Below are 140,225 nucleotides of genomic sequence, written 5' to 3' on the forward strand. Positions count from 1 at the left end.
TTGGCTGATGTCAACGTTGTGAATGCCCCATGGTGGCAGTGGGGTTATGGTATGGGCAGGCATAAGCTACGGACAATGAATACAATTGCATTTTATCGATGACAATTTGAATGCACAGAGATACCGTGGGATAGTGTACGTGCACAAAGTGAATTTGTAACATGTATATCATTCTTACTTGTTGTTCTTTATATTTACTACCATTGCCTATTGTAAGTTGCCTCTCTGTGTTTTACTGTGTTGTGTAATACTCCGCAGGTAGCATTATGCCATTAATACAGCCCTTCCTTTGTTAATAGCGTTGTTGCTCTACTTGTGCTATCAGTTATTGTGCATATTCATTACCCCTGTTATCTGTCCATTACAGGACCACTATCATTCCACTACCTTTCCATGTCCATTTCATCCGTGTGTGTCAATAAAGTATCCTTGAATGTAACTCTGAGGTTGCCTTATTCCCCTCTTACCGGGGGAGGTGAAAGCGCAACCTGGTCTCAGAACATTTCGTATTATTCTGTATGTACAAAGCTGTGATCAAGGCAAAGGGTGGCTACTTTGAAGAATCTCACATCTCAAACATATTTTGATATGTGTAACACGTTTTTGGTTACTACATGATGCCATATGTGTTATTTAATAGTTTTGATGTCTTCACTATTATTCTACAATGTAGAAAATACACAAGACACAGAGGAGGAGAAACTATCCAACACCCTGGGAGAGAGAACGAGTGACCTCAGTCGAACTCACAGCCAGAAAGATGGGTTAGATACAGGAGAGGAGGAGGTTACCCCGGATGCCATCACCCCTGCTCCTGTGAGCAAGGAATGAGAGGGGAAGCCTTCTAATCAGGCCAACGGGCAGGCGGAGCGAGAGGTCATAGTGATAGTGATTCACACCCAGAGAGAGACAGACAACCCATACAACCTCTTGGCTGAGATTAACCACACAGAGGTAGAGGCAGAGGGCCTTCAGGGCAAGCCAGTCAGCCTGCCTGCTCTGATCCTCAAGTCAATTGTATTTAAATTCATATTCATTAAAGATTTTTAGTCAAGACTTGAAAAGTGCCATTTATTTCAAATGATAATTATTCAGTGTCTGCAACCCTCAAGAACCAGGGTGAGTCTGGGTCGCCCTTTAACTGGGCAAACACAACTTGCATATCGTCATAGACTAGACCGAAACGTTAATCTTTTAACCTTGCTTAAATAAAACAATGCATTTTTAATAGTGAGCAAGAGTTTTCTATGATGATTAAAGTTTTTTTGTCGCGCCCTCCACTTTTTTGTCAAATAATACATCTAAAAAAAATGTAATAAGTTAATTATTAAAAGCATTAAAATTGCGATTGGGATGTTTCCCACTTATTTATACAACCTACTCCACAAAGTTTAGAGAAATGTTCTGAAATTAATTAAGAATTAAACAGAAGAAAATCTGAATTGAAGGCAACTATAATGCAAATAATTTAATGGTCTATGGTTCAATCCTGTTTCTGGTCTAATGAATAATTAATATTGTTCCTCCTCTTCCTTGTGGCAAGCGCAGCAGCACACTGCCCTCCAAAGCCTGCAAAAAAAACGCTGGACTGCCCCTTTCCTCGCCCTGCATGGAACATCCAGGGTCACGTCCTTGGTGACGTGTGGGGTGACGTCCAGGGTGACCACAGCAACATCCTCTGGAAAGGGACAAAAGCAGGACAGAATGTAAATAAATGCAAACCGTAGGTTCTAAACACTGGCCAGTTGAATGGGATATTTTATTTCAGCTCATGAAACATGGGACCAACACTTGACATGTTATCATGATGAACGGCACCTGTCAGAGTGCTTTCTATAAGTCTTACTCACCTGCTTGGATGTCAGATGGCAGAGTGGCGTAGACGGCCACCATGAGAGGCTTTTCTTCAGGTGTGACGTCCACAACCTCCAAGAGTGAAGAAGCAGGGTATGCATCTGTGTTAGGGGTGAGGTCCACAAGCTCCAGGTGGGAAGAAGCAGGATCTGCCTCTGTGTTTGGGGTGATGTCCACAACCTCTAGGTGGGAAGAAACCGGGTCTGCATCTGTGTTAGGGGTGATGTCCACAAACTCCAGGTGGGAAGAAGCAGGATCTGCCTCTGTGTTTGGGGTGATGTCCACAACCTCCAGGTGGGAAGATGCCAGGTGTGCCTCTTTGTTAGAATTGATGTCCGCAATCTCTAGGTGGGAAGAAGCCGGGTCTGCCTCTGTGTTTGGGGTGATGTCCACAAGCTCCAGGTGGGAAGAAGCCGGGTCTGTCTCTGTGTTAGGGGTGGTTTCCACAACCTCCTGATAGGAAGAAGCCGGGTCTAACTCTGTGTTAGGGGTGATGACCACAAACTTCAGGTGGGTAGAAGCCGTCTCAGCCTCTGTGTTAGGGGTGATGTCCACAAGCTCCTTGTGGGAAGAAGCCAGGTGTGCCTCTTTGTTAGGGGTGATGTCCACAACCTCCAGGTGGGAAGAAGCAAGGTGTGCCTCTTTGTTAGGGGTGATGTCCACAACCTCCAGGTGAGAAGAAGCCGGGTCTGCCTCTGTGTTAGGGGTGATGTCCACAACCTCCAGGTGGGAAGATGCTGGGTCTGCCTCTGAGTTATGGGTGATGTCAACAACCATACGGTGGGAAGAAGCAGGGTCTGACTCTGTGTTAGGGGTGATGTCCACAAACTTCAGGTGGGTAGAAGCCGTCTCAGCCTCTGTGTTAGGGGTGACGTTCACAACCTCCATGTGGGAAGAAGCCAGGTGTGCCTCTTTGTTAGGGTTGATGACCGCAATCTCTAGGTGGGAAGAACCCGGGTCTGCCTCTGTGTTTGGGGTGATGTCCACAAGCTCCTGATGGGAAGAAGCCAGGTGTGCCTCTGTGTTAGGGGTGATGTCCTCAACTTCCAGGTGGTAAGATACTGGGTCTGCCTCTGTGCTACGGGTTTTGTCAGCAACCTCCAGGTGGGAAGAAGCCAGGTGTGCCTCTGTGTTAGGGGTGATGTCCAAAACCACTATGTGGGAAGAAGCCGGGTCTTCCTCTCTGCTACGGGTGATGTCAACAACATCTAGGTGGGGAGAAGCTGGGTCAAACTCTGTGTTAGGGGTGAATCCCTCAACCTCCAGGTGGGCAGAAGCCGGGTCTTTCTCTGTGTTAGGGGTGATGTCCACAACCTCCGGGTGGGAAGAAGCTGGGTCTGCCTCTGTGTTATGGGGGATTTCCACAACCTCCAGGTGGGAAGAAGCCTGGTCTGCATCTGTGTTAGGGGTGACAATTAAAATCCTGATTGGCTCTACTACTACAAGGCACCAGGATGTCATGACAAAAGGCATCTGTCAGAGTGCTTTCTATGAGTGCTACTCACCTGCTTGGATATCAGCTGGTAGTGTGGCGGAGAAGGCCACCACTAGGACAGGGGGAACTCGCAGGGTGTCTGCAGTAGGCTGGAAGTAGCTTTTCACCTCGTCCGCCACAAAGGCACAGACAGAGCTCATAAAAAAAGGGGTCTTGAGGTCATCCAGGGAGAAGGACTGGCTGATTCTCCCGAGGATCGACCTCACAGAGTCAAAAGCAGCAGCCCGGGAGAAAGGGGTGTGAGGAGAAGAGGCCTTCAACGTGTTGGAGAGCTTCTCCCCTACGGCCACCACCATACTCACAGCCATCCCGCTTAGGAGGATGGGGTGATCTGAATGGCCTTCCTCTGGCTGAAGCCACAGGGCCAGGAGGATCCTGGGCACCAGCTCCACCACCACCTGGGATGGGCTGAGCAGGTTGCTACAGGGCTTATTGGACAGCTTGTCCAGAATGCTCCTCACAGCTCTCTCCACGATGATGTGGACCTTGGGGTCGCTGAAATCAACAAAAAGCAGCAGAGAACGCTAAACGATGTGCAATGTTCACACAGAGAACACTGCCCTAGTTATTTTCTGCATAGCTCCAGATGTGTAGATGAATGGAGCAAGCTGTATGCAGGGCAATACATGGAACTCACATGTCAGCGCCAGCTGGAGAGGTGGTGTGCATAGAGCGGCGGAGCTTGCAGACAGCCTTGTGCTCCATGTCAATCATTTTTAGGCAGGTGTTTACTTCCCAGGTCTGCCGTAGGAAACAGGAAGTCCCATTAGTGTAATTTCACAACAGATATATTCTGCTGTACTGACTAGTTGTTGAAAGGCTAGAAAGGAGCTCACTGACTAATAGTCTAAGTCTCTAACTCTCATTCTCTTACCAGCCGAGCGAGTTCGTTCCCCTCCTCCAGGGTTTCCTTCCACACCCTTCAAATAAAACACAAAGCATTTCAACTTTCCTGGCTTCCTATTTATCTGTTGTTTATTTTACCCACACCTCCTGGAGTGCTGCTGGTGACAGAGAATGGCAGTGAAGGTGAGAGCTGACGTGGTACTCACCTCTCCCTAAGGGATTTTTTGCCCTGAGACACCAGCCAGTCGCTCATGTGCTCCATGGTGACATGGGGCGAGACCTGGCCTCGACTCTGGAGCAGCAGATAGTGGACCATGAACTTCTTCTGCAAGATGAGGTAAGGTGTGAGACCGTGCCACTAAAGACCATATAATGTGCTTTCAGAAGGGCCTCATTTCACAACTGCTCATGTCTCACAATTTGCAAGTGATATTAAAAACTCTTATGACCATCTTCTCTAAACTGTCTTGAAAGAAAACTCTTGTTTTGGGATTAAATCTATCTCTTTTTTTCTGTGGTTACTTTTTTTGTGGGATGAATCTTACCTGTTTATTGTAATATGCTTCCTCCCAGCAGGCCTGCAGAGTCTGAAAATAAAGGCTGCTTCTACAGAATTCCTTTGAAGATAATTAAAACAATTATGCTTTATTAGGTACATTATGCACAGGCATTTACAGTATGCCAAAAGGAATATCTCCTAAGATTACCTTAGTGGGACCATAAGTGAACTCAGGAATGCTCCCAACCCTATCCATGGTCAGAGGGGGACGAAATGCAGCGCTATAAATATACGGGATGCTCTAGAGATAACAGGAATGACTTAAAGTCGCGAATGATCAATGCCTGTGGAGTCGTCCAATATGCTGCGCTGAGAATTGAGTTGTAGGCGATATTTGGATATGTTTGGCGCAATTTACATGTTTACATTCTATTGCCATGGAGAAATTGAGTTTCTAGAACCTGTTTTCTTCTATGTCTTTATTTCGTGAAATATTAAGATCTTTATTTTGTCATAATGTGTATATGAGGACGTTGGAGCTCGTTCCGATTCATGACGCGGTTATCCAGGTGCATGTTGCATAGACCTACTAATCCAACCTTGGCTTACAAGTTAAATTAAATTAGTATATATGCCTATACAAATCTATTGACCACATCCATTTAAATCAATGATTGTCAATTGAAAATGTGGTAGTTGTGTTATCCTGTTGTGCGTGTCAGGGCTCCTCTTAAGCACGTTATTCCAATATTTCCTAGAATTGACGCAGGTTACACTTTTGCAAAACTACTAGGTTAAAAATAAGAGCATGAATGACAATAAAGGTATGACTTGAATTATATGTGTAGTAGTGTGATGTTGTTCCCCTAGATTATGCACCAAATTGCACACAAGGACAGTTCAAGTAGGCCAGGTCAAGAGGGGATGTTAATAAGTTAATAATAATAATAATTCAATGTGGTTTCTTTATTTAATTACAGCTGCATAGCTAATGTTATTTTTTGGTGTACAAACATTTTTATGTATCTATATTGCAAATACACCTAATTGTAAAAGTTGTGTATATTTTGGTTTGGTCCATCGCGGGTTATCTGTATTTATGTACCCTCTTATTGTTCTCTTTTGCCTGACCTTCAACTAGCAAGGTATGTTGTCCTTGGCGCCGTAATTTGTCGATATAAAACTGTGGTAAAGTTACACAAAGTGCTGTTACGCAACTACAGGTTTTGTTACAATGTGGACAATATAAAGATGTATGTTAACAACTTTCACGAGCTCGCTAATTAGGGTACCTATTGTAACTCGGGAGTATTTGGGTGAGTTTCTATGTGCTCACGCAGGTGCCCGAGAGCTGTGGCTGCACCAAGGGCTAAGCTATTGTGTGTTGTCTCTTCGTGTACAGGTATGTCATTTATTTTGTCAGAATTATGTTGTATATCATTTTACTTGTATTGTATAGTGTGTTGTTAGGCACTGAATGTGTGCATGCAGCACCTGTTCATTTTTGCCTGACCTTCAACTAGCAAGGTGCCCGAGAGCTGTGGCTGCACCAAGAGCTAACATATTGTGTGTTGTCTCTTCGTGTGCAGGTCGAATAAAAATTATCCAACCATCAGAATTCCAGTTGTGGCAGTGTCCTGTGGCAAGCCGACCGCCGGAGCTGTGCATGTGGATGAGGTGCACGACCTGCGCATGTGAATTTGTTGATGGCTTACTGTAAGTGAATATATACTGTAAACAGTGAAAGTGAATGTAGCATATTCATTAGATACAGGTATTCGTGCTTATTTGTATGTTTTGGATGAATTTGTTTATTGCATTAATTTTTTTTGGTATTTGAATGCACTAAATTACATTGTATTTTAGTGCTCTGTTGAGCCATGGAAGATTCTCAAATCCATAAGACGTGTTATGCTGTGGATTTTAGTGTGGGTAGAGGGAGGGGTGTCCTTCCATTTACACCAATTGTACATTCAGCTCCTGGGAGTAGAGCGTTTGCTAGTCCTGAGTTTGCAAGCACTGGGAGGGGTAGGCTGTTTGTTCCACCTGACCAGGGTATCCCACCTCTGTCTTTTGATGTACCATCATCCACAGTACTCTGTGATAATGGGACGCCTCCGAGTCAGCTTAGTGACCTTATTAAGCAGATTGGTTCAGAGATAGGAGAATCTATCAGAGCGAGTTTACTGCAGCCTGGGGTTTCAAGTCTTTCTCCTGCCCGTCCCCCTCACCAACCCCAGCAGTTTCCCCTGCCTGAACAGTGTGGGTCAACCTTTATTGATGCGTCCAAGCTGAATCTGGTTGTGAAGTCAGATGTTAGTGCTCCACCTCTTTTTAGGGGTGATGGCTCAGATAAGTACTCTGTCCTGGAGTGGGAGGAGTTAATGGAAGTCTACCTAGAGAAGAGGGGTTACACTGGGTCTGGGAATGTTGGGGAGGTGATGTCTAGGCTCATGGGGAGGGCACGTGATGTGACCAAAGTCTGGAAGCGTAACAACCTTGTTGTCACAGATGTTAAGGCGGTGTTCAGTGTTTTCAAGCAACACTTTGGGGAAACTGTCTGCTCAGGTATGCCATTAGCTGATTTCTATTCAATCAAACCATATGCTAATGAGGGTCCAATAGATTTCTGGATTAGGCTTAACAAAGCTGCAGAGGCAGCCGAACAGTACCTTGTGAGTGAGGGCAGGACCTTACCCAATCAGTGCTCAGAGTTGGCAGTCATGTTTGTACGCAACTGTCCTGATAAAGAGTTGGCCCAAGTGTTCAAGAGCAAACCCATTCGTGACTGGACAGCCAGTGAGGTACAGGATCGGTTGGATGAACTGTTAAGGGAACGTAAAGCATGTAGAACACAACTTTCACAGCAGGTTGCTGCTGTTTTTGACTGCCCTCAGGAGGGAGTGGGTCCTGTGAAAAGACCTAATGTGTCATCTTTTTCTCAATGTGGCCGTGAACCAGACCAGGCATCATCTGTATCTGAGGGTGGGACATTAAATAAAATTTTGACTTTGTTAGAGAAGGCTCTGGTCAGCAATACTCAGCAATACTCAGTCTGTGAGTGGCACAGTGGTCTAAGGCACTACATCGCAGTGCTAGCTGTGCCACTAGAGATCCTGGTTTGAATCCAGGCTCTGTCGTAGCCGGCCGCGACCGGGAGACCCATGGGGCGGCGCACAATTGGACCAGCGTCGCCTAGGGTAGTGGAGGGAATGGCCGGCTCAGTTCGTAGTGCATGGTGTTTGCAACGCCAGGGTTGTGGGTTCGATTCCCACGGGGGGTATGAAAAAATAAAAATAACGTATGCACTAACTGTAAGTCGCTCTGGATAAAAGCGTCTGCTAAATGACTTAAACATGTTAAATGTAGAGGGCCCCGTAAACAGTTCCACAAACGTCAGCATGAGTGCGCTGACTGTGGAAGCACTAATCACTGGACCAAAGCTCACTGTCAGATGCACCAGCTGTGCGTCAAGTGCTTTTCTCCGGGCCACATGAGCTTTGACTGTAGTGAGGCTGGGCAGCGACAGAACCCTGGATGTGGACAGACTGGCAGGTCTCAGGAAAACTAGAAAGCCTCCGTTCTGAGGAGGGCAATGTGGGGCATTCTTATTTTTCCTCCACTGATGATGATATCCAATCTGTTTATTCTTACTTTTGTGAGTCAGTACCCAAGAACAACACAGTCATTTTTCAGAACACAATGAGAATTACTCAGAATGACAGTTTGTTTTACACCACTGTGCTAGTACAGGATAAAGTTGAGCTGAAGGGGATGTTAGATAGTGGGTCCATGGCTACTACTCTGCGCGCAGATATTGTACCTCGGTTGAGGGAGGCAGGAGTGGTAGAGGGGAACTTTCTAGCTCCTTCAGACATCATCCTGGTGGGTTGTGGTGGGAACAAACTAGCCCAGTGGGCATGTGTGACTTAAAAATGCAACTTTATGGCTTCTGTTATGTAGTCCCAGTGCTTATTGTTGATGGGCAGGTTGATGAACTCATTGTGGGAACTAATGTGTTGAAGTCTCTGATTAGACAGTGAGTTTCTATGTGCTCACGCAGGTGCCCGAGAGCTGTGGCTGCACCAAGGGCTAAGCTATTGTGTGTTGTCTCTTCGTGTACAGGTATGTCATTTATTTTGTCAGAATTATGTTGTAAATCATTTTACTTGTATTGTATAGTGTGTTGTTAGGCACTGAATGTGTCCCCTGTCGGTCTGTCCCCCTGTCGGTCTGTCACCTGTTTTTCTGTCTGTGTCCCAGGAGCCAGAGTAAATGCCAAAGACAACAAGTGGCTCACTCCTCTGCACCGGGCCTTGGCTTCCTGCAGTGAGGTACGTGTACTGATACTGTCAGCCCTCACACACACTCCTGTGCATATGTGTTTGACTGTTAAGTGTGTTGTGATTTTTAAATGCACTTTAAACAAAGTTGAACATGATTTGTTCAACTTTGGACTGTGGTCCTCTGTAGCTCAGCTGGTAGAGCACGGCGCTTGTAACGCCAAGGTAGTGGGTTCGATCCCCGGGACCACCCATACACAAAAATGTATGCACGCACGACTGTAAGTCGCTTTGGATAAAAGTGTCTGTTAATGGCATATTATTATTATTATTTGAACTGTGTTCCTGTAGGAGGCTGTCCAGGTGTTATTGAAACACTCTGCTGATGTGAACGCCAGGGACAAGAACTGGCAAACGCCGCTCCACATCGCTGCGGCCAATAAGGCAGTCCGCTGGGCCGAGGCCCTGGTCCCTCTCCTCAGCAACGTGAACGTGTCAGACCGGGCCGGGCGCACGGCGCTGCACCATGCAGCCTTCAGTGGACACCAGGAGGTTAGCAATTAGCATGGACATGATTACACACTGTAGTCTACACTTTATACCTGTCCTATCCCCATGTTGAGCTTACTGTGCATCCGATTACTTACAATGGTTGAATGTAGGGCTGTGACGGTAATTGGATAACCGTGACATTGACGGTTTTGGATGAAGAACACCATGAAAATAAAATTACCGTCAAAACCAAAAAGAAGTATGATTTTCTCTCCATAAAATGTTTTATCACCTTTATTTTAATGTAGATATACTTTATCCATAGCGGGAGTGTTAACTATTGATTATATGGTATTGTTTTGCTGACTTAGTTGGAGGAGATATAGACAGTTTAATAGATGGACTATCTTTTGATGCACCGCAATCACCAAATCTGCTCTATGCGCGAATAGGAGAGAATCTTTGAAGGTCAATTCAGGTTAATTGAAGAGGGGGGGGGGGGGGTGAGGTGAAAAGTGGGGACCGGGGGTAACTATAGTACCTCTAGATCTATAGCCTACAGGCTGGGGGTGGGTGGGTAGCCTCTGACCTCTGACCTTCACCTCTGACCTTTTTCATTGTTACAGTAGATCAGAGGAGTGAGGTGAAAAAGATGGCTCTCATAGCAAAAAAAAAAACATAACAACCTGTTTGGGCACATTTCAGTTTCACACCTAACGACGATGGAGAACCAGATGACTTGGCCAGCCTGTTTGCAGAATATGCGCAAAACCCATAGGCTACCTACTAAGAATTCCAGCACCACAAACGGGACACCGATAAGTGGCGAGCACTGCCAGACACTGGAACTCGTTATTTAGTCATAGGAATGGTGCCTTTACGAACGGTGGAGAAACCCGCCTTCAAATAAATGCTCTGGAAATTTGACAGACTATACGAGTTACCGGGGAGAAAGTATTTGTCTCAAACAGCGGTCCCTACCTTGTTCAACAAGGTGAAGGGGGAGGTTCAGGCATGTCACGGTTTCGGCCGAGGCGGCTCCTCCTCCTTGTTCGGGCAGGTTTCGCCGGTCGTCGTCTCCGGAGTTCTAGCTGCCACCGCTCGATGTTTCTTGTTTGTTTGGTTTTGTCTGTTAGTCACACCTGTTTTGTGTTAGGTCTCATTTAGCACCCTATTTAGTTTCCTTGTTGTTAGGTTTGTGTTGTGTGTGATTGTTCGTGTCGTGGTTGCGCTACCCGTGTCGGTACGCTATTTTTCCTGAGCTTCCTCCTCGTTTTGTGAGGAGAGATTTACGCACCTGTGTGTGCGCTTGTATTTTACGCCTGTGTGCGTCTTTTGCCTCCGGGCTGTTTTGGATTAATTTTCGTGCTCAGTAAAGTCTTGTTGGACTTACCCTCTGCTGCCTGCGCCTGATTCTACACCACACCCATACACAGCACCGTGACAAGGCAGAGCTAAAGGACGTAGATTTGTTTATTTTTGCACTGAATATGGACATGTGGTCAAGTGTAAATATGACTCCTTACATGAACCTAACAGTGCACTATCTGACGAAAGACTGGACACTGAAATCCAACTGTTTGGAAACAACCTACATTCCGGAATTCCTTGACTGGGCCCTTGACGAAAATCTAATGTCCTGTATCGCCACAGACAACAGGGCCAACATTGTGGCTGAAGTGAGGCAACTGAACTGGCCTTGGCTAAATTGCTTTGGCCACAATCTCCATCTCGCTGTCACCATCAATGTGAAGCCAGAGCACAGGCCGTGTTCTAGGCCTATGTAGAACTCTGGTGGGCACTTTTTAGCAGAGCTGGCGATTTAAAAGAGGGACCTAGTAAGGCCCAGACCGAGCTGAACCTCCCAATTCACAACCTCATTCTTGTGAGAAATTAAGTTTTAATAACTAAGCTGTAATAACCATTTATAGGCTATTCAATGTTAAAAGAATAAGCTATGCAAAATTATTGTTCATGAATAATTGTAATTCAGATGCCCGAGCAAATAAACAAACAAAATAGGCTAGTTTCCTTGAATCACTTAATGTTGCATTACCATAGGCCCATTGTTTTATTTAGCCAATCATACTCTAATTAAACCACTGATTATAATGAGTTAATAATGAGAATATAGAACATATTCTGGGAATCCTACATGTTACGTGTGTATACTATACCAGAAAGCATGATCATTAGCTTCTTCTGGATTGTTTTAAATCGCGTAGCCTGTCGGAAGGCAGCGGGTGCGGCGAATAGGCTTCCAAATAGATGACTGTTGAGTTGTGAATGTCAGTGAAAGAGAGGCTCAACCAGGCATATCGCAATTTTTCAAAATACAATGGAGGGAAAACAGTTTGGAAAGCAATTGGCTTATTGCTTCAAAGAGAAGAAGATGAAAATACTAATGTCTTTTTAATGATCAAAATCCTCAACTTAATTGAGGGAACAGTATTATTGGCATCGGCTATATCCCCGGTGAGTGTGCATATTCACTGTCTTTATCACTGGGTCAGTGCCACTTGAAAGTCGTGTTGAAAAAGATTCTGCTAATCTCTCTAGTCATATAAAGTGTAGTAGAATTGCGTGATTTTAAAATAATAAAAGGCCACATTTTTCCAGTGAAAAGAAACCTACTCCACCACCCGCTGCATTGAACAGCCTGTGATTGAGTTATATTATTAGCCTAAATTATGACTATCCAATTTACTAATCACATTAGGAATAGTCAGCTATTTTACATAAGTTCCGAGCTGGTCATGGGTGCACTTCAGCCACGCTCAAGGTCCTAAACGATATTATAACCGCAATTGATAATAGACAGTACTGTGCAGCCGTCTTCATCGACCTGGCCAAGGCTTTCGACTCTGTCAACCACCGCATTCTTATTGGCAGACTAAATAGCCTTGGTTTCTCAAATGACTGCCTCGCCTGGTTCACCAACTACTTCTCAGATAGAGTTCAGTGTGTCAAATCGGAGGGCCTGTTGTCTGGACCTATGGCAGTCTCTATGGGGGTGCCACAGGGTTCAATTCTTGGGCCGACACTTTTCTCCGTGTATATCAATGATGTCGCTCTTGCTGCTGGTGACTCTCAGATCCACCTCTACGCAGACGACACCATTTTGTATACATCTGGCCCTTCATTGGACACTGTGTTAACAAACCTCCAAACGAGCTTCAATGCCATACAACACTCCTTCAGTAGCCTCCAACTGCTCTTAAACACTAGTAAAACTAAATGTATGCTTTTCAATCGAACGCTGCTGGCACCCGCCCACCCGACTAGAATCACCACTCTCGACGGGTATGACCTAGAGTATGTGGACAACTACAAATACCTAGGTGTCTGTTTAGACTGTAAACTCTCCTTCCAGACTCACATAAAGAATCTCCAATCCAAAGTTAAATCTAGAATCGGCTTCCTATTTCGCAAACAAAGCCTCCTTCACTCATGCTGCCAAACATGCCCTCGTAAAACTGACTATCCTACCGATCCTTGACTTCGGCGATGTCATTTACAAAATAGCCTCCAACACTCTACTCAGCAAACTGGATGTAGTCTATCACAGTGCCATCCGTTTTGTCTCCAAAGCCCCATACACTACCCACCACTGTGACCTGTACGCTCTTGTTGGCTGGTCCTCACTACATGTTCGTCGTCAAACCCACTGGCTCCAGGCCATCTATAAATCACTGCTAGGCAAATCCCCGCCTTATCTTAGCTCATTGGTCACCATAGCAGCACCCACCCGTAGTCTGCGCTCCAGCAGGTATATCTCACTGGTCATTCCCAAAGCCAACACTCCTTTGGCCGCCATTCCTTCCAGTTCTCTGCTGCCAATGACTGGAACGAATTGCAAAAATCTCTGAAGCTGGAGACTCTTATCTCCCTCACTAACTTTAAGCATCAGTTGTCAGAGCACCTTACCGATCACTGCACCTGTACACAGCCCATCTGAAATTAGCCCACCCAACTACCTCATCCCTATATTGTTATTTATTTTGCTCTTTTGCACCCCGGTATCTCTATTTGCACATAATCTCTTGCACATCTAGCATTCCAGTGTTAATACTATTGTAATTATTTTGCACTATAGCCTATTTATTGCCTTACCTCCATAACTTGCTACATTTGCACACACTGTATATATATTTTCTGTTGTATTTTTGACTTTATGTTTTTTTACCCCAAATGTAACTCTGTGTTGTTTTTATCGCACTGCTTTGCTTTATCTTGGCCAGGTCGCAGTTTTAAATGAGAACTTGTTCTCAACTGGCTTACCTGGTTAAATAAAGGTGAACCATTTTTTTTTTTTTAAATAAGTTTGCAAATGTGATGATGCATGGAATGCTTGATATTTTTCATGGAGAAAATTAGCTTCCCCAAACTTGAGAGCAAGACTGGCCTAAACGCGCTAATGTTTTCCTTTGCTAATGTCCGTCCCGCCCCCCTGTCAGCTGTCAGTTTTGTCGATGACCACGTACATAAGACACGCCAATCACCGACACCTGAAGTTCCATGACCATCACAGCCCTAGTTGTATGCTTGAGTTTGTTCAGAGGAGGCTTTTAATAAAATCCGATCTGAGTGTGAAATGCCTTACTGAGGGTAAATGGAAGCTCCTCTTGTGCCCGGCTCAGCCTTATACAGTTTAAGGTACTTTACCGTATCCATTTCAGTAAGGCCAGATTGTCCAAATTCTACCCAAATATTGATGGTACATGTGACAGGTGTAAAAGCTCCTTGGCGGACTTGACCCACATGTTCTGGTCCTGTCCCCGTCTGGCAGATTATTTGTCCACTATTTAAAACCCTTTCTGAAGCATTTGATATAAAGTTGCAGCCTAGTGCAGAAATTGCTATTTTTGGAGTACCAAACAACAATCCTTCTCTGACCAATAGACAGCTAGATGCCATTGCCTTTGCCTCCATGTTAGCCCGCAGAAGGATTTTATTGGATTGGAAATCTATCAATCCTCCCTTAGCCTCTCTTTGGCTCAAAGATCTGAAGCTGTTCCTAAAATGAGAAAAAATGAAGTTACCATTCGAGGGTCAACCAACTCATTTTATTCCTCCTGGGACCCGATGATATCCTATTTTGAACAGCTCCAAACACTTCCTCCAGATTAGTACTCTTGGCCCCACCTTGAGATTACTGCTATATAGGCCTATAAAATCACTTAATCACCTGAAATTGTTAGGCTATTACATTTTTGCTTGAAGTAACATTGTTGTATACTTTTGTTTTGTTTTCTGACATGTAACTCAATTACTTTCCCTTTCTTTTTAAATGTGTTTGGAGGCATTCTGGGGGGAGGGGGAGGTCAAAGGGGGACTAAAAGGGGAGAAATGTACCATGTCTTTACATGTTATCTTTCATTCATTGTGAATACAAAATATATAATTTTAAAGGGAAGGCTTTGAAGCCAGATTTAGCGGATTTTGCTGTTTAGTTTTCCTCAACCTGTGTTTTGTTTCTCTCTCCTCTCCCTGTTAGATGGTGAGGCTGCTTCTCTCCAGAGGAGCCAACATTAATGCCTTTGACAAGAAGGATCGCCGAGCAATCCACTGGGCTGCTTACATGGGTGATGAGTTTACCACATCATTTACATTCTGACTAATGTCCTTTATACCAATGAATGAATGAATGAATGGACTGTGTGTTAGTCTCACAGCTCAGCTGTATGAGCCACGTCTAGTGTGTTATTATGTCAGAATCATGTACTAAGTAGGTTGATTAGATGTTTTCAGTTGTACTAACATGATGTAGGTGTTGCTTATGGTGCTGTGTACCACTGTAAACTAATCTATCTCTCCCTCTCTCTGCCTATCTCTCTGTGTTTGTATCTCTGTTTCTCTCTTAACCCCCTTACTATCTCCCTCTCCTCTCTCTCTCTCTCTCTCTCTCTCTCTCTCTCTCTCTCTCTCTCTCTCTCTCTCTCTCTCTCTCTCTCTCTCTCTCTCTCTCTCTCTCTATTTATCCCTCCCCCTCTCTCTCTACCATAGGGCACATTGAGGTGGTGAAACTGCTGGCCTCTCATGGATCAGAGGTGTCCTGTAAAAACAAGAAGGCCTACACCCCTCTCCACTCTGCAGCCTCCAGTGGAATGATCAGTGTGGTCAAGTACCTCCTGGACCTTGGTGTGGATGTGAGTCAACACGCATTCAAATGTGTAGGGGGTTTTCATAATAGTAATGAAGAGAGAGAGGTTAGAGCCAGTGATTTGGACCAGGGGGTTTTCATAACCAAGTAATGAAGAGAGAGAGGTTGGACCAGGGGGTTTTCATAACCAAGTAATGAAGAGAGAGAGGTTGGACCAGGGGGTTTTCATAACCAAGTAATGAAGAGAGAGAGGTTGGACCAGGGGGTTTTCAGAACCAAGTAATGAAGAGAGAGAGGTTGGACCAGGGGGTTTTCATAACCAGGTAATGAAGAGAGAGAGGTTGGACCAGGGGGTTTTCATAACCAAGTAATGAAGAGAGAGAGGTTGGACCAGGGGGTTTTCATAACCAAGTAATGAAGAGAGAGAGGTTGGACCAGGGGTTTTCAGAACCAAGTAATTTACATTTACATTTTAGTCATTTAGCAGACGCTCTTATCCAGAGCGACTTACAGGAGCAATTAGGGTTAAGTGCCTTGCTCAAGGGCACATTTACGTCATTTAGCAGATGCTCTTATCCAGAGCGACTACAAACACCCTATAGCCAGTGGGATAACCACTTTACAATTATACTTTTTTTTTGGGGGGGGGGGGGGGGGGTAGAAGGATTACTTTATCCTATCCCAGGTGTTCCTTAAAGAGGTGGGGTTTCAAATGTCTCCGGAAGGTGGTGAGTGACTCCGCTGTCCTGGCGTCGTGAGGGAGCTTGTTCCACCATTGGGGTGCCAGAGCAGCGAACAGCTTTGACTGGGCTGAGCGGGAACTATGCTTCCGCAGAGGAAGGGGAGCCAGCAGGCCAGAGGTGGATGAACGCAATGCCCTCGCCTGGGTGTAAGGACTGATCAGAGCCTGAAGGTACGGAGGTGCCGTTCCCCTCACTGCTCCATAGGCAAGCACCATGGTCTTGTAACGGATGCGAGCTTCAACTGGAAGCCAGTGGAGTGTGCGGAGGAGGGGGGTGACGTGAGAGAACTTGGGAAGGTTGAACACCAGACGGGCTGCGGCATTCTGGATGAGTTGTAGGGGTTTAATGGCACAGGCAGGGAGCCCAGCCAACAGCGAGTTGCAGTAATCCAGACGGGAGATGACAAGTGCCTGGATTAGGACCTGTGCCGCTTCCTGTGTAAGGCAGGGTCGTACTCTCCGAATGTTGTAGAGCATGAACCTGCAGGATCGGGTCACCGCCTTGATGTTGGCGGAGAACGACAGGGTGTTGTCCAGGGTCACGCCAAGGCTCTTCGCACTCTGGGAGGAGGACACAACGGAGTTGTCAACCGTGAATGCGAGATCATGGAACGGGCAGTCCTTCCCCGGGAGGAAGAGCAGCTCCGTCTTGCCAGGGTTCAGCTTGAGGTGGTGATCCGTCATCCATACTGATATGTCGGCCAGACATGCAGAGATGCGATTCGCCACCTGGTTATCAGAAGGGGGAAAGGAGAAGATTAGTTGTGTATCGTCAGCGTAGCAATGATAGGAGAGGCCATGTGAGGATATGACAGAGCCAAGTGACTTGGTGTATAGGGAGAAAAGGAGAGGGCCTAGAACTGAGCCCTGGGGGACACCAGTGGTGAGAGCACGTGGTGCGGAGACAGCTTCTCGCCACGCCACTTGGTAGGAGCGACCGGTCAGGTAGGACGCAATCCAGGAGTGAGCCGCGCCGGAGATGCCCAGCTCGGAGAGGGTGGAGAGGAGGATCTGATGGTTCACTGTATCAAAGGCAGCAGACAGGTCTAGAAGGACAAGAGCAGAGGAGAGAGAGTTAGCTTTAGCAGTGCGGAGAGCCTCCGTGACACAGAGAAGAGCAGTCTCAGTTGAATGACCAGTCCTGAAACCTGACTGGTTTGGATCAAGAAGGTCATTCTGAGAGAGATAGCAAGAGAGTTGGCTAAAGACGGCACGCTCAATAGTTTTGGAAAGAAAAGAAAGAAGGGATACTGGTCTGTAGTTGTTGACATCAGTGGGATCGAGTGTTGGTTTTTTGAGAAGGGGTGCAACTCTCGCTCTCTTGAAGACGGAAGGGACATGGCCAGCGGTCAAGGATGAGTTGATCAGCGAGGTGAGGTAGGGGAGAAGGTCACCGGAGATGGTCTGGAGAAGAGAGGAGGGGATGGGGTCAAGCGGGCAGGTTGTTGGGCGGCCTGCAGTCACTAGTCGCAAGATTTTATCTGGAGAGAGAGGGGAGAAAGAAGTCAAAGCATAGGGTAGGGCAGTGTGAGCAGGACCAGCAGTGTCATTAGACTTAACAAACGAGGATCGGATGTCGTCAACCTTTTTTTCAAAGTGGTTGACAAAGTCATCCACAGAGAGGGGGGGGGGGGGGGGGGGGGGGATTCAGCAGTGAGGAGAATGTGGCAAAGAGCTTCCTAGGGTTAGAGGCAGATGCTTGGAATTTAGAGTGGTAGAAAGTGGCCTTAGCAGCAGAAACAGATGAAGAAAATGTAGAGAGGAGGGAGTGAAAAGATGCCAGGTCGGCAGGGAGTCTAGTTTTCTTCCATTTCCGCTCAGCTGCCCGGAGCTCTGTTCTGTGAGCTCGCAATGAGTCATCAAGCCACAGAGCTGGAGGGGAGGACCGAGCCGGCCGGGAGGATAGGGGACACAGGGAGTCAAAGGATGCAGAAAGGGAGGAGAGGAGGGTTGAGGAGGCAGAATCAGGAGATTGGAGGGAGAAGGATTGAGCAGAGGGAAGAGATGATAGGATGGAAGAGGAGAGAGTAGTGGGAGAGAGAGAGCGAAGGTTGCGGCGGCGCGTTACCATCTGTGTAGGGGCAGAGTGAGTAGTGTTGGAGGAGAGCGAGAGAGAAAAGGATACAAAGTAGTGGTCGGAGACATGGAGGGGAGTTGCAGTGAGATTAGTAGAAGAGCAACATCTAGTAAAGATGAAGTCAAGCGTATTGCCTGCCTTGTGAGTGGGGGGGGATGGTGAGAGGGTGAGGTCAAAAGAGGAGAGGAGTGGAAAGAAGGAGGCAGAGAGAAATGAGTCAAATGTAGACGTGGGGAGGTTGAAATCCCCCAAAACTGTGAAGGGTGAGCCATCCTCAGGAAAGGAACTTATCAAGGCGTCAAGCTCATTGATGAACTCTCCAAGGGAACCTGGAGGGCGATAGATGACAAGGATATTAAGCTTAAATGGGCTAGTGACTGTGACAGCGTGGAATTCAAATGAGGAGATAGACAGATGGGTTAGGGGAAAAATTGAGAATGACCACTTGGGAGAGATGAGGATTCCTGTGCCACCACCCCTCTGACCAGATGCTCTCGGGGTATGCGAGAACACATGGTCAGACGAGGAGAGGGCAGTAGGAGTAGCAGTGTTTTCAGTGGTAATCCATGTTTCCGTCAGTGCCAGGAAGTCGAGGGACTGGAGGGTGGCATAGGCTGGGATGAAGTCAGCCTTGTTGGCGGCAGAACGGCAGTTCCACAGGCTGCCTGAGGTGTGTGGTGCGTGCAGGGACCACCAGGTTAGAGAGGCAGCAGCCACGCGGTGTGGGGCGTTTGTGTAGCCTGTGCGGAGAGGAGAGAACAGGGATAGGCAGAGGCATAGTTGACAGGCTGCAGCAGATGGCTACAATAATGCAGAGGAGATCGGGATGAAATGAACTAAACATCAGGGAAAGGAGAGAGCAGGCCTCCCTCACCAAAAAAAAATATATATATATAACTCTCCCAACTTCCACCTCAGAAACTATAATTGTTTCACTGAACCACCCGAGTAAAACTCTCCCAACTTCCACTTTAGAAATTAGAATTGTTGTAAACTACAGCAGACTGTTATCAGTAGCTATAATTAAGTACAGCAGCTACCAACCACCTAACGTTAATGCCTCGGATGAGGTTAGAAAAACAGCTGAATGGTAGCAGCTAGCTGGCTCAATCACAGGTACTCTTAACCATGAAATAACATTGGAAACAATTAACCATAGTTGCAAAGAGTTACCAGTAGCTACCCGCTAGCTAGCTAGCTAGCTTTGTTGGTCCAAGTAGTGGGTAGGCTAGCCTCGTGCTTCGCCGGAGTCCGCCGAATACAGTCCTTACCTACAATAATTACCTACAATAACCTTCAATAACTACCTGAGTAAGCTACCTATAATACCAAACTACAATACCTACCTACAATCTAAATACATGGTTTAAGCTTAACTCAACACCATATAAGAAGCCAAGCTTACCTTTCATAACGCAGCAACGATTAAACGTTGGGTAGCTAGCACAAAGATATTGTATTTAGCTACCACAGCCTGCTGGTAGTGTTGGCTGGCTAGCAATGGCTACTGTGTTGACTTTGTTTGAAAAACGGCGTCGCTGCGAACGAATGTAGCTGGCTAAAAGGATATTGTTTTTAGTTGCAACCGTTGCTATTAGCAACTCACCAGCTAATCCAGGAGGTGAGTTAGCTAGCTAGCTTAGTAATGAAGAGAGAGAGGTTGGACCAAGGGGTTTTCATAACCAAGTGATGAAGAGAGAGAGGTTGGACCAGGGGGTTTTCATAACCAAGTAATGAAGAGAGAGAGGTTGGACCAGGGGGGTTTCAGAACCAAGTAATGAAGAGAGAGAGGTTGGACCAGGGGGTTTTCATAACCAAGTAATGAAGAGAGAGAGGTTGGACCAGGGGGTTTTCAGAACCAAGTAATGAAGAGAGAGAGGTTGGACCAGGGGGTTTTCATAACCAAGTAATGAAGAGAGAGAGGTTGGACCAGGGGTTTTTCAGAACCAAGTAATGAAGAGAGAGAGGTTGGACCAGGGGTTTTTCATAACCAAGTAATGAAGAGAGAGAGGTTGGACCAGGGGTTTTTCAGAACCAAGTAATGAAGAGAGAGAGGTTGGACCAGGGGGTTTTCATAACCAAGTAATGAAGAGAGAGAGGTTGGACCAGGGGGTTTTCATAACCAAGTAATGAAGAGAGAGAGGTTGGACCAGGGGGTTTTCATAACCAAGTAATGAAGAGAGAGAGGTTGGACCAGGGGGTTTTCAGAACCAAGTAATGAAGAGAGAGAGGTTGGACCAGGGGTTTTTCATAACCAAGTAATGAAGAGAGAGAGGTTGGACCAGGGGTTTTTCAGAACCAAGTAATGAAGAGAGAGAGGTTGGACCAGGGGGTTTTCAGAACCAAGTAATGAAGAGAGAGAGGTTGGACCAGGGGGTTTTCATAACCAAGCAATGAAGAGAGAGAGGTTGGACCAGGGTTTTTTCAGAACCAAGTAATGAAGAGAGAGAGGTTGGACCAGGGGGTTTTCATAACCAAGTAATGAAGAGAGAGAGGTTGGACCAGGGGTTTTTCAGAACCAAGTAATGAAGAGAGAGAGGTTGGACCAGGGGGTTTTCATAACCAAGTAATGAAGAGAGAGAGGTTGGACCAGGGGGTTTTCATAACCAAGTAATGAAGAGAGAGAGGTTGGACCAGGGGGTTTTCAGAACCAAGTAATGAAGAGAGAGAGGTTGGACCAGGGGGTTTTCAGAACCAAGTGACCTGATCAGGAATGTATTGTTTTGTTCTCTCCCCCCCCCCCCCCCCCTCTCTCTCTCTCTCCACTCTTTTCCCTCCCTTGCTCCCTCCAGATAAATTAGCCCAATGGGTACGGTAACACCCCCCTCCACGTGGCATGCTACAACGGGCATGATGTGGTGGTGAATGAGCTGATCGAGTGTGGCGCCAACGTGAACCAGGTGTACGAGAAGGGTTTCGCCCCACTCCACTTCACGGCCGCCTCGCGCCATGGGGCGCTCTGCCTGGAGCTGCTGGTGGGCAACGGGGCCCTCGTCAACATCAAGGTGAGGAGACCGGATGACCAACACTGTGTCTGAACTAAATAACACCCTATTCCCTATGTAGTGCACTACTTTTGACCAGGGGCCCATAGAGCAAGGAGCCGTGATGACACTGCCTGTGTCCCAAATGGCACCCTGTTCCCTTTATAAGTACACTACTTTGGTTCAAAAAGTAGTGTACTTATAAATAGGGTGCCATTTGGGACGCACACACTGACGCAGCACATGGCTTAGTATTTGGCCCTGGTCTACATTCAAATACCAATGGAATAGGCCTAACAATGCAAACTAAATGCCATCAAGCGCTCCTCCAATACGTGTTTGATTTTGCCTGTGGTCAGCAGCACAGACTGCCGTGTGAACCATCTTTGTCTTTCTATCTGCAGAGTAAAGATGGAAAGACCCCCCTCCACATGACGGCCATCCACGGACGCTTCTCCAGATCTCAAGCCATCATCCAGAATGGTGAGTCGCTGTGAATGCTCTCAACTGAATATATATGAACCAGTAGGCTCTTCAGCATTGTCTTTTGTCTTCAAACCATGATTCACTGGCACAGAGCAATGTTACTTGCAATGTGGTTGAACATGAAGCTTCATGAGGCCTCTAGGGTCAAGTGGTTGACGTGTGTGTGTGTCTGTGTGTGTGTATGTGTGTGTGTCTGTGTGTGTCTGTGTGTGTCTGTGTGTGTGTGTGTGTGTGTGTTCTGTAGGTGCTGAGATCGACTGTGAAGAAAATAATGGAAACACACCTCTGCACATCTCTGCTCGCTACGGCCATGAGTTACTCATCAATACACTCATCACGAACGGAGCTGACACAGCCAAGTGAGAACACACACAGTTTCCAGCAAAAATGCAACATGCATCTGCAATTCTGTCATTGACCGAATTCCCGCTTGGAGACTATGCTCAACACATTGTGGTGTGTGGTGGGTTGATAGACAGGGCATTGCAGCATGCTGATGTGTTGATCTGCTGTGGGGTTTAATGAGGACTGTGATGTGGTGCTGTTTCCAATCTTAGCTGAATCAACTGTAAGTCGCTCTGGATAAGAGTGTCTGCTTAAAGTCTAAAATGTAAAAATGTGTTGCAGGCGAGGCGTCCATGGGATGTTCCGCCTCCACCTGTCTGCTCTCAGTGGGTTCTCTGACTGCTGTCGGAAGCTCCTCTCATCAGGCTTTGATATAGACACCCCTGACGACTTTGGAAGGACCTGTTTACATGCTGCAGCAGCTGTTGGGTGAGTGGACTGGTCCAGGCTTTACACCAAGGAATATTTAGTTCATGAACTGGAAAGCCACCAGAAAGAACAAACACATATTCACACTCTTGCATTTCACATTGTTTAGCAGTATAAAAAAATCGTATAGATCATTAGTGCAGTATAATTTCTGTATAATGTGGTTCCATGCCATGGTGGTATTGACTTGCGCTCTGGTCTAAATTGTCTTTATATCTTCTTGAAAGAGAAGAGAAACCTGCAAACTGCTCTTGCTAGTATCACTTTTTATTATTGCTTTTATTAGCATTATAAAAACAGTGATACTAGCAAGAGCAGTGTACGGGTTTCTCTTTTCTTTAAGGTTCTCATTGTTACCATCCACCTGATAGCTCAGATGTGAAAGGGCCTTTCTGAACTTGATATCTTGTTACCATCCACCTGATAGCTCAGATGTACGAGAGCCTTTCTGAACTTGATATCTTGTTACCATCCACCTGATAGCTCAGATGTACGAGAGCCTTTCTGAACTTGATATCTTGTTACCATTCACCTGATAGCTCAGATGTACGAGGGCCTTTCTGAACTTGATATCTTGTTACCAGGAACCTGGACTGTCTGAATCTGCTGCTCAACACAGGGGCAGACTTCAACAGAAAGGACAGCTTCGGAAGGTCTGTCTGTGGCATCAAATAACTTTCATATGTGATCTTTATGATAATGGGGAATATAGTATAGGGGCATATAGGAATTATTATGGGAAATATTGTGCGGCAGGTAGCCTAGCGGTTAAGAGCGTTGGGTCAGTAACCGAAAGGTTGCTGGTTCAAATCCCCTAGCTGACTATGTGAAAAATGTGTCTATGTGCACTGCAGCAAGGCACTTAACCCTAATTGCTCCTGTAAGTCGCACTGGATAAGAGTGTCTGCTAAATGACGTAAATGTAAATGTTTTACAGCTCCAATAAGTTGTTTCTGTTGTTGATGTTGAATGGTTTCTGTGCGTTCTTCTAGGAGTCCTCTGCATTATGCGGCAGCCAATTGTAACTACCAGTGTCTGTTTGCCTTGGTGGGGTCTGGGGCCAGTGTGAACGATCTGGATAAAAGGGGTTGCACCCCGCTCCACTACGCTGCTGCCTCCGACACAGACGGAAAGTACGTCTCACACCTCTCTTACTGTTGTGTGTGTTGTGGTGCCATGACCTTTCACATTTCACTGTAGTCTCGAGAGTATGTTGTGGTGCCATGACCTTTCACATTTCACTGTAGTCTGGAGAGTATGTTGTGGTGCCATGACCTTTCACATTTCACTGTAGTCTGGAGAGTATGTTGTGGTGCCATGACCTTTCACATTTCACTGTAGTCTGGAGAGTATGTTGTGGTGCCATGACCTTTCACATTTCACTGTAGTCTGGAGAGTATGTTGTGGTGCCATGACCTTTCACATTTCACTGTAGTCTGGAGAGTATGTTGTGGTGCCATGACCTTTCACATTTCACTGTAGTCTGGAGAGTATGTTGTGGTGCCATGACCTTTCACATTTCACTGTAGTCTGGAGAGTATGTTGTGGTGCCATGACCTTTCACATTTCACTGTAGTCTGGAGAGTATGTTGTGGTGCCATGACCTTTCACATTTCACTGTAGTCTGGAGAGTATGTTGTGGTGCCATGACCTTTCACATTTCACTGTAGTCTAGAGTATGTTGTTGGCCGTGTTTGAATACATACTAGTGTTAAATCTGCAGTGTGAAAGCTTGGCCACGTCTCCTTTGGGAAAGTGTCTCTGCTTGCTTATCTGTCTGTCTTGATGTTGGTATAATGATTAGTGAACTCTTGACCTCTGACCTCTAGGTGTCTGGAATATTTGCTGCGAAACGACGCTAACCCAGGGATCAGGGACAATCAGGGCTACAACGCAGTCCATTACGCGTCTGCGTACGGACACCGCCTCTGTCTGGAGCTGGTGAGTCAGAACCACAGGGGACTAGACGCCCTGCATTCACAGACCATTTTGTCTGCGTCCCAAATGGATGTAGGGCCCATAGGGCTCTGGTCAAAAGTAATGCACTATATAGGGAATAGGGTGCCATTTGGGACAGACGTTGATATTCAGTAGGTTTTAAGGTGTGGTTGCATGTTTGTCGTGGCCGCATCGTCACTCTTGATGTTCTTTTTCCAGATTGCAAGTGAAACACCTTTAGATGTGGTAAGTACCAGTTGGTTACTTTTCCTCACACTAGCTTGTTTAAGATACGAATGCAACACCCCAGTATGTCTGCAGGGGCTGGTCACTGAGATTTACAACATGAAACATGCTACTAGACTAACCTTCAAAGTAAATATGTTACAAGTCTAAACTGGCCCGTCCTTGTCTTTCCCCAGCTAATGGAAACCTCAGGGACAGACATCCTGAACGACTCTGATGTCAGAGCTCCCATCAGCCCCCTACACTTAGCTGTGAGTAAAGCCTACCTGCTCCTGTAGGGGTCTCGCCACATGACAAATGGCACCCTATTCCCTATTTAGTGCACTACTTTTGACCAGAACCTTATGGGCCCAGATCAAAAGTACTGCACTACATGGGAAATAGGGTGCTATCTGGGATGCAGGCATGGTGTTGTTTTTCCACGAAAAGTTGATTGTCCAGACACTCACACACCATGTTCCTATCTGTTCCTGATTAGTGTAAAATACATGCATATTTTGACACAGTGATGATGAGGATGATTTCCTTATTTTGCCATTTGAGTTAATCAACCTCCAACAGAGGAGTAGTAGTGTGTTTGTTTCTAAATCTCACGCTTGGCAGGGACCTTCGATGTTGATGCTGGGCGGGAGAAAAAATGGGCACCCGATTTGAGAGACACTGGTCTACTTTAGAGGTCTAGGACTGTTTCTGTTCAGGCATACCACTGGTCTACTATAGGACATTGATTATATTAAGAGTGTATATCTGTTCAGGCATACCACTGGTCTACTATAGGACATTGATTATATTAGGAGTGTATTTCTGTTCAGGCGCACCACTGGTCTACTATAGGACATTGATTATATTAGGAGTGTATATCTGTTCTGGCATACCACTGGTCTACTATAGGACATTGATTATATTAGGAGTGTATATCTGTTCTGGCATACCACTGGTCTACTATAGGACATTGATTATATTAGGAGTGTATATCTGTTCTGGCATACCACTGGTCTACTATAGGACATTGATTATATTAGGAGTGTATATCTGTTCTGGCATACCACTGGTCTACTATAGGACATTGATTATATTAGGAGTGTATATCTGTTCTGGCATACCACTGGTCTACTATAGGACATTGATTATATTAGGAGTGTATATCTGTTCAGGCATACCACTGGTCTACTATAGGACATTGATTATATTAGGAGTGTATATCTGTTCTGGCATACCACTGGTCTACTATAGGACATTGATTATATTAGGAGTGTATATCTGTTCTGGCATACCACTGGTCTACTATAGGACATTGATTATATTAGGAGTGTATATCTGTTCAGGCATACCACTGGTCTACTATAGGACATTGATTATATTAGGAGTGTATATCTGTTCAGGCATACCACTGGTCTACTATAGGACATTGATTATATTAGGAGTGTATATCTGTTCAGGCATACCACTGGACTTTGCTTCAGACTGTGTGTTTGTTTCCATTCAGGCGTACCACGGCCACCACCATGCTATGGAGGTCCTGGTTCAGTCTCTGCTGGATCTAGACGTGAGGAACAGCCAGGGGCGCACCCCTCTGGACCTGAATGCCTTTAAAGGCCATGTGGAGTGTGTTGACGTCCTCATCAACCAGGGAGCCTCCATCCTGGTTAAAGACTTCACCCTGAAGAGGACCCCCATCCACGCTGCAGGTACGCATAGGATATCACGTAAGACCTAGAGATTCTGTAATTCAAAAGTTTTCCTTACCAAGATGGACATTTGTTTGGTCATGTTGCTAGGACGCCAATGTCCACTCTAGGGATATTATATAGCATAGTGTGAAAATGCCCACTACACACTGATCTAAGGTCATTTTTTGTCATTATTGCTGAGGATCTGGGGAGGGTAAGCTGATCCTAGATCAGTGCACAGGGGGACTTCTATCCAGAGCCAGGTACACAGCTAGCAGGTGACAGGCTTCGAGGGCCTCAGCCCCAAAATGTTTTATTATCTGCTGTGTTAACATCATGAGGATGTCATCTACCAATACCACTGTTCTAGAAATCTGTCTGTTCATGTGAAGGTAATAGTCGTCCAGCAATCAGCTCATATCCTCTCTGTTTAGCCTCCTCTAGCTACCAACGGTCAATCATCTCACATTCTTATATCCTCTCTGTTTAGCCTCCTCTAGCTACCAACGGTCAATCATCTCACATTATTATATCCTCTCTGTTTATCCTCCTCTAGCTACCAACGGTCATTCGGAGTGTTTGCGTTTGCTGATTGGAAATGCTGACCTCCAGAGTGCAGTGGACGTTCAAGACGGGAATGGACAGTAAGTCAATTGGGTTTTGGATACAATTCCTGAAATAAAGAGATTTTGACACTAGGTCTACGTCCCAAATGGCACCCTATGCCCTACTTGGTGCACTACTTTAAACCAGAACCCTATGGGCTCGGGTCAAAAGTAGTGTACCATATAGGGAATAGGTTGCCATTTGGGACTCAGCCTGGTTATTACCAGTTTGTAATATGACCTTGTTGTCTTGTGTATCAGAACCCCTCTGATGCTGTCGGTGCTGAGCGGACACACAGACTGTGTGTACTCACTGCTCAACAAGGGAGCCAGCGTAGAAGCCAAAGACAAGTGGGGCAGAACAGCGCTACACAGAGGGGTGAGGAGGAGAGCTGGCTGTATACGCTCACACACAGAAAGAGACGGGGAGGCTCAAATATACATATTATCTTCAGAAAAGTAGTTGTCCATGGGTAGTGGTGTATTCATCCCTGTAGGGGGACCTGCCTCCAGACATCATTTGTAATAATTGATGATTCATTATTATATCATTGATTATTAGTTATTCAAATCCATTCTTGTCTCCCCGCCCTTCCTCCCAGGCGTTGACGGGTCATGAGGAGTGTGTGGAGGCCCTGCTGCAGCACAGCGCCAGCTTCCTGGTTCGGGACTGTAAGGGGCGGACCCCTGTCCACCTGGCGGCGGCATCCAGACACATCGGGGTGCTGGGGGGGCTCCTACACGCCGCCCAGTCAGTGGAGACCCTCCCCGTCATCACAGACAACCAGGGCTACACGCCACTACACTGGGCCTGCTACAACGGTACGTACTGGACTAACGGAACACTAGATCTTTTCTGATTTTCTCTCTTCAGCACCGTAAACATGTCCCTGAATTAGGCAGGCCATACAACTAGGGGTGTAACGATTCGATTTGTATCACGATTCGTGGTTGTCGATACGATTCAAGGACGATATTGGTTCATTTAGAACGATACGATCCGAAACGATTCAGTGACTTGAAATCGATTCAGTAACCTTTTAGCCAAAAATTCAACCAGTGTGACTGAAATAAATACCTGGATACTGGACAGTGCAGGTGAAGTTTCCTAGATTCCTGTTCCTTGTAAGGACCGCAATGGTGGCTTGATAATTTCTCGCTCGTCGGCTTCTCCTCTGTCGTCCGCCATGCTATGTTTTGTTGTCTTTGCGCCTTTGCGCTGCTGCTGGCGTGGGGCGATGACGTCACGGATAGGCAGACTGAATCGAGTAATGTTTAAAGCCTTTATCATTAAAAGTGCTAAGAAAAAACATCCATATAAAGTCTGACGTGCTTAAATCCAATGGGTTATTTCCTAGTATCGATACAATCGATTTATTACATTTTAAAACGATGTTAGAGTGATATATGTTGTCCAAAAGGCCAACTCGCCGAGCACAGATCGATGTAGTTGGATCATAGGAATATAAATCGATACATCGATGTAGTAGATGGATCGTTACACCCCTACATACAACGGTACGTACTGACTAACTGGACTGTAGCTCTGTTCTCTCCTCCATGAAGTGTACACTCATTCACTCCCTCTTGTGGCTTGAAAAGCATTCGATTGGTGTGGACGGAGCCATGTGGGGGAATGAACAAGACTACAACAGAATTAGGGGTTATGACTCTCAGTGGAGGACCTTACACTGAAACAGGACTTTGTCAGGGATTGACATAGCATATGTTGTAGCTAAAACATATTTTGTGACTTCACCATTGTCAGATGTGTAGCTTTCTCTGAGAGTATTGTTGTGGTCTGCAGCGACGTCATCTTTTTCCGGTATGAATCAATCTTCCACTAGGCCATGACACGTGTGTAGAGGTGCTGCTGGAACAGGAGGTTTTCCACAAGACCGAGGGCAACTCGTTCAGCCCCCTCCACTGAGCTGTGATCAATGACAACGAGGGGGCTGCAGAGATGCTGATTGACACTCTGGGGCCGGCCATTGTCAACGCCACTGACACCAAGAACCGGTAACTACAGCACATGACAAAGTCCTTTTCTTCTGGAGAATAATGTTGTTTTGGGAATAAAATGACCTCTGGGGTTGGATGAGGGATTGTAGATTACTTTTAATACATCTATTAGTGATTTTATATTTCTATGGTATAAACAGGGTTAATTGAACAAACTTGTTTACAACAGTCCTACATGATATCGGTGAAATAAGTTTCCTCTCTCTCCAGGACCCCCCTGCATGCGGCGGCTTTCACGGACCACGTGGAGTGTCTTCAGCTGCTGCTAGGCCACAACGCCCAGGTCAACTCCCCCGATGCCTCCGGGAAGACCTCCCTCATGATGGCTGCTGAGAACGGACAAACCAACGCTGTCGGTACGCAGCCCCCTCTCCTCCGCTTTGCCTCGCCCAGCCGGCTTAAGTTCAACATGTCTGTTTTACATTTTAATAAGTCGCTTAATTTCCTAATTGAGTTTCTTTATGTTTCTCTGTCTGTGTCAGAGCTGTTGGTGAGCAGTGCCAAAGCAGAGCTCACCCTGCAGGATGCAGTCAAGAACACTGCTCTTCATCTGGCCTGCAGTAAGGTGAGCATCCCCACATGAAGATGACGTTCATCTGAACAGTTGGCTCTCTCTGGTTGAAATTTTGGTCTGACATGTTTGACTCTGGTTTTTAAAGGGGCATGAAACCAGTGCTTTGTTGATATTGGAGAAGATTACAGACAGGAACCTCATCAACTCGACTAACGCAGCCTTACAGACGTACGTATGGTTCAGCTGTATTAATTGGGCCAGAAGAATTAGAAGAAGTGCACTATATAGGGAATAGTCTGGCATTTGGGAGGTATCCTCATTTGCTGCTGGCTAATCTGACGGTACTTTCTCCTCAGGCCGTTACACGTTGCAGCCAGAAATGGTCTGACGGTGGTGGTTCAGGAGCTACTAGTGTGCTCGCAGTCGATGAGAATGGTAAGATCCATAACGCTAACACCGTTTTCTTCTGTACTTCTCTTCTCAATGTGTCCACAAATGTTTCTCTCTAGTCCACTGCTTGGTTATTGTCTTAACTTTGTATCTCCTAGCCTGGTGTTATTTCATGTTTTTCACCAAAAGTGTTATAGTAAACGGTGATGCTCCTGAAGTGACCCTCTGCTGTTCTGTTTGAACCCCTCAGGTTACACGCCTGCCTTGGCCTGCGCCCCCAACAAAGACGTGGCGGACTGCCTGGCGCTGATCCTGGCCACCATGATGCCCGTGTCCCCCTGCAACCCGGCGCCCAGCCTGTCCTTCAGTGCCATTAACCACTACACCACCAGCCCCTCCAAGAGTGTGACCTTCGACAGCCTGCCCGTGCTGCGCAGCGAGCACAGCTCCTACTGCAGCTTCAACAACATCGGCCACCGCGACCACGATGGAGGCTTCTACAAGGATGAGGAACTCAACGACTCAGACTCAAAGACATACTGAGGGGGGTGGTGGTCGCTGCCCAGGAGAGGAGCCAAGGGCAGGCGGATGGACAGTGAAGTGGGGCAGAGGCCACAAACAAATCCACACATACACACCGTGTCTTAAATCACCACAGCCAGCTTTGGGAGGGCACGAGCCGAGACAGTCCGCACAGGAGCCTTAAGAGTCCCGCAGTTGGAGAGAGAGAAATGGAGGGAGGGAGGGAGGGAGAGGGGGAGGCACAACAGGCTGGCTGGCCACACTCATCCTCTCATACCACCAGGTGTCCTTCCAGCAGATACTGGACTTCAGAGGAACTGCTGCTGCTATACCCCACCTTTACCTTTACCCACAAAGGTCCTAAACGGTAGAAACTGTCCAGCCAACAGACAGACGGACACCTTATGACGGCAATAACCTGTAGTCCAAGGGGATAGTAGCACTTCACTGAGTGAAAAACAGACATGGACCAAAAGATGTGGAAGAAGCCTTTTCAAAACCTGTTTTGACAGTAGAAATGGGATTGAGCGTTTTGGCCTGAGAAAAAACATAAGGAGTGATGTTTCATTTAAGTTTTATGAGAGTGATGGTCATGTTTATCCGCACACTAAGACAGTCAGAACGCACCTAGCCTCTTGTCTGTAATCCATGTGGGAGGGGAAATCATTTATTTTTTATGAACAAACATTTTAATAAAATCATTCATGTCTTAAGCTCCTGACCCTCTGTGGGAACCAAAGAATCGTAGTATTTGCTCTCATGAGTAATTTCAAAGAATTTCCATCCCCAATGGCACCCTATTCCCTTTATAGTACACTACTTTTGACCAGGGCCATAGGGTTCTGGTCAAAAGTAGTGTACTCTATAAAGAATAGGGTGCCATTTAGATTTTGCATTTGTATGTGAGCGACAGGACTTTTTACATTTGCGTTATTAAACCTACCTGTCCTTTGCCCTCTAGAAAATATTTTAGAAAGTAAATTATTAATTCATGTATTCTTTCTTGTGATATTTATGTCATCATTTTGTGCCTTCTTTAGTTACTGAGGGGAGGTTAGGAGAGTAGGGGCAGCTGTATGAGCGAAAACAATGATGCACACTAAGTACTACAACGTTTGTGAAAAGCACTGATACTATTCCGAGGCATACGAGGGGGAAAACATGCCTCCCTTGGAGAGGAGAAACACTGTAAACCAATGGTAGGACAGCAGCATTTAGATTTTCTTCTGTTGAAAAAAATATATATATATTATTTGTCTTGGTCTTATAATCAATGTATTTTGACAGGTTTTGCTTGCTTAACTTCTTCAAAAAAATGAAACCACTCAATCCTTTTATGTGATTGCTTGTTCAAACCCCCGTTTTTGTCTCTTTTTGAAAATAATTTTAACTGGAAATATGTACAATACATATGCTATGTTCGTCAAATCAGGATCAGGAGGTTCACAGGTTTTTTCGTGTCCTTTTTTTTCTTTAAAAGGATGAAACTAGCATGTACATATGAAATAGTGACTGAATTCGAAACTCCCATGAATTATTTCAGTATCTGAAGATTGCTGTATATTTTATGAGTAATAAAATAAAGAAATGAGTTATGTTATTTAATAATGAACTATGGGTTATCTGTTTTATGTGACAACCGCAGTATCAATTTCTAGGTGACAGTGGTGCTAATCCCAAAAGAAAGGCTACATACAACAAGGAACAAGAAGTCTATTGGCAAAGTGATGAATATTGCATGTACCTTGGCCTAACGGTGTGGGTTATGTATTTTATTTTTCATGGCGTCCTCAACATTACAGTTTTAAGGGCAACAATAGCCTACATTTGTTTACAACTCGCAGGATTTCCATACATGAGCTTTCAACAACACAGAGTGTTGCATCAGCACGAGATCGAAAGTGCGTCAAATCTGTACAGGTCATTGTTACGTCATCACTGATAAATGTTGAAACTGATCAAAAACCGCTGGAGCAGTTCAGTCTAATCCTCCCTAGTGCTGGAGGATTGCGTTTGTTTTCGCTCTGGATGCGCGTTCATTTTGGCAAGGAAATGTGCTGATTTTGCAAGGAGATGGAGAATAAAGAGTTCAAGGTAGACATGTTATTTATTTTTAAATCTTCAATTATATTAATTACTGTGGATTAAATATTGTTTAACAAATGAAATAATGTGCTATTCATGCTGTAATATCAAACTAGAAAGTATATGGCCGGGGAGTCATGAGAGTTGGCTAAAGGTACAGTAGGGTCAAATGGGGGTCAAAGGTTATGACAGCACCTTCATAAATTCGTCCAAAATGGCACCCTATTCCCTATGTAGGCTAGTGTACTACTTTTGACCAGGAGCCATAGAAGGGTTGGCTGACGTCACGAAAATGATGCTCGCGCATCGATGGCCGGAAGTCGTGTATCTTGTTATGATTCTGTACCTCAGCTAACAACAAGCTGCCATGTGGGGAATCGTAGCTCTATGGCATGTTTCAGCTCGTTGTATGGTGTTATTGATACCATGTCTTGTTTTGAGGTGTTTTGACTGATATCATGTCTATGCAATGACTAAAATTCGCTACCTAGCTAACCAACAACAACTGTAACAATGTATTTGAGACGAGTTCATTGTTCAAATGTATTTATGTTTGCATTAAACATTTAGAGACTAAATATAGTTTACATGTTGTCTAAGTCAAACCCTGTCTATTTTGCCCCATAGTTGCATGCCAGTTTTGTTGCTAAACAACCAACCCCTCTATAGAGTGTTACAGTGGAGGTGTGATAATACCCATAAAACCTAGCGGTCAAACAGGGAAATGGTTCCAATCGTTTTTCCACCATTAATTTTTCCCATAGGCGATTTTAGAAACACATAAAATATGGGCTGTATTTCGGGTAGGCTTTTATTTTTATTTTATTTTTATTTATTTCACCTTTATTTAACCAGGTAAGCCAGTTGAGAACAGGTTCTCATTTACAACTGCGACCTGGCCAAGATAAAGCAAAGTAGTGCAATAAAAACAACACAGAGTTACATATGGGGTAAAAAAACATAAAGTCAGAAATACAACAGAAAATATATATACAGTGTGTGCAAATGTAGCAAGTTATGGAGGTAAGGCAATAAATAGGCTATAGTGCAGAATAATTACAATAGTATTAACACTGGAATGCTAGATGTGCAAGAGATTATGTGCAAATAGAGATACTGGGGTGCAAAAGAGCAAAATAAATAACAATATAGGGATGAGGTAGTTGGGTGGGCTAATTTCAGATGGGCTGTGTACAGGTGCAGTGATCGGTAAGGTGCTCTGACAACTGATGCTTAAAGTTATTGAGGGAGATAAGAGTCTCCAGCTTCAGAGATTTTTGCAATTCGTTCCAGTCATTGGCAGCAGAGAACTGGAAGGAATGGCGGCCAAAGGAGGTGTTGGCTTTGGGAATGACCAGTGAGATATACCTGCTGGAGCGCAGACTACGGGTGGGTGCTGCTATGGTGACCAATGAGCTAAGATAAGGCGGGGATTTGCCTAGCAGTGATTTATAGATGGCCTGGAGCCAGTGGGTTTGACGACGAACATGTAGTGAGGACCAGCCAACAAGAGCGTACAGGTCACAGTGGTGGGTAGTGTATGGGGCTTTGGAGACAAAACGGATGGCACTGTGATAGACTACATCCAGTTTGCTGAGTAGAGTGTTGGAGGCTATTTTGTAAATGACATCGCCGAAGTCAAGGATCGGTAGGATAGTCAGTTTTACGAGGGCATGTTTGGCAGCATGAGTGAAGGAGGCTTTGTTGCGAAATAGGAAGCCGATTCTAGATTTAACTTTGGATTGGAGATTCTTTATGTGAGTCTGGAAGTTGAGTTTACAGTCTAACCAGACACCTAGATATTTGTAGTTGTCCACATACTCTAGGTCAGACCCGTCGAGAGTGGTGATTCTAGTTGGGTGGGCGGGTGCTAGCAGCGTTCGATTGAAAAGCATGCATTTAGTTTTACTAGTGTTTAAGAGCAGTTGAAGGCTACTGAAGGATTGTTGTATGGCATTGAAGCTCGTTTGGAGGTTTGTTAACACAGTGTCCAATGAAGGGCCAGATGTATACAAAATGGTGTCGTCTGCGTAGAGGTGGATCTGAGAGTCACCAGCAGCAAGAGCGACATCATTGATATACACGGAGAAAAGTGTCGGCCCAAGAATTGAACCCTGTGGCACCCCCATAGAGACTGCCATAGGTCCAGACAACAGGCCCTCCGATTTGACACACTGAACTCTATCTGAGAAGTAGTTGGTGAACCAGGCGAGGCAGTCATTTGAGAAACCAAGGCTATTTAGTCTGCCAATAAGAATGCGGTGGTTGACAGAGTCGAAAGCCTTGGCCAGGTCGATGAAGACGGCTGCACAGTACTGTCTATTATCAATCGCGGTTATAATATCGTTTAGGACCTTGAGCGTGGCTGACGTGCACCCGTGACCAGCTCGGAAACCGGATTGCATAGCGGAGAAGGTACGGTGGTATTCGAAATGGTCGATGATCTGTTTGTTAACTTGGCTTTCGAATACTTTCGAAAGGCAGGGCAGGATGGATATAGGTCTGTAGCAGTTTGGATCTAGAGTGTCACCCCCTTTGAAGAGGGGGATGACCGCGGCAGCTTTCCAATCTCTGGGGATCTCAGACGTTATGAAAGAGAGGTTGAACAGACTAGTAATAGGGGTTGCGACAATTTCGGCGGCGAGTTTTAGAAAGAAAGGGTCCAGATTGTCTAGCCCAGCTGATTTGTAGGGGTCCAGATTTTGCAGCGCTTTCAAAACATCAGCTGTCTGAATTTGTGTGAAGGAGAAGCGGGGGGGGCATGGGCAAGTTGCAGCAGAGGGTGCAGAGTTGGTGGCCGGGTTAGTGGTAGCCAGATGGAAAGCATGGCCAGCTGTAGCAAAATGCTTGTTGAAATTCTCGATTATTGTAGATTTATCGGTGGTGATAGTGTTTCCTAGCCTCAGTGCAGTGGGCAGCTGGGAGGAAGTGCTCTTATTCTCCATGGACTTTACAGTGTCCCAAAACTTTTTGGAGTTAGTGCTACAGGATGCAAATTTCTGTTTGAAAAAGTTAGCCTTTGCTTTCCTGACTGCTTGTGTATATTGGTTCCTAACTTCCCTGAAAAGTTGCATATCGCGGGGGCTATTTGATGCTAATGCTGTACGCCACAGGATGTTTTTGTGCTGGTCAAGGGCAGTCAAGTCTGAGGAGAACCAGGGGCTATATCGGTTCTTAGTTCTGTATTTTTTGAATGGGGCATGTTTATTTAAGATTGAGAGGAAATTACTTTTAAGGAACAACCAGGCATCCTCTACTGACGGAATGAGATCTATATCCATCCAGGATACCTGGGCCAGGTCAATTAGGAAGGCCTCCTCGCTAAAGTGTTTTAGGGAGCGTTTGACAGTGATGAGGGGTGGCCGTTTGACCGCGGACCCGTTACGGACGCAGGCAATAAGGCAGTGATCGCTGAGATCCTGGTTGAAGACAGCTGAGGTGTATTTAGAGGGTATGTTAGTCAGGATGATATCTATGAGGGTACCCATGTTTACGGATTTAGGGTTTTACCTGGTAGGTTCGTTGATAATTTGCGTGAGGTTGAGGGCATCTAGCTTGGATTGTAGGATGGCTGGGGTATTAAGCATATCCCAATTTAGGTCACCAAGCAGTACAAACTCTGAGGATAAATGGGGGGCAATCAATTCACATATGGTGTCCAGGGCACAGCTGGGGGCTGAGGGGGGTCTGTAGCAAGCGGCAACAGTGAGAGACTTATTTCTGGAAAGGTGGATTTTTAGAAGTAGAAGCTCAAACTGTTTGGGCACAGACCTGGATAGTATGATAGAGCTCTGCAGGCTATCTCTACAGTAGATTGCAACTCCACCCCCTTTGGCAGTTCTATCTAGACGGAAAATGTTATAGTTGGGGATGGACATTTCAGAATTTTTGGTGGCCTTCCTGAGCCAGGATTCAGACACTGCTAGAACATCAGGGTTGGCAGAGTGTGCTAACGCAGTGAATAACTCATACTTAGGAAGTAGACTTCTGATATTTATGTGCAAGAAACCAAGACTTTTGCGATTACAGAAGTCATCAAATGATAGCGCCTGGGGAGTAGGAGTGATACTGAGGGCTGCAGGGCCTGGGTTAGCCTCTACATCACCAGAGGAACAGAGGAGGACTAGAATAAGGATACGGCTAAAGGCTTTAAGAACTGGTCTTCTAGTGCGTTGGGTACATAGAATAAAGGGGGCAGATTTCCGGGTGTTATAGAAAAGATTCAGGGCATTATGTACAGACAAGGATATGGAAGGATATGAGTAAAGTGGAGGTAAACCTAAGCGTTGGGTAACAATGAAAGAGATAGCATCGCTGGAGTCATCAATTGAGTCGGTCTCCGCGTGTATAGGGGAAGGTGCAAAGGAGCTATCTAAGGCAGGTTTAGCTAGGCTGGGGGGTCTACAGTGATATAGTACAATTAGAAATAACCGAAACAACAATAAACTAACCATGTTTGGGCTGAGGCTAAACATAAACAGGATGTAGTACCGTAAAAAGGAACAGTCCAGCATATATCAGCTGTATATCTGAGTTATCATAAGGTCCGGTGGTGAAGCACTAGTAAGAGGCCACGGCTAGCGTGTGCTAGCGGGCCAGGGCTAGCAGATGGATGGAATCTTCGTGGTTAACGTCGTAACCACATCAGACGATTTCGTCGGCAGACCAGTCGTGTAGGATCGGCGGGGCTCCGTGTCAACACTAGGTGGTCCCGTCCGGTTGACAGAGAGGTAGATAGCCGGGAGATGGGCGATGGGCCTATCAGGATGATTAGCCAGACCACAGCGTCCGTTTTGTTGTAGCTGGCTGGTGGTAGCTAGCTGGTAGCGATGAATCCGGAGTTAAAGGTCCAGTGATTCAGTGATTCCGGCGGAAAAACTGATATGTTCTGGGTCGATAACGCGCTGTGCAGACTGGCCGAATATCCGGTGATCAATGTCCAGTGATTAAAATTAATCCCGCGGAAAAAAATCCAATGTTCTGGGTGAAACACCGCTAGCTGTGGCTAATAGCAAGTAGCTAGTTAGCTGGCTAGCTAGTTTCAACTGGAGATTCTAGATTCTAGATAAAGGTAAGTCGATAATAGAATCCGTTCCACATTGAGTGAGGCGGGTTGCAGGAAAGTATATTTTGTAGAAGGATGAAAAGTCTGATAGGGAAATATGTACGAAAAATACAAAAAACAGGGTATTTACAGGCTATTTACAGACACACGACAGAAACAGGACTGCACTACTTCGCCATCTTGGAAAAAAGTGGCGTGACGTTTTTGTAACCATGTAAATCTCTCTCGGACAAGTTGATGTATTTGATGTATTTTTCTATTACATGTATGACATTTCATTGAGATATTTTGTGTTTTAATGACGCAAAATTGAATTACAGCCTAACTCTGCTTTCTGTTGTCGCCATCAGGCTGCAGTGGTGACCTTCACTACCGTGACCCACAAGGATGAAACTTCCCAGACCAGCCTCACCCTCAGCAGGGGAAAGAGAAGCTACCCAGACCTACACACCTTTGTGCAGGACATGAAGGACGAGTAAGTTGCTCTTTGGCTTCCCCATGCATCCCCTAGATATGTTCCCTATCTCAATTGCATACTCCTCGTGTCCTCTCTTCTCAAAACCCATTGGATGAGAAAGCCAGAGGTCCCGCCCTTCTGACCTTCTCATCCAATGGGTTTTGAGAAGGAGGCGAGGAGATTGAGAGTCTCCCATAGTCTCGGGCCAATACAAAGGACTCAACGGACCAAATAACCAATCAGGGATGTCTGGGTGTGGCCTAGTTCCATAGAGGTCCATCCATAACGTAGTCTAAGATAATAGAGGTAATGTCCATCCATAACGTAATCTAAGATAATAGAGGTAATGTCCATCCATAACGTAATCTAAAATAATAGAGGTAATGTCCATCCATAACGTAATCTAAAATAATAGAGGTAATGTCCATCCATAACGTAATCTAAAATAATAGAGGTAATGTCCATCCATAACGTAATCTAAAATCATAGAGGTAATGTCCATCCATAACGTAATCTAAAATAATAGAGGTAATGTCCATCCATAACATAGTCTAAGATAATAGAGGTAATGTCATGTAGTTCATTGTGTACTTGCATTTATTTACTTTTCAGCCATTGGAATCTGCTGAGTGAGAATATGCGTGCCGGGGTGAGTTATAGTCACCTCTAAAGTAGTTAATGTTGGTAAAATGGACCAAACATTCATTTGTGGAAATCCTGCAGGACCTTTAATCCTGAACCACTGCTTTAATTGACTAGCTTGAGTAAATGGTTCTACATTTTATATCAGTGCAGCCCCTTTAACAAACTAACTCTGTATGGTCTTTTAACATTGCAGATGAGCAGACATGAGTTTAGTGCCAAGTGCATGGATATTGTAGCATGGGGGATGGAGTCTACATCCACTGTGGTTGTTCCCGCCCTTGACCTCACCATGCAGATAGAGCTCTCTGATTCGCCAAGCTCTTCTGGATCAGGAAGTAATGAGGCAGGAGAGGTGACCTCTCTTGGCCGCAGCGTCAGATTCAGCTGTAGTGGAGGACCCAGCAGGTGCACCAGCGCCAGAACTGCCTGCAGCACACGCACTCCCACGCCTTTCCCCTCCTCTCACAGGTACCTAGCCCTATCCCCTCCTCTCACAGGTACCTAGCCCTATCCACGCATCTCACAGGTACCTAGCCTTATCCACGCCTCTCACAGGTACCTAGCCCTATCCATGCCTCTAACAGGTACCTAGCCCTATCCATGCCTCTCACAGGTACCTAGCCCTATCCGCTCCTCTCAAAGGTACCTAGCCGTATCCTCTCCTCGCACAGGTACCTAGCCCTATCCCCTCCTCTCAAAGGTACCTACCCCTATCCCCTCCTCTCACAGGTACCTACCCCTATCCACGCCTCTCAACGGTACCTAGCCCTATCCCCTCCTCTCACAGGTACCTACCCCTATCCACGCCTCTCAAAGGTACCTAACCCTATCCCCTCCTTTCACAGGTACCTAGCCCTATCCCCTCCTCTCACAGGTACCTACCCCTATCCACGCCTCTCACAGGTACCTAGCCCTTTCCCCTCCTCTCACAGGTACCTAGCCCTATCCCCTCCTCTCACAGGTACCTAGCCCTATCCCCTCCTCTCACAGGTACCTACCCCTATCCCCTCCTCTCACAGGTACCTACCCCTATCCACGCCTCTCACAGGTACCTAGCCCTATCCCCTCCTCTCACAGGTACCTACCCCTATCCACGCCTCTCACAGGTACCTAGCCCTATCCCCTCCTCTCACAGGTACCTAGCCCTATCCCCTCCTCTCACAGGTACCTAGCCCTATCCATGCCTCTAACAGGTACCTAGCCCTATCACCTCCTCTCACAGGTACCTAGCCCTATCCACGCCTCTCACAGGTACCTAGCCTTATCCATGCCTCTCACAGGTACCTAGCCCTATCCATGCCTCTAACAGGTACCTAGCCCTATCCATGCCTCTCACAGGTACCTAGCCCTATCCCCTCCTCTCAAAGGTACCTAGCCCTATCCTCTCCTCTCACAGGTACCTAGCCCTATCCCCTCCTCTCAAAGGTACCTAGCCCTATCCTCTCCTCTCACAGGTACCTACCCCTATCCCCTCCTCTCACAGGTACCTACCCCTATCCACGCCTCTCAAAGGTACCTAGCCCTATCCCCTCCTCTCACAGGTACCTACCCCTATCCACGCCTCTCAAAGGTACCTAGCCCTATCCCCTCCTTTCACAGGTACCTAGCCCTATCCCCTCCTCTCACAGGTACCTACCCCTATCCACGCCTCTCACAGGTACCTAGCCCTATCCCCTCCTCTCACAGGTACCTAGCCCTATCCCCTCCTCTCACAGGTACCTAGCCCTATCCCCTCCTCTCACAGGTATCTAGCCCTATCCCCTCCTCTCACAGATACCTAGCTCTATCCCCTCCTCTTTTTGCAGGTATTTCCTGTTATAGGTACAAATATCCATTCCAGATCCACTTAGTGAGAAATACTACTTAGATACTACACAACCACTCTAAAACGTTTACTCTGAATGTTAATGTTTGCTCTGAGTGTGGTTTGAGATGGTTCACAATGCTTCCTTTGAATAATAATAACAAGGTTGAGTTTGTGTCCCAAATTCTTGGATCATATTTTTTATTTTGTTACCATATACTATTCATTTATGTTGTGCATTCTGCAGGTCCATGACCTCTTTGCTAAGTGAGAACGAAGAGCGATATGTCTCCTCACCTGAGGGTGGCGATAGAGAGATGAGACACAGACAACACTCAGCACCACTGAGATCTGTGTTTGGCATCTCTGAGGACTCTGTCTTCGACATGGTCCAGAGCGGCCAGTCGCAGGGTGACATCGTACCGCTGCCCAAACGGAGTAGACAGGAGAAATACAGACCTAGCAAAATGTCAACGGACGGCAAGTTTATGATGGGTATTGTCGAGTTGGTTATAAACCTTCTCAACTCCAGATTGGCTGAGCTAATGCGAAGTGTCAGTCAGGGAACTCTAGTTCTGCTGACTGGAAGTATCTCAGCAAGTCAACAGTTTGCCCAAGAGATGCTAAGCATGGCGACTTCTAAGATGTATTCCCATGCCATAGAGCATATTGCGCTCGGCCACAAGTCTCCCCTTGAGTTAGAGAGGGAGCTTGAGGCCATCTTGGGTCCTCTGGCTGGACAGGTCATAGTCATCATCATAGATAGCATCATCAAGGCTAAAGCCAACGGAGGAAATGAGGGGAGAGCGTCCAGCCCCTTGACCTATTTTCTAACTGCCATTTCGGCAGAAATACAAAGCCTAGTGGTTCACAGATCGGCTAGCAGACCATCCACCAGACTGTCCAACAACGACCCACTGCTGAACATTTCCAAGTCAAAGGTCTTAAGATCAGTTCTGCTCAAAATGGCAGAGCTCTTTGGCCAAGGTCCAAGTGAAACCTGTCTAGTTCCACTAGTCCAGAGTCAGTCCAACAACTCCATTTGCGACTGGACTGTGAATGCAGGCACCATTCATCCAAGTACATTTCTGTCCGACAACAGAGTGACAGAAGTGTCATCCGATGTTGTGGATCTTGTACTTGAGGTTTTTTGGATAACAGGATTTTTGGATAACAGGAACCCGTCAAGGCCACAGAGTGCCTGCTCCCACAACTCAGCTAGTGGAGCAATAGATATGAGAGCTCTTGCTGGGGACTTGGTCAGACAGGTGTCTGTCAAACTCAGCCCATTTGTCTCTGAGAGTCAACTCTCCACCATGTCCATGACAGATCTGTCATCATCTTTTTCTGACTCCACCTTGAAGCAGTTGTGTTCTCGCTCTGTTGTTGCTCTGGCAACTGCCTGTCAAGCAATCAAAACAGAGCTTGAGAACCAGAGACCTACCAACCTGGCAGCCAGAGACCTACTATCGTCTCTGGTAGAGACCATTGAGGACATGGATATCTCTGACATCCTCCAGGGCCCGTCGGCCATTTTGGAGGAGGCTGCTGTGATAAAGCACCCAGAGATGTCCACCTCGACAATATACAGATCTCTGCTTCTCGACTCATCTCTCGCCTCCTCTAAGATGGTCACTGAGAGCATTATCTTCAACAACCCATGCCCATCAGAGGAGAATGTGAGTATTCAGAAGGAGCTCCCTGCTGATAAAGTTGACATCCTCCATGGTCAACCAGTGGAGGAGTATATTGTCAAAGCTGAGCAATGCATCACTCAGGTCATTCAGGATGCAGCTGTGACATATACTGCTGCGCTGGATAAAACCGACACTTGTGGGAAACTGTCGGAAATCCTATCTGTCCATGTTTCCTCAGAGAATATTGAGGAGGCATCCTCTGATCTCTTTGGTGGAATTATTTCCGACCTGCATGAGGTATCTGAGGTCAATAAGGCCTCCATGCGTACGAAATCAGGTCGCAAAATGTTCTGGGTGGAAGTGAGTTCAGGTTCCCAGAAGATTTATACCAAAACCCTGGACAAACTAAGGAAGCTGTTCACCTCCCACCATCTCACTGAGGGAAAAAATACTCCTGTGCAAATCGAGCTTTCTGCAACTGGACTACTTGTAACTGAGGCCACTGTGCAGGAATCTCCTGTAACTGAGGCCACTTTGGCAGTGTCTCCTGTACAGAAGACAGACAGTAAGACCCTTCTAAGTCCCCAGCCTCAGCCTACCAGCTCACCCTCGACACCTGCACTAAAGGGGTAATCAAACAGGTGATCTCGGTGCTGAGGGTGGACACTTCAAAGGAAGACTGCTCCGCTTCCGTTGGGGAGAGCACGTCAAATTCATCCTTCGACTTCAACCAGAAGTTGGACTCGATAATTTCGAAATTGGAGGACCTCACCATTTCGAGTGATGTGACATCAGCCGAGATTGCCACACTCACGCGATCTCTTAGTGCAGCCAGCAGAACCTCTAACATTTCCATCCAGAGCTTTCACAGTGCTGAGTTCCGAGCTAAGGCCAAACACATTGTGAGTGAGACCATTCTCAGAGCTGCTAGCAAAGCCAGCCATTCTTTGCTACAGAGCATGCCTAGCACCACCTTCTCACACCATGCGGTTTCTACAGCCGAAGATATAGTAAATATTATCATGCAAGACCTTGAAAGTGTATCCCAGTACACTGTGGACGACGCAGACTCCTTCCCACTAGGAGAGAAAAAGCTGGAGTTCCAGCTCAAACCCAGAGTTGTCTTTGACAACTTATTGGATGCTGCTCAAACCATGTACCACAGAGTAAAGGATAGACTGAACATCTTTTTCTCTTTTCCACCAGTGTCAGTCACCACAGCCAAATATGTGCTGGACTCCGCCCCTGTGGAGACACTCAGACATTCTAAGTCCGCTGACACTGCTCTTGTTGAGGACAGGAGCCGCCCTCCGTCTGTGAGAAGTGAGAAGCCTTTGTCAAAAGTCTGTTTGGCTAAAAGGTCTAAAGCCCTTGTGTCTTCGAGTGGCTCTTCAACAGACCACCATATAATTGACACATGCAGTGAGGATGTCACTCTGCCCACCAGGAGTATGTCAGTTGTGAGCAACAACAGTTTGAAGAGAGCCTCTCCTCTCCACGGCAGTGGATTGAGTGAAAGTTGCAAACCTCTTGTGGCTCTAAAAGACGTAACAGTGGCAGTCAGCCAAGAAGGCTTTAGCAAAACTGCAAAGAAGACGCTCAGCTTGATCCTAAATGTGATCAAGTGTAGAGTGGCCAACTCTGAGAGTTCATCTGTTGGGCAGATTGCAAGTGAGGAGTGTCTGATAGCCACTAACATGTTAGACTCTGTACTGGAGAGCCTTGACCAGTTGCCTGACATGAGCGCTGCCGATGAAATCACAAGGACAGAATCCCATACCTCTATCGCAATGGACGAGACAGGTTCACGGTCAACGCTTGTGAGCCAACAAGAAATAAACATATCTGACACCAATATCATAGTGAAAACTATAATGGACACATTGAAGACGGACGACCCAGAGATGACTTCAGCAGAAGAACATCTGGATAGGCTCCTGTCAGTTGAAGCCCTTCAAGGTGCATCTGGCAACCTGATCGCAAAGGTCCATGGTCTCATTCAGGAGATAACCATAAACCGCCAGCTTCAATCCATGGTTGGCCACAGAAGCCTCTCTCAACCAGCGCTGCCTAAACCAGCCCTGAGGAAGCTGTCAAAGGACGATGCCTCAGAGCTCATTTACAACTTTGCCCAGACTTCTGTTAGGAGACTCCTGGGGCAGTGTATGGGAAGGCCTATGCCACCATCGGCTGAAATGGTTTTGGATCAGGTCATCAAGTTGATGACAGACGTGGTGATGGACAGCCTGACTTATGTGTCCAAGTCTACAATGGAGGATGGTAAGTGAAAGTACCTATTTTCATCTGCATAGGACTTAATTGTAACATGATGCTCAATACATTGCGTTTTATGATGTGAAATTCACTGGTTGTGTCCAAAATGGCACCTTCTTCCATATTTAGTGCACTACTTTTGACCAGACCCTATGGGCCCTGGTCAAAAGTAGTGCACTATAAAGTGAAGAGAATGCCATTTGGGATGCAGTGACTGACTTCAATGGCTGCGTCCTCTTCTCCCAGTTATTGTACACAGGTCGGTCACACTAGCGTGCTCTTCTCACTCAGACACCAGCAATGCCACAAGTGACATCACTCATGGTGTTGTAGCTGACCTTAATGCTACTGAGGAATTCCCTGCCAGGAGCCTTAGCCCGGCTGATGTAAAGGCTGACGGCATGGCCCGTCTTCCCTCTGCCAGAGGGGAAGAGACTAAGAAGAACAGGAAGTGGCGTTTCCTACCGAAAATGCATAAGTTTCCAAAGATCATGATTAAGGTAGGGTGCTCTGTGTTTTGAGATTACCTCTGTAAGGCAGGGCTGAAATTTACCCTACAGATTCACTACACCCCTATTGTCTCTCAGCATTAGAACAAAACTGTTGTCATTGTCTTTAGGAGGTTGAGTGAGGACGCTGTAATGCAATCCTAATACACATGGGAGAGTCCCAAATGGCACCCTATTCCCTATATAGTGCACGACTTTTTACCAGAGCTCTCTGGGCCCTTGTCAAAAGTAGTGCCTTACGTAGCGAATAGGGTGCCTTTTAGGATGCACACTCTGTATTTTACACAGGCTCAGTTGTCCTGATGTGTTTTGTCAACAGCTGTTCAAGACAAAAGGGGAACCGAAGAGACACCCTGAACAGGATGCGCTGCCTACCAAACATCTCAGAGAGACTCATATTTCACAGGGTAAGTGATAAGCATCGATAATGTCATATTGATGTATCACCCTATGACAAGCTTGTTAAAACAGTGACAACAGATACAGGCAGACCGACGGACAGACATGCAGACAGACAGGCAGACTGACAGGCAGACGGACGGGCAGACAGACATACAGGCAGACAAAAAGACAGGCAAACAGGCAGACAGACAGACGGACAGGCAGACGGACAGGCAGGCAGGCAGGCAGACAGACAGACAGACTGACGGACAGACAGACAGACAGACAGGCAGACAGGCATACAGACGGACAGACAGGCAGACGGACAGACATGCAGACAGGCAGACAGACGGACAGGCAGACGGACAGACGGACAGACACAAACACACACATTCATTTTCTGATTATGAAATGTTCTCATGACAGATGCTGAGTGTGAGGTTCCAGAGGTTCCATCCACTTCCCCACCCAAGGAGGACCTGACAACCACACCGGCCCCTGCTCCCCAGGAGTCCCAGTCCCGTAAACGCCCACTCATAGTCAGGGTGTTACACGCTCTCTCCAGAGCCATCTCCAAACCATTCACAGGAGCTTCTGGGAAGAAGAATTAGCCAAATGCCTGATTTTATTAATATGATATTTTAATCAGAGCCTTTATTTAATAAAACATTACTGCATTGATTTCTGTCTATAGTAGTCTTCATGTATGTGCAAGATAACGGTAAAGTACTTCAAACCACATAGTCAAAAGTATTCATAGTGAAGTACCGTTTATGATTATTGATTGTGGAAATACACATAATACAGAAAAGTTGTTGTCACATATAAAGACAGACATAAAGGAGAACTCCGTAGACCAGTCACATTCTCAAGCCATAACTAAATCCATGAATGGATCTCCTATAAGATGACAGGAGAACATTTGTAACACTTTCTATGAAGCCTATATCTATAATGCATACACTCAAGTCATTTACATTTTACATTTTAGTCATTTAGCAGAAGCTCTTATCCAGAGCGACTTACAGTTAGTGAGTGCATACATTTTTTTTTTCATACTGTCATACACTCATAATGACTTAACTGAGTTAAGTGTTAAGTAAAGTGCAGTTATAAACACATAATGAGGGCTTATTATGTATTTCTTGCAATAAAAAAAGAAAAATGCTACTAGTTTATTAAATATTCATGACTGCTATTGCACGGCTCATGTCCACACTTCTGTACAATAGGGGGCAGTAATGCACCATAACGTTGGATGCCAACTGCCTATAAACCCCACTGAAGAAGAAAAAGCTACTCATGTAATGCATGCTGGAAAGCAGACAAAACTAATGATTTGCAAGAGATCTAAACACGATTTATAAGCTACTGAACAACAAGTCCAAGAAATCATTGCTAACCGCGTTTGCACTTTGAACAGATTTCTCGACAATAATAATGGAAGATGTGACTGGGGCTCAGCTCATTGCAGAGGCACTAAAAGCTCAGGTGAAGTGTGTGCAATATATATAAAACAGTGTTATACTGTGTAACCGTGTTGCTAATAATATATTAGTCGCTGATCATGTCCTTGGCAGTGAGAATGTAACACTATGAGTTGTGAAAGTGTGCCATAGGTCATTGCACTGGTATAGCTAACTATTAATATTGTTGTAGAAAAACATTTAGATGTTTATGTGGAATAGTATATGTTAACACCCTTGTTGATGCATGCCAATGTGTGTGTCAATGCAAAGAAAATCTAAACTACATTGTAACAATTCATATACAATTCAGTATGAAAATGTATGCACTCACTAACTGTAAATCGCTCTGGATAAGAGCGTCTGCTAAATGACAATTTAAAAAAAAAAAAAGGTAAATATACTGTATCTACATGTAACTCTCTACAGAATGTAGAATATATGTTTGGAATAGTTGGTGTTCCAGTCATTGAAGTAGCTAAGGCAGCTCAAGCCTCAGGAATCAAGTATGTGGGAATGCGCAATGAACAAGCCATAAGCCACCTTTTTATTACTAAACCAGCTCTCCCCAAATCATGTGATATTAACTACCCGTACATAGACTACAGGAGCGTGTAGTGTGTGAGGGTCAGTTTCATAGCTTTTTTGCATTGCTAATTATGTCTGCCTGTCTGTCTGACCCTTTGTGTGTCTGTCTGCCTGTCTTCCTGTCTGTCCCTCTGTCTGTCTGTTCCTCTCCAGTCCAGGTGCGTGTCTGGTTGTGTCTGGACCGGGACTCATCCATGCACTTGGTGGAATGGCCAACGCTAACATGAACTGCTGGTATGCTAGAACTCCACAAACAGAAGACCCTACTACTCATGTTCAGTGGTCCTTTCAAAAGAAGGGATGCTATCCGCACACTGCAAAAAATGATCTGAGGACTCCAAACTATCTCAGATTGTCAGTTGATGTCATTGTGTGATACCTCTCTCTCTGTAGGCCTGTGATTGTTATTGGAGGCTCCTCCGATCAAAACCAAGAGACCACTGGGGCGTTTCAAGAGTTTCCACAGGTACCGATTGAACCATGATATTTATGACTTTTGAACATTAGGGGGTTGTTTCCCAGGACACAGATTAAGCCTAGTCATGGCCTAAAAAGCAAACTCAATAGAGAATCTCTGTCTGGGAAACTGGCCCTAGCAGTTTAATTGCTGAAAGAGGAAATAATTTGTTATTTGTGGTCCTCTTTCTCTGTCAGGTGGAGGCATGCAGATTGTACAGTAAGTTCTCTGCTAGGTCTAGCAGTCTGGATATGATCTCCTCAGTGGTAGAGAAGGTATACAGTCTACTCTGACTCCCTCTGTGTAGTCCTCTTCATATCATTTGGTATCACCTGCAATTGTCTTTTTTCTGACCTCTAATTTTCCAGCTTAGCAAGGTACCTTAACTGCTTCATAAGAGCACAGCACAGCCTTAATTGATCTGAATTTAAGGGTGTTTGGTATGTCTAAGGCAGCACGCACTAGCATGTATGGACGTCCAGGTGCTGTATACGTAGACATATCTGGGGACATGGTCAATGCTAAATTGGACAGGAGCAGAGCCAGGTTAGTGGCCATCACTGTCTTTCATCCATTTAAAATGTATACTAATGTGTTACTGTTGAATATGTATACCTCTGAATTCACATCACCGTAGTCATTTTTATTTTATCTTGTTATACCTTTTAACGTCTGAAGTGAACCAGAAATTAAATTACTTAGAAAATATAGCACTATATCAAAATATTCTCATCAGAGAATAGCAATAAGCCTCGATAGACCTTCATGGTTTATTTACATATGCAATAAAGTTGCTAGGTAACATGTTTAATGTTTGACCTATTATTTATTATTTCCTTTGTCAGAGAGGTGCCCTGTAGTCCACCTCCTCCTGTGAGTATGGCTGACCATATGGTGATCACAGAAGCACTGGCGGTCCTGAAAGGAGCCAAACGGACTTTACTCATCATTGGCAAAGGTAGGCATTGCTTTTTTAATAGCCAGATAATCTGGGGGAAACAGAACTAAAATCTTGCATAATTGCGTCAGATACTTGGATAAGGTCTGGGGAGATGTTAAGAGAAAGATACTAACGCCACTTGCGAACTCTCCACCCCCCTAAACGGAAACTCTCTGCAAGTTTCCGGCAAGTTTATGGGCCAAATGTCCCCTCCCGTTCTGAAATTGAAAAGATGCGAGCACCTGCGAAATCGGGATTTGTCCAAATGATTAGTGGTGAAAAATCAGCGTACCGGAACAAAGTTGTCACATCCCATTCTGTTGACAGACGCTACTTCCAGTTATGTTACGTGCGTCTGTCCAAGAGAGATCAATAGCCAGCTGAGACGCACTGTAACACATATAGCACTGTACCACGGTTCAGTTGAAAACTGGGCCACGTTCAGTCGACAAATGTTGTTGACATGATTTCTCATTCTACCTGTCTGAGAGGCACGTTCGTTCTACATGCTATATTTCTATCTGAACGTTGCACAACGTTTTGCTCAGCTGAATGCATCCCAGTTGTGAAGACCAGTCTGTTGAAATCCGTGTGGCAGTGCCCTCTGTCTGTGTCCCTCTGCAGGTGCAGCCCATTGAAGAGCAGAGGGGGCTCTGAAGGAGCTGGTGGAGGGGTGTGACCTGCCCTTCCTGCCCACCCCCATGGGTAAAGGGGTGCTGCCTGACGATCACCCCAACTGTGTTGCTGCTGCCCGCTCCAGGTCAGCCTCTCCTTCTCTCAGCTGGCATCATATTCATGTACAGACCATTGACTGTATAAGTAGGACCAAGAATTTCCCTGACCATTTGAACGGACCACGAAACTCCTGAAATCCCTATCTATAACTAGTCTCTCCTGGCCAGGTCATGTCAATGTAAACTGGTGTCAATCAAACAACTACACTACTCCTATAACTAGCCTCTTTTCATTACATTTTGTTTTGTCCCTGCTCTCCTCCTCCTCTCTTCCTATCCTCCTCCTCCTCTCTTCCTATCCTCCTCCTCCTCTCTTCCTCCTCCTCCTCCTCTTCCTATCCTCCTGGTTCTATGGTCTTGGTGGGGACTGCAGAGCTCTGCTCCAGTCTGATGTTGTGGTCCTACTTGGTGCCAGACTCAACTGGATCCTGCACTTTGGCCTTCCCCCCAGGTTTGACACCCAAGTAAAGGTCATCCAGCTAGGTCAAAGGTCACCAGTAGGGTTTCTTTTTTTTCCTTCTTTTTTTCGGATTCCAGATTTTCTGCTTATTCCGTTCTGATTTCTGGAATCTTCCAACAGGGATTTCTGGGAATTTGGGGAAAGTAACTGTAATTTTGCAACCCTAGTCACAGGTCATTTCATAGTGAACTACATTTCATTGTAACCAGGTATAAAGGTATTTGACTCAGTCTATTGGATTTAGTCTATCAATTATATAGCTTCTCTATAAGTCTTTGTGGTCTCTCCAAATAATGTCATGGCTGTCTTAGTGCTGTACAGTACATCTATATTTAAGCAATAAGGCCCGAGGGGGTGTGGTATATGGCCAATATACCACGTCTAGGGGCTGTTCTTAAGCACGATGCAACGCAGAGTGCCTCGACGATACAGCCCTTAGCCGTGGTATATTGGCCCTATACCACAAACCCCAGAGGTGCCTTATTGCTATTATAAACTGGTTACCAACGTAATTCGAACAGTCAAAATAACTTTCAAATCAAATCAAATCAAATTTTATTGGCCACATGCGCCGTAATACAACAGGTGCAGACATTACAGTGAAATGCTTACTTACAGCCCTTAACCAACAGTGCATTTATTTTAAACAAAAAAGTAAAAATAAAACAACAACAAAAAAAGTGTTGAGAAAAAAAGAGCAGAAGTAAAATAAAATAACAGTAGGGAGGCTATATATACAGGGGGGTACCGGTGCAGAGTCAATGTGCGGGGGCACCGGCTAGTTGAGGTAGTTGAAGTAATATGTACATGTGGGTAGAGTTAAAGTGACTATGCATAAATAATTAACAGAGTAGCAGCAGCGTAAAAGGATGGGGTGGGGGGGCAGTGCAAATAGTCCGGGTAGCCATGATTAGCTGTTCAGGAGTCTTAAGGCTTGGGGGTAGAAGCTGTTGAGAAGTCTTTTGGACCTAGACTTGGCACTCCGGTACCGCTTGCCGTGCGGTAGCAGAGAGAACAGTCTATGACTAGGGTGGCTGGAGTCTTTGACAATTTTGAGGGCCTTCCTCTGACACCGCCTGGTATAGAGGTCCTGGATGGCAGGAAACTTGGCCCCAGTGATGTACTGGGCCGTACACACTACCCTCTGTAGTGCCTTGCGGTCGGAGGCCAAGCAGTTGCCATACCAGGCGGTGATGCAACCAGTCAGGATGCTCTCGATGGTGCAGCTGTATAATTTTTTGAGGATCTGAGGACCCATGCCAAATCTTTTCAATCTCCTGAGGGGGAATAGGCTTTGTCGTGCCCTCTTCACGACTGTCTTGGTGTGTTTGGACCATGATAGTTCGTTGGTGATGTGGACACCAAGGAACTTGAAGCTCTCAACCTGTTCCACTACAGCCCCGTCGATGAGAATGGGGGCGTGCTCAGTCCTCTTTTTTTTCCTGTAGTCCACAATCATCTCCTTTGTCTTGGTCACGTTGAGGGAGAGGTTGTTATCCTGGCACAACACGGCCAGGTCTCTGACCTCCTCCCTCAACGTGACCCATGTTATACGGTCAGATATACCACAGCTTTCAGCCAATCAGCATTCAGGGCTCGAGTCACCCGGTTTATAAAAGGGAACGTGTGTGTGTCAGCCTTAGCATTATGTGGTGGTGCCTGGTTATTTCTGTTGTGTTTAGCTTGAGGTTTGGCCACTCCTCCAGCTGCTGTTACATGTGTCACGCACGGCGCTCTTCCTGTCGTGTCGTTGCTGGTATGTTGTAGTAACGTTCCACATACGTTATTTATGTCAAGGTCAATGTCAAGGTTGATCTGTGTGCTGAGGAGATGGGGAACAACGTGCAACCTGCTGCTGCTCTCCTGGGGGACATCAATACTATTGTCAAGCAGGTAACACAACACAGTCCTGGGGGACTGGAGATCCTGGTTTGAATCCAGGCTCTGTCGTAGCCGGCCGCGACCGGGAGACCCATGGGGCGGCGCACAATTGGACCAGCGTCGCCTAGGGTAGTGGAGGGAATGGCCGGCTCAGTTCGTAGAGCATGGTGTTTGCAACGCCAGGGTTGTGGGTTCGATTCCCACGGGGGGTATGAAAAAAAAAGTTACGTATGCACTAACTGTAAGTCGCTCTGGATAAGAGCGTCTGCTAAATGACTTAAACATGTTAAATGTAGAGGGCCCCGTAAACAGTTCCACAAACGTCAGCATGAGTGCGCTGACTGTGGAAGCACTAATCACTGGACCAAAGCTCACTGTCAGATGCACCAGCTGTGCGTCAAGTGCTTTTCTCCGGGCCACATGAGCTTTGACTGTAGTGAGGCTGGGCAGCGACAGAACCCTGGATGTGGACAGACTGGCAGGTCTCAGGAAAACTAGAAAGCCTCCGTTCTGAGGAGGGCAATGTGGGGCATTCTTATTTTTCCTCCACTGATGATGATATCCAATCTGTTTATTCTTACTTTTGTGAGTCAGTACCCAAGAACAACACAGTCATTTTTCAGAACACAATGAGAATTAATCAGAAAGACAGTTTGTTTTACACCACTGTGCTAGTACAGGATAAAGTTGAGCTGAAGGGGATGTTAGATAGTGGGTCCATGGCTACTACTCTGCGCGCAGATACTGTACCTCGGTTGAGGGAGGCAGGAGTGGTAGAGGGGAACTTTCTAGCTCCTTCAGACATTATCCTGGTGGATTGTGGTGGGAACAAACTAGCCCAGTGGGCATGTGTGACTTAAAAATGCAACTTTATGGCTTCTGTTATGTAGTCCCAGTGCTTATTGTTGATGGGCAGGTTGATGAACTCATTGTGGGAACTAATGTGTTGAAGTCTCTGATTAGACAGTGAGTTTCTATATGCTCACGCAGGTGCCCGAGAGCTGTGGCTGCACCAAGGGCTAAGCTATTGTGTGTTGTCTCTTCGTGTACAGGTATGTCATTTATTTTGTCAGAATTATGTTGTATATCATTTTACTTGTATTGTATAGTGTGTTGTTAGGCACGGAATGTGTGCATGCAGCACCTGTTCTCTTTTGCCTGACCTTCAACTAGCAAGGTGCCCGAGAGCTGTGGCTGCACCAAGAGCTAACATATTGTGTGTTGTCTCTTCGTGTGCAGGTCGAATAAAAATTATCCAACCATCAGAATTCCAGTTGTGGCAGTGTCCTAATTACGTGACCTGCCGACTGGTCAGCTCAAGCCGACCGCCGGAGCTGTGCATGTGGATGAGGTGCACGACCTGCGCATGTGAATTTGTTGATGGCTTACTGAAAGTGAATATATACTGTAAACAGTGAAAGTGAATGTAGCATATTCATTAGATACAGGTATTCGTGCTTATTTGTATGTTTTGGATGAATTTGTTTATTGCATTAATTTTTTGGGGTATTTAAATGCACTAAATTACATTGTATTTTAGTGCTCTGTTGAGCCATGGAAGATTCTCAAATCCATAAGACGTGTTATGCTGGGGATTTTAGTGTGGGTAGAGGGAGGGGTGTCCTTCCATTTACACCAATTGTACAGTCAGCTCCTGGGAGTAGAGCGTTTGCTAGTCCTGAGTTTGCAAGCACTGGGAGGGGTAGGCTGTTTGTTCCACCTGACCAGGGTATCCCACCTCTGTCTTTTGAAGTACCATCATCCACAGTACTCGGTGATAATGGGATGCCTCCGAGTCAGCTTAGTGACCTTATTAAGCAGATTGGTTCAGAGATAGGAGAATCTATCAGAGCGAGTTTACTGCAGCCTGGGGTTTCAAGTCTTTCTCCTGCCCGTCCCCCTCACCAACCCCAGCAGTTTCCCCTGCCTGAGCAGTGTGGGTCAACCTTTATTGATGCGTCCAAGCTGAATCTGGTTGTGAAGTCAGATGTTAGTGCTCCACCTCTTTTTAGGGGTGATGGCTCAGATAAGTACTCTGTCCTGGAGTGGGAGGAGTTAATGGAAGTCTACCTAGAGAAGAGGGGTTACACTGGGTCTGGGAATGTTGGGGAGGTGATGTCTAGGCTCATGGGGAGGGCACGGGATGTGACCAAAGTCTGGAAGCGTAACAACCTTGTTGTCACAGATGTTAAGGCGGTGTTCAGTGTTTTCAAGCAACACTTTGGGGATACTGTCTGCTCAGGTATGCCATTAGCTGATTTCTATTCAATCAAACCATAAGCTAATGAGGGTCCAATAGATTTCTGGATTAGGCTTAACAAAGCTGCAGAGGCAGCCGAACAGTACCTTGTGAGTGAGGGCAGGACCTTACCCAATCAGTGCTCAGAGTTGGCAGTCATGTTTGTACGCAACTGTCCTGATAAAGAGTTGGCCCAAGTGTTCAAGAGCAAACCCATTCGTGACTGGACAGCCAGTGAGGTACAGGATCGGTTGGATGAACTGTTAAGGGAACGTAAAGCATGTAGAACACAACTTTCACAGCAGGTTGCTGCTGTTTTTGACTGCCCTCAGGAGGGAGTGGGTCCTGTGAAAATACCTAATGTGTCATCTTTTTCTCAATGTGGCCGTGAACCAGACCTGGCACCATCTGTATCTGAGGGTGGGACATTAAAGAAAGTTTTGACTTTGTTAGAGAAGGCTCTGGTCAGCAATACTCAGTCTGTGAGTGGCGCAGTGGTCTAAGGCACTACATCGCAGTGCTAGCTGTGCCACTAGAGATCCTGGTTCGAATCCAGGCTCTGTCGTAGCCGGCCGCGACCGGGAGACCCATGGGGCGGCGCACAATTGGACCAGCGTCGTGGAGGGAATGGCCGGCTCAGTTCGTAGAGCATGGTGTTTGCAACGCCAGGGTTGTGGGTTTGATTCCCACGGGGGGTATGAAAAAATTTAATAACGTATGCACTAACTGTAAGTCGCTCTGGATAAGAGCGTCTGCTAAATGAGGGCAATGTGGGGCATTCTTATTTTTCCTCCACTGATGATGATATCCAATCTGTTTATTCTTACTTTTGTGAGTCAGTACCCAAGAACAACACAGTCATTTTTCAGAACACAATCAGAATGACAGTTTGTTTTACACCACTGTGCTAGTACAGGATAAAGTTGAGCTGAAGGGGATGTTAGATAGTGGGTCCATGGCTACTACTCTGCGCGCAGATATTGTACCTCGGTTGAGGGAGGCAGGAGTGGTAGAGGGGAACTTTCTAGCTCCTTCAGACATCATCCTGGTGGGTTGTGGTGGGAACAAACTAGCCCAGTGGGCATGTGTGACTTAAAAATTCAACTTTATGGCTTCTGTTATGTAGTCCCAGTGCTTATTGTTGATGGGCAGGTTGATGAACTCATTGTGGGAACTAATGTGTTGAAGTCTCTGATTAGACAGTTCAAATCAAATGACAGCTACTGGCGGGTGGCGGGTACACCAGGTTCCTCTAGCCAGTGTGATGTCAAATCTGGAGAGATGGAGAGGAGACTCCATCCCAGATAAAGTGGGCACCATTAAGTTGAAGATAGCAGTAACGCTCCAACCCATGAGTGAGCATCTGGTGTGGGGCCGCCTACCGCCAAAGACAAAACTCTCTGTGGGCAGTACTGTTGTTGTCGAGCCCAGCACGTCTCGTTGTGTGAATCGACACATACTAGTGGGGAGAGTAGTTACGCCTCTGTGGGGGGATGGATGGCTCCCTGTGAAGATTGTGAATCCAACAACATCGGCAGTTACCCTGAGACGAAATGCTAAAGTGGCGGATGTGTACCCTTGCATTGCATTGGAGTATTTTAATGATGTCAAGCAGCAAGCAGCTCATCAGAATGTGGCAAAGGCTCAATGTGACAGATCACATAGCAGTCTGACAGCTAAGTGTTCAGTTGGTGGCAGTGTAGATAATGGCAACAGTACACTGAGGAATCTTGGACTTCAAGGCCTGTCTGTTGAGGAGTGTCCAGTTTCACAGTTCTGGAAAGATAAACTTGTCAACTTAATTGGGAAGTATGACACAGTGTTCTCTAGACATAGCCTAGATTGTGGCGAGGCAAAGGAGTTCTGCCTTCGCATACGGCTGACTGATGACCGCCCATTTCGATGACCTTATCGTAGGCTGTCTCCAGCTCATTACCAAAAACTCAGGGAAACACTGGATGATATGGAGGAAAAGGAAATCGTCAGAAAATCCAGCAGCGAGTATGCCTCACCATTGGTGCTGGTATGGAAAAAGAATGGGGACTTGCGCCTATGTACTGACTTCAGGTGGTTAAATGCCCGCACAGTAAAGGATGCTCATCCCCTGCCTCATCAGGCTGATGTACTGGCCGCGCTGGGAGGTAATGCCTTCTTCAGCACAATGGATTTGACGTCAGGGTATTACAACGTGCCACTGCATGAAGAGGACAAGAAATACACTGCCTTTTCCTCCCCTTTAGGTCTGCACGAGTACAATCGGTTACCTCAGGGCCTCTGCAACAGCCCGGCTACTTTTATGAGAATGATGCTGACCATCTTTGGTGACCAAAACGTTCTAAGTCTCCTTTGTTACTTGGATGATCTGATGGTTTTTGCTAAGACGGAGGAAGAGAGTCTGCAGAGACTTGAGATGGTTTTTCAGCGGTTGCAGGCGCACAACCTTAAACTGTCTCCGTCTAAGTGCAAGTTTCTGAGGAGGTCTGTAAAGTTTTTGGGCCACATCATTTCTCAGGAGGGTGTAGCCACTGACCCTGCTAAAGTTCAAACCATTTTGAATGTGACTGAGAGTGAAGCTGAGAGTGAAAGTGATGGTGTCACACCGTCTCCTATCAAAATAGGTTCTTTCCTTGGTATGGTAGTATACTATTAGCACTACATTGAGAATTTTTCCATGGTTGCTAGGCCATTGTTTCAGCTAACTACAGGTCAGAAGAAGCCTAGGAGAGGCAAGGGTAGGAAGAGGCCTGGTCCCCCTCGCAGGCTCACTGCTGCAGACTGGACTGCCGAATGTCGACTCGCTTTTGAAGCTTTGAAATCAGCACTAGTTGACCAGGCACTGCTGGTTCATCCAGATTTTTCTCAGCCATTTCTACTTTCCGTGGATGCATCTACTAGTGTTTTGGGAGCTGTACTATCACAAGTGCAAGATGGGAAGGACATAGCCAGGCCGATAGCTTTTGCTAGTAAATCTCTTAATCATGCACAATCCAAGTATCCTGCTCACCGGCTGGAATTTCTAGCCATGAAATGGGCCATTCATGATAAATTCAGCCATTGGCTGCGAGGGCATAAGTTTACTGTGTGGACCGACAACGATCCACTCAAATATATTCTTACAAAGCCGAGACGATGCATGCGAGCAGAGATGGGTTGCAAAGCTGGCACCCTTTGAGTGGCGCAGTGGTCTAAGGCACTGCATCGCAGTGCTAGCTGTGCCACTAGAGATTCTGGTTCGAATCCAGGCTCTGTCGTAGCCGGCTGCGACCGGGAGACCCATGGGGCGCCGCACAATTGGCCCAGCGTTGTCCAGGGTAGGGGAGGGAATGGCCGGCAGGGATGTTGCTCAGTTGGTAGAGCATGGCGTTTGCAACGCCAGGGTTGTGGGTTCGATTCCCACGGGGGGCCAGTATGAAAAATAAAAATGATGTATGCACTCACTAACTGTAAGTCGCTCTGGATAAGAGCGTCTGCTAAATGACTAAAAATGTAAAATAAAAATGATATCCAGTACATACAGTGGGGAGAACAAGTATTTGATACACTGCCGATTTTGCAGGTTTTCCTACTTACAAAGCATGTAGAGGTCTGTAATTTTTATCATACATACACTTCAACTGTGAGAGACGGAATGTAAAACAAAAATCCAGAAAATCACATTGTATGATTTTTAAGTAATTAATTTGCATTTTATTGCATGACATAAGTATTTGATACATCAGAAAAGCAGAACTTATTATTTGGTACAGAAACCTTTGTTTGCAATTACAGAGATCATACGTTTCCTGTAGGTCTTGACCAGGTTTGCACACACTGCAGCAGGGATTTTGGCCCACTCCTCCATACAGACCTTCTCCAGATCCTTCAGGTTTCGGGGCTGAGATCCCCAAAGCCTACAAGAATTCTGATAGTGAAACTCCACTCAGCTGGGATGGTGCTGTGCCTGATGTTGTTAACTTGGTTGAAGATGCTTTGTCAGTCTGGTCTGTGACAATCTACCAGGATTCTGATCAGTCGTCTGACACTACTAGTGTTGAGTCGGAAATTGAAAGTGTGCTGGCTCCGGATATGCTGATCTGTAGTACTCCCCAACCTGAGGTTAGACCTTTGAGCACGGTTGGTGCTGTCCGTGACATTCCTGCTAGGTTTTTGGGTGAGGGTGTTCGGACTAGACTAGGTAGATTTATTAATCCAGTGAATAGGCTAATCCAAACTATGTCTACACAGGAAATGAAACAATTCTTGGTTTCTCAGTGACGGTAGGATATTGCCTACCTTTTCTTTGTTGTGTGTATGTGGTAATCTAAGTGGGTCTTAGAGTGATTTGTGGGTTTGTCTAATATTTTTGACAATTCATGTAACTTTGTGTGTAGTTCATCAGCATAAAATGTATTTGGCATTTTTTGTATAGGGTTGAATAAGGGATTAGCTACCTCTTATTTTTCCTAATCCTTCACGGGATAGCTTTCCAGCTGATCGACCATTTGTGGGTCTAGAATTAAGGGACTACACTGGGTTACTCTGTCGCCCTGTGGGTGTGGAATGTTTTTTTTCTTTCTTTGCTTTGTTACCTTCGAGGTTATGTGTTTTGTTTTGTGTTTATAATATAGTGTAAAACAGTAGGGGTGAATGTAGTAGTGTGATGTTGTTCCCCTAGATTATGCACCAAATTGCACACAAGGACAGTTCAACTAGGCCAGGTCAAGAGGGGATGTTAATAAGTTAATAATAATAATAATAATAATATTAATTCAATGTGGTTTTTATTTAATTACAGCTGCATAGCTAATGTAATTTTTTGGTGTACAAACATTTTTATATATCTATATTGTAAATACACCTAATTGTAAAAGTTGTGTATATTTTGGTTTGGTCCATCGCGGGTTATCTGTATTTATGTACCCTCTTATTGTTCTCTTTTGCCTGTCCTTCAACTAGCAAGGTATGTTGTCCTTGGCGCCGTAATTTGTCAATATAAAACTGTGGTAAAGTTACACAAAGTGCTGTTACGCAACTATAGGTTTTGTTACAATGTGGACAATATAAAGATTTATGTTAACAACTTTCACCAAGCTCGCTAATTTGGGTACCTATTGTAACTCGGGAGTATTTGGGTCAGTGTTTGAGTGAGTTTCTATGTGCTCACGCAGGTGCCCGAGAGCTGTGGCTGCACCAAGGGCTAACCTATTGTGTGTTGTCTCTTCGTGTACAGGTATGTCATTTATTTTGTCAGAATTATGTTGAATATCATTTTACTTGTATTGTATAGTGTGTTGTTAGGCACTGAATGTGTTTATGCAGCACCTGTTCTCTTTTGCCTGACCTTCAACTAGCAAGGTGCCCGAGAGCTGTGGCTGCACCAAGGGCTAACATCATTTTTTTGTCTCTTCGTGTGCAGGTCGAATAAAAATTATCCAACCATCAGAATTCCAGTTGTGGCAGTGTCCTAATTAAAAGTACACAACGCAGAACGAACCACGCTGCATATGCATAATGATGTAGTAAACAACATCGCTCTGCGTGGGAACTTTTGGTGGGGGGGAAGTAGACTTTATAAGTCTCCATGGTGGGTAAAGACCATCACTTCGTTGTCTTGTTGGGAATAGTAATAATTTGTGACAGTACGCATTGTATTAGTCTAACGGTTGTTTTTAATTTAGTTTCTCACATTAAACAGACATTTGAGAAGGATTTGAGAAGCGAATTGCTTGCAGTTGTACCTATGACACACAGACACACTAAAGCTGTACAGTGTAGTTAGAAAAGTCAATTTACATTATTTGCAGATGTGTTCCCTTTTATTTACAAATCGAAAAATGTAACATTTGAAATGAATGTGGCAGAACAGTTAAGCATAGAGTTCCTGTGGGAGTCTTCTCCTTCAGTCTTTTTGCCTCCTATGCCTCGTTTCCTATTAGATGGGATTTTCCCAATGCCAAGTTCACCTGAGACAGCCGCTATCCAGTGTCATGTGTTGCTGAATTACAGATCTCGCTATCCCAATGTCGCTGCTGTCCATGGTGCTGAAATATCCAATCTCGGCTATTTGCATACATAGGACCATCCACACTTGATACCACACACACAAGTTAATGCTAATATCACACACACTTTTGAACATTGCACAACCTGCAACAAGACACTGAAACAGCACTTAATTTCAAGTTTGTTTGTTTCTGAATAAAGATGCGAAGAATGAAATCAATGTGTGGAAGGAGATTGGACAATGTATAGGCATTCCCTATAGCTATATTTGACTGGAGCATGATCAGATTGCTTTGTTTCAGCCAGAATGGAAATTTGGTCTGAGAAACTATGCCCATTATAGCATGACTATTTCAGACAGAATTCACTTAATATTGTCTGTAAAAATATAAATAAGGCAATGTTTATATGACCCCCTTTCAAACATTCACATATTTATCATTTTCTTGCAGATATACAGTACATTCAGAAAGTATTCATACCCCTTAACTTATTCCACATGTTGTTTTCTTACAGCCTGAATTCAAAATGGATTCAATTATAATAATAAAATAAAAATAATTGGTCATTTAGCAGACGCTCTTATCCAGAGCGACTTACAGGAGCAATTAGGGTTAAGTGCCTTGCTCAAGGGCACATCGACAGATTTTTCACCTAGTCGGCTCGGGGATTAGAACCAGCGACCTTTCGGTTACTGGCACAACGCTCTTAACCACTAGGCTACCTGCCGCCCCATTATAATATTTTCTCTCACGCAGCTACATACAATACCCCATAATGACAAAGTGAAAACACGTTTTTGAAATTTTTGCAAATGTATTGGAAATGAAATACAGAAATATCTCATTTATATAAGTATTCACACCCCTGAGTCGATTAAAGCTGTGTCTTTCTGGGTAAGTCTCCAAGAGCTTTGCACAACTGGATTGTAAAATATATGCAATATACATTATATAGACAGCCATTTATTTTTTTTGCCATAAGTTTTCAAGCCAAATTAAGTCAAAACTGTAACTAAGCCACTCAGGAACATTCAATGTCATCTTGGTAAGCAACTCCAGTGAATATTTGGCCTTGTGTTTTAGGTTATTGTCCTGCTGAAGAGGGAATTTGTCTCCCAGTGTCTGTTGGAAAGCAGACTGAACCAGGTTTTCCTCTAGGATTCTGACTGTACTTAGCTCTATTCTGTTTCTTTTTATCCTAAAAAAGTCTCTAGTCCTTGCCAATGACATGCATACCCATAACATGATGCAGCCACCACCATGCTTGGAAATATGAAGAGTGGTACTCAGTGATGTGTTGTGTTGGATTTGCCCCAAACATTACACTTTGTATTCAGGACATAAAGTTAATTTCTTTGCCACATTATTTGCAGTTTTACTTTAGTGCCTTATTGCAAACACAATGCATGTAAGGTTTCCTTCTTTTACATTTACATTTTAGTCATTTAGCAGACGCTCTTATCCAGAGCGACTTACAGTTAGTGAGTGCATACTCTGTCAATTAGGTTAGTATTGTGGAGTAACTACAATGTTGATGATTCATCCTCAGTTTTCTCCTATCAAAGCCATTAAACTTTCTAACTGTTTTAAAGCCACCATTGGCCTCATGGTGAAATCCCTGATAGTTTTCCTTCCTCTCCTGCAGCTGAGTTAGGAAGGACGCCTGTATTTTTGTAGTGACTGGGTGTATTAATACACCATCCAAAGCGTAATTAATACCTTCACCATGCTCAAAGGAATATTCAATGTCTGCTTTAATTGTACCCATCTACCAAAAGGTGCCCTACTTTGCGAGGCATTGGAAAACCTCCCTGGTCTTTGTGGTTGAATCTATGTTTCAAATTCACTGCTGGACTGAGGGACCTTATAGATAATTGTATGTGTGGGGTACAGAGATTATGTAGTCATTTGAAAATCACTATTATTGCACACATAGTGAGTCCATCTAACTGATTATGTGACTTGTTAAGCACATTTTTACTCCTGAGATTATTTAGGCTTGCCATAACAAAGGGGTTGAAAACTAATTGATTAGATTACTAGATACTAGACTCTGTCAATATGTTTTTGGAAGTGGCTCTGCATTTCTTGCATACACATCATATTTATGTAAGGATTATGACGACCTTCTAAAAGGACAAAGCTGTTTATGTGTGTTCCCTTGTCTCCACTGTCACCACATCCCTCGATGTGTGCAAACAGAGCATCTATATCAGGGATGGGCAACTCCAGTCCTCGGGACCTGATTGGTGTTACACTTGTTCCCCAGCCCCAGCTAACACATTTGACTCTAATAATCAATTACTCATGGGCTTCAGTTTAGAATGCAATAAGTTTAATCAGCTGTGTTTGCTAGGGATGGGGAAAAAGTGTGACACCACTCCGACCCCCAAGGACTGGAATTGTCCATGCCTGATCTATATGGTAGGACCAGTACCAGATTAATATGGAGGCGAAAGAAACGCACACCTATTTAGGCGAGATGCTGGCTATCGGAGTAGAACACTTGAAAAAGAAAAGGAGAGCCGCACACTCTAGGAGCTCAGATGCAATAATTTAATAACTTAATAACCAACGTCAGGATACCCTGATGAAGACAGCTTGTCTGTCGAAACTTTGGTTATTAGGTTATTAAATTATTGCATCTGAGCTCCTAGAGTGTGCGGAAAAAGTGTGACACCACTCCGGCCCCCAAGGACAGGAATTGTCCATCCCTGATCTATATGGTAGGAACTGTACCAGACCTGAATGAATGTGTCTGTTTTGAATATTCACGGAGACAGAATGATGTGGTTGATAGCAGAGACGTCATGCCCAAAGGGGGCACAGGGTCACCTGCCCCCTCAGATTTGTGATGTTTAAATTTGTCTTGTTATTTTTTCTCTGTCATACTACTAACCATGAAGTTGGCTTTAGCTAGCCCAGATAGGATCCCATTCTCCCAACCTAATAACTACACTGAACAAAAATATTAACGCAATATGTAAAGTGTTGGTCCCATGTTTCATGAGCTGAAATAAAAGCGTGAAATATTTTGTTCGCACAAAAAGCTTATTTTTCTCAAATTGTGTGCACAAATTTGTTTTCATCCCTGTAAGCGAGCATTTCTCCTTTGCCAAGATAATCCATCCACCTGACAAATATGGCATATCAGGAAGCTGATTAAACAGCATGATAATTACACAGGTGCACCTTGTGCTGAGGATAATAAAATGCCACTCTAAAATGTGCAGTTTTGTCACACAACACAATGCACAGATGTTTCAAGTTTTGAGGCAGCGTGGAATTGGCTTACGGACTGCAGGAATGTCCACCAGAGCTGTTAACAGATATGTTTATGTTAATTTCTCAACCATAAGCCAAGGCGGCTTTAGAGAATTTGGCAGTACTTCTAACTGGCCTCACGACTTCAGACCACTTGTAAAGCAGCGAATGGGCGAGCTGTTGGCTGATGTCAACGTTGTGAATGCTCCATGGTGGCAGTGGGGTTATGGTATGGGCAGGCATAAGCTACAGACAATGAACACAATTGCATTTATCGATGACAATTTGAATGCACAGATATACCGTGGGATAGTGTACGTGCACAAAGTGAGTTTGTAACATGTATATCATTCTTACTTGTTGTTCTTTATATTTACTACCATTGCCTATTGTAAGTTGCCTCTCTGTGTTTTACTGTGTTGTGTAATACTCCGCAGGTAGCATTATGCCATTAATACAGCCCTTCCTTTGTTAATAGCGTTGTTGCTCTACTTGTGCTATCAGATATTGTGCATATTCATTACCCCTGTTATCTGTCCATTACAGGACCACTATCATTCCACTACCTTTCCATGTCCATTTCATCCGTGTGTGTCAATAAAGTATCCTTGAATGTAACTCTGAGGTTGCCTTATTCCCCTCTTACCGGGGGAGGTGAAAGCGCAACCTGGTCTCAGAACATTTCGTATTATTCTGTATGTACAAAGCTGTGATCAAGGCAAAGGGTGGCTACTTTGAAGAATCTCAAATCTGAAATATATTTTGATATGTGTAACACATTTTGGGTTACTACATGATGCCATATGTGTTATTTAATAGTTTTGATGTCTTCACTATTATTCTACAATGTAGAAAATACACAAGACACAGAGGAGGAGAAACTATCCAACACCCTGGGAGAGAGAACGAGTGACCTCAGTCGAACTCACAGCCAGAAAGATGGGTGAGATACAGGAGAGGAGGAGGTTACCCCGGATGCCATCACCCCTGCTCCTGTGAACAAGGAATGAGAGGGGAAGCCTTCTAATCAGGCCAACGGGCAGGCGGAGCGAGAGGTCATAGTGATAGTGATTCACACCCAGAGAGAGACAGACAACCCATACAACCTCTTGGCTGAGATTAACCACACAGAGGTAGAGGCAGAGGGCCTTCAGGGCAAGCCAGTCAGCCTGCCTGCTCTGATCCTCAAGTCAATTGTATTTAAATTCATATTCATTAAAGATTTTTAGTCAAGACTTGAAAAGTGCCATTTATTTCAAATGATAATTATTCAGTGTCTGCAACCCTCAAGAACCAGGGTGAGTCTGGGTCCCCCTTTAACTGGGCAAACACAACTTGCATATTGTCATAGACTAGGCCGAAACGTTAATCTTTTAACCTTGCTTAAATAAAACAATGCATTTTTAATAGTGAGCAAGAGTTTTCTATGATGATTAAAGTTTTTTTGTCGCGCCCTCCACTTTTTTGTCAAATAATACATCTAAAAAAAATGTAATAAGTTAATTATTAAAAGCATTAAAATTGGGATTGGGATGTTTCCCACCTATTTATACAACCTACTCCACAAAGTTTAGAGAAATGTTCTGAAATTAATTAAGAATTAAACAGAAGAAAATCAGAATTGAAGGCAACTATAATGCAAAGAATTTAATGGTATATGGTTCAATCCTGTTTCTGGTCTAATGAATAGTTAATATTGTTCCTCCTCTTCCTTGTGGCAAGCGCAGCAGCACACTGCCCTCCAAAGCCTGCAAAAAAAACGCTGGACTGCCCCTTTCCTCGCCCTGGATGGAACATCCAGGGTCACGTCCTTGGTGACGTGTGGGGTGACGTCCAGGGTGACCACAGCATCATCCTCTGGAAAGGGACAAAAGCGGGACAGAATGTAAATAAATGCAAACCGTAGGTTCTAAACACTGGCCAGTTGAATGGGATCTTTTATTTCAGCTCATGAAACATGGGACCAACACTTTACATGTTATCATGATGAACGGCACCTGTCAGAGTGCTTTCTATAAGTCTTACTCACCTGCTTGGATGTCAGATGGCAGAGTGGCGTAGACGGCCACCATGAGAGGCTTTTCTTCAGGTGTGACGTCCACAACCTCCAAGAGTGAAGAAGCAGGGTATGCATCTGTGTTAGGGGTGAGGTCCACAAGCTCCAGGTGGGAAGAAGCAGGATCTGCCTCTGTGTTTGGGGTGATGTCCACAACCTCTAGGTGGTAAGAAGCCGGGTCTGCATCTGTGTTAGGGGTGATGTCCACAAACTCCAGGTGGGAAGAAGCAGGATCTGCCTCTGTGTTAGGGTTGATGTCCACAACCTTCAGGTGGGAAGAAGCCGGGTCTGCCTCTTTGTTAGGGGTGATGTTCACAACCTCCAGGTGGGAAGAAGCCAGGTGTGCCTCTTTGTTAGAATTGATGTCCGCAATCTCTAGGTGGGAAGAAGCCGGGTCTGCCTCTGTGTTTGGGGTGATGTCCACAAGCTCCAGGTGGGAAGAAGCCGGGTCTGTCTCTGTGTTAGGGGTGGTTTCCACAACCTCCTGATAGGAAGAAGCCGGGTCTAACTCTGTGTTAGGGGTGATGACCACAAACTTCAGGTGGGTAGAAGCCGTCTCAGCCTCTGTGTTAGGGGTGATGTCCACAAGCTCCTTGTGGGAAGAAGCCAGGTGTGCCTCTTTGTTAGGGGTGATGTCCACAACCTCCAGGTGGGAAGAAGCAAGGTGTGCCTCTTTGTTAGGGGTGATGTCCACAACCTCCAGGTGAGAAGAAGCCGGGTCTGCCTCTGTGTTAGGGGTGATGTCCACAACCTCCAGGTGGGAAGATGCTGGGTCTGCCTCTGAGTTATGGGTGATGTCAACAACCATACGGTGGGAAGAAGCAGGGTCTGACTCTGTGTTAGGGGTGATGTCCACAAACTTCAGGTGGGTAGAAGCCGTCTCAGCCTCTGTGTTAGGGGTGACGTTCACAACCTCCATGTGGGAAGAAGCCAGGTGTGCCTCTTTGTTAGGGTTGATGACCGCAATCTCTAGGTGGGAAGAACCCGGGTCTGCCTCTGTGTTTGGGGTGATGTCCACAAGCTCCTGATGGGAAGAAGCCAGGTGTGCCTCTTTGTTAGGGGTGATGTCCTCAACTTCCAGGTGGTAAGATACCGGGTCTGCCTCTGTGCTACGGGTTTTGTCAGCAACCTCCAGGTGGGAAGAAGCCAGGTGTGCCTCTGTGTTAGGGGTGATGTCCAAAACCACTATGTGGGAAGAAGCCGGGTCTTCCTCTCTGCTACAGGTGATGTCAACAACATCTAGGTGGGGAGAAGCTGGGTCAAACTCTGTGTTAGGGGTGAATCCCTCAACCTCCAGTTGGGCAGAAGCCGGGTCTTTCTCTGTGTTAGGGGTGATGTCCACAACCTCCGGGTGGGAAGAAGCTGGGTCTGCCTCTGTGTTATGGGGGATTTCCACAACCTCCAGGTGGGAAGAAGCCTGGTCTGCATCTGTGTTAGGGGTGACAATTAAAATCCTGATTGGCTCTACTACTACAAGGCACCAGGATGTCATGACAAAAGGCATCTGTCAGAGTGCTTTCTATGAGTGCTACTCACCTGCTTGGATATCAGCTGGTAGTGTGGCGGAGAAGGCCACCACTAGGACAGGGGGAACTCGCAGGGTGTCTGCAGTAGGCTGGAAGTAGCTTTTCACCTCGTCCGCCACAAAGGCACAGACAGAGCTCATAAAAAAAGGGGTCTTGAGGTCATCCAGGGAGAAGGACTGGCTGATTCTCCCGAGGATCGACCTCACAGAGTCAAAAGCAGCAGCCCGGGAGAAAGGGGTGTGAGGAGAAGAGGCCTTCAACGTGTTGGAGAGCTTCTCCCCTACGGCCACCACCATACTCACAGCCATCCCGCTTAGGAGGATGGGGTGATCTGAATGGCCTTCCTCTGGCTGAAGCCACAGGGCCTGGAGGATCCTAGGCACCAGCTCCACCACCACCTGGGATGGGCTGAGCAGGTTGCTACAGGGCTTATTGGACAGCTTGTCCAGAATGCTCCTCACAGCTCTCTCCACGATGATGTGGACCTTGGGGTCGCTGAAATCAACAAAAAGCAGCAGAGAAAGCTAAACGATGTGCAATGTTCACACAGAGAACACTGCCCTAGTTATTTTCTGCATAGCTCCAGATGTGTAGATGAATGGAGCAAGCTGTATGCAGGGCAATACATGGAACTCACATGTCAGCGCCAGCTGGAGAGGTGGTGTGCATAGAGCGGCGGAGCTTGCAGACAGCCTTGTGCTCCATGTCAATCATTTTTAGGCAGGTGTTTACTTCCCAGGTCTGCCGTAGGAAACAGGAAGTCCCATTAGTGTAATTTCACAACAGATATATTCTGCTGTACTGACTAGTTGTTGAAAGGCTAGAAAGGAGCTCACTGACTGATAGTCTAAGTCTCTAACTCTCATTCTCTTACCAGCCGAGCGAGTTCGTTCCCCTCCTCCAGGGTTTCCTTCCACACCCTTCAAATAAAACACAAAGCATTTCAACTTTCCTGGCTTCCTATTTATCTGTTGTTTATTTTACCCACACCTCCTGGAGTGCTGCTGGTGACAGAGAATGGCAGTGAAGGTGAGAGCTGACGTGGTACTCACCTCTCCCTAAGGGATTATTTGCCCTGAGACACCAGCCAGTCGCTCATGTGCTCCATGGTGACATGGGGCGAGACCTGGCCTCGACTCTGGAGCAGCAGATAGTGGACCATGAACTTCTTCTGCAAGATGAGGTAAGGTGTGAGACCGTGCCACTAAAGACCATATAATGTGCTTTCAGAAGGGCCTCTCGCAACATTTCACAACTGCTCATGTCTCACAATTTGCAAGTGATATTAAAAACTCTTATGACCATCTTCTCTAAACTGTCTTTAAATAAAACTCTTGTTTTGGGATTAAATCTATCTCTTTTTTTCTGTGGTTACTTTTTTTGTGGGATGAATCTTACCTGTTTATTGTAATATGCTTCCTCCCAGCAGGCCTGCAGAGTCTGAAAATAAAGGCTGCTTCTACAGAATTCCTTTGAAGATAATTAAAACAATTATGCTTTATTAGGTACATTATGCACAGGCATTTACAGTATGCCAAAAGGAATATCTCCTAAGATTACCTTAGTGGGACCATAAGTGAACTCAGGAATGCTCCCAACCCTATCCATGGTCAGAGGGGGACGAAATGCAGCGCTATAAATATACGGGATGCTCTAGAGATAACAGGAATGACTTAAAGTCGCGAATGATCAATGCCTGTGGAGTCGTCCAATATGCTGCGCTGAGAATTGAGTTGTAGGCGATATTTGGATATGTTTGGCGCAATTTACATGTTTACATTCTATTGCCATGGAGAAATTGAGTTTCTAGAACCTGTTTTCTTCTATGTTTTTATTTCGTGAAATATTAAGATCTTTATTTTGTCATAATGTGTATATGAGGACGTTGGAGCCCGTTCCGATTCATGACGCGGTTATCCAGGTGCATGTTGCATAGACCTACTAATCCAACCTTGGCTTACAAGTTAAATTAAATTAGTATATATGCCTATACAAATCTATTGACCACATCCATTTAAATCAATGATTGTCAATTGAAAATGTGGTAGTTGTGTTATCCTGTTGTGCGTGTCAGGGCTCCTCTTAAGCACGTTATTCCAATATTTCCTAGAATTGACGCAGGTTACACTTTTGCAAAACTACTAGGTTAAAAATAAGAGCATGAATGACAATAAAGGTATGACTTGAATTATATGTGTAGTAGTGTGATGTTGTTCCCCTAGATTATGCACCAAATTGCACACAAGGACAGTTCAAGTAGGCCAGGTCAAGAGGGGATGTTAATAAGTTAATAATAATAATAATTCAATGTGGTTTCTTTATTTAATTAAAGCTGCATAGCTAATGTTATTTTTTGGTGTGCAAACATTTTTATGTATCTATATTGCAAATACACCTAATTGTAAAAGTTGTGTATATTTTGGTTTGGTCCATCGCGGGTTATCTGTATTTATGTACCCTCTTATTGTTCTCTTTTGCCTGACCTTCAACTAGCAAGGTATGTTGTCCTTGGCGCCGTAATTTGTCGATATAAAACTGTGGTAAAGTTACACAAAGTGCTGTTACGCAACTACAGGTTTTGTTACAATGTGGACAATATAACGATGTATGTTAACAACTTTCACCGAGCTCGCTAATTAGGGTACCTATTGTAACTCGGGAGTATTTGGGTCAGTGTTTGAGTGAGTTTCTATGTGCTCACGCAGGTGCCCGAGAGCTGTGGCTGCACCAAGGGCTAAGCTATTGTGTGTTGTCTCTTCGTGTACAGGTATGTCATTTATTTTGTCAGAATTATGTTGTATATCATTTTACTTGTATTGTATAGTGTGTTGTTAGGCACTGAATGTGTGCATGCAGCACCTGTTCATTTTTGCCTGACCTTCAACTAGCAAGGTGCCCGAGAGCTGTGGCTGCACCAAGAGCTAACATATTGTGTGTTGTCTCTTCGTGTGCAGGTCGAATAAAAATTATCCAACCATCAGCATTCCAGTTGTGGCAGTGTCCTAATTACGTGACCTGCCGACTGGTCAGCTCAAGCCGACCGCCGGAGCTGTGCATGTGGATGAGGTGCACGACCTGCGCATGTGAATTTGTTGATGGCTTACTGTAAGTGAATATATACTGTAAACAGTGAAAGTGAATGTAGCATATTCATTAGATACAGGTATTCGTGCTTATTTGTATGTTTTGGATGAATTTGTTTATTGCATTAATTTTTTTGGGTATTTGAATGCACTAAATTACATTGTATTTTAGTGCTCTGTTGAGCCATGGAAGATTCTCAAATCCATAAGACGTGTTATGCTGTGGATTTTAGTGTGGGTAGAGGGAGGGGTGTCCTTCCATTTACACCAATTGTACAGTCAGCTCCTGGGAGTAGAGCGTTTGCTAGTCCTGAGTTTGCAAGCACTGGGAGGCACGAATACCTGTATCTAATGAATATGCTACATGTTTGTTCCACCTGACCAGGGTATCCCACCTCTGTCTTTTGATGTACCATCATCCACAGTACTCGGTGATAATGGGACGCCTCCGAGTCAGCTTAGTGACCTTATTAAGCAGATTGGTTCAGAGATAGGAGAATCTATCAGAGCGAGTTTACTGCAGCCTGGGGTTTCAAGTCTTTCTCCTGCCCGTCCCCCTCACCAACCCCAGCAGTTTCCCCTGCCTGAGCAGTGTGGGTCAACCTTTATTGATGCGTCCAAGCTGAATCTGGTTGTGAAGTCAGATGTTAGTGCTCCACCTCTTTTTAGGGGTGATGGCTCAGATAAGTACTCTGTCCTGGAGTGGGAGGAGTTAATGGAAGTCTACCTAGAGAAGAGGGGTTACACTGGGTCTGGGAATGTTGGGGAGGTGATGTCTAGGCTCATGGGGAGGGTACGGGATGTGACCAAAGTCTGGAAGCGTAACAACCTTGTTGTCACAGATGTTAAGGCGGTGTTCAGTGTTTTCAAGCAACACTTTGGGGATACTGTCTGCTCAGGTATGCCATTAGCTGATTTCTATTCAATCAAACCATATGCTAATGAGGGTCCAATAGATTTCTGGATTAGGCTTAACAAAGCTGCAGAGGCAGCCGAACAGTACCTTGTGAGTGAGGGCAGGACCTTACCCAATCAGTGCTCAGAGTTGGCAGTCATGTTTGTACGCAACTGTCCTGATAAAGAGTTGGCCCAAGTGTTCAAGAGCAAACCCATTCGTGACTGGACAGCCAGTAAGGTACAGGATCGGTTGGATGAACTGTTAAGGGAACGTAAAGCATGTAGAACACAACTTTCACAGCAGGTTGCTGCTGTTTTTGACTGCCCTCAGGAGGGAGTGGGTCCTGTGAAAATACCTAATGTGTCATCTTTTTCTCAATGTGGCCGTGAACCAGACCTGGCACCATCTGTATCTGAGGGTGGGACATTAAAGAAAGTTTTGACTTTGTTAGAGAAGGCTCTGGTCAGCAATACTCAGTCTGTGAGTGGCGCAGAGGTCTAAGGCACTACATCGCAGTGCTAGCTGTGCCACTAGAGATCCTGGTTCGAATCCAGGCTCTGTCGTAGCCGGCCGCGACCGGGAGACCCATGGGGCGGCGCACAATTGGACCAGCGTCGTGGAGGGAATGGCCGGCTCAGTTCGTAGAGCATGGTGTTTGCAACGCCAGGGTTGTGGGTTCGATTCCCACGGGGGGTATGAAAAAAATTAATAACGTATGCACTAACTGTAAGTCGCTCTGGATAAGAGCGTCTGCTAAATGAGGGCAATGTGGGGCATTCTTATTTTTTCTCCACTGATGATGATATCCAATCTGTTTATTCTTACTTTTGTGAGTCAGTACCCAAGAACAACACAGTCATTTTTCAGAACACAATCAGAATGACAGTTTGTTTTACACCACTGTGCTAGTACAGGATAAAGTTGAGCTGAAGGGGATGTTAGATAGTGGGTCCATGGCTACTACTCTGCGCGCAGATATTGTACCTCGGTTGAGGGAGGCAGGAGTGGTAGAGGGGAACTTTCTAGCTCCTTCAGACATCATCCTGGTGGGTTGTGGTGGGAACAAACTAGCCCAGTGGGCATGTGTGACTTAAAAATTCAACTTTATGGCTTCTGTTATGTAGTCCCAGTGCTTATTGTTGATGGGCAGGTTGATGAACTCATTGTGGGAACTAATGTGTTGAAGTCTCTGATTAGACAGTTCAAATCAAATGACAGCTACTGGCGGGTGGCGGGTACACCAGGTTCCTCTAGCCAGTGTGATGTCAAATCTGGAGAGATGGAGAGGAGACTCCATCCCAGATAAAGTGGGCACCATTAAGTTGAAGATAGCAGTAACGTGCTACACCGAAGACAATGCCAACCTACAATAACTACCCACAACAGCCCACGATGCCTAACTATGACACCATAGCTAACTAGCATGCTAGCATCCAATAACACACAGTTTAGCACCAATACTTGGTTACAACAGACTACCAATAGTGTGTTAACACACTAAACAGATCATTCGCGTCCGTGTCTAGTTCCTTTCATAACGCAGCAATAATTAAAGGTTGGCTAGCTAGCATAAGTATATTGTATTTAGCTACTACAGTACAGTTAGCTGGTCGTGTTGGCTAGCTAGCAATGGCCACTGTGTTGACTTTGTTTGAAGAACGGCTAGCTAGCTAGCTTCGTGCTAGACCCGGCACCGCCGAAAAACAATGCTAACCTACAGTAACTACCCACAACAGCCCACGATGCCTAACTATGACGCCATGGCTAACTAGCATGCTAGCATCCAATAACACACAGTTTAGCACCAATACTTGGTTACAACAAACTACCAATAGTGTGTTAACACACTAAACAGATAATTCGTGTCCGTGTCTAGTTCCTTTCATAACGCAGCAAAAATTAAACGTTGGCTAGCTAGCACATTAACATTGGAAACAACTCTCCACCGTTGCTAAACGTTACCAGTAGCTACCCGCTAGCTAGCTAGCCTCGTGCTTTCTCCGGGCTCCGCCGTAAACAATACTTACCTACAATAATTACCTACGGAAACCTACAATAACTACCTAAATAAACTACCTACAATACCTAACTACAACTACCTACCTACGATCAAATGCATGGTTTAAGCTTTACTCAACACCATATAAGAAGCCAAGCTTACCTCAAGCTTACCTCCTGCTAGAGAAAACACAACCTCTCCCGACCACAGCACAGCACAGACTGCTCTACAAAGCCATTTGTGACCATTTGTGAGGTCTGGGAAAAATGTAAGACATTTAGATTTTGGGGTGTAGTTACCCTTAAATGCAAGCGTGCACCAGGAAGAGACCTTTGTTTGGTTAAGCGGTGTTGCTGTAGAACAAATGGCCACTGGAGTGATGCAAATGATCACGGTATAATTCTGCCAGGCAGGCATAGGCTACTTTGTAGTTAACATTTACTTGCGAAGGTTTTGGGGAAAGCCATTCCTTCCCTACCAGAAGAAGGTTATCATTAGCATCATCGCTAACGGCTACACAAAGTGTAGACATACGCGCGCACCGCACACATGCACACAGACAGGGGCATTCCTGTGCCGTTTCAGAAAGTTCATGGAAATACGAATCACTGATGCATTTTGTTCATGTCTTATGATTGACTTGGGCAAATGAATGCGTTTTCTAACAAGTTGAATAGATTTAGTTGATTTCTTACTAAGTTCAATAAATGTTTGAATATTGTTGAATTTCGGTTTAATGTCTGGATTCCGTGATTCGGTCCGCAACGCCTATTTTATAGGGCCCTAGTCAATGAACTTTTCATAAATCAACATAGGATATGCCCTCTTCCCTCCCCCCCCCACAAGACTCAAATATATATATATATATATATATATATATATATATATTGGAAATGTAAGCAAGGGTTGAGCTTCTTCAGTTTGTGTCACAAAGTGGATACGTTTCTGTGTCCCTTTCAGAGTGAGTGACACATTGACTTTATATAGTGTACCAAGAGTTGCTTCCTCGCTTACGGCCATACCAGCCTGAATACGCCCGATCTCGTCCGATCTCGGAAGCTAAGCAGGGTAGGGCCTGGTTAGTACTTGGATGGGAGACCGCCTGGGAATACCAGGTGCTGTAAGCTTTTTGTCCCAGTAGAGCGTGCTCTTGTGTCATGGAGCAACTGCCTTTTATTTATCACCCTAATAATATCATGGATTGTTATTGGACTAAATGCAGTTTGTGTGCTGCCCTGCCCTGCCCTGATCAAATCAAATAATGGACAGTGCGTTTCCCTCAAAATATAGGCAGTACATGCAGCCTTTGTTTTTAGTCTAGGAGACAGTCAATGTCTGTAGTCCATTAGGGCACTATAAAATCCCTTCAATGTTTTGCCTGATTCCGTTAATTCCCAAGTTCCCTTTTCTCCGTTTAGATTTCCCTGTTGACCGTTTGTCCCTGTTTTGGCAGGTTTTCGCTCTCAAAAGTACACCTTTTTAATAGCAAAACAGCACAATTGGATGTTCTATGTCCACAACAATGTTTAAACCCTATCAGGTGACCATTTGTGAGGTCTGGGAAAAATGTAAGAGGTTTAGATTTTGGGGTGTAGTTACCCTTAAATGCAAGCGTGCACCAGGAAGAGACCTTTGTTTGGTTAAGCGGTGTTGCTGTAGAACAAATGGCCACTGGAGTGATGCAAATGATCACGGTATAATTCTGCCAGGCAGGCATAGGCTACTTTGTAGTTAACATTTACTTGCGAAGGTTTTGGGGAAAGCCATTCCATCCCTACCATAAGAAGGTTATCATTAGCATCATCGCTAACGGCTACACAAAGTGTAGCAATACGCGCGCACCGCACACATGCACACAGACAGGGGCATTCCTGTGCCGTTTCAGAAAGTTCATGGAAATACGAATCACTGATGCATTTTGTTCATGTCTTATGATTGACTTGGGCAAATGAATGCTTTTCTAACAAGTTGAATAGATTTAGTTGATTTCTTACTAAGTTCAATAAATGTTTGAATATTGTTGAATTTCGGTTTAATGTCAGGATTCCGTGATTCGGTCCGCAACGCCTATTTTATAGGGCCCTAGTCAATGAACTTGTCATAAATCAACATAGGATATGCCCTCTTCCCCCCCCCCAACAAGACTCAAATATATATATATATATATATTTCAAATGTAAGCAGGGGTTGAGCTTCTTCAGTTTGTGTCACAAAGTGGATACGTTTCTGTGTCCCTTTCAGAGTGAGTGACACATTGACTTTATATAGTGTACCAAGAGTTGTTCCCTCGCTTACGGCCATACCAGCCTGAATACGCCCGATCTCGTCCGATCTCGGAAGCTAAGCAGGATTGGGCCTGGTTAGTACTTGGATGGGAGACCGCCTGGGAATACCAGGTGCTGTAAGCTTTTTGTCCCAGTAGAGCGTGCTCTTGTGTCATGGAGCAACTGCTTTTTATTTATCACCCTAATAATATCATGGATTGTTATTGGACTAAATGCAGTTTGTGTGCTGCCCTGCCCTGATCAAATCAAATCAAATAATGGACAGTGCGTTTCCCTCAAAATATAGGCAGGACCTGCAGCCTTTGTTTTTAGTCTAGGAGACAGTCAATGTCTGTAGTCCATTAGGGCACTATACAATCCCTTCAATGTTTTGCCTGATTCTGTTAATTCCCAAGTTCCCTTTTCTCCGTTTAGATTTCCCCGTTGACCGTTTGTCCCTGTTTTGGCAGGTTTTCGCTCTCAAAAGTACACCTTTTTAATAGCAAAACAGCACAATTGGATGTTCTATGTCCACAACAATGTTTAAACCCTATCAGGTGACCATTTGTGAGGTCTGGGAAAAATGTAAGACATTTAGATGTTGGGGTGTAGTTACCCTTAAATGCAAGCATGCACCAGGAAGAGACCTTTGTTTGGTTAAGCGGTGTTGCTGTAGAACAAATGGCAACTGGAGTGATGCAAATGATCACGGTATAATTCTGCCATGCAGGCATAGGCTACTTTGTAGTTAACATTTACTTGCGAAGGTTTTGGGGAAAGCCATTCCTTCCCTACCAGAAGAAGGTTATCATTAGCATCATCGCTAACGGCTACACAAAGTGTAGACATACGCGCGCACCGCACACATGCACACAGACAGGGGCATTCCTGTGCCGTTTCAGAAAGTTCATGGAAATACGAATCACTGATGCATTTTGTTCATGTCTTATGATTGACTTGGGCAAATGAATGCGTTTTCTAACGAGTTGAATAGATTTAGTTGATTTCTTACTAAGTTCAATAAATGTTTGAATATTGTTGAATTTCGGTTTAATGTCTGGATTCCGTGATTCGGTCCGCAACGCCTATTTTATAGGGCCCTAGTCAATGAACTTGTCATAAATCAACATAGGATATGCCCTCTTCCCCCCCCCCCCCAACAAGACTCAAATATATATATATATATATATTGGAAATGTAAGCAGGGGTTGAGCTTCTTCAGTTTGTGTCACAAAGTGGATACGTTTCTGTGTCCCTTTCAGAGTGAGTGACACATTGACTTTATATAGTGTACCAAGAGTTGTTCCCTTGCTGACTGCCATACCAGCCTGAATACGCCCGATCTCGTCCGATCTCGGAAGCTAAGCAGGGTCGGGTCTGGTTAGTACTTGGATGGGAGACCGCCTGGGAATACCAGGTGCTGTAAGCTTTTTGTCCCAGTAGAGCGTGCTCTTGTGTCATGGAGCAACTGCTTTTTATTTATCACCCTAATAATATCATGGATTGTTATTGGACTAAATGCAGTTTGTGTGCTGCCCTGCCCTGATCAAATCAAATCAAATAATGGACAGTGCGTTTCCCTCAAAATATAGGCAGTACATGCAGCCTTTGTTTTTAGTCTAGGAGACAGTCAATGTCTGTAGTCCATTAGGGCACTATAAAATCCCTTCAATGTTTTGCCTGATTCCGTTAATTCCCAAGTTCCCTTTTCTCCGTTTAGATTTCCCCGTTGACCGTTTGTCCCTGTTTTGGCAGGTTTTCGCTCTCAAAAGTACACCTTTTTAATAGCAAAACAGCACAATTGGATGTTCTATGTCCACAACAATGTTTAAACCCTATCAGGTGACCATTTGTGAGGTCTGGGAAAAATGTAAGACATTTAGATGTTGGGGTGTAGTTACCCTTAAATGCAAGCATGCACCAGGAAGAGACCTTTGTTTGGTTAAGCGGTGTTGCTGTAGAACAAATGGCAACTGGAGTGATGCAAATGATCACGGTATAATTCTGCCATGCAGGCATAGGCTACTTTGTAGTTAACATTTACTTGCGAAGGTTTTGGGGAAAGCCATTCCTTCCCTACCAGAAGAAGGTTATCATTAGCATCATTGCTAACGGCTACACAAAGTGTAGACATACGCGCGCACCGCACACATGCACACAGACAGGGGCATTCCTGTGCCGTTTCAGAAAGTTCATGGAAATACGAATCACTGATGCATTTTGTTCATGTCTTATGATTGACTTGGGCAAATGAATGCGTTTTCTAACGAGTTGAATAGATTTAGTTGATTTCTTACTAAGTTCAATAAATGTTTGAATATTGTTGAATTTCGGTTTAATGTCTGGATTCCGTGATTCGGTCCGCAACGCCTATTTTATAGGGCCCTAGTCAATGAACTTGTCATAAATCAATATAGGATATGCCCTCTTCCCCCCCCCCCAACAAGACTCAAATATATATATATATATATATTGGAAATGTAAGCAGGGGTTGAGCTTCTTCAGTTTGTGTCACAAAGTGGATACGTTTCTGTGTCCCTTTCAGAGTGAGTGACACATTGACTTTATATAGTGTACCAAGAGTTGTTCCCTCGCTTACGGCCATACCAGCCTGAATACGCCCGATCTCGTCCGATCTCGGAAGCTAAGCAGGGTCGGGTCTGGTTAGTACTTGGATGGGAGACCGCCTGGGAATACCAGGTGCTGTAAGCTTTTTGTCCCAGTAGAGCGTGCTCTTGTGTCATGGAGCAACTGCTTTTTATTTATCACCCTAATAATATCATGGATTGTTATTGGACTAAATGCAGTTTGTGTGCTGCCCTGCCCTGATCAAATCAAATCAAATAATGGACAGTGCGTTTCCCTCAAAATATAGGCAGTACATGCAGCCTTTGTTTTTAGTCTAGGAGACAGTCAATGTCTGTAGTCCATTAGGGCACTATAAAATCCCTTCAATGTTTTGCCTGATTCCGTTAATTCCCAAGTTCCCTTTTCTCCGTTTAGATTTCCCCGTTGACCGTTTGTCCCTGTTTTGGCAGGTTTTCGCTCTCAAAAGTACACCTTTTTAATAGCAAAACAGCACAATTGGATGTTCTATGTCCACAACAATGTTTAAACCCTATCAGGTGACCATTTGTGAGGTCTGGGAAAAATGTAAGACATTTAGATGTTGGGGTGTAGTTACCCTTAAATGCAAGCATGCACCAGGAAGAGACCTTTGTTTGGTTAAGCGGTGTTGCTGTAGAACAAATGGCAACTGGAGTGATGCAAATGATCACGGTATAATTCTGCCATGCAGGCATAGGCTACTTTGTAGTTAACATTTACTTGCGAAGGTTTTGGGGAAAGCCATTCCTTCCCTACCAGAAGAAGGTTATCATTAGCATCATTGCTAACGGCTACACAAAGTGTAGACATACGCGCGCACCGCACACATGCACACAGACAGGGGCATTCCTGTGCCGTTTCAGAAAGTTCATGGAAATACGAATCACTGATGCATTTTGTTCATGTCTTATGATTGACTTGGGCAAATGAATGCGTTTTCTAACGAGTTGAATAGATTTAGTTGATTTCTTACTAAGTTCAATAAATGTTTGAATATTGTTGAATTTCGGTTTAATGTCTGGATTCCGTGATTCGGTCCGCAACGCCTATTTTATAGGGCCCTAGTCAATGAACTTGTCATAAATCAACATAGGATATGCCCTCTTCCCCCCCCCCCCCCCCCAACAAGACTCAAATATATATATATATTGGAAATGTAAGCAGGGGTTGAGCTTCTTCAGTTTGTGTCACAAAGTGGATACGTTTCTGTGTCCCTTTCAGAGTGAGTGACACATTGACTTTATATAGTGTACCAAGAGTTGTTCCCTCGCTTACGGCCATACCAGCCTGAATACGCCCGATCTCGTCCGATCTTGGAAGCTAAGCAGGGTCGTGCCTGGTTAGTACTTGGATGGGAGACCGCCTGGGAATACCAGGTGCTGTAAGCTTTTTGTCCCAGTAGAGCGTGCTCTTGTGTCATGGAGCAACTGCTTTTTATTTATCACCCTAATAATATCATGGATTGTTATTGGACTAAATGCAGTTTGTGTGCTGCCCTGCCCTGATCAAATCAAATCAAATAATGGACAGTGCGTTTCCCTCAAAATATAGGCAGTACATGCAGCCTTTGTTTTTAGTCTAGGAGACAGTCAATGTCTGTAGTCCATTAGGGCACTATAAAATCCCTTCAATGTTTTGCCTGATTCCGTTAATTCCCAAGTTCCCTTTTCTCCGTTTAGATTTCCCCGTTGACCGTTTGTCCCTGTTTTGGCAGGTTTTCGCTCTCAAAAGTACACCTTTTTAATAGCAAAACAGCACAATTGGATGTTCTATGTCCACAACAATGTTTAAACCCTATCAGGTGACCATTTGTGAGGTCTGGGAAAAATGTAAGACATTTAGATGTTGGGGTGTAGTTACCCTTAAATGCAAGCATGCACCAGGAAGAGACCTTTGTTTGGTTAAGCGGTGTTGCTGTAGAACAAATGGCAACTGGAGTGATGCAAATGATCACGGTATAATTCTGCCAGGCAGGCATAGGCTACTTTGTAGTTAACATTTACTTGCGAAGGTTTTGGGGAAAGCCATTCCTTCCCTACCAGAAGAAGGTTATCATTAGCATCATCGCTAACGGCTACACAAAGTGTAGACATACGCGCGCACCGCACACATGCACACAGACAGGGGCATTCCTGTGCCGTTTCAGAAAGTTCATGGAAATACGAATCACTGATGCATTTTGTTCATGTCTTATGATTGACTTGGGCAAATGAATGCGTTTTCTAACAAGTTGAATAGATTTAGTTGATTTCTTACTAAGTTCAATAAATGTTTGAATATTGTTGAATTTCGGTTTAATGTCTGGATTCCGTGATTCGGTCCGCAACGCCTATTTTATAGGGCCCTAGTCAATGAACTTGTCATAAATCAACATAGGATATGCCCTCTTCCCCCCCCCCCCAACAAGACTCAAATATATATATATATATATATTGGAAATGTAAGCAGGGGTTGAGCTTCTTCAGTTTGTGTCACAAAGTGGATACGTTTCTGTGTCCCTTTCAGAGTGAGTGACACATTGACTTTATATAGTGTACCAAGATTTGTTCCCTCGCTTACGGCCATACCAGCCTGAATACTCCCGATCTCGGAAGCTAAGCAGGGTCGGGCCTGGTTAGTACTTGGATGGGAGACCGCCTGGGAATACCAGGTGCTGTAAGCTTTTTGTCCCAGTAGAGCGTGCTCTTGTGTCATGGAGCAACTGCTTTTTATTTATCACCCTAATAATATCATGGATTGTTATTGGACTAAATGCAGTTTGTGTGCTGCCCTGCCCTGATCAAATCAAATCAAATAATGGACAGTGCGTTTCCCTCAAAATATAGGCAGTACATGCAGCCTTTGTTTTTAGTCTAGGAGACAGTCAATGTCTGTAGTCCATTAGGGCACTATACAATCCCTTCAATGTTTTGCCTGATTCCGTTAATTCCCAAGTTCCCTTTTCTCCGTTTAGATTTCCCCGTTGACCGTTTGTCCCTGTTTTGGCAGGTTTTCGCTCTCAAAAGTACACCTTTTTAATAGCAAAACAGCACAATTGGATGTTCTATGTCCACAACAATGTTTAAACCCTATCAGGTGACCATTTGTGAGGTCTGGGAAAAATGTAAGACATTTAGATGTTGGGGTGTAGTTACCCTTAAATGCAAGCATGCACCAGGAAGAGACCTTTGTTTTGGGTAAGCGGTGTTGCTGTAGAACAAATGGCAACTGGAGTGATGCAAATGATCACGGTATAATTCTGCCAGGCAGGCATAGGCTACTTTGTAGTTAACATTTACTTGCGAAGGTTTTGGGGAAAGCCATTCCTTCCCTACCAGAAGAAGGTTATCATTAGCATCATCGCTAACGGCTACACAAAGTGTAGACATACGCGCGCACCGCACACATGCACACAGACAGGGGCATTCCTGTGCCGTTTCAGAAAGTTCATGGAAATACGAATCACTGATGCATTTTGTTCATGTCTTATGATTGACTTGGGCAAATGAATGCGTTTTCTAACAAGTTGAATAGATTTAGTTGATTTCTTACTAAGTTCAATAAATGTTTGAATATTGTTGAATTTCGGTTTAATGTCTGGATTCCGTGATTCGGTCCGCAACGCCTATTTTATAGGGCCCTAGTCAATGAACTTGTCATAAATCAACATAGGATATGCCCTCTTCCCCCCCCCCCCAACAAGACTCAAATATATATATATATATATATTGGAAATGTAAGCAGGGGTTGAGCTTCTTCAGTTTGTGTCACAAAGTGGATACGTTTCTGTGTCCCTTTCAGAGTGAGTGACACATTGACTTTATATAGTGTACCAAGATTTGTTCCCTCGCTTACGGCCATACCAGCCTGAATACTCCCGATCTCGGAAGCTAAGCAGGGTCGGGCCTGGTTAGTACTTGGATGGGAGACCGCCTGGGAATACCAGGTGCTGTAAGCTTTTTGTCCCAGTAGAGCGTGCTCTTGTGTCATGGAGCAACTGCTTTTTATTTATCACCCTAATAATATCATGGATTGTTATTGGACTAAATGCAGTTTGTGTGCTGCCCTGCCCTGATCAAATCAAATCAAATAATGGACAGTGCGTTTCCCTCAAAATATAGGCAGTACATGCAGCCTTTGTTTTTAGTCTAGGAGACAGTCAATGTCTGTAGTCCATTAGGGCACTATACAATCCCTTCAATGTTTTGCCTGATTCCGTTAATTCCCAAGTTCCCTTTTCTCCGTTTAGATTTCCCCGTTGACCGTTTGTCCCTGTTTTGGCAGGTTTTCGCTCTCAAAAGTACACCTTTTTAATAGCAAAACAGCACAATTGGATGTTCTATGTCCACAACAATGTTTAAACCCTATCAGGTGACCATTTGTGAGGTCTGGGAAAAATGTAAGACATTTAGATGTTGGGGTGTAGTTACCCTTAAATGCAAGCATGCACCAGGAAGAGACCTTTGTTTTGGGTAAGCGGTGTTGCTGTAGAACAAATGGCAACTGGAGTGATGCAAATGATCACGGTATAATTCTGCCAGGCAGGCATAGGCTACTTTGTAGTTAACATTTACTTGCGAAGGTTTTGGGGAAAGCCATTCCTTCCCTACCAGAAGAAGGTTATCATTAGCATCATCGCTAACGGCTACACAAAGTGTAGACATACGCGCGCACCGCACACATGCACACAGACAGGGGCATTCCTGTGCCGTTTCAGAAAGTTCATGGAAATACGAATCACTGATGCATTTTGTTCATGTCTTATGATTGACTTGGGCAAATGAATGCGTTTTCTAACAAGTTGAATAGATTTAGTTGATTTCTTACTAAGTTCAATAAATGTTTGAATATTGTTGAATTTCGGTTTAATGTCTGGATTCCGTGATTCGGTCCGCAACGCCTATTTTATAGGGCCCTAGTCAATGAACTTGTCATAAATCAACATAGGATATGCCCTCTTCCCCCCCACCCAACAAGACTCAAATATATATATATATATATATTGGAAATGTAAGCAGGGGTTGAGCTTCTTCAGTTTGTGTCACAAAGTGGATACGTTTCTGTGTCCCTTTCAGAGTGAGTGACACATTGACTTTATATAGTGTACCAAGTGTTGTTACCTCGCTTACGGCCATACCAGCCTGAATACGCCCGATCTCGTCAGATCTCGGAAGCTAAGCAGGTTTAGGGCTGGTTAGTACTTGGATGGGGGACCACCTTGGAATACCAGTTGCTGTAAAAGCATGTAAGAAGCTATGACGTGGACTGATAATCTGCGTTATAGGCTGAGATGTGAAGATGTGAAATATGAAGATATGATATGGAAAAATAAGCTGTGAAGCTATGAGATGTGAAATATGAAGCTATGATATGTAAAATAAGCTGTGAAGCTATGAGATGTGAAATATGAAGCTATGATATGTAAAAAGAAGCTGTGAAGCTATGAGAGGTGAAGAAGTGATGTGAAATATGAAGCTATGATATGTAAAAAAGAAGCTGTGAAGCTATGATATGATGTGAAGATGTGAAATATGAAGCTATGATATGTAAAAAGAAGCTGTGAAGCTATGAGATGTGAAGAAATGATGTGAAATATGAAGCTATGATATGTAAAAAGAAGCTGTGAAGCTATGAGATGTGAAGAAATGATGTGAAATATGAAGCTATGATATGTAAAAAAAAAAAAAAATAAAAAAAAAATAAAATACGCCAGATCTTGTCTGATCTCGGAAGCTAAGCAGGGTCGGGCCTGGTTAGTACTTGGATGGGAGACCGCCTGGGAATACCAGGTGCTGTAAGCTTTTTGTCCCAGTAGAGCGTGCTCTTGTGTCATGGAGCAACTGCTTTTTATTTATCACCCTAATAATATCATGGATTGTTATTGGACTAAATGCAGTTTGTGTGCTGCCCTGCCCTGATCAAATCAAATCAAATAATGGACAGTGCGTTTCCCTCAAAATATAGGCAGTACATGCAGCCTTTGTTTTTAGTCTAGGAGACAGTCAATGTCTGTAGTCCATTAGGGCACTATACAATCCCTTCAATGTTTTGCCTGATTCCGTTAATTCCCAAGTTCCCTTTTCTCCGTTTAGATTTCCCCGTTGACCGTTTGTCCCTGTTTTGGCAGGTTTTCGCTCTCAAAAGTACACCTTTTTAATAGCAAAACAGCACAATTGGATGTTCTATGTCCACAACAATGTTTAAACCCTATCAGGTGACCATTTGTGAGGTCTGGGAAAAATGTAAGACATTTAGATGTTGGGGTGTAGTTACCCTTAAATGCAAGCATGCACCAGGAAGAGACCTTTGTATGGTTAAGCGGTGTTGCTGTAGAACAAATGGCAACTGGAGTGATGCAAATGATCACGGTATAATTCTGCCATGCAGGCATAGGCTACTTTGTAGTTAACATTTACTTGCGAAGGTTTTGGGGAAAGCCATTCCTTCCCTACCAGAAGAAGGTTATCATTAGCATCATCGCTAACGGCTACACAAAGTGTAGACATACGCGCGCACCGCACACATGCACACAGACAGGGGCATTCCTGTGCCGTTTCAGAAAGTTCATGGAAATACGAATCACTGATGCATTTTGTTCATGTCTTATGATTGACTTGGGCAAATGAATGCGTTTTCTAACAAGTTGAATAGATTTAGTTGATTTCTTACTAAGTTCAATAAATGTTTGAATATTGTTGAATTTCGGTTTAATGTCTGGATTCCGTGATTCGGTCCGCAACGCCTATTTTATAGGGCCCTAGTCAATGAACTTGTCATAAATCAACATAGGATATGCCCTCTTCCCCCCCCCCCAACAAGACTCAAATATATATATATATATATATTGGAAATGTAAGCAGGGGTTGAGCTTCTTCAGTTTGTGTCACAAAGTGGATACGTTTCTGTGTCCCTTTCAGAGTGAGTGACACATTGACTTTATATAGTGTACCAAGTGTTGTTACCTCGCTTACGGCCATACCAGCCTGAATACGCCAGATCTCGTCTGATCTTGGAAGCTAAGCAGGGTCGGGCCTGGTTAGTACTTGGATGGGAGACCGCCTGGGAATACCAGGTGCTGTAAGCTTTTTGTCCCAGTAGAGCGTGCTCTTGTGTCATGGAGCAACTGCTTTTTATTTATCACCCTAATAATATCATGGATTGTTATTGGACTAAATGCAGTTTGTGTGCTGCCCTGCCCTGATCAAATCAAATCAAATAATGGACAGTGCGTTTCCCTCAAAATATAGGCAGTACATGCAGCCTTTGTTTTTAGTCTAGGAGACAGTCAATGTCTGTAGTCCATTAGGGCACTATACAATCCCTTCAATGTTTTGCCTGATTCCGTTAATTCCCAAGTTCCCTTTTCTCCGTTTAGATTTCCCCGTTGACCGTTTGTCCCTGTTTTGGCAGGTTTTCGCTCTCAAAAGTACACCTTTTTAATAGCAAAACAGCACAATTGGATGTTCTATGTCCACAACAATGTTTAAACCCTATCAGGTGACCATTTGTGAGGTCTGGGAAAAATGTAAGACATTTAGATGTTGGGGTGTAGTTACCCTTAAATGCAAGCATGCACCAGGAAGAGACCTTTGTATGGTTAAGCGGTGTTGCTGTAGAACAAATGGCAACTGGAGTGATGCAAATGATCACGGTATAATTCTGCCAGGCAGGCATAGGCTACTTTGTAGTTAACATTTACTTGCGAAGGTTTTGGGGAAAGCCATTCCTTCCCTACCAGAAGAAGGTTATCATTAGCATCATCGCTAACGGCTACACAAAGTGTAGACATACGCGCGCACCGCACACATGCACACAGACAGGGGCATTCCTGTGCCGTTTCAGAAAGTTCATGGAAATACGAATCACTGATGCATTTTGTTCATGTCTTATGATTGACTTGGGCAAATGAATGCGTTTTCTAACAAGTTGAATAGATTTAGTTGATTTCTTACTAAGTTCAATAAATGTTTGAATATTGTTGAATTTCGGTTTAATGTCTGGATTCCGTGATTCGGTCCGCAACGCCTATTTTATAGGGCCCTAGTCAATGAACTTGTCATAAATCAACATAGGATATGCCCTCTTCCCCCCCCCCCAACAAGACTCAAATATATATATATATATATATTGGAAATGTAAGCAGGGGTTGAGCTTCTTCAGTTTGTGTCACAAAGTGGATACGTTTCTGTGTCCCTTTCAGAGTGAGTGACACATTGACTTTATATAGTGTACCAAGAGTTGTTCCCTCGCTTACGGCCATACCAGCCTGAATACGCCCGATCTCGTCTGATCTCGGAAGCTAAGCAGGGTCGGGCCTGGTTAGTACTTTGATGGGAGACCGCCTGGGAATACCAGGTGCTGTAAGCTTTTTGTCCCAGTAGAGCGTGCTCTTGTGTCATGGAGCAACTGCTTTTTATTTATCACCCTAATAATATCATGGATTGTTATTGGACTAAATGCAGTTTGTGTGCTGCCCTGCCCTGATCAAATCAAATCAAATAATGGACAGTGCGTTTCCCTCAAAATATAGGCAGTACATGCAGCCTTTGTTTTTAGTCTAGGAGACAGTCAATGTCTGTAGTCCATTAGGGCACTATACAATCCCTTCAATGTTTTGCCTGATTCCGTTAATTCCCAAGTTCCCTTTTCTCCGTTTAGATTTCCCCGTTGACCGTTTGTCCCTGTTTTGGCAGGTTTTCGCTCTCAAAAGTACACCTTTTTAATAGCAAAACAGCACAATTGGATGTTCTATGTCCACAACAATGTTTAAACCCTATCAGGTGACCATTTGTGAGGTCTGGGAAAAATGTAAGACATTTAGATGTTGGGGTGTAGTTACCCTTAAATGCAAGCATGCACCAGGAAGAGACCTTTGTATGGTTAAGCGGTGTTGCTGTAGAACAAATGGCAACTGGAGTGATGCAAATGATCACGGTATAATTCTGCCATGCAGGCATAGGCTACTTTGTAGTTAACATTTACTTGCGAAGGTTTTGGGGAAAGCCATTCCTTCCCTACCAGAAGAAGGTTATCATTAGCATCATCGCTAACGGCTACACAAAGTGTAGACATACGCGCGCACCGCACACATGCACACAGACAGGGGCATTCCTGTGCCGTTTCAGAAAGTTCATGGAAATACGAATCACTGATGCATTTTGTTCATGTCTTATGATTGACTTGGGCAAATGAATGCGTTTTCTAACAAGTTGAATAGATTTAGTTGATTTCTTACTAAGTTCAATAAATGTTTGAATATTGTTGAATTTCGGTTTAATGTCTGGATTCCGTGATTCGGTCCGCAACGCCTATTTTATAGGGCCCTAGTCAATGAACTTGTCATAAATCAACATAGGATATGCCCTCTTCCCCCCCCCCCAACAAGACTCAAATATATATATATATATATATTGGAAATGTAAGCAGGGGTTGAGCTTCTTCAGTTTGTGTCACAAAGTGGATACGTTTCTGTGTCCCTTTCAGAGTGAGTGACACATTGACTTTATATAGTGTACCAAGAGTTGTTCCCTCGCTTACGGCCATACCAGCCTGAATACGCCCGATCTCGTCTGATCTCGGAAGCTAAGCAGGGTCGGGCCTGGTTAGTACTTTGATGGGAGACCGCCTGGGAATACCAGGTGCTGTAAGCTTTTTGTCCCAGTAGAGCGTGCTCTTGTGTCATGGAGCAACTGCTTTTTATTTATCACCCTAATAATATCATGGATTGTTATTGGACTAAATGCAGTTTGTGTGCTGCCCTGCCCTGATCAAATCAAATCAAATAATGGACAGTGCGTTTCCCTCAAAATATAGGCAGTACATGCAGCCTTTGTTTTTAGTCTAGGAGACAGTCAATGTCTGTAGTCCATTAGGGCACTATACAATCCCTTCAATGTTTTGCCTGATTCCGTTAATTCCCAAGTTCCCTTTTCTCCGTTTAGATTTCCCCGTTGACCGTTTGTCCCTGTTTTGGCAGGTTTTCGCTCTCAAAAGTACACCTTTTTAATAGCAAAACAGCACAATTGGATGTTCTATGTCCACAACAATGTTTAAACCCTATCAGGTGACCATTTGTGAGGTCTGGGAAAAATGTAAGACATTTAGATGTTGGGGTGTAGTTACCCTTAAATACAAGCATGCACCAGGAAGAGACCTTTGTTTGGTTAAGCGGTGTTGCTGTAGAACAAATGGCAACTGGAGTGATGCAAATGATCACGGTATAATTCTGCCAGGCAGGCATAGGCTACTTTGTAGTTAACATTTACTTGCGAAGGTTTTGGGGAAAGCCATTCCTTCCCTACCAGAAGAAGGTTATCATTAGCATCATCGCTAACGGCTACACAAAGTGTAGACATACGCGCGCACCGCACACATGCACACAGACAGGGGCATTCCTGTGCCGTTTCAGAAAGTTCATGGAAATACGAATCACTGATGCATTTTGTTCATGTCTTATGATTGACTTGGGCAAATGAATGCGTTTTCTAACAAGTTGAATAGATTTAGTTGATTTCTTACTAAGTTCAATAAATGTTTGAATATTGTTGAATTTCGGTTTAATGTCTGGATTCCGTGATTCGGTCCGCAACGCCTATTTTATAGGGCCCTAGTCAATGAACTTGTCATAAATCAACATAGGATATGCCCTCTCCCCCCCCCCCCAACAAGACTCAAATATATATATATATATATTGGAAATGTAAGCAGGGGTTGAGCTTCTTCAGTTTGTGTCACAAAGTGGATACCTTTCTGTGTCCCTTTCAGAGTAAGTGACACATTGACTTTATATAGTGTACCAAGAGTTGTTCCCTCACTTACGGCCATACCAGCCTGAATATGCCTGATCTCGTCCGATCTCGGAAGCTAAGCAGGGTCGGGCCTGGTTAGTACTTGGATGGGAGACCGCCTGGGAATACCAGGTGCTGTAAGCTTTTTGTCCCAGTAGAGCGTGCTCTTGTGTCATGGAGCAACTGCTTTTTATTTATCACCCTAATAATATCATGGATTGTTATTGGACTAAATGCAGTTTGTGTGCTGCCCTGCCCTGATCAAATCAAATCAAATAATGGACAGTGCGTTTCCCTCAAAATATAGGCAGTACATGCAGCCTTTGTTTTTAGTCTAGGAGACAGTCAATGTCTGTAGTCCATTAGGGCACTATACAATCCCTTCAATGTTTTGCCTGATTCCGTTAATTCCCAAGTTCCCTTTTCTCCGTTTAGATTTCCCCGTTGACCGTTTGTCCCTGTTTTGGCAGGTTTTCGCTCTCAAAAGTACACCTTTTTAATAGCAAAACAGCACAATTGGATGTTCTATGTCCACAACAATGTTTAAACCCTATCAGGTGACCATTTGTGAGGTCTGGGAAAAATGTAAGACATTTAGATGTTGGGGTGTAGTTACCCTTAAATGCAAGCATGCACCAGGAAGAGACCTTTGTTTGGTTAAGCGGTGTTGCTGTAGAACAAATGGCAACTGGAGTGATGCAAATGATCACGGTATAATTCTGCCAGGCAGGCATAGGCTACTTTGTAGTTAACATTTACTTGCGAAGGTTTTGGGGAAAGCCATTCCTTCCCTACCAGAAGAAGGTTATCATTAGCATCATCGCTAACGGCTACACAAAGTGTAGACATACGCGCGCACCGCACACATGCACACAGACAGGGGCATTCCTGTGCCGTTTCAGAAAGTTCATGGAAATACGAATCACTGATGCATTTTGTTCATGTCTTATGATTGACTTGGGCAAATGAATGCGTTTTCTAACAAGTTGAATAGATTTAGTTGATTTCTTACTAAGTTCAATAAATGTTTGAATATTGTTGAATTTCGGTTTAATGTCTGGATTCCGTGATTCGGTCCGCAACGCCTATTTTATAGGGCCCTAGTCAATGAACTTGTCATAAATCAACATAGGATATGCCCTCTTCCCCCCCCCCCAACAAGACTCAAATATATATATATATATATATTGGAAATGTAAGCAGGGGTTGAGCTTCTTCAGTTTGTGTCACAAAGTGGATACGTTTCCATGTCCCTTTCAGAGTGAGTGACACATTGACTTTATATAGTGTACCAAGAGTTGTTCCCTCGCTTACGGCCATACCAGCCTGAATACGCCCGATCTTGTCTGATCTTGGAAGCTAAGCAGGGTCGGGCCTGGTTAATACTTGGATGGGAGACCGCCTGGGAATACCAGGTGCTGTAAGCTTTTTGTCCCAGTAGAGCGTGCTCTTGTGTCATGGAGCAACTGCTTTTTATTTATCACCCTAATAATATCATGGATTGTTATTGGACTAAATGCAGTTTGTGTGCTGCCCTGCCCTGATCAAATCAAATCAAATAATGGACAGTGCGTTTCCCTCAAAATATAGGCAGTACATGCAGCCTTTGTTTTTAGTCTAGGAGACAGTCAATGTCTGTAGTCCATTAGGGCACTATACAATCCCTTCAATGTTTTGCCTGATTCCGTTAATTCCCAAGTTCCCTTTTCTCCGTTTAGATTTCCCCGTTGACCGTTTGTCCCTGTTTTGGCAGGTTTTCGCTCTCAAAAGTACACCTTTTTAATAGCAAAACAGCACAATTGGATGTTCTATGTCCACAACAATGTTTAAACCCTATCAGGTGACCATTTGTGAGGTCTGGGAAAAATGTAAGACATTTAGATGTTGGGGTGTAGTTACCCTTAAATGCAAGCATGCACCAGGAAGAGACCTTTGTTTGGTTAAGCAGTGTTGCTGTAGAACAAATGGCAACTGGAGTGATGCAAATGATCACGGTATAATTCTGCCATGCAGGCATAGGCTACTTTGTAGTTAACATTTACTTGCGAAGGTTTTGGGGAAAGCCATTCCTTCCCTACCAGAAGAAGGTTATCATTAGCATCATCGCTAACGGCTACACAAAGTGTAGACATACGCGCGCACCGCACACATGCACACAGACAGGGGTATTCCTGTGCCGTTTCAGAAAGTTCATGGAAATACGAATCACTGATGCATTTTGTTCATGTCTTATGATTGACTTGGGCAAATGAATGCGTTTTCTAACAAGTTGAATAGATTTAGTTGATTTCTTACTAAGTTCAATAAATGTTTGAATATTGTTGAATTTCGGTTTAATGTCTGGATTCCGTGATTCGGTCCGCAACGCCTATTTTATAGGGCCCTAGTCAATGAACTTGTCATAAATCAACATAGGATATGCCCTCTTCCCCCCCCCAACAAGACTCAAATATATATATATATATATATATTGGAAATGTAAGCAGGGGTTGAGCTTCTTCAGTTTGTGTCACAAAGTGGATACGTTTCTGTGTCCCTTTCAGAGTGAGTGACACATTGACTTTATATAGTGTACCAAGAGTTGTTCTCTCGCTTACGGCCATACCAGCCTGAATACGCCCGATCTCGTCCGATCTAGGAAGCTAAGCAGGGTCGGGCCTTGTTAGTACTTGGATGGGAGACCGCCTGGGAATACCAGGTGCTGTAAGCTTTTTGTCCCAGTAGAGCGTGCTCTTGTGTCATGGAGCAACTGCTTTTTATTTATCACCCTAATAATATCATGGATTGTTATTGGACTAAATGCAGTTTGTGTGCTGCCCTGCCCTGATCAAATCAAATCAAATAATGGACAGTGCGTTTCCCTCAAAATATAGGCAGTACATGCAGCCTTTGTTTTTAGTCTAGGAGACAGTCAATGTCTGTAGTCCATTAGGGCACTAAACAATCCCTTCAATGTTTTGCCTGATTCCGTTAATTCCCAAGTTCCCTTTTCTCCGTTTAGATTTCCCCGTTGACCGTTTGTCCCTGTTTTGGCAGGTTTTCGCTCTCAAAAGTACACCTTTTTAATAGCAAAAGAGCACAATTGGATGTTCTATGTCCACAACAATGTTTAAACCCTATCAGGTGACCATTTGTGAGGTCTGGGAAAAATGTAAGACATTTAGATGTTGGGGTGTAGTTACCCTTAAATGCAAGCATGCACCAGGAAGAGACCTTTGTTTGGTTAAGCGGTGTTGCTGTAGAACAAATGGCAACTGGAGTGATGCAAATGATCACGGTATAATTCTGCCAGGCAGGCATAGGCTACTTTGTAGTTAACATTTACTTGCGAAGGTTTTGGGGAAAGCCATTCCTTCCCTACCAGAAGAAGGTTATCATTAGCATCATCGCTAACGGCTACACAAAGTGTAGACATACGCGCGCACCGCACACATGCACACAGACAGGGGCATTCCTGTGCCGTTTCAGAAAGTTCATGGAAATACGAATCACTGATGCATTTTGTTCATGTCTTATGATTGACTTGGGCAAATGAATGCGTTTTCTAACAAGTTGAATAGATTTAGTTGATTTCTTCCTAAGTTCAATAAATGTTTGAATATTGTTGAATTTCGGTTTAATGTCTGGATTCCGTGATTCGGTCCGCAACGCCTATTTTATAGGGCCCTAGTCAATGAACTTGTCATAAATCAACATAGGATATGCCCTCTTCCCCCCCCCCCCAACAAGACTCAAATATATATATATATATATATTGGAAATGTAAGCAGGGGTTGAGCTTCTTCAGTTTGTGTCACAAAGTGGATACGTTTCTGTGTCCCTTTCAGAGTGAGTGACACATTGACTTTATATAGTGTTCCAAGAGTTGTTCCCTCGCTTACGGCCATACCAGCCTGAATACGCCCGATCTCGTCTGATCTTGGAAGCTAAGCAGGGTCGGGCCTGGTTAATACTTGGATGGGAGACTGCCTGGGAATACCAGGTGCTGTAAGCTTTTTGTCCCAGTAGAGCGTGCTCTTGTGTCATGGAGCAACTGCTTTTTATTTATCACCCTAATAATATCATGGATTGTTATTGGACTAAATGCAGTTTGTGTGCTGCCCTGCCCTGATCAAATCAAATCAAATAATGGACAGTGCGTTTCCCTCAAAATATAGGCAGTACATGCAGCCTTTGTTTTTAGTCTAGGAGACAGTCAATGTCTGTAGTCCATTAGGGCACTATACAATCCCTTCAATGTTTTGCCTGATTCCGTTAATTCCCAAGTTCCCTTTTCTCCGTTTAGATTTCCCCGTTGACCGTTTGTCCCTGTTTTGGCAGGTTTTCTCTCTCAAAAGTACACCTTTTTAATAGCAAAACAGCACAATTGGATGTTCTATGTCCACAACAATGTTTAAACCCTATCAGGTGACCATTTGTGAGGTCTGGGAAAAATGTAAGACATTTAGATGTTGGGGTGTAGTTACCCTTAAATGCAAGCATGCACCAGGAAGAGACCTTTGTTTGGTTAAGCAGTGTTGCTGTAGAACAAATGGCAACTGGAGTGATGCAAATGATCACGGTATAATTCTGCCATGCAGGCATAGGCTACTTTGTAGTTAACATTTACTTGCGAAGGTTTTGGGGAAAGCCATTCCTTCCCTACCAGAAGAAGGTTATCATTAGCATCATCGCTAACGGCTACACAAAGTGTAGACATACGCGCGCACCGCACACATGCACACAGACAGGGGCATTCCTGTGCCGTTTCAGAAAGTTCATGGAAATACGAATCACTGATGCATTTTGTTCATGTCTTATGATTGACTTGGGCAAATGAATGCGTTTTCTAACAAGTTGAATAGATTTAGTTGATTTCTTACTAAGTTCAATAAATGTTTGAATATTGTTGAATTTCGGTTTAATGTCTGGATTCCGTGATTCGGTCCGCAACGCCTATTTTATAGGGCCCTAGTCAATGAACTTGTCATAAATCAACATAGGATATGCCCTCTTCCCCCCCCCCCCAACAAGACTCAAATATATATATATATATATATATTGGAAATGTAAGCAGGGGTTGAGCTTCTTCAGTTTGTGTCACAAAGTGGATACGTTTCTGTGTCCCTTTCAGAGTGAGTGACACATTGACTTTATATAGTGTACCAAGAGTTGTTACCTCGCTTACGGCCATACCAGCCTGAATACGCCCGATCTCGTCTGATCTCGGAAGCTAAGCAGGGTCGGGCCTGGTTAGTACTTGGATGGGAGACCGCCTGGGAATACCAGGTGCTGTAAGCTTTTTGTCCCAGTAGAGCGTGCTCTTGTGTCATGGAGCAACTGCTTTTTATTTATCACCCTAATAATATCATGTATTGTTATTGGACTAAATGCAGTTTGTGTGCTGCCCTGCCCTGATCAAATCAAATCAAATAATGGACAGTGCGTTTCCCTCAAAATATAGGCAGTACATGCAGCCTTTGTTTTTAGTCTAGGAGACAGTCAATGTCTGTAGTCCATTAGGGCACTATACAATCCCTTCAATGTTTTGCCTGATTCCGTTAATTCCCAAGTTCCCTTTTCTCCGTTTAGATTTCCCCGTTGACCGTTTGTCCCTGTTTTGGCAGGTTTTCGCTCTCAAAAGTACACCTTTTTAATAGCAAAACAGCACAATTGGATGTTCTATGTCCACAACAATGTTTAAACCCTATCAGGTGACCATTTGTGAGGTCTGGGAAAAATGTAAGACATTTAGATGTTGGGGTGTAGTTACCCTTAAATGCAAGCATGCACCAGGAAGAGACCTTTGTATGGTTAAGCGGTGTTGCTGTAGAACAAATGGCAACTGGAGTGATGCAAATGATCACGGTATAATTCTGCCAGGCAGGCATAGGCTACTTTGTAGTTAACATTTACTTGCGAAGGTTTTGGGGAAAGCCATTCCTTCCCTACCAGAAGAAGGTTATCATTAGCATCATCGCTAACGGCTACACAAAGTGTAGACATACGCGCGCACCGCACACATGCACACAGACAGGGGCATTCCTGTGCCGTTTCAGAAAGTTCATGGAAATACGAATCACTGATGCATTTTGTTCATGTCTTATGATTGACTTGGGCAAATGAATGCGTTTTCTAACAAGTTGAATAGATTTAGTTGATTTCTTACTAAGTTCAATAAATGTTTGAATATTGTTGAATTTCGGTTTAATGTCTGGATTCCGTGATTCGGTCCGCAACGCCTATTTTATAGGGCCCTAGTCAATGAACTTGTCATAAATCAACATAGGATATGCCCTCTTCCCCCCCCCCCAACAAGACTCAAATATATATATATATATATATTGGAAATGTAAGCAGGGGTTGAGCTTCTTCAGTTTGTGTCACAAAGTGGATACGTTTCTGTGTCCCTTTCAGAGTGAGTGACACATTGACTTTATATAGTGTACCAAGAGTTGTTCCCTCGCTTACGGCCATACCAGCCTGAATACGCCCGATCTCGTCTGATCTCGGAAGCTAAGCAGGGTCGGGCCTGGTTAGTACTTTGATGGGAGACCGCCTGGGAATACCAGGTGCTGTAAGCTTTTTGTCCCAGTAGAGCGTGCTCTTGTGTCATGGAGCAACTGCTTTTTATTTATCACCCTAATAATATCATGGATTGTTATTGGACTAAATGCAGTTTGTGTGCTGCCCTGCCCTGATCAAATCAAATCAAATAATGGACAGTGCGTTTCCCTCAAAATATAGGCAGTACATGCAGCCTTTGTTTTTAGTCTAGGAGACAGTCAATGTCTGTAGTCCATTAGGGCACTATACAATCCCTTCAATGTTTTGCCTGATTCCGTTAATTCCCAAGTTCCCTTTTCTCCGTTTAGATTTCCCCGTTGACCGTTTGTCCCTGTTTTGGCAGGTTTTCGCTCTCAAAAGTACACCTTTTTAATAGCAAAACAGCACAATTGGATGTTCTATGTCCACAACAATGTTTAAACCCTATCAGGTGACCATTTGTGAGGTCTGGGAAAAATGTAAGACATTTAGATGTTGGGGTGTAGTTACCCTTAAATGCAAGCATGCACCAGGAAGAGACCTTTGTTTGGTTAAGCGGTGTTGCTGTAGAACAAATGGCAACTGGAGTGATGCAAATGATCAAGGTATAATTCTGCCAGGCAGGCATAGGCTACTTTGTAGTTAACATTTACTTGCGATTGTTTTGGGGAAAGCCATTCCTTCCCTACCAGAAGAAGGTTATCATTAGCATCATCGCTAACGGCTACACAAAGTGTAGACATACGCGCGCACCGCACACATGCACACAGACAGGGGCATTCCTGTGCCGTTTCAGAAAGTTCATGGAAATACGAATCACTGATGCATTTTGTTCATGTCTTATGATTGACTTGGGCAAATGAATGCGTTTTCTAACAAGTTGAATAGATTTAGTTGATTTCTTACTAAGTTCAATAAATGTTTGAATATTGTTGAATTTCGGTTTAATGTCTGGATTCCGTGATTCGGTCCGCAACGCCTATTTTATAGGGCCCTAGTCAATGAACTTGTCATAAATCAACATAGGATATGCCCTCTTCCCCCCCCCCAACAAGACTCAAATATATATATATATATTGGAAATGTAAGCAGGGGTTGAGCTTCTTCAGTTTGTGTCACAAAGTGGATACGTTTCTGTGTCCCTTTCAGAGTGAGTGACACATTGACTTTATATAGTGTACCAAGAGTTGTTCCCTCGCTTACGGCCATACCAGCCTGAATACGCCCCTTTTTGGAATTTCAGGAAGTGGATGAGCGGCAGGTGTCTGAGTGCTTGAGAGAGGATATCGTTTGTTTGGAGGTTTTTTTGATTTATAAGTTTGAAAGTTTGTGTGTGATTGTAGTTGATTTTCTTTGAAACTTTTTTGTTATTATCCCCCATCGGCGTGAGCTGTTTGGGGGATATTGATTAAAATAACCGGATGGACAACATGGCGTCAACATCAAGAATACAAACGACGACGAGAAAGGACAACAGTGAAATCAGAATTTCAAATGAAGAACTGAAGAAAAGAAAGTATGAGAAGGAACTGACGGTGAACGTGGAAATAATTGGAGAAGGGAAAATAACAACGATGGAATTGCTGAGAGGAATAAGGGAAGTTTGTGGAACAATACTTGGATGTAGAATGAGAGACGGAAATAAGTATGAAATAACAATGTCTCATGTAAAGGGAAAAGAAAGACTAATGGACGGGCTAAAGATAAAGAACTGTCAAATCATGGCTAAAGAGCTAGGGAACGATGAGCTTGTGGTGTCCTTTTTGAACTTGCCTGCATACATTACAGATGGGGAGATATATGAGAAACTAAGAGGCTGGAAAGTGAAGGCGACCACGCCAATCAAGAGGAGGATGTGGCCAGGAACAGACATTGTAGACGGGACGAGATTTTGCAAGGTGAAGTTCACAGACAATGTGCAATCCTTGCCATATTCTACCAAATTTAACACTGTCGAGGGATTTGAATATTTTCGTGTAATCCATGACAATCAAGTGAAGGTATGTAGACTATGTATTCAGCCGGGGCACATACTTAAGGAATGTCCAGAATTCACTTGCCATAAATGTAGTGAACAAGGGCATTATGCCAGAGAATGTTTGAACATAGGTAATGTGTGTGAAATGTGTGACAGACCGAAAGTTAGATGTAGCTGTAAGAAGGGAAAAGATCACTTACTTTTGCAAACAATGGACCTCACTTCTGAGGAAGAGGAGGGGAGTGTGTTTATGGAAGGAGAAAAAGAGAGTGACATGGGGAGTGTGACTTCAGAGACAGTGGCAGATATGCCTGAAGAGCCTGTAATGTCTTCTGGCAAAACACGAGACGCAGTTTTGGTCTCTGCTGCTGACAAGGTGGAACAGCAGCACATGATGGGTGAAATACATACACAGGTAGAGATGGTGCAAGGTGCTTCTCAGGTGCCTGAGCCAGTTTCAAGCGTGTGTAAAAATGACACCAAAGAGCGAGCTGGGTCCACTGAAGTCACTGGCACTGTTAAAGCGCACTTTTCAAAAGGCTTCCCTGCCGCTCCAAATCAGGAGACGGAGGATGAAATAGATAGTGAGGATCATCAGTTGTTTGCAAAAAATAAGAGGTCATTGTCGAAAACTAGGGAGATGATGGGATTTGGAAAAAAGAAAAAGTAGGTTTTGAAAGGACTTGTTTTGCTCTGATTATACCTCTGCACACATTACTAATGATTACAGTCGCATCCCTAAATGGTAACAGTTTGAGAAACATGAGCAAATTTGAGCAGGTTTTAGTGTCTGTTAAGGCAGACATGTTGTGTTTTCAAGAGACCAATTGGACAGATTCCAAAATACAGGAGATTAAGAGTAAATGGTCTGATTTAATTTTTTGTAGTCATGGAAGTGATAAAACATGTGGTGTGGCTATTTTGATAAAAAACGATGTGGTTCAAAATGTAAAACAAATATATGCTGACAATGATGGCAGACTTATTGCAATTGAATTTGAAGTGCAAAATGTAGTTTTTCGTTTAATCAATGTTTATGCTTCAAACATTGAATCTGAAAGGAGAGAAATGTTTCACAACTTAAAAACACTGTGCTCAGAAAACTGTATATTGATAGGAGACTTTAATGTGAGGTGTAGTAGAATGGATGCCTCTAGTTGTGCTAGATTCAGATATGACTCTTCTAGAAATGCATTATGGAAACTTATGAATGAGGAGAATCTAGTAGATATATGGAGGGCTGAAAATCCAAACAGAAGAGTGTTTTCTAGAAGGCAGGTGGTGCTAAAGGAATTAAAACAAAGCAGAATTGATTTATGTCTAGCAAAACAAGAATTGGTGCAGCATGTTAAGAAGATGTCATATAACTTTACAGCATATAGTGATCACGCAGTAATGTCATTTCAAATGGGTTTTGGTGTGGAGAGGAGAGGGGGAGGTGTCTGGTGTTTAAATGCCAGTCTGTTAAAGGAGGAAGGATATAGAAATGAAATTGTTGAATGTATTAATGATGAAATGTCTAATGTACTGTTAAAAGAGAATGTGTGTTTATGGTGGGAGGAAGTGAAAGGAAAAGTAAAAAACAGGAGTATTAGGTATGCTAGAAATCACAACCGGTTAGATAAGCAGAAAGAAACAATGCTTAGAAATAGGATGTTGCATGAACTTGAAAAGGCTGATACTGATCCAGACTATGATGTTGTGAATTATTTGAAAATCCATGCAGAGCTGGGTCGTTATGAAAAAAAGAAATGTTTGGGTGCTATTGTTAGGAGTAGGGCACAGTACGCTTTGGAGGGAGAGAAATGTACATCCTTTTTTTTGGGGCTTGAAAAAAGAAAACAAACTAAGAGTTACATTGTAGAGTTGGAAAATGAAAAAGGTGTAAAGGTAAACGATTTTGTTGAGATCTTAGATACAGTTGAATCCTTTTACAGAAATCTTTACAAAAAGAATGATGTAGATAAAGTATGTGTTGAAAAAGTGCTGGATACAATTAGTGCCAAAGTATCTCAGGTAGATAGAATGATGTGTGATGAAGAGATTTCGATTATGGAAATCAAGGAAGCAATTGTTAACACTCAAGGCAATAAAAGTCCGGGTTTGGATGGTTTAACAAATGAGTTCTATAAAGTCTTTGTAGATATTTTGGCACCCATTTTAGGGAAGGTGTTTCATTATATGGAAGAGAATAAGGAAATCCCTGAGTCTATGTCAACTGGTATGCTAACGATTTTATTCAAGAATAGGGGCAGTAGATTCAAGTTAGAAAATTATAGGCCTATTAGTCTTCTAAATTCCGATTATAAGATATTGACTAAAGTGTTAGCGAATAGGATGAAAAAGGTGATTGGGAGTATTATTGCATCAACACAAGCCTACGGTATACCTGGAAGAGATGTTGCAGATGTAATTTGTACAATTAGAGATGTTGTTAATCAAATGAAAAATGAAGGCGGTATAGTATTAAGTTTGGATTTTAACAAAGCCTTTGATAGAGTGGAGCATAGCTTCCTATTACAGACTATGGAGAGGTTTGGTTTTGGGCCAAAGTTTGTAGCTTGGATCAACCTGTTGTACAGCGGGGCTAAAAGTTGTGTCAAATGTAACGGAGTGGTAACAGATACTTTTCCTGTAGAGAGGTCAGTAAGGCAGGGCTGTCCTTTGTCAGCTCTGTTGTACAGTATTTCTACAGAACCGTTAGCTACTTTAATAAATAGTAATAAAGAGGTAAGGGGTGTCGGAATCCCAGGTGGTGGCAGCAGTACGCTGATGACACTACTTGCACTGTGAAAGATATAGGAAGCATTGGAAGCATTATGAGAATCATAGATATATATGGTAAGGCATCGGGCGCTAAAGTTAATATAGAGAAGACTGAAATAATGTTTGTTGGGGATATCGATGCAAATAAGTGTGAGATTCCATTCAAGATAGCAAGGGATTTTATTAAAGTGCTGGGAGTAAACATTGGTGTAAAGGACAAAGAGGCAAAAGATATAACTTGGACTGGGATCCTTAATAAAGTCAAGCTAACGTTAAATTTCTGGAAAAATAGAAAATTAAGGTTAAAAGGTAAAGTAATTGTTGCAAATGCTTTGGTATTATCTAAATTTGTGTATGTTTTGGGAGTCCTGGACATGCCTGAGTGGGTGCTAAATGAATTAAATAAGGTGGTGTCTAATTTTATATGGGATGGTAAAGGTGTTAGAATATCTCAGAAAACATTGATAGCTGACTATGTGGATGGAGGTTAAAAATTGTAGATTTAGATGTCAAAAGAAAAGCTATTAGGATAAAAACAGTAAAGAAATATTTGTATGACAGTGAAGATTATGGCTGGAAACACTTCTTTAAGGTCTACTTAGAGGAGAGTGGTGGATGTGGAGATAATGGTTTATTGATGGGGCTTAAAAGGAAAATGTTTGAAAAGGTACCAGATTTTTATAAAGAGGTGCTAAATGCATGGGCAGAGTTGTTGCCTAATGTATATTATGAATGTGGTCATATTGACCTGATTATGAATCAACCTATATTTCTGAATGAGAAAATCAAGAACAAAGAACAAGTTTTGTATAATAAAGTATTTAGGAGTGCAGGTCTACGACAAATAAAAGATTATACCTATGAGGTAATTCCAGGGTTTTTACCTGAAGAAGCTATTTTTGATATTATCAAGGAATGGGATGAAGAGGTGGGAAGGGGAACAGTGAATAATATGTATGACAAGATAAAGAATAGCATACCAAGCGCATGGGTGGATTTAATAAATAGTGAGGTTGAAAGAGAAAATCTGTTTGTATTTCCTAATTTGTTCATTGGTAGCAGTGAGAAGAAAGTACATTTATCTACTATACCAGTGAAAATATTGTATAGAATAATGGTAGGAAAATGTTATAGAAGGCCGGCTGCTGAAAATTTTTGGAAAACAGTTTTTCCAGAATTGGATGAAAAAAAGATATGGGAAAATTTAAATGTAAAATATAATAGTAAGGAGTGTGAAAATAATGATTTTAAGTTAAGACACAATAGAATATTTACAAAGGTGGTGTTACATCAAATTAATTGTGAAGTAAAAAGGGAATGCGATATATGTGGATGTTTCCCAGAAACGCTTATGCATTTGTTTATAGAATGTGAGGAATTAAAAGATATGTTTTGTAAAGTTAAGGAAATGTTAAGTAAAAACTGGGGGGGTGATTTCTTGAAAAAGTATGTGTGGGAGGAACTTGTGTTATTTGGAGTGTCTGGTAAATGTGATGGCGTTAATGTGTGCTTGTTGAATATTGTTTTGAGTTTTGTGAGGTATGCTATTTTTTGTAGGAGGAATTATGGTTTTTTTGACAGGAAGAGGGTGAAGGTGTGGGGTATTTTTATATCACTGTTTAGTAAACACATGGATATGTTGTTTAATTATGGGATGGAAGATTTTGATGAACATTTTGTTGAGGGGTGTGGGTTGATTGCAAAGGTGGATGGTGGAGGAATCACTTATAATTTTTGAAATAATTATTTTGAATATTTTCTTTGTTTATTTTTATTTTGATAGGGGGTGGCTTTTATCTGCCTATTTTGTGGGTGGAATTTGTTATGTCTTAGTCATGTCTGTTTTTTTTGTATAATAGTTTTTTTTGTATTTTTATTTGGGTTCTTTGATTTGATAGGGGGTGAATTGTTCACCTGCCTATGTTAGGCTAGTGTCTTCTGTATTGTTCTTTGTAATATTGTACTTTAAATATTGTAAAAAATTGAATTTTTTGATAATAAAAAAAATAAATAAAAAAAATAATACACCCGATCTCGACTGATCTTGGAAGCTAAGCAGGGTTGGGCCTGGTTAATACTTGGATGGGAGACCTCCTGGGAATAACAGGTGCTGTAAGCTTGTTGTTCCACTAGAGAGTACTCTTGTGTCATGGAGCAACTGCCTTTTATTTATCACCCTAATAATATCATGTATTTTTATTGGACTAAATGCAGTTTGTATGTGCTGTCCTAACCTGATCAAATTAAATAATAGACAGTGTGTTTCCCTGAAAATATAGGCAGTACATTCAGCCTTTGTTTTTAGTCGGTTCATTAAGTTGCATGGAAATACGAATCACTGATACATTTTGTTCATGTCTTTATATAGTGTACCAAGATTTGTTCCCATGCGTACGGCCATACCAGCCTGAATAGGCCCGATCTCGTCCGATCTCGGAAGCTAAGCAGGATCGGGCCTGGTTAGTACTTCTCTGGGAGACTGCCTTGGAATACCAGGTGCTGTAAGCTTTTTGTTCCACTAGAGAGTACTCTTGTGTCATGGAGCAACTTCCTTTTATTTTTCACCCTAATAATATCATGTATTTTTTTGGACTAAATGCAGTTTGTATGTGCTGCCATGCCCTGCCCTGATCAATTTAAATAATAGACAGTGTGTTTCCCTCAAAATATATGTGTCATGGAGCAACTGCCTTTTATTTATCACCCTAATAATATCATGTATTTTTATTGGACTAAATGCAGTTTGTATGTGCTGCCCTGCCCTGCCCTGATCAAATTAAATAATAGACAGTGTGTTTCCCTGAAAATATAGGCAGTACATTCAGCCTTTGTTTTTAGTCGGTTCATTAAGTTGCATGGAAATACTAATCACTGATACATTTTGTTCATGTCTTTATATAGTGTACCAAGATGTATTCCCATGCTTACGGCCATACCAGCCTGAATACGCCCGATCTCGGAAGCTAAGCAGGATCGGGCCTGCTTAATACGTTGATGGGAGACTGCCTTGGAATACCAGGTGCTGTAAGCTTTTTGTTCACCTAGAGAGTACTCTTGTGTCATGGAGCAACTGCCTTTTAATTATCACCCTAATAATATCATGTATTTTTTTGGACTAAATGCAGTTTGTATGTGCTGCCCTGCCCTGCCCTGCCCTGATCAATTTAAATAATAGACAGTGTGTTTCCCTCAAAATATATGTGTCATGGAGCAACTGCCTTTTAATTATCACCCTAATAATATCATGTATTTTTTTGGACTAAATGCAGTTTGTATGTGCTGTCCTAACCTGATCAAATTAAATAATAGACAGTGCGTTTCCTTGAAAATATAGGCAGTACATTCAGCCTTTGTTTTTAGTCGGATCATTAAGTTGCATGGAAATACTAATCGCTGATACATTTTGTTCATGTCAGAGTTGGGACGTTCCATGGATTCCGTTAAGTGCATGCATATGCCTGTGTGATTGAGTGCTGGGTTTAGTGAACTTGTCGTTCCATCATCATGATGGCACTGACCTTCTCTCGACCAATGTGTTTTGGCTAATGCAGTTTTCAGAGACTGGAGAAATCAATTGCTCAGTCAGGACAGGAGGTGGGCTTGCACACTGTAGTCAGTTTACTGAGCACAGCCTAATAGACAGTGTGTTTCCCTCAAAATATATGTGTCATGGAGCAACTGCCTTTTATTTATCACCCTAATAATGTCCTGTATTTTTATTGGACTAAATGCAGTTTGTATGTGCTTTCCTAACCTGATCAAATTAAATAATAGACAGTGCGTTTCCTTGAAAATATAGGCAGTACATTCAGCCTTTGTTTTTAGTCGGATCATTAAGTTGCATGGAAATACTAATCGCTGATACATTTTGTTCATGTCTTTATATAGTGTACCAAGATTTGTTCCCATGCTTACGGCCATACCAGCCTGAATACACCTGATCTCGTCTGATCTTGGAAGCTAAGCAGGATTGGGCCTGGTTAGTACTAGGATGGGAGACTGCCTGAGAATACCAGGTGCTGTAAGCTTCTTGTTCCACTAGAGAGTGCTCTTGTGTCATGGAGCAACTTCCTTTTATTTATCACCCTAATAATATCATGTATTTTTATTGGACTAAATGCAGTTTGTATGTGCTGCCCTGCCCTGCCCTTCCCAGATCAAGTTAAATAATAGACAGTGCGTTTCCCTCAAAATATATGTGTCATGGATTAACTGCCTTTTATTTATCACCCTAATAATATCCTGTATTGTTATTGGACTAAATGCAGTTTGTATATGCTGCCCTGCCCTGCCCTGATCAATTTAAATAATAGAGAGTGCATTTCCCTCAAAATATTGGCAGTACATTCAGCCTTTGTTTTTAGTCGGTTCATCAAGTTGCATGGAAATACTAATCACTGATAAATTTTGTTCATGTCTTTATATAGTGTACCAAGATGTATTCCCATGCTTACGGCCATACCAGCCTGAATACGCCCGATCTCAGAAGCTAAGCAGGATCGGGCCCTCTTAATACGTTGATGGGAGACTGCCTTGGAATACCAGGTGCTGTAAGCTTTTTGTTCACCTAGAGAGTACTCTTGTGTCATGGAGCAACTGCCTTTTAATTATCACCCTAATAATATCATGTATTTTTTTGGACTAAATGCAGTTTGTATGTGCTGCCTTGCCCTGCCCTGATCAATTTAAATAATAGACAGTGTGTTTCCCTCAAAATATATGTGTCATGGAGCAACTGCCTTTTATTTATCACACTACTAATATCATGTATTTTTTTGGACTAAATGCAGTTTGTATGTGCTGCCTTGCCCTGCCGTGATCAATTTAAATAATAGACAGTGTGTTTCCCTCAAAATATATGTGTCATGGAGCAACTGCCTTTTATTTATCACCCTAATAATATCATGTATTTTTATTGGACTAAATGCAGTTTGTATGTGCTGCCCTTCCCTGCCCTGCCCTGATCAATTTAAATAATAGACATTGTGTTTCCCTCAAAATATATGTGTCATGGAGCAACTGCTTTTTATTTATCACCCTAATAATATCCTGTATTTTTATTGGACTAAATGCAGTTTGTATGTGCTGTCCTAACCTGATCAAATTAAATAATAGACAGTGCGTTTCCTTGAAAATATAGGCAGTACATTCAGCCTTTGTTTTTAGTCGGATCATTAAGTTGCATGGAAATACTAATCGCTGATACATTTTGTTCATGTCAGAGTTGGGACGTTCCATGGATTCCGTTAAGTGCATGCATATGCCTGTGTGATTGAGTGCTGGGTTTAGTGAACTTGTCGTTCCATCATCATGATGGCACTGACCTTCTCTCGACCAATGTGTTTTGGCTAATGCAGTTTTCAGAGACTGGAGAAATCAATTGCTCAGTCAGGACAGGAGGTGGGCTTGCACACTGTAGTCAGTTTACTGAGCACAGCCTAATAGACAGTGTGTTTCCCTCAAAATATATGTGTCATGGAGCAACTGCCTTTTATTTATCACCCAAATAATATCCTGTATTTTTATTGGACTAAATGCAGTTTGTATGTGCTGCCCTGCCCTGCCATGATCAAATTAAATAATACACTGTGCGTTTCCCTCAAAATATAGACAGTACATTCAGCCTTTGTTTTTAGTCGGTTAATTAAGTTGCATGGAAATACGAATCGCTGATACATTTTGTTCATGTCTTTATATAGTGTACCAAGAGTTGTTCATGCGCTTACGGCCATACCAGCCTCAATATGCCTGATCTCGTCTGATCTCGGAAGCTAAGCAGGATTGGGCCTGGTTAGTACTTGGATGGGAGACCACGTGGCAATACCAGGTGCTGTAGGCTTTTTGTTCCACTAGAGAGTACTGCTGTGTCATGGAGCAACTGCCTTTTATTTATCACCCTAATAATATCATGTATTTATATTGGGGAAAATGCAGTTTGTATGTGCTGCCCTGCCATGCCCTGATCAAATTAAATAATAGACAGTGCGTTTCCCTCAAAATATATGTGTCATGGAGCAACTGCCTTTTATTTATCACCCTAATAATATCATGTATTTTTATTGGACTAAATGCAGTTTGTATGTGCTGCCCTGCCCTGCCCTGATCAAATTAAATAATAGACAGTGCGTTTCCCTCAAAAGATATATATGTCATGGAGCAACTGATTTTATTTATCACCCTAATAATATCATGTATTTTTATTGGACTAAATGCAGTTTGTATGTGCTGCCCTGCCCTGCCCTGATCAAATTGTCAATCATAAGACATGAACAAAATGCATCAGTGATTCGTATTTCCATGAACTTTCTGAAACGGCACAGGAATGCCCCTGTCTGTGTGCATGTGTGCGGTGCGCGCGTATGTCTACACTTTGTGTAGCTGTTAGCGATGATGCTAATGATAACCTTCTTCTGGTAGGGAAGGAATGGCTTTCCCCAAAACCTTCGCAAGTAAATGTTAACTACAAAGTAGCCTATGCCTGCATGGCAGAATTATACCGTGATCATTTGCATCACTCCAGTTGCCATTTGTTCTACAGCAACACCGCTTAACCAAACAAAGGTCTCTTCCTGGTGCATGCTTGCATTTAAGGGTAACTACACCCCAACATCTAAATGTCTTACATTTTTCCCAGACCTCACAAATGGTCACCTGATAGGGTTTAAACATTGTTGTGGACATAGAACATCCAATTGTGCTGTTTTGCTATTAAAAAGGTGTACTTTTGAGAGCGAAAACCTGCCAAAACAGGGACAAACGGTCAACGGGGAAATCTAAACGGAGAAAAGGGAACTTGGGAATTAACGGAATCAGGCAAAACATTGAAGGGATTGTATAGTGCCCTAATGGACTACAGACATTGACTGTCTCCTAGACTAAAAACAAAGGCTGCATGTACTGCCTATATTTTGAGGGAAACGCACTGTCCATTATTTTGATTTGATTTGATCAGGGCAGGGCAGCACACAAACTGCATTTAGTCCAATAACAATCCATGATATTATTAGGGTGATAAATAAAAAGCAGTTGCTCCATGACACAAGAGCACGCTCTACTGGGACAAAAAGCTTACAGCACCTGGTATTCCCAGGCGGTCTCCCATCCAAGTACTAACCAGGCCCGACCCTGCCTAGCTTCCGAGATCGGACGAGATCGGGCGTATTATTATTATTTTTTTTTCTCTTTATTTATAAAAAACAAAATCAACAAAACAATACAACAAATACAACATAATTACACCATCCTTGTTCACTAATCAACATAAAATACATAATCTTATATAGACATTAGACATACTCCATTTCAGAAGTTAACCCTAACTCCCCCTCCTCCCTCCTCCATAGACACTAAAGTACTCCCCTTTATAAACATACTTTCAAATTTCTCTAGTTTTGCATTATACATTAATTCCACCTGCTTTCTTAAGCCTGCTTTAAAGATTACCCAGACATTCACCTTTTTCCCTTCAAAATGTTTCATATTCCTTCTACAGTAAATTGCATACCTCACAAAACTCAAAACAATATTCAACAGGTACACATTCACACCCAAACATTTCCCCATTACTCCAAATAATATTAACCTATCCCATGCAAAACTTTCTAAAAACTCTTTTCTCCAGTGCCTCCACAACAAAAGTTTTACTTCCTTGAAAAAACCTGTCAGACTTGGACATTCAACAAATAAATGCAACAAAGACTCTGGCTTCATCATACACACATCACATTCCCGCCGTACATCGCGGTTTATCTGATGTAAAATAATATTTGTGTATATACGATTATGCCGTACCATAAAATCCATGTTCTCACAATTTCGTTTATTCCCAAACAAAACCAAATTCTCCCACATCAAAGAAACATCCAAATCAAATCAACATTTTTCTCCACATCCTCTCAGCCGCAGGCCTCACACACACAGACTTCAACATACACTTGTACAATCTTTTCTGTGTTACTTTTGATAATACTTGTTTCCCCGATCCTTTACCCACATAGAGACTTGGCAGCACATACAAGTCCTCATATTCCCCCTCCCCATTTATCACTTTTATCCACTCACCCGGAATACATAATTTAATTATTTCGTATATATCTGTAATACTAATTTTCTCTCCACTGTATCATCAAACTCCCACACAGTATCCAGAATTGCCTGCCCCCTTAAAAACCCCGGTATAACCTCGTAAAGAAAATCTTTTACCAATATTAACCCAGCCTTCATGAACATTTTGTTGTACAGCACCTTCCCACCACTCTCTATTTTCGGATTCAAAAACACAGGCTGATTAAATATGTTGTCCTTATTTGTACATGTGTACTCAATCTTAGGAAGAAATTCCCCCCATGCCAAGAACACCTCTTTATAGAACTCAGGCAAACCCTCCAACATTTCCTTCTTCCATGACATCAATAATCCACTTTCTTCACAACCCCCACTTCTGTACAAAAAATGTTTAAAAAACCTTTTCCATCCATAATCTACCTCCCCATATAAGTATTTTTGCACAGTTTTTATTCTCATTGCTTTTCTCTTCCCATCCAAATCCACCAATTTCAACCCCCCATCCTTTAAATCCGAGATAAGAGTTGCCCTTGCAATCCTAGTCCCCTTCCCCTCCCATAGGAAATCTGTAACCAAACCATTGAATTCTTTTAACACCCATTGTGGCATATCCAACGAACCTAGAACATAGATACATTTGGATGCCACCAAAGAATTAATCACCACCACCTTCCCCCTCAAGAACAGTTTTCTTGCCTTCCAATAGGATAGAGTATGTTTTATTTGATTCAAAACCCCAGTCCATGTCTCATCTCTCGTCCCTTCTTTATCCACCCCCAAAACCACCCCTAAAGTCTTTATATAACCTTCAGCCTTTTTGAAAGGGAATCCACAGTCCACTTTTTCATCTATCCCCACATACATTATTTCAGATTTTTCAACATTAAGTTTTGCCCCTGATGCCTTGCCATATACCTCAAAACACTCCATTACATTCTTCACACTTTCAACATCTATCACAGTACATGTAGTATCATCCGCATATTGCTGTATAACACTCTCCCCCCCATCCGGTATCCGTATACCTCGAATTAATTTGTTTGCTTTAATCATTGCTTCAAGCGGCTCCACCGATAAACTATAAAGAGCAGCTGATAACGGACATCCCTGCCTAACAGATCTCTCCAGAGGAAAATAATCTGTTAAAATCCCATTACATTTTACTCTGCTCCTTGCATATCCATTCAGTAAACTAATCCAACCTATCATTCTTTCACCAAACCCAAATTTCCCAAGTGTACGCAGTAAAAAGGAATGATCAACTCTATCAAAAGCCTTATTTAGATCCAAACTCATCACAAACCCCCCTTCCTCCCCCATATGCTTTATCACATCCCTTATTGTTCCCACTGTGTCAGAAATATCCCTCCCTGGTACACTATATCCTTGTGTCTCTGCTATTACTCCTCCCATAACTTTTTTAACTCTATTAGCTAAGACCTTGGCTAAGATCTTATAATCACAATTTAAAAGTGTCAACGGTCGATAATTATCCAAATTTACACGACTCCCTTTATTTTTATACAGTATGGTTAAAACTCCTGTGGCCAGCGAATCTGGCACCACTTGAGTCTTTTCAATATATTCATACAGTTTTCTTAAAATTGGAGCCAACAAATCTGCAAAAGATTTATAAAATTCCGCAGTTAGGCCATCAGACCCCGGACTCCTATTGCAATTAGCATCTAATATGGCCTCCTTAATGTCAGTTAGACTCATATCTTCATCACACATGTTTTTTTCCCCTTCTGTTAACTTAGTATCCACGTGTTCAAGCACCTTATCCATACAGGAATCATTAACCTCTTCTTTTTTAAATAAGCATTCATAATATCTCTCGACCGTATCCAGAATCCCCACCAAATCATTAACCTTTTCCCCTTTATCATTAATTAACTCCGTAATATAAATCTTCTCTTGTCTTCTTTTTTCTAAATTCAAGAAAAATGAAGTACACCTTTCCCCCTCTATCGCATATTGCACTCTACTCCTTACAATCGCCGCATTACATTTCTTCTTCTCATATTCATCAAGTGCATCCTTAGCCAGTAAATAATCCTCCACCCCATGACCTTCATCCTTTTCTATACACTCAAGTTCATGTTTAACCTTCTTACGTAGTTCCCTCTCCTTCTTTTTCAAAAAATAATTCCTCTTAACAGCATATTTTATAGTCAATTCCTTACATTTGGTTTTCAGCTCCTCCCACCACAACCCCATATTCACCTCCATTAACTGTTGTCTTTTGGCCTTCCCAATACATTCTGATATCATCTCAATATAATTTTCCTCCTCTAGCAAGCTATTATTTAAACACCACAACCCACCAGATTTAGTATGTGTCCTTACTCCACAAGAAAATACCACCGCCGCATGATCACTAAAAGCTGTAAAAACATACTTAATTTCTTTCATTAAATTCCTTAAACCCTCATTTACTAAAACCAGATCTATTCGCGTCTGTTTCAACTCCCCTAAAACCACCTGCCTTCTAGAAATTCCTCTCTTGTTCGGATTCTCATCCCTCCATATATCAATCAAACTGTTTTCAAACATAATCTTCCTTAAGACCCCCCTAGATACGTCATTTCTAAAAATAGCTCCCCTTTTCATATCTAATCTATTCATTTTAACATTAAAATCCCCTACTAAAATACAGTTACCCTTGCACCATTTCCCTAATTCTAAAAATAAATTCTTTCGCTCTATCTCATTATTCGGCGCATAAATATTTATAATCCTAAAAACCCTATTCATATATTCAAAATCCAAAATTAAAATCCTCCCATTATTATCATTATATATCTTCTTCACATTTTCTACTACATCCTTCCTTAATAAAATTGCAACCCCACTTGAATTTCCCCTGCCATTGTTAACATAAATAAAATCCCTCCATATTTTTTTTACTTCTAAAACACATGCATTATCCCAGTGCGTCTCTTGAATACATAAAATATCTGAATTCTTCATTTGTACTATTCTATTAAATGTTCCCATTGTTCTCAAACCATTTGCATTTATTGACATTATATTTACCATTCTAATAATTAATAAAATAATAAAATATAATTTCATTATCCTCTACCTGTTATCCAGTTTCTTTCCTCTTCCACCCTTTCTCTCCCCCTCTTCCCCCCGCTTTCCTCTTCCTGTATCCTTCCCTCGTTCTTTCAATCTTTTCTCCATCATCCGTGTCCGATATCTCCAAGTCCTTGTTATCCAGCCAACTCAACTTCTTGTCACCCTCATCCGTTGTGCTCCCCATGTTCATCTCCGTCTCTGGTATTGTCATCGTTGTGCTCCCCGTGTTCATCTCCGTCTCATGTATAGCCGTCGTTGTCGTTTCTGTTATTGTTCTCAAACTCGAACCCCTCTCCATTTCTTCACCCCCCGAGGTACTTGTTAGTACTGTGCTATCCCCCAAAACCTGTGAGTCCCCCGTGCTTCCCCCCAGTCCACTCCCCCCCTCCTCCTGAAAACTCCCTCTTCTTATTTCTGAGTCCATACTACTCCCAATTTCATTCATCTTCTGGTCCTTCTCCCTTCTTCCTTCCTCCGTCTCTCCACTCTCCACCACGTCCTCTCCTCCATCTTCTTCTCCTTCTTGCGACAATACAACTGCTTCCTCGAATAGTGCTTGACTCCCCTCTTCAGCCATAACCTCTCCACAGTTGCACTCCGCCAATCTCTTTCTGCATCCACCACAGAAATTCCTTTCCTTCTCTCCGACACATTCTCTCACATAGTGTCCTTGCTTGCCACATTTGAAACACTTAAATTCAGGGCAGTCTTTAACTATGTGCCCGGGTTGAATACACAAACGACACACTCTGACCTGTTTGTCATGAAGGACCCTAAAATATTCTGCTCCCTCCAACGTCTCAATTCTTGTAGAGTAAGGCAATGATGTCACTTTTTCTGTGAACTTGACTTTGCAAAAACGTGTCCCATCAACCACCTCCGTTCCTGGCCAAACTCTCCTCCTTATCTCCGAAACGGCTGCCACTCCCCATCCACTCAGCTTGCCCAGTATCACACCATCTTCTACATATACTGGGAGATTCATAAAAGACACCACCAATTCCTTCACATTAACATCTCTCGCCAAAATCCTGGTGTCCTTTATCCGTATTCCATCCATTAAACGTTCTTTTCCTTTTCCGTTTCTCATCGTAACTTCATACTTCTTTTCTCCTTTCATTCGGCATCCCACCACCTCTCCACACACCTCCTTAATTGCTCGTAGTAGTTCCATTGTCGTCACTTTGTCTTCTCCTTCCAACTCAATTGCCACCGTGTATTCTTTGCCATATTTCATTCCTTCTTTATCTTCATTTTTCTTCCGTTGCGCCCTTTCGTTGTCTTTGTCCATTCCGTTTGTCATTTCCATGTTGTCCGTCATAGTGCTTCAAAAAAAGAATCCGAAAAGAAAAACTCTCCCCCAAGCAGCAAAACTGCAAGGGGGGAAGACTAACCAAACTTAAAACTATTCAACTGCAAGAACAAACTAAAAATATATTTCGAAATCCAAATAATTAACAAAAATAGCTCTCGCGCAAACACTCTTCAGCAAACAATCACTCACAGCTCAAAACTCGCACCTGTCGTCACTTCTCCAATCAGGATGGGTGTATTCAGGCTGGTATGGCCGTAAGCGATGGAACAACTCTTGGTACACTATATAAAGAAATGAACAAAATGTATCAGTGATTCGTATTTCCATGCAACTTAATGAACCGACTAAAAACAAAGGCTGAATGTACTGCCTATATTTTCAGGGAAACACACTGTATATTATTTAATTTAATCAGGTTAGGTCAGCACATACAAACTGCATTTAGTCCAATAAAAATACATGATATTATTAGGGTGATAAATAAAAGGCAGTTGCTCCATGACACATATATTTTGAGGGAAACGCACTGTCTATTATTTAAATTGATCAGGGCAGTGCAGGGCAGGGCACCACATACAAACTGCATTTAGTCCAATAAAAATACATAATATTATTAGGGTGATAAATAAAAGGCAGTTGCTCCATGACACAAGAGTACTCTCTAGTGGAACAAAAAGCTTACAGCACCTGGTATTCCAAGGCAGTCTCCCATCGAAGTACTAAACAGGCCCGATCCTGCTTAGCTTCCAAGATCAGACGAGATCGGGTGTATTCAGCCTGGTATGGCCGTAAGCGAGGGAACAACTCTTGGTACACTATATAAAGACATGAACAAAATGTATCAGTGATTCGTATTTCCATGCAACTTAATGAACCGACTAAAAACAAAGGCTGAATGTACTGCCAATATTTTGAGGGAAACGAACTCTCTATTATTTAAATTGATCAGGGCAGGGCAGGGCAGCACATACAAACTGCATTTAGTCCAATAAAAATACAGGATATTATTAGGGTGATAAATAAAAGGCAGTTGCTCCACGACACAAGAGTACACTCTAGTGGAACAAAAAGCTTACAGCACCTGGCATTCCCAGGAGGTCTCCCATCCAAGTACTAACCAGACCCAACCCTGCTTAGCTTCTGAGATCAGACGTATTCCGGCTGGTATGGCCGTAAGCATTGGAACAAATCTTGGTACACTATATAAAGACATGAACAAAATGTATCAGTGATTCGTATTTCCATGCAACTTAATGAACCGACTAAAAACAAAGGCTGAATGTACTGCCTATATTTTCAGGGAAACACACTGTATATTATTTAATTTAATCAGGTTAGGTCAGCACATACAAACTGCATTTAGTCCAATAAAAATACATGATATTATTAGGGTGATAAATAAAAGGCAGTTGCTCCATGACACATATATTTTGAGGGAAACGCACTGTCTATTATTTAAATTGATCAGGGCAGTGCAGGGCAGGGCACCACATACAAACTGCATTTAGTCCAATAAAAATACATAATATTATTAGGGTGATAAATAAAAGGCAGTTGCTCCATGACACAAGAGTACTCTCTAGTGGAACAAAAAGCTTACAGCACCTGGTATTCCAAGGCAGTCTCCCATCGAAGTACTAAACAGGCCCGATCCTGCTTAGCTTCCGAGATCGGACGAGAGCGGGAGTATTCAGGCTGGTATGGCCGTAAGCATGGGAACAAATCTTGGTACACTATATAAAGACATGAACAAAATTTATCAGTGATTAGTATTTCCATGCAACTTAATGAAACGACTAAAAACAAAGGCTGAATGTACTGCCTATATTTTGAGGGAAAGGCACTGTCTATTATTTAATTTGATCAGGGCAGGGCAGCATATACAAACTGCATTTAGTCCAATAAAAATACATTATATTATTAGCGTGATAAATAAAAGGCAGTTGTTCCATGACACAAGAGTACTCTCTTGTGGAACAATAAGCTTACAGCACCTGTTATTCCCAGAAGGTCTCCCATCCAAGTATTAACCAGGCCCAACCCTGCTTAGCTTCCAAGATCAGACGAGATCAGGTGTATTCAGGCTGGTATGGCCGTAAGCGAGGGAACAACTCTTGGTACACTATATAAAGACATGAACAAAATGTATCAGTGATTCGTATTTCCATGCAACTTAATGAACCGACTAAAAACAAAGGCTGAATGTACTGCCAATATTTTGAGGGAAACGCACTCTCTATTATTTAAATTGATCAGGGCAGGGCAGGGCAGCACATACAAACTGCATTTAGTCCAATAAAAATACAGGATATTATTAGGGTGATAAATAAAAGGCAGTTAATCCATGACACATATATTTTGAGGGAAACGCACTGTCTATTATTTAATTTGATCTGGGAAGGGCAGGGCAGCACATACAAACTGCATTTTCCCCAATAATAATACATGATTTTATTAGGGTGATAAATAAAAGGCAGTTGCTCCATGACGCAAGAGTACACTCTAGTGGAACAGAAAGCTTACAGCACCTGGCATTCCCAGGAGGTCTCCCATCCAAGTACTAACCAGGCCCAACCCTGCTTAGCTTCTGAGATCAGAGGAGATCGGGCGTATTCCGGCTGGTATGGCCGTAAGCATTGGAACAAATCTTGGTACACTATATAAAGACATGAACAAAATGTATCAGTGATTCGTATTTCCATGCAACTTAATGAACCGACTAAAAACAAAGGCTGAATGTACTGCCTATATTTTCAGGGAAACACACTGTATATTATTTAATTTAATCAGGTTAGGTCAGCACATACAAACTGCATTTAGTCCAATAAAAATACATGATATTATTAGGGTGATAAATAAAAGGCAGTTGCTCCATGACACATATATTTTGAGGGAAACGCACTGTCTATTATTTAAATTGATCAGGGCAGTGCAGGGCAGGGCACCACATACAAACTGCATTTAGTCCAATAAAAATACATGATATTATTAGGGTGATAAATAAAAGGCAGTTGCTCCATGACACAAGAGTACTCTCTAGTGGAACAAAAAGCTTACAGCACCTGGTATTCCCAGGCAGTCTCCCATCCAACCACTAACCAGGCCCGATCATGCTTAGCTTCAAAGATCAGACGACATCGGGCATATTCAGGCTGGTATGGCCGTAAGCACAGGAGCCACTCTTGGTACACTATATAAAGAAATGAACAAAATGTATCAGTGATTCGTATTTCCATGCAACTTAATGAACCGACTAAAAACAAAGGCTGAATTTACTGTCTATATTTTGAGGGAAACGCACTGTCTATTATTTAATTTGATCAGGGCAGGGCAGGGCAGCACACACAAACTGTATTTAGACCAATAAAAATACATGATATTATTAGGGTGATAAAAAAAAGGCAGTTGCTCCATGACACAAGAGTACTCTCTAGTGGAACAAAAAGCATACAGCACCTGGTATTCCAAGGTAGTCTCCCATCAAAGTATTAACCAGGCCCGATCGTGCTTAGCTTCCGAGTTCGGACGAGATCGGGCGTATTCAGGCTGGTATGGCCGTAAGCATGGGAACAACTCTTGGTACACTATATAAAGACATGAACAAAATGTATCAGCGATTCATATTTCCATGCAACTTAATGAAATGACTAAAAACAAAGGCTGAATGTACTGCCTATATTTTCAGGGAAACGCACTGTCTTTTATTTAATTTGATCAGGTTAGGACAGCACATACAAACTGCATTTAGTCCAATAAAAATACAGGATATTATTAGGGTGATAAATAAAAGGCAGTTGCTCCATGCATTCACTAACTGTAAGTCGCTCTGGATAAGAGCGTCTGCTAAATGACTAAAATGTAAATGATGGCAGCTGGTCCTTTTGTGGCAGGGCTGAAATGCAGTGTAAATGTTTTTTGGGGATTAAGTTCATTTTCATGGCAAAGAGGGACTTTGCAATTAATTGCAATTCATCTGATCGCTCTTCATGACATTCTGGAGTATATGCAAATTGCCATCATCAAAACTGAGGCAGCAGACTTTGTGAAAATTAGTATTTGTGTCATTCTCAAAACTTTTGACCACGACTGTATGTACTGACATGTATGTGTAACTGATAGATGCACACACACGACATGTTCATGTTTCTAAATGTATGTCAATTGTATTTTGTCTGTAATGTCTTGTTTGTTATGTGTCGGACACCAGTAAGACTAGCTGTCACCATTGATGTCAGCTAATGGGGATCCTAATAAATCAAATCAAATCAAGAGAGGATAGGCTGTGCTCAGTAAACTGACTACAGTGTGCAAGCCCACCTCCTGTCCTGACTGAGCAATTGATTTCTCCAGTCTCTGAAAACTGCATTAGCCAAAACACATTGGTCGAGAGAAGGTCAGTGCCATCATGATGATGGAACGACAAGTTCACTAAACCCAGCACTCAATCACACAGGCATATGCATGCACGTACACACACACACACAAACACAGGCAGATAGGCAGGAATGCATGCACGCACATACACATATATTTGTGTATTGATTCTGATATTACAACACCTTGCACTATTCACTGAGATAACACCACTAGACCAGAGTCCCAAGGTACAGTATATGATTCCCCGTCCTACCTAGTTCTGCTTGGTTTAATGTTTGAAGTTAAAATGTTTATCCTGTAAATGTATAATAGACTTCATCCCGGCTGTGACCACAGTGGTGGAGGTCATAACACAGAGACATGGCTGCCTTTATTTGTTTAGCTACTGGCCCTCACTAAAATGAATCCAATAAGCCATCAGGATGCACCCTGTGGCCATACAAGTGTCTAGGGGTCTGAAAGGAAGACTAGGTAGAGTGCATAAACACACTGACAGACACACATAGAAGAAAACACACATTGTCCCTCTATAGAACACTTACTACCAACACACCCACATGTACATTAACCCTCTGAAACACATACACACACCCTGCATTTATCTGGCCATTAATGGTCTTGGCTGGAGGATGAAGGCATTTGTTATCGTCTTCAGGAGAGGCCAAGGTTTTTTCATCATCACTACCCAGGAGGCACCACTCTGATCTCTCTGTGCCAGTCTTTGTGTGCGGCTCTCTGTGGATTCACCCAGGCTCACTGGCCTGTAAAGCAATCTAATCTTCACTGGACTGCAAGAGCCTTACTGCCTTTACAGAGAGATGCAGGGCTAAACTGTAGCCAAACACTGAACTGGCAGTTTTTTATCGTTTTCAAATTAATGGCAACATTAATGATCTTTACTATCATTGGATAAAAAAACATATTACACATTTAACAGTCTTGGGAGGATAAAAGAGAGCGAGAGAGAGCGAGAGAGCGAGAGAGAGAGAGAGAGAGGGAGAAACAGGAGGATTCATTGGATAAATGGACTGACATTTTTGAAGGGAATCAATTCAGTTACCCCACTGAAACGTGCACTTGTGTGTAGCCTATGTTATGATGTGTAGACTATTTTATGATATGTGTTGTACTAAACAGTATATTAGAAAACCATTCATGATTGCTTTACATACAACATTTGGTCATTGACATACTGTATGTAGTCATTTGATGCTCTCTGGTGGCCTTTTAAGGCATAGCAGCACAGCACTGCCTCCCCATGCTCTCCCATACAGATGACAAAGATGGTGAATAATGAAGGTGTCGCATAAAGGCTGTTTACCTATCTCTTATGCTACATGTGGCGGCGATCTGCTTTTAATAGTGCAGACATAGAGGAGGTGTGAATATAGATGTGTTGCCATGACTATTGCCCGCTGGCCTGCATGTATTCACTGAGTAGACTCTTGGACTACAACAAGTATGTATTCTGATTGCCAACAGTAGTAATATGTTGAGTGTGGCACTTGATAATCAACTGTATAATCATTATCAATGTGGAGTGATTGACCTGTGCTCAGCCACCCTCTCCTTGCAACATGATGCAGGCAGGCAATAGATGAGAAAACAAAGTGCTTCAATAGGGTGAAGGCAGAGGTTGAATATGAGTATAGGCAGAGAGAGAGATGGAGAGAGAAGGAAAGAGAGAGACAGACATACAGATGTAGGATCTTAATTTGAGCCAGTTTGCTACAGCAGGAAAATAATTTTGCAGCAACAGGAAATGTGAATTATGATGTGGATTATAATTAATGGACATTTTTTGTAGGGGTTGATACATTTTCTGTTTGGGCAAATCAAGTCTGACATTTTAAAATGGAAATGACAAACTTTAGAAGCCTTTTGTAATACAATACAAGTTTGCATTTCTTGCTCTGCAGTACAAATCTCAGCAACAAAAGAGTGATCAAATTAAGATCCTACATCTGTACAGACAGACAGACATACAGACATACAGGCAGACTAGGTCTATAGTAATAGGCTGCTCCAGTGTTCTGGAACTTGATGATGTCACAATGCCACTTTACCAGGGATGGAGCACTAGTTATTATAAGGGAACATTATGAGGTAACGTTGCCACGGAAACACACTTCTAACAGAATCCCAGACCACATTAAAATTGTTAGACAAGCTCAGGAAGAGCGTGTTAGCTACATCTCTCAACCTATAACTGATTTGATTGATTACAACAGTACACTACCCTACCGTGTTATGGGTCAGACACTTAGTGACCCTGTCCCTCTGGTCTCCCCTAGGGAGCAACCAAAGGAGACCCATAAACATAAAAATAAACCCAAGGAGAAGAGCATCCCTCCAGCCCTGACCTTTCTTCAGCTGTTTACACTGCTGAGCTGCGTCAGGATGAAGAAGACACCATTTGATCCCTCCCAGAGTGGTGAGGGGAGAAAGGCAACAACGATACACGATACGAACAACAATAATGACTCTGATACTGGTGAGTGTGAGGATGTGTCTATTGACTAGTGCTGCTACAAAGTACAATTATTTAGGCTTCACTTGGAGGAAATGTTTCACTTACAGGCTCTGACTATTCTGCAGGTGATGTGAAAAGGATCAAGGACAAGACTAAAGGAAAGGTTCGGAAAGAGAAAGTTTGGATTGAAGTTCAGAAATCTCAGGACCACAAACGCAGAACGACACCGGAAACAGAAAAAGACATTAAACAAAGATCTAACTCGGTAAGACATCCAAACCTGCTTATCAATGAGGATTTGCCAATGCATTTGATAATTGATAATGACCACAATAAGGAAAACACAGTATATTGTGTTGAATTTAATACTTTGACACTGCTTGACAAATGTGATAATGTCACAATGCCCCATCGGATGGGGTAGGCCCTACTAGTTAAAAAGTCTTAACGGAATCCATGGAACGTCCCAATTCTGACCTTACCCCCATTGAAGTTGAAATTGAAATGGTTAAGGTAAGGGTTAAGGTTAGAGTTAGGGTAAGGGTAGAGGTAAGGTAGGGGTTTAGGGTAGGGATGTCTCAAGTATCTCGGATAGCACTAACCCTAGTTATTATTGGGTAACATTTTGCCATGGAAACACACTAGAGCTCATTGGCTATTGATATTGTAGTTTGAAATATCAGTATATTTCTAACTGATGTACTGATTGTGACCATGAGGTCTCCCCTGTGGAGAAAGCAAAGGAGACCCAGCAGAAAGAGAAGAAGCAGAGCATCTATCCAGCTGTGGCGGCCCTGCAGCTGTTCACTCTCTTCTGCTGTGGAGGGAAAGTCAAGCTGAAGAAAACTCGTCCCTCTCAGCACAGACAGAGTAAAAAGGACCAGGACGAAGATAATGCATCTGATACTGGTGAGTGTTATGGGTTGTCTGTTGATTAGATATAGAATGATATTGCTCCACTTGGAAAGATGTGTCTTCAAAATCAAAATGTCTAATCTAAACAGGCTCAGACTGGTCTGGAGGAGATGTTACAACCAAAAAGGTCAAGGACAAGAGTAATGGAAAGGTAGGGAGGGAGAAAGACTGGACTGAAGTCCAGCTATTGAAATCATCTCAAGACCACGAACCCAGAAGTACAACACCAGAAACAGACAAGGGAACTAATTTGGGACAAAGACCGAACTCTGTGAGACAAGCAAACATGCTGTATCATATTTTATTGTGAGCAAAAGATCTTTCCCATAATGTTTTATCATTGGGTATTGCAATTGTCTTATGCAGGCAAATCAAAGGACACCCCGGCAAGTGAAGACCCATGTGGAGAAAATTTACATAAGTCCTGACTCTCCGACTCTACCGCGTGCCCACGTAAGTTACTGAAACCTGACTTACTATACAGACAGACAGAGATTCACACATCCAGGCAGTTTCCCCTCTGACCTCAACCTAACCCCCCTTTTCCTCCGGGTAGAGCTCCCTCTCCCAGTTCTCCCTGGCTAGGAACCTGGCCATCCTCCCGCTGGAGTGGCAGCTACCTGGAGTCCCTCTGACCACCTTGTCTATGGCAACTAGGACAGAGAGAAAGCCATCCACTACCAACACTTCGACACAGGCGCAGACAGAAACACAGACAACAGATATGAACACAGACACACAGACCACTGCCACCTCTCAGAGACAGATCTCCATGGTGACCACCCAGTCATCAGAGACCATGACAGAGGTTCACACATCAGACTCAAGCACCCAGAACTCCACTCCTGACATGGCACTGACCCCTGAGAGCACTAAGGACATGATCGCTACTGATGAGGATGTGAAGGATGACTCTGCTGAAGATTTGATCTCCACCCTAACAGACACCTCTATGGAGAAATCCGTCAGTGAGACCAGCCTGAAAGCCGTCATCGCTGAGGATGAGGAAGATAACAATGAGATGAAGGATATGGCTGCCTCCGCTAGCCCTGCTACTGATAATGCCAATGAGGATGCAAAGCTACTGGAGCTACTTTATTATTATTATTATTATTCCTTTATGACTACATGTTGACAGTGGAGACCGAGCTGTAGGCCTAATGAACATTTCAATATAGCAAAAGCTATACTATGATAAATTAATAAAAACAGTTAATATTTCTGCAGCAAATGTTCACTACTGTTGATATGTGAAGCAACATGCTTAGGTTAGGCATATGTGTTTGAATTCACCAAAACTAATACATAAACAAAAAATATATCAAACCACTACAGGTAGGGAAGAGTGAATACATCAGCATTGAGTTAATTTCGTCAATAATGATCCATGGGCATATTACATTCTGTAATATATGAAATAACAATCACCCACAGTGAATACAAAGCAGACATGTTCTATTTTCTCCCTCTGTCCTTCCCTCCCATGTCCTGATGAGGTTTAGATTGTCTTGTTATCCACCCCTTCAACTGTTTAGCATTTTAATAACGCCTCGCAATCTCAGGGCCTAATTATTTTTGATTCACATGCTTAAAATAGAGCCCACATATCACCACATATCTGAGCGGCCTGAAGGTGCTGTGTTACTGGTGGGTTTCCAACAGATTACAGGGAGATTGGTGAAATAAGTCAACCTAAATAGGGACGATAGGAACATTATCATACTACAGCCTCATTCTCTTTGCCTATATTACAGCAGGGAGGATATATTGGTGTCATCAGAGTAATGGAGTACCACACATACTGTATGTACCTCATGTTTTCACACATCATGATGTAGTTCTTGTAAGATAACTCTGGAGCGTGATCTTGTCGTTTTATCATCTTGAAGGGTGACAGAATAGTGAGCTTTATCCATGACTTTGAGAATGTAGTTATTTTATGAATTCTCACAGGTACGATTTCTGTCAAACTGCACTTTTCTGTCTCTGTCATGCCTGCGGTCACCAGATGTACAGCCTCCCCAGAGCTGCATATTCCAGTGGCCTACATGCATGGATAATGAGCTGAGAGAAGTAGTTGCAGCACATCGTTTTAGGCTACAGCCAAGCTCTATCTTTAACCTGAGAAACATCTTAGTCCTACATGAGTGCACTCTCCACAACAAAGACCAGCCTGACATCAACATACTGTTGATAAAGTAGACATTGAATTAAATCAACATAACATAGACACTGTACATGTATTTTTGATGATTGTTAATCTAGAAAAGACGCAGAACATATTAACTCTGAAAGGGGAGAGAGAGAAGAGAGAGGGGGATGAATGGGTGGATAGAGGAGAGACAGTACAAGGGATGGTGAGATGTGTCCATTTATGAATTCAAATATTCAACTCCCCAATAAGAGGATCAAAGGTTCTCTCACCCAGGTGTACAAACAAACAGACATGCATGTACATACAGACATGCACGGACACACACCTACACACACAAAAATACCCACGCACACACCCACTCCTCTATCCACATGAAGTGGTCAGGGCATCACAGTGATCTAGCTACAAGGACATTGAGAGAAGCCATTTCTCTGCTCTAGAGACTGTAACATTGATGAGGTTCACTGGACGCTCAAACACACCTCCAACATGTCCGTGAAATAAAAGATTACATCATCATTTTAATCCAAGTACTTTTCATATGACTGCACAGTTAGATAAGTATTACTACAGTGAGGACAATTAATAGAGATCCACACTCTTTTCACACTTCGGTAGGCTATCTATGCCAGGGGCTATTCTAGATCCTGAGCTATGAGAATCCCTTGACCTGGCCGAGCTCCCCTCACTGTACTGTAACACCAGGCTAAAACCTATCAAGAGTAATCATGGCTTTAAGTGACCAGTCTATCCTCAGGGGGATACTCCTGACAACACATTGACAGCCAGGCTCTATTACGGTCTGTCAGCTGCTGTTTTTGCTGGCTCTGTCTTTACCCTGCTCATAGGACATGATGGACAGTGTGTGTGTGTGTGTGTGTGTGTGTGTGTGTGTGTGTGTGTGCGTGCGTGCGCTTGCGTACATGCGCTCATGCCTATGCATGCATGCCTATGTTTGTGTGTGTCCGTGTCTGCATTAATGTGTGTGTGCATGCGTTCCTATGCATGCATGCGTGGGTGCACATGCAAATCTGTGTGTGTGTGTGTGTATGTGTGTGTGTGTATGTGTGTGTGGGTGTATGACTGAGGGCTGGAATGAACAGTCAACTGTTTCTCATTAGTGTCTAGCTGCAGAGGGAGAGCAATAAGACAGTGATGTATGAATGTCCCCTGAGCAATCAGAGACACTATGAGCCATCATGGGAAGAATATATACAGCTTGGTACGAGACTCTGAAACAATGAATGGGTTTGATAGACAAAACATTTTTATACTCTACTACAGTGTTTCCCAACTCCGGTCCTCGAGTACACCCAACCAGTGGAGGCTGCTGAGGGGAGGACAGCTCATAATAATGGTTGGAATGGAGTAAATGGAATGGTATCAACAACATGGTTTTCATCTGTTTGATACCATTCCATTCACTCCATTCCAGCTATTCCACTCCAGCCATTATTATGAACCGTCCTCCACTTATGAGCAGCCTCCACTGCCCCCAACAATACATATATTGTTGTGGCCCCGGACAAGCACACCTGATTGTACTTGTCAACTAATCATCAAGCCCTTGACATCTGAATCAGGTGTTTTTGTCCAGGGCTACAATACAAATGTGTAATGGAGGACTGGAGTAATGGAAAACTGTGATAATATGATACTATATGATACAGATTCTCTCTCTCTCTCTCTCTCTCTCTCTCTCTCTCTCTCTCTCTCTCTCTCTCTCTCTCTCTCTCTCTCTCTCTCTCTCTCTCTCTCTCTCTCTCTCTCTCTCTCTCTCTCTCTCTCTCTCTCTCTCTCTCTCTCTCTCTCTCTCTCTCTCTCTCTCTCTCTCTCTCTCTCTCTCTCTCTCTCTCTCTCTCTCTCTCTCTCTTCCTCTGAACCATAGAGTTGTATTGTTAATTCCACAGACATCGCTCTGTCAGTGAGACCCCATGGAACAGACATAGCATCTCTTGTGTCACCCTAATAATAAATGACATATATTTTGAGGGAAACGCACTGTCTATTATTTAATTTGACCAGGGCAGGGCAGCACATACAAACTGCATTTAGTCCAATAAAAATACAGGATATTATTAGGGTGATAAATAAAAGGCAGTTGCTCCATGACACATATATTTTGAGGGAAACGCACTGTCTATTATTTAATTTGATCAGGGCAGGGCAGGGCAGCACATACAAACTGCATTTAGTCCAATAAAAATACAGGATATTATTAGGGTGATAAATAAAAGGCAGTTGCTCCATGACACATATATTTTGAGAGAAACACACTGTCTATTATTTAAATTGATCAGGGCAGGGCAGGGCAGGGCAGCACATACAAACTGCATTTAGTCCAATAAAAATACATGATATTATTAGGGTGATAAATAAAAGGCAGTTGCTCCATGACACAAGAGCACTCTCTAGTGGAACAAAAAGCTTACAGCACCTGGTATTCCCAGGCAGTCTCCCATCCAAGTACTAACCAGGCCCAATCCTGCTTAGCTTCCGAGATCAGACGAGAACGGGTGTATTCAGGCTGGTATGGCCGTAAACATGGGAACAAATCTTGGTACACTATATAAAGACATGAACAAAATGTATCAGTGATTCGTATTTCCGTGCAACTTAATGAACCGACAAAAAACAAAGGCTGAATGTACTGCCTATATTTTGAGGGAAATGCACTGTCTATTATTTAAATTGATCAGGGCAGGGCAGGGCAGCACATACAAACTGCATTTAGTCCAATAAAAATACCTGATATTATTAAAGGCAGTTGCTCCTTGATCAGAGGAGGGTTTGAAGGAATCAGCTCCAGGATCTCAGAAGTGCTTCCCAGGTCATTTTCCTCAGGCAGGCGAGGTTCTTCTGGTTCTGTCTTTGCATCCGATGTCCTCAGCTCGGAGTAATCGCTTGAATCCTCCGCCATCCAAGATGCACTTTCCTCCCCAGAGTCCTCCATGTCTTCCCTGTCCAGTCCATCACCGGAATGCGTGGCCTCTCCTGCATCTACATTGATCAAAGGTCCTGCAGCATCACTGTCATTGAAGTACTCTGAATCATACATTTCAAATGGCAGGAAGTTCACCTGCAGCAGTAGATTTCTGTGAACCACCTTCTCTCTGCCATCGCGGCCTTGGATTCTGTATGTGTGAGTAAGTGGATTGACTGAAGTCTCTGTGAAAATCTCGGGATTCCACTTGTCAGCCAACTTGCGACGGCCCCTTTCATCCTTGTTGGTGATGAGGACACGATCCCCCATGGACAAACTGATGCCTTTAACCCGCTTGTCGTACTCCCGACCTTGTCGTACTCCCGACCTTGTCGTACTCCCGACCTACTCCCGACAACACTCATAGCTTCCTTCAGCCCAGTGATCAGCATCTCGACATACTTGTTTCAATCCACAACACTGGAGTCGTCCAAGACATTGTGGAACATCACATTCACTGGTAGCCGAGGGACCCTACCAAACATGAGAAAGAATGGAGCATAGCCCGTGGTCTCGTGAACAGTGGCATTATAGGTGAATGTCAATGACTGGATTTGTTCAAGCCAATGTTCCTTGGTTTTCAGGGGTAGACTCCTGAGCATGCTGCCTAAAGTCCTGTTGAAGCGTTCAGTCTCTCCATTCCCCATAGGGTGATATGCCGTGGTTCTTGATTTTTGGACACCAGAGAGCTTAAGCAATTCTGCTATTAACTCGCTCTCGAAATTCGCGCCCTGATCAGAATGGATCCTTGCAGCAAATCCATGGACACAGAAGACATGATCCCACAGTTTACGAGCTACTTGCTTGGCTGTCTGGTTTCTGCATGGCCATGCACGGGCAAGTTTAGTGAAGTGGTCAGTCACCACCAGAACGTCAACTGAGTTCTTCTTACTGTCTTCCGCTGTCCAAAAATCCAAACAAACAAACTCCACGGGAGAGCAGGTTTTGATGCTCTCTAACGGGGCTCTAGCCGCTGGCTCTGGAGTCTTTGCTAGAACGCATCTCTGGCAGCAGCGTACATACTCCTTGATGTCTCTCTCCATTGCAGGCCAGAGAAACCTCTGTCTTGCCAGGGCTAGAGTTCTAGCCTGGCCTTGATGTCCTGCAAGGTCGTGAATGCCGGTCATTGCTTTGAGTCGCAACACCTCTGGTAAGACATACTGGAATTTTCTCCGGTTTGTGTGACTCTCCTTAATGACACGATACAGAACTCCCTCTCTTAGGATCAAGCGGTCCCACTGCTTCATCAGCAACAACACTTTAGAAGAAACATCATATCGGTCTCGTCTGGTGGGCCGTTTCTTATTGAAGACGAAAGGGATGACCTTGGAAACCACAGAGTCTTGCAGCTGGAGACCTCGAAGTTCCTCATGCGAGAGTTCAGGCAAAGTGTCAATACCAGGAGAAAGCAGCTGTTGGATGTTGGAACCAAGCTGGATTGCTTGCATCTCCGTTGAACATTCCCAGTCAATATGGAGCTGACATATAGCTTTCACTTCAGCAGTGGTCAAGGAGGTTATCTCTTGGAGATAAGAAGCCCACCGGAAGGCATCTTGGACATCATCATTTGGCGTCCCAACAGCCTCAGACAGAAGTGCTAGGTAGGACTCCCTCATAAGTCTCCGCGCGGCAGTCACTGCGAAGGGGTCGCGGCTCAGTGCATCTGCTACTGTATTCTTGCTGCCTGGGATACGCTTCAATCGAAGTTGTACGGCGCAAGCTTGGCAACCCATCTTTGCTCGTAAGCGTCCAGCTTGGGTTTTGTCATGATGTACGTTAACGGGTTACTATCTGTCCAGACAGTGAACTCGTGCCCCTTAAGCCAGTGACTGAATTCCTCACACACGCTCCATTTCAGTGCTAGAAATTCAAGTCTGTGTGCCGGATCCCTTCTCTGCGACTTACTCAGGGTCTTGCTCGCGAATGCTATGGGCCTTGCTTTATCTTCACCTTCAGGCACTTGACAAAGCACAGCCCCGAGACCATCCAAAGAAGTGTTAGTGAAGAGAATGTACGGCCTCTCAAAATCAGGGTGAGCCAGCACGACACAATTCAGAAGAGCATCCTTCAGCTTCTGGAATGCAATGACACACTCCTCAGTCCAATCCCACTGTTGCCCTTCATCCTCCCATCTCTTCCTCTTCTCTTTTGACCCCCATTGAGTGCAAACAAAGGCTTGGCTATGGAGGAACAATCAGGAATGAAGTGCTGGTAATATAATACCATCCCCAAGAAGGATTTCAGCCTCCGAGCAGAGGGAGTACACATTTACATTTTAGTCATTTAGCAGACGCTCTTATCCAGAGCGACTTACAGTTAGTGAGAGCATACATTATTATTATATATATATTTTTTCATACTGGCCCCCCGTGGGAATCAAACCCACAACCCCGGAGTTGCAAACGCCATGCTCTACCAACTGAGCTACATCCCTGCCGGCCATTCCCTCCCCTACCCTGGACGACGCTGGGCCAATTGTGCGCCGCCCCATGGGTGTCCCGGTCGCGGCCGGCTACGACAGAGCCTGGATTCAAACCAGGATCTCTAGTGGCACAGCTAGCACTGCAATGCAGTGCCTTAGACCACTGCGCCAATCGGGAGATAGCTGAGCTTGGCTCATCTTGGCAATGGCCTCCACCTTCTCAGCATCCACTGACACACCATCCTCTTTAATGATATGTCCGAGGAATTTCACTGTTCTTCGTAGGAAGTGGCATTTCTTTGGTGCTAGTTTGAGATTGTTGGCACTTAGACGGCTAAACACAACTTCAAGTCGCTGCAGAGCCAGTTCCTCGGTGGGTGCAAAGACCAACAAGTCATCTAGGTAACAAAGGAGATTTGAGAAATGTAGGTCCCCAAATATACTTAACATCATTCTCATGAAAGAGGCCGGGCTGTTACACAGACCTTGTGGCATGCGATTGTACTCAAAGTCCCATCGGTGTGGTAAAGGCTGTGTACTTCTTGTCCTCTTCATGAACTGGAATGTTATAAAATCCTGAGGTCAAGTCCATGGTGCTGAAAAATGCACTGCCACCAAGGGCTGCGAGGCAATCTGCTTGATGAGGAAGGGGATGAGCGTCCTTCACCGTTCGTGCATTCATCCACCTGAAGTCAGTGCATAACCTCAGACTCCCGTCTTTCTTCCATACCATGACTAAAGGGGAGGCATACTCACTAACCGACTTGCGTATAAGGCCTACTTCCTCCATATCTGTTAATACCTTCCTCAGCTTCAGGTAATGAGCAGGCGGAACCCTTCTGTATGGTAGGCGGAAGGGTCTGTCATCAACCAGATGGACAGTTTACTACCTTTAAAGTGACCAAGCCATCTCCCCACATGGGCGTAATAACTCTACCCACAAGTATGTTTCTGGGCATGACCTTTGACCTGGTAGGCTCGACTATTACAGTGCTGCCTGGAGACAATGCCACATTTTTAGGAAGTTTACCCTAAACTAAGTGTTCAGTCTTGGGAAAAAGAGTCACAGCTTGAGTGAGCTTCACGGTCCTAATCTTGCCATCAACTTGCTGTCCCTTCCATCTTGTGACACTTGTCATCATCTGCAGAAACTGCTCACCCTCTGGTGAGTGAGTCTGGCCATCCATGTTGTTGACTAGATTCCAGTATTCGTCAGTGCCCTTCATCTCATGCAATAGATGCTTAATGACGTTCGATCCCAGGATAAGATCATCACGCTGTCCAGGAACAACTAGGGTGGGCACTTTAACATCAATCCCATAGAAACACTTTGGTGAGGCCTTCTTCCCCCCACAACCCACTAACTCTTTAGGAGGCTGATATTGCTGAGGAAGGGCACCTGCTTCCAAAAGTCTCTGCTCAGTAGGTTAACTCAATGTACAGGCCATAGACCCAGTGTCAAGCATGCCCTTAAGCTGCACTTTCCCATGTACAGACACAGAGGTGTAAAACAAATCTGAAAAAGCCTCAACCTCTTGTGAACCTAACATAACAATTTTCTCTCCTTCTTTCGCATCAGAGCACAACATCTCATATGTTTTCTCAAGATCATCAGATTCTTTCCTGGGGGTAGACAGTTGAACACCCACATTTCCCCCCTTCACCTGTGGGCGTGTCAGTTTAACGGTTGCTGCTGTAGTGGGTTTCTCTGCTGCTGTGTTGGGCGTCTCTCACCGCCGGGATTGGCATAGCATTCCCCCTGTTTTGGACAATTTGATTTCCAATGATATGGGGAAAAGCACCAGAAGCACAGGTTCTCATGTCTACAGTGCATCACAGTGAAGTGATCTGTTGAGCCACAAACCCTGCATTCCCTACGCCTGAAGGGCTGGGCGGGGAAAGATGGCGCCCTGGCCTGTGTCTGTGAAACCATAACAGGTGGTATGCTCTTCTCTAAGGTACGTTCAAGGAGGTGAATGAGCCTCTCGATACTTGCACTCTGCCCATCTTGTTTGGCGCTTGATGTGAGAGAAGTGTCACTGCACGCACCAGCATTGGCCCCGCCTTCAAATGGAGTTGTCTGGGAATGTACTGTTACTTGCTTTGAGGATACAGCGGTAGAATGACACATGGTGGCCTTTCTGCGGCGTTCATGTTCATACATTCTCTCCTGTACTTCACTCGCAGTCCATTTCTCAGCAGACTTGTATTGGAATACTGCTGCCAGTTTGGGGTCGGGCAGTATGTTACAAACATCATGACGACATCTGAGTTGTAACTGTCAATCTTCTTACCTTGTCTCTTAAGGCCCTCGTCAGCAACATCTACGGCCTTGTTCAATCGAACCCAATACTCCCTAACAGCCTCTCCGGGTACAGGTTTAGTATTGTAAAAATCAGCTAAAGGCATGCATGAGTAGGCCAATTAGCTGAAATTCTGTTTCAGAATGTCAAATACAATCTCTGGCTTCTCTTTAGGATTAACAGTTGTCTCATTGCGTAAATTTATCTTTACCATGTCTCTTGCTTTGCCAGATAATCGACTAATCATCTCATCCGATTGTTCCCCAACCGGACATCTCTTCCTCCTCAAGTATATTCTCATCAACTCCTCCCATTCATGAATGGAGCATTTGTCTGTACCATCTCCTCTATATGTAGGAGGTTCCTTTACATCTGATTGCATGATGAACTTCATTTTACTGAGGTCTACATATCCTGCTGACTCTGAGTGATGATCACTTATCTTTTCTGTACTTACTGGTGGCTCATGAGTGCTGGACCTGCCACTCTGTATTTCCTCCCTAATGGAGCTCCCTATTTCCTGGGCTAGCTGAGTGACCAGCTCAGCTAAACCATCTACAGGGGCATTTTGATTAACACTAGATGAAGGGCTTTCATCAGTATTTTTAGTGGAGCAAAACATGGGGGAACCTACTGCACCTACACGCTTTACAGGTGTTTGATCAGGGTATGAGAAAAACCTCCCCATCCCAGCAGTGAATTTGGGTTCATCATCACCATTATAAGATGCCATGTCACTAAACCACTAATGTTATGTTAAAATTTCTGTTGATGAACACACTTCTATATTAGTTAACCATAAACAGCACTCTCAATACATCGTTTTCAGAAAATAAATAAACAGGAGAGAATATAGACTGCAGATTCGCTTTTTGCCCCAAGGCGGCAGGAGTACCTTAATGATGTAAACAGAGTCTCTAGAGCAGCAGCGCCGCGGTGATTGAGCTGACGTCGATCAACGATGAATCCGGGTCTAGAAGGCCCCATAACCGGCACTGTACTGCACGGCTGTATCTCTGCGTTGTGTGTGATTGATTGGGACTATAGACGTGGACTTCGGAGATCAGGCTGTTTTAATGAATCAGAACTATCTCTGCATCCAAAAGAAAAGACAAAACATTTGTAGAGCACAAATATGTTCTGCCCATTGTCGCCTCTTTCTACAACATAGACGCACAATACAAAGGACTGGGATCAGTCGAGGAGCTAGCCATCGTTCACACATACAATACCTTAGCTAGCTAGTAACCATGTTAATATCATCCTAAAAATTACAATCTCATCTTAACAATACCATCCACTCATGAGTAAACTCTAAATATACAACATTATTCATGAACAAAACACTGTGTGTATGACTTTGTTCTTGAAGGAATCCAACTTTTCTAAAGAGGACAGAAAAAGCGTGCCTACCTCTCATAGTGCATCAAAATTATTTGAGCACGCAGGGCAAAACGTAAGTACACACTCTCCTTTTCCCAGGATGCAGGCATGCATAATAACAAATCAACATGCTATATTAATATATGAAGATTGTGAAATTCACAAAATACTTTAACAACTGTTACACAGTCAGTTTCATTATGTTTTCATGTTTCATGATTCTGACATTTGACATATGATCCTCATAGGATTATGCTACATAGTTTCAGTGTTGCAGTAAATGTAATCTCAATTCAATACGATGTGCATATATATATATATTTTTTTTTTTTTTTGTGGAAAAATAATTTTTATTTTCATTTCACATTCAAATACAAGTACAAATTCAGTGCATAACGTTGTACATAACATGGATTTACAAAAACAGTACCTTAACCATATAGCCAAATAAGATTTCCCTGAAGTTTCCTCTGGGGAAAAACAAAGTTATTCTATTAAACCCATGTTCACTGACTGTAATCTGTGACGCAAGTGTCCTAATATTTTTGTGACGTTCCACGGAACCCACGTTATTGTTTAAACTCGATTCTGATTGGCTTGCAGGACATTCAACTATGTGAGTTATACATTTTGAATGTGCTTTTACGTCAGTGTGACAGATTCACAATACCGAGCGTTTCTCAAACGGTCCTGCGGTTTTATCTGCCTAACGGTATCTTCACGCACGACTGGATAGGCCTTTTGGATACGCTTGTCCAAGGTAAGCATATGCGTCAAGATATAGCCTACTTTTAATGTTTTAGTTCCGAACTCAAAATACTCAAGTCAAGTGATTAATCATAAAAGTTAGTTGTTTTGAATGAGCATTCCAATGGCCAATGCTGTTTTTGGACTATGAGACCCTCGGCTATATACTATGATGAGACAATAACAAGCATAGATTATGCATTACGCATTGCACGAGTCAGTGTCCAGGAAGGAATATAAAGTTGCTATTTTTGCGAATAATCAGTTGACACTGACTCGTTCAATGGGTAATGCAAAATCTATGCATGTTATTTGCTCATCATAGTATATAGCCCAGGGTCTCATAGTCCAAAAACAGCATGGCCACTGGAACGCTCATTGATGGAATATTCCATATTACCATGGCAGTTATGCATTACAAATTCACAATATTACTTGTATTTCAATGATTCATAAAGGCCCAAGACATAAAGTAGCCTGCAATCATTCCATTGCTGACCCATCGGATGGTTATCACATAGAGGATTGGCTTAATCTAGAATCATGGATACCTTTCATGTGAGTATTCACACACCAGATTTTTTACATACCTCAGAAGGACCAACTGGGATTGCAATATCTGGAAGCACTGTCTCATGTACAATTGTTAATGTTATCTCTGAAATGTCTAACAAAATGTTGACTTGACCGTTTCATCAAGATCTGCGCATCACAAGTTGGAACTAGTGGTCAAAATTGGGACAATGTTGCCCAAAATAAATGTTTTCATGGAGGTAAGCACTACACTTCTGATGGGTTTAAAGATTGTATCGTATCACTTTATCTAAAAGTTTGAAAGTAAACCCCAGCTGTTGTTATTCTTTTCCCAGGGAAGAACAATCCCCCATATGCCATGAATGTTTCATTGCTGAACAACTATAGATATTTTTCCTCTAATTTGGCTCACGTTCCTCCAACAGTGAACAAGACCTGCCAACAGAGCTCACTGGAGCAGGGAGACATCCCGTCATCCCTTCGGCACCTGACAAAGTACACTTTTTTCTTCTAAATAACACTATAGTAACATCTTCTGCACAAAGGTACATTCCTAATAAGATTGGTGTTAAGTGAGAAAGAATCCTAAAGATGGTCCAATGGGCATTGTCTGAAGCCTCTCATCACCTCAGTATGTTGAACCACCTGATTTCCTATAGGATTCAGATCCTGCTGAACGATGTTAAGCAGTCGATTAACCACATGCAGGGGAAGCTGAACACCATGCAGGGGCAGTGTATTGAGTTGCAGACTGCCATATCTAAGGTAGTGCCAGATGAGTCTGAGATACAGAAGAATAAGTCTATGATGGTATGGTGATAATGATTGAGATGGTGATTATAATAATGATGACGAGCGGTACCCCACCCTACGGGCGGTAAATCATTGGATCTGATTAATTCAGTTCAATGCAATTCAATCTTTGAGGACTGCAACCATAGAAATACAATTTATTTATGCTACTAATAAGCTATTGTCAACTTCCCATCTATGGTTATTTTGCTCACTGCTCACTGTGAATTGCTCACTGTTACCCTTTGTGTGCAACTATTATTGATTTCTCTCAGAAAAATAATTTGGTTGCAAATGTAACTGGGGCCATGTAAATAATTGTTAGGCTACTCATTTTGAATCCATTGGTGGCAACGTGTGGGACCATAAAAGTCTGTGTGCGACTGGGCACAGTAAAATAATGTGGTTGCTGACCTGCCCTACATCATAGAAGGCCCCTCACCATGTGCCGTGTTCAAGTGCAAGTCGGAACTAGGAAACTCTGACATTTCTGATCCCAAGTTTCCCACGTGTGAAGTATCAGAATCAACCAATAGGAAGCTCTACGCAAATAACTTATATTCATTTTAACTCTGAGGTTCCAAGTTTCCTATAGTACGTGAATGCGTCAATAATTGCCATGGTAATTTTAAATGTTCAGTCAGTGAGCATTATGGGTAATTGTCCTACATACTTACATCAAATGCTTTATGACAGCATCATCTCCTGTAGTTAAGAGTGCCATTCCAAACACATATTTTTTTAAATAAACAAAAATACAAAACACAGCGGAATATGCCTAAAATGAAGAACATCCACTCAAAATTGTAGAAGGAGATCCCCCGCAGCAAAGAGGCTTACGGTATTATAATATATTGTAGATAACATTAATGTAATTTGTGTATTTACAGTATCAGTACACGTACAAATGAATGTACATGTTTGGGATTGATCTACAATTAGTGTACAAAACATTAAGAACAGCTTCCTAATATTGAGTTGGGTGGTGGACCAATCTTGATACACACGGAAAACTGTTCAGCGTGAAAAACCCAGCAGCGTTGCAGTTCTTGACACAAACCGGTGCGCCTGGCACCTACTACCATACCCCATTCAAAGGTTCTTAAAAATGTTGTCTTGCCCATTCACCGTCTGAATGGCACACATACACAATCCATGTCTCAATTGTCTCAAGGCTTAAAAATTCTTCTTTAACCTCACTCCTTCCCTTCATCTACACTGAGAAGTGGATTTAACAAGTGACATCAATAATTGATTATAGCTTTCACCTGGTCAGTCTATGTCATGGAAAGAGCAGGTGTTCTTAATGTTTTCCACACTCAGTGTATGTGACAATGATGTTATAGATTGCAAGTGGTTGATATTTTAGGGAATTACTATGTGTTCTATATTATACCTGCAAATCATCCCAGCAGCCGACGTTGCTGTACAGAGTGGGGGGGGGGGGGAAACATCCAACATCGCTGGGCAGGGGGAGGGGATCCTCCCAAAAGCCAACTTTGCTGCGCAGAGGGAGGAGATCCTCCGAGCATCAGGCCTCATCCCTGCACAGAGGGATGGGATCCTCCAATCAACCAGTGTCCCTGCACAGAGGGAAGGGATTCTCCCAGCAGCCATCATCACTGCACAGAGGGAGTTGATCCTCCTGATGGCCAGTGTCACTGCGCAAAGGAAGGGAATCTTCCCAACAGCCAGCGTCCCTGCTCACAGGGAGTGGATCTTCCCAAAGGCCAGTGTTCCTGCACAGAGGGAGGGGATCCTCCCCACAGCCAGCGTCCCTGTGGAGAATGGAAACAATCATCCACAACCACCTCCCATCATCCCCATGTTGGCACCACTGTGGAAATGGGATGGTGGAGTGTGTACTCCACCTGTGGATTTCTATTCCAAGAGAAGAGGTCATTTAAGCCTTATATAATAAGTAAAGACATTGCCATTGTGATAGCGTGGGAATAAGTTGTGACAGACCAAATGTGTATGTATGGCTCATGTGAGTGTATGGCTGTAATACTTTCATGCATTTTCTACATAAAACAGGTTTAGCTCTATTTTCTATTTACATTTTTCGTCATTTAGCAGACACTCTTATCCAGAGCGATTTACAGTAGTGAGTTTTTTCGTAATCCAGTCAATCTCTCCAGGATATCGCAGGGATTTTTGTGATATTTGCAGGCAAATATGCTAGATTTTGCTGCGGCAATTATTACATTTTGCATGGCAGTATGCAATTGTTTTGTCCAATTTCTTGCGAAAATGAGCTGACAAGGGAAACATTTGTTGACGTGTGGCTTGATTGAACCTTATTATGCAGTAAATGTGCGGTGATTGGTTGAAATTGCGAGCCCTCTTTTTGTAATATGTTAATGGGTCAGTTCTATGCGATAATATTGCGATGATTTGACTGTTTTATGCCGAAATACATTTACATTGAAATAATGCGGCGATTGGCAAATTTGCAAGCCCTCACATAATATGCCGGGATTTGTTGATTTTGAAACAACAACAAAAATGTGATCCCATCATCCTTGAAGAACCTTCCAGTAATCCCTGTGACTGCTTGGAGGTTAAGATTGGGTTGTAACAGAGTATCAGAGCAAGACGTTCCTACCTGTCAGCTAGTGATTGTTCTGTATGGTGACATGAGCAGAGTCGCCTGACTTCTCCCACTTATTACAGATGTCCGGCTTAGATATGTTGAGCATCCTGCTATGATGTCCATCACCAAGCCAGAACACTCCGAGGCCAACCCTCAGTGCCAGACTGGCAGCCGGCCGGTGGCTGAGCCCGAGACCCCTGCTGTTCACAAGAACAGTGGAAGCTGGCTCAGCTGGGTCTTTGGGAGTGGAAAAGTTAATAAGAAGGAGGTTCATCTACCTGAGGACAAAGACATATCTGTAAGGAACCTGTTATTTACAGTATATTCTATGTAGAGACAATTGAGTGGATTATTCTTTTTTCATTTTTGGCTTGCTTCACATTGCTAATATCTTCTTCCTCAGATTGTCTGGGATCCAACTCTGCACAGATGGGTTGACAAAACTGAGCCCAAGGCTGAGGTATACACTTAAATTACATTCAATAAAAAGCAGTGAAAGACCATTGTATTTCAACTGTGCTAATGTTACTAACAATTTAGAAAATGTGTTGATGTGAGAATATACTTTGAACTTCAACTCCTCCCATTCATGAATGGAGCATTTGTCTGTACCATCTCCTCTATATGTAGGAGGTTCCTTTACATCTGATTGCATGATGAACTTCATTTTACTGAGGTCTACATATCCTGCTGACTCTGAGTGATGATCACTTATCTTTTCTGTACTTACTGGTGGCTCATGAGTGCTGGACCTGCCACTCTGTATTTCCTCCCTAATGGAGCTCCCTATTTCCTGGGCTAGCTGAGTGACCAGCTCAGCTAAACCATCTACAGGGGCATTTTGATTAACACTAGATGAAGGGCTTTCATCAGTATTTTTAGTGGAGCAAAACATGGGGGAACCTACTGCACCTACACGCTTTACAGGTGTTTGATCAGGGTATGAGAAAAACCTCCCCATCCCAGCAGTGAATTTGGGTTCATCATCACCATTATAAGATGCCATGTCACTAAACCACTAATGTTATGTTAAAATTTCTGTTGATGAACACACTTCTATATTAGTTAACCATAAACAGCACTCTCAATACATCGTTTTCAGAAAATAAATAAACAGGAGAGAATATAGACTGCAGATTCGCTTTTTGCCCCAAGGCGGCAGGAGTACCTTAATGATGTAAACAGAGTCTCTAGAGCAGCAGCGCCGCGGTGATTGAGCTGACGTCGATCAACGATGAATCCGGGTCTAGAAGGCCCCATAACCGGCACTGTACTGCACGGCTGTATCTCTGCGTTGTGTGTGATTGATTGGGACTATAGACGTGGACTTCGGAGATCAGGCTGTTTTAATGAATCAGAATTATCTCTGCATCCAAAAGAAAAGACAAAACATTTGTAGAGCACAAATATGTTCTGCCCATTGTCGCCTCTTTCTACAACATAGACGCACAATACAAAGGACTGGGATCAGTCGAGGAGCTAGCCATGTTCACACATACAATACCTTAGCTAGCTAGTAACCATGTTAATATCATCCTAAAAATTACAATTGCATCTTAACAATACCATCCACTCATGAGTAAACTCTAAATATACAACATTATTCATGAACAAAACACTGTGTGTATGACTTTGTGCTTGAAGGAATCAAACTTTTCTAAAGAGGACAGAAAAAGCGTGCCTACCTCTCATAGTGCATCAACATTATTTGAGCACGCAGGGCAAAACGTAAGTACACACTCTCCTTTCCCAGGATGCAGGAATGCATAATAACAAATCAACATGCTATATTAATATATGAAGATTGTGAAATTCACAAAGTACTTTAACAACTGTTACACAGTCAGTTTCATTATGTTTTCATGTGCCATGATTCTGACATTTGACATATGATCCTCATAGGATTATGCTACATAGTTTCAGTGTTGCAGTAAATGTCATCTCAATTCAATACGATGTGCATATAAATATAGCCAAATAAGATTTCCCTGAAGTTTCCTCTGGGGAAAAACAAAGTTATTCTATTAAACCCATGTTCACTGACTGTAATCTGTGACGCAAGTGTCCTAATATGTTTGTGACGTTCCACGGAACCCACGTTATTGTTTTAAACTCGATTCTGATTGGCTTGCAGGACATTCAACTATGTGAGTTATACATTTTGAATGTGCTTTTACGTCAGTGTGACAGATTCACAATACCGAGCGTTTCTCAAACGGTCCTGCGGTTTTATCTGGCTAACGGTATCTTCACGCACGACTGGATAGGCCTTTTGGATACGCTTGTCCAAGGTAAGCATATGCGTCAAGATATAGCCTACTTTTAATGTTTTAGTTCCGAACTCAAAATACTCAAATCAAGTGATTAATCATAAAAGTTAGTTGTTTTGAATGAGCATTCCAATGGCCAATGCTGTTTTTGGACTATGAGACCCTCGGCTATATACTATGATGAGACAATAACAAGCATAGATTATGCATTACGCATTGCACGAGTCAGTGTCCAGGAAGGAATATAAAGTTGCTATTTTTGCGAATAATCAGTTGACACTGACTCGTTCAATGGGTAATGCAAAATCTATGCATGTTATTTGCTCATCATAGTATATAGCCCAGGGTGTCATAGTCCAAAAACAGCATGGCCACTGGAACGCTCATTGATGGAATATTCCATATTACCATGGCAGTTATGCATTACAATTTCACAATATTACTTGTATTTCAATGATTCATAAAGGCCCAAGACATAAAGTAGCCTGCAATCATTCCATTGCTGACCCATCGGATGGTTATCACATAGAGGATTGGCTTAATCTAGAATCATGGATACCTTTCATGTGAGTACTCACACACCAGATTTTTTACATACCTCAGAAGGACCAACTGGGATTGCAATATCTGGAAGCACTGTCTCATGTACAATTGTTAATGTTATCTCTGAAATGTCTAACAAAATGTTGACTTGACCGTTTCATCAAGATCTGCGCATCACAAGTTGGAACTAGTGGTCAAAATTGGGACAATGTTGCCCAAAATAAATGTTTTCATGGAGGTAAGCACTACACTTCTGATGGGTTTAAAGATTGTATCGTATCACTTTATCTAAAAGTTTGAAAGTAAACCCCAGCTGTTGTTATTATTTTCCCAGGGAAGAACAATCCCCCATATGCCATGAATGTTTCATTGCTGAACAACTATAGATATTTTTCCTCTAATTTGGCTCACGTTCCTCCAACAGTGAACAAGACCTGCCAACAGAGCTCACTGGAGCAGGGAGACATCCCGTCATCCCTTCGGCACCTGACAAAGTACACATTTTTCTTCTAAATAACACTATAGTAACATCTTCTCCACAAAGGTACATTCCTAATAAGATTGGTGTTAAGTGAGAAAGAATCCTAAAGATGGTCCAATGGGCATTGTCTGAAGCCTCTCATCACCTCAGTATGTTGAACCACCTGATTTCCTATAGGATTCAGATCCTGCTGAACGATGTTAAGCAGTCGATTAACCACATGCAGGGGAAGCTGAACACCATGCAGGGGCAGTGTATTGAGTTGCAGACTGCCATATCTAAGGTAGTGCCAGATGAGTCTGAGATACAGAAGAATAAGTCTATGATGGTATGGTGATAATGATTGAGATGGTGATTATAATAATGATGACTAGCGGTACCCCACCCTACGGGCGGTAAATCATTGGATCTGATTAATTCAGTTCAATGCAATTCAATCTTTGAGGACTGCAACCATAGAAATACAATTTATTTATGCTACTAATAAGCTATTGTCAACTTCCCATCTATGGTTATTTTGCTCACTGCTCACTGTGAATTGCTCACTGTTACCCTTTGTGTGCAACTATTATTGATTTCTCTCAGAAAAATAATTTGGTTGCAAATGTAACTGGGGCCATGTAAATAATTGTTAGGCTACTCATTTTGAATCCATTGGTGGCAACGTGTGGGACCATGAAAGTCTGTGTGCGACTGGGCACAGTAAAATAATTTTGTTGCTGACCTGCCCTACATCATAGAAGGCCCCTCACCATATGCCGCATTCAAGTGCAAGTCGGAACTAGGAAACTCTGACATTTCTGATCCCAAGTTTCCCACGTGTGAAGTATCAGAATCAACCAATAGGAAGCTCTACGCAAATAACTTATATTCATTTTAACTCTGAGGTTCCAAGTTTCCGATAGTAC

The 140,225-nt window shown here is 43.4% G+C and overlaps 1 long non-coding RNA gene and 1 pseudogene across 2 annotated transcripts; both read left to right on the forward strand.

The window, feature by feature from the left end:
* Positions 1-21,303: 21,303 nt before the first annotated feature.
* On the forward strand, positions 21,304-22,219 carry LOC311126439. The gene is made up of 3 exons (XR_014612982.1): positions 21,304-21,396; positions 21,780-21,858; positions 22,106-22,219. It is a non-coding gene; the product is annotated as an uncharacterized lncRNA (long non-coding RNA).
* An 11,195-nt stretch (positions 22,220-33,414) lies between these two features.
* Positions 33,415-121,243, forward strand: LOC311126438 (2-hydroxyacyl-CoA lyase 1-like; annotated as a pseudogene). Its single transcript has 13 exons — positions 33,415-33,430; positions 47,612-47,687; positions 47,847-47,919; positions 48,108-48,185; positions 48,362-48,456; positions 48,756-48,868; positions 49,475-49,610; positions 49,958-50,063; positions 51,854-51,937; positions 119,913-120,102; positions 120,198-120,259; positions 120,665-120,757; positions 120,869-121,243. The product of its transcript is annotated as a 2-hydroxyacyl-CoA lyase 1-like (transcript).
* The last annotated feature ends 18,982 nt before the right edge of the window (positions 121,244-140,225 follow it).

Source organism: Coregonus lavaretus (genome assembly GCF_964263955.1).
Source record: "Coregonus lavaretus genome assembly, contig: HAP1_SCAFFOLD_385, whole genome shotgun sequence".
NCBI lineage: Eukaryota > Metazoa > Chordata > Actinopteri > Salmoniformes > Salmonidae > Coregonus > Coregonus lavaretus.